At 47.3% G+C, this 144,179-nt stretch overlaps 2 protein-coding genes and 1 non-coding gene across 5 annotated transcripts in view; 2 read left to right on the top strand and 1 right to left on the bottom strand.

Moving 5' to 3' along the window:
* The window catches only part of eif4h (eukaryotic translation initiation factor 4h), a 106,000-nt gene extending 101,469 nt beyond the window's left edge, over window positions 1-4,531 (bottom strand). For all 3 annotated transcript variants that reach the window (XM_085964200.1, XM_085964202.1, XM_085964201.1), the window contains exon 1: window positions 4,430-4,531. In XM_085964200.1, the coding sequence (XP_085820326.1) occupies window positions 4,430-4,494 (65 nt within the window). In that variant the 5' untranslated portion in view covers window positions 4,495-4,531. The remainder of the gene's footprint in view (window positions 1-4,429) is intronic.
* A 27,991-nt stretch (window positions 4,532-32,522) lies between these two features.
* mybbp1a (MYB binding protein (P160) 1a) lies at window positions 32,523-141,392 on the top strand. Its single transcript, XM_085964198.1, has 27 exons — window positions 32,523-33,122; window positions 33,554-33,649; window positions 38,361-38,444; window positions 44,084-44,158; window positions 46,864-46,971; window positions 51,203-51,393; window positions 54,676-54,843; window positions 60,006-60,123; window positions 68,052-68,341; window positions 77,030-77,140; window positions 78,194-78,319; window positions 78,544-78,750; window positions 82,017-82,125; window positions 85,437-85,533; window positions 89,876-90,027; window positions 91,149-91,250; window positions 92,319-92,507; window positions 96,225-96,395; window positions 102,880-103,037; window positions 103,875-104,009; window positions 106,238-106,352; window positions 111,939-112,070; window positions 113,930-113,998; window positions 132,297-132,410; window positions 135,564-135,665; window positions 139,649-139,773; window positions 140,455-141,392. Exons 1-27 carry the CDS (start codon window positions 32,538-32,540, stop codon window positions 140,864-140,866), a joined length of 4,341 nt encoding a protein of 1,446 aa, XP_085820324.1. The 5' UTR covers window positions 32,523-32,537; the 3' UTR covers window positions 140,867-141,392.
* Window positions 97,638-97,772, top strand: LOC147102051 (small nucleolar RNA SNORA50). Its single transcript, XR_015073311.1, has one exon. It is a non-coding gene; the product is annotated as a small nucleolar RNA SNORA50 (small nucleolar RNA).
* Window positions 141,393-144,179: the final 2,787 nt, after the last annotated feature.

Genomic DNA, 144,179 nt, shown 5'->3' with positions numbered 1-144,179 from the left:
GCGCAAATTGGCGGCTGCGTTTCCCACATTACAACAGTGACTCTTCTTCAAAAGTACTTCATTGATTGTAAAGCGCTTTAAGAGGTCTGGTGGTCATGAAAGGCGTTATATAAATGCAAGTCTTTTTTTTTTTTAACAACAGCAATGGGAAACATTTTAAACGGTGTTCAATAGAGTCCAGGAAAAATATATTCTGCTAAAAAACAAGAGCAAGCTAAACACTAATGAGACACCATGGATGAATAAAGCCATAAGGGAAAAATTGAGGGCAAGGAAAGAGGCATACATTAAGTACACGGACAGCGGTGGAGAGCATGATAAGGGAGAATACAAAAAGATTAGGAGAGAAGTAAAAAAAAAATTAGGAAGGCAAAGAGGAACTATGAAATTAAATTATCAAGGAACGTAAAAAATAGTAAAATATTTTACAGGCACATCAATAAAAAAAGGAAGGTCGGGATGGGAATAGGGCCACTAAGGGATGGACAGGATAATACCACAGGCAGCGATAGAGAGGGGGCAGAAATATTTAGTAATTACTTTGCTTCAATATTTACCAGGGAGATAGAACAGGTGGGCATGACATTGGATGATGAGATTAGTAATGAGATAACTGAATTTAAAATAAAAAGAGGAGATATATTAAATAAACTAATCAAACTCAAAGAAGTTAAAATCCCTGGTCTGGACAGACTACATCCACCCATTTTAAATGAATCTAGGGAAGAGATAGAAGAGGCATTACTACACATATTTAATAATTCATTAGAACAAGATGTAGTGCCAGAGGACTGGCGGATAGCTAACGTTATACCCATATTTAAGAAGGAAGACAGAACATGTCCAGGGAATTATAGACCAGTCAGCTTAACATCAGTGGTAGGAAAAATAATGGAATCCCTACTAAAGGAGAAAATAGAAGAACATCTAGAAACCAAAAACATAATCAGGAATAGTCAGCATGGATTTCAAAAGGAAAAGTCTTCCTTGACCAACCTCGTTGAATTTTTTGAAGAGGTAACAGAGAGTAGACAAGGGTAATGCCTTGGATGTAATTTATCTAGATTTTCAAAAGGCCTTCGATAAATAAGGTCAGAGGACAAGTAGCAGAATGGATAGCTGGCTGGCTTCAAGACAGAAAGCAGAGAGTAGGGGTAAAAGGTAGCTATTCACAGTGGCAGATGGTGGATAGTGGTGTTCCACAATGATCAGTGCTGGGACCACTGTTGTTCGCAATTTATATTAACGATTTAGACTTTGGAATCAAAAATACAATTTCTAAATTTGCACAGGACACCAAATTGGGAGGGATAGTCAATACTGAGGACTGCAACAAATTACAGGAAGACATTAATAAAATTACAGAAGGGGCATATAATTGGCAAATGAATTTCAACATTGATAAATGTGAGGTATTACATTTTGGTAGGAAGAATAGGGAGGTCACTTATTACTTGGAGGGAGCGAGTCTAGGTGGGGTAGAGGGACAAAGGGATCTCGGAGTACAAATACACACATCACTAAAAGTAGCGACACAGGTTAACAAGGCCATTAAAAAAAAAGCAAACCAAGCACTAGGGTTTATTTCTAGAGGGATAGAATTGAAAAGTAGGGAAGTTATGCTAAACTTGTATCGAACCTTGGTTAGACCACACTTGGAGTACTGCGTACAGTTCTGGTCGCCATATTATAAAAAGGATATAGAGACACTGGAGAGGGTACAGAAAAGATTTACAAGGATGATACCAGAGATGCGAGGGTATACATATCAGGAAAGGATGAACAGGCTGGGTCTCTTTTCTCTTGAAAAGAGAAGGCTGAGGGGTGACCTCATAGAGGTCTTTCAAATTATGAAAGGTGTTGATAGAGTGTTTCAATTTGTGGGGAAAGAGCAAAACTAGAGGCCATCAATGTAAGATAGTCACCAAGAAATCCAATAGGGAATTCAGAATAAATTTCTTTACCCAAAGAGTGGTGAGAATGTGAAACTCGCTACCACAGGGAATGGTTGAAGCGAATAGTACAGATGCATTTAAGGGGACGCTAGATAAGCATATGAGGGAGAAGGGAGAAGAGGGTTATGCTGATAGAGTTAGATGAGGAAAGACGGGAGGAGGCTCGAGTGGAGCATAAACGCCGGCATTGACTGGGTTGGGCCGAATGGCCTGTTTCTGTGCTGTATATCCTATGGAATCCTATGTAGCCATATTGTCTGGGATGATTTTTCCCTCATAATGCTAGTTGGAATTAATTAGTCAAATAAACCTCACATCACTTCAGTTTGACTCCTGGTTTCAAACTTCTCAATCTGTTAGTGTACTGCAACACAGTCCTTCATTATCTATAATCTTACGCACACTTAGCGAGTCCTCACGTGCCAATTAGCACCTGAGGACTCGCTGAATCAATAGGATTTTGTTTCTGAATTATCCAAGGAACAATTTCTCTCCCCCATCCACTCAAAAAGCATTTGATCTCAAAGCCAGATCACTTTAATTGTGTAAAGAAAATGTTTTGATAACAAAATACATCATCATTTCCAAAATTTATAACAAGATGAAATTCTTTTACTATAATAATACAGGCAATTCAGCAGAAAATGACACGTGAAAGTGACCTTTCCTGGTAAGTAATCATATATCCCAGCTCGTCCAAAGGGAACTAAAATGTTGGCAGATGCACAGCTTACTGAAACAATTTGCAAGCGGACTAAATCATTCTATTTTGAAGTAATAATGCAGTTTGTCTGTACTGTAGTAACCTTAATTCTGGTCTTTATGATTGGTATTAAAGTTGAACTGTCTGGACTTGGGACTTGATTCCAATGTCACTGCTGTGCCTCATTCACGATTACTAGGATATACTTGTATGCAGGTTACTCAAAGCTGCTAACGTAGTGAATAAACACCATTGCAGTTTTGAAGGCAGTGGAGAATACAGGTGTGAGACCTGTAGAAGGTTGTAGTCGGGCAGAGGCGCTACATACGCAGTGTGGAATTACCCCACTTCAGATCAATTTGCCACCTGGATTGCTTAAGAGGTTAATTGTCAGCTCTATAAACACTAATTTCATGCACTGATCTTTCTGAAATCCCAGCTCCCTTGTGTAGCAGCGTTCCTGCTAAGTAGCTCAGTAAGAAAGTCAGGGTTGATGGGCAAGTGAGAAATGTGATGTGCTTTATTTATTAATAGTCTTTAAGTGTACAACCACAAAAACATTATACAGCTTACAAAACTGTTAACTATTTTGTAGTCATGCTGATTGCTGCACTGAGGAAAAACAAAAAACAATTTTCCGAGGGGAAAAGCACATTTCTACATTAGAGGGAACACTGCTTTCTAAAACACGCTTTCCTCACTAAACGCAACAGAGATCTGTCAATCACATTCTTGAGATCTTTCAGTCTGACACTGGGGATTCAAGTGAAGGATTTCTGAAAGCTTCAGTTTCTAACTGAGCTGTCACGTGAGTTATGAAACTGGACTTCAGCAAGGATTGAGATGGCAAACTCCAGCCATTTATGAACCTATGTATTCTTTAAGCTTGGGAAGGCAGGGAACATTACTATAACTAAAGCTAAACACAAGTCTATAATATGTACAGTTTCCAGAAAACAGCAAATTAATTGCAATCCCTGTTATTTTGGGGAGGTTGCATTCATTGTGTTTGTTGTTGTTTCTGGAGGTGAGTGTGAGGAAAGGGTGGGAGGGTGGGCAAGGGAGGGTGGTTGTGAGGGAGGCTGGGCAAGGGTAAGGAGTGGTGAGGGAGGCTGGGCGAGGGGGTGAGGGTGGGCAGGAGGCTGGGCAAGGGGGTGAGGGGTGATGACAGAGGCTGGGCAAGGGGGTGAGGGTGTTAGGGAGGCTGGGCAAGGGGATGAGGGAGGGAAGCTGGGCAAGGGGATGAGGGAGGCTGGGCAAGGGGATGAGGGAGGAGGGGATGAGGGAGGGAGGCTGGGCAAGGGGGTGAGGGAGGCTAGGCAAGGGGATGAGGGAGGCTGGGCAAGGGGATGAGGGAGGCTAGGCAAGGGGATGAGGGAGGCGGGGTGAGGGAAGGAGGCTGGGCGCAGGGGCGAGGGAGGCTGGGCAAGGGTAAGGAGTGGGGAGGGAGGCTGGGCGAGGGGGTGAAGGTGGGCGAGGGGGTGAGGGTGAAGGTGGGCGAGGGTGAGAGATTCGCAGACCTGCAGTTGTCAGGCACCGCTTTTCTCTACGATCTAATGTCGGGTGATGGAGCCTTTGGCGTTTCCCGAGAGTCTCCAGCCGCGGAATGCAGTGAGCTGGAGCGGCGGGGCCTCCAGCCCCACCCGCGGTCTCCTCCCTCCCTCCCCCTCACCCCCGGGGATCCCCGCTCAGCCTCGGCCTGCCGCTCGAAGGGTCTCTCCCCCTCACCCTCTGTCCCTCTCTCTCTCACTCCCTGTCCCCCGGTACCTACCCCCGGCCTCCCCCGAAGCTGCTGTACTGCTGCTGCCGCTCATCGTAACTGTCGAAATCCGCCATGTCCCCGGCTCGAGCACCAGCGGGCGGCCCGCCAGGACCCCGGCGCCAAGGCAACCGCGGCTGCCCCGCGCCGCCTGCCCCGCTCGGCCACTCTCGCCGAGGCCCAGAGACTGAGGCGGGCCGGCCACAGGCCGCGACCCCCCCACTGGCCTCACTCAAATCACCCATTGTGCTGCATGCCATCCTTTTAAAAAGAGCTCTGTTTCTGTAAATAGTATATTATCAGGCAACCTCCGGTCATTATCACGTTGCTGTTTGTGGGATCTTGCTGTGCGCAAATTGGCTGCTTGGTTTCCTACATGACAACAGTGACTACCCTTCAAAAAGTACTTCACTGGCTGTAAAGTGCTTTGAGCGGACCTCGGGTGGTGAAAGGCGCTATACGATAATAATGATAATAAATGTGTGTTGAACAGATTCTATTATAATTCAGTGTCAAAAGTTTCATAATTGGCACATTTGACAAAAATGTAGAATCTAAGAATTAGATAGTGTGAAAATGTTGCTCAGATGATGCCATTTGTAATTGGCTGATCCTTATTTGGAACAAGTTTTTGCAATATTGCCTCCCAGAGCATCAAAAAGAAAAAAGTCATGCACACACAATGGTACTTACGCTCGAACGAACGAACGAGCGAATGAACGAACGGATGATTGAACGATTGAATGGGTAAACAATGTCAGTAGGACTGGCGTGATACGGTTTTTTTTTGGTTTATTGAAATAGTGGTAGTTTGTACTGTAAATATTGATTTATTTGTAAAAATTTATCATTGCATTTATATTGTTAACCATAAAGCTGTTTTTTAAGGCTTTATCCTTTTCTTATTGTGGTCAATGGATGTAATGGATTTACTTTGTAATTGATGAGTTGTATAAGTACTGTTGTACTTGAATAAAGAATTTTAAAAAAGAAAAAAAGACTTGCATTTATACAGCACCTTTCACGACCACCGGACATCCCAAAGTGCTTTACAGCCAATGACGGACTTGTTTTTTAAGTGTAGCCACTGTTGTAATGTTGGAAACACAGTAGCCAATTTGCGCACAGCAAGCTCCCGCAAACAGCAATGTGATAATGACCTGAATCTGTTTTAGTGAGGTTGATTGAGGGATAAATATTGGCCAGGGCACTAGCAATAACTCCCCTGCTCTTCTTTAAAATAGTACCATGGGATCTTTTACATCCACCTGAGAAAGCAGACAGGGCCTCAGCTTAACGCCTCATCCAAATGACAGCAGCGCTCCCTCAGCACTGCACTGGAGTGTTAGCTTAGATTTCGTGCCCTGGAGTGGAACTTTGAACCCACAACCTTCTGACTCAGAGGCGAGAGTGCTACCAACTGAGCCACAGCTGACAGAACACAAGTGTGAAAATGTTGCTCAGATAATGCAGTTTGTAATTGGCTGATCCTTTTTTGGAAAAAGTTTTTGCACAATTGCATCCCAGAAAGCATCACATCAAGAATATGATTGCCCTTTGGGATTATTCCACTCCCAACCATTTATGATACTGCAACCTTCAAGTATATTTCATTGAAACATAGAAGATAGGAGCAGGAGTAGGAAATTTGGCCCCTCGAGCCTGCTCCGCCATTCATTGAGATCATGGCTGATCATCCAAATTCAGTACCCTGTCCCTGCCTTCTCCCCATATCCCTTGATCCCTTTAGCCTTAAGAAATATATCTAACTCCTTCTTGAATATATTTAATGAATTGGCCTCTACTGCCTTCTGTGGTAGAGAATTCCACAGGTTCACCACTCTCTGGGTGAAAAATTCCTCCTCATCTCTGTCCTAAATGGCTTACCCCTTATCCTTAGACTGTGACCCCTGGTTCTGGACTCCCCAGCCATCGGGAACATCCTTCCCGCATCTAGTCCTGTTAGAATTTTATAAGTTTCAATGAGATCCCCTCTCATTCTTCTAAACTCCAGCGAGTATAAGCCCAATCGACCCATTCTCTCCTCATACGTCATTCCTGCCATCCCAGGTATCAGCCTAGTGAATCTTTGCTGCACTCCCTCCATGGCAAGAACATCCTTCCTCAGATAAGGCGACCAAAACTGCACACAATACTCCAGATGTGGTCTCACCAAGGCCCTGTACAACTGCAGCAAGACATCCTTGCTCCTGTACTCAAACCCTCTCACCACAAAGGCCAACATACCATTTGCCTTCTTAACCGCCTGCTGCACCTGCATGTTTACTTTCAGCGACTGGTGCACAAGGACACCCAGGTCTCATTGCACTTCCCCTTCTCCCAATCTATTGCCATTCAGATAATAATCTGCCTTCCTGTTTTTGCCACCAAAGGATAACCTCGCATTTATCCACATTATACTGCATCTGCCATGCTTCTGCCCAATCACCCAACCTGTCCAAATCATACTGGAGTTTCTCGGCATCCTCCTCACAGCACACACGCCCACCCAGCTTTGCGTCGTCTGCAAACTTGGAGATATTACATGTAGTTCCCTCGTCTAGATCATTTATATATATTGTGAACAGCTGGGGTCCTAGGACCGATCCCTGCAGTACCCCACTAGTCATTGCCTGCCACTCGGAAAAAGACCCGTTTATTCCAACTCTTTGCTTCCTGTCTGCCAACCAGTTCTCTATCCAAGTCAGTACCTTACCCCCAATCCCATGTGCTTTAACTTTACATGCTAATCTCTTATGCGGGACCTTATCGAAAGCCTTCTGAAAGTCCAAATACACCACATCCACTGGTTCTTCCTTATCTATTCTGCCAGTTACATCCTCAAAAAATTCCAGTAGATTAGTCAAGCACGATTTACCTTTTGTAAATCCATGTTGAATTTGTCCGATCCTGTCACTGTTTTCCAAGTGCTCTGCTATTACATCTTTTATAATGGACTCTAGCATTTTCCCCACTACTGATGTCAGGCTTACCGGTCTATAATTCCCCATTTTCTCTCTACCACCTTTTTTGAATAGTGGGGTAACATTAGCTACCCTCCAATCCATGGGAACTGTTCCAGAGTCTATTGGGTTACATAGAAATATATAGAAGCTACAACGCGCAAACAGGCTATTCTCCCAAACCAGTCCATGTAGATGTTTGCCCTCCACATAAGCAAATGGTCTAGTCACATTTACACACCATTTTCATATCCCTTCAATCCCCTTTCCTTCATCCCTTATTAAATCTCATCTTGAATGTTGACATCGGTTCTTCCAAAACCACCAACCCTGGACTTAAATTCCACAACCTCACAACCCTCTGTGTAAAGAGCTTTCTCCTGTTCTCTGTTCTAAGTCTTACATTTAATCTTGTATTTGTTCTTGACCCCTCAACGACTGGAAAGAGTCTGCTTCTATCTTCCATGAAGCATCCTTTAATAATTTTAAACACTTCTAACATATCGCCCTGTAATCTGTGTTGTTCTAGCATAAAAGACCCAATTTTTCAAGTCTTTCTTGTATTTCATTCTAGTGAATCTGTGTTGTATCCTCTCTAAAACCTCAATATCCTTCCTATGGTGTGCAGCCCAATACTGCACGCAGTACTCTAACTGAGGTCTTATTAAGCTTTTATATATGTTCATCATTATCTCTTCATTACCTCTTGGCTTTTATATTCTATACCTGTGCTAGATAAAAGCTAGAATTCAATTAGCTTTTTTTTTACAATCATGGGATAATTTTCTGTTCCATCCTTTAACTCCATTCCATGTTTTGAGAGTGCAGGAAAAACAGGAGGAATAACATTTTGGCAAGGTGGTACTTTATGCAAGCAATGACATATAATAATCAATTCCAAAAGACATTAGTTTTTAGATAAACTTTTATTCACCAATGTTTGCCAATTTTCATCAAATTGTGCCTGTTTAATTGCTATTGAAACTCCAATGGTAAAATTGGTCTTAATAACATCATATTATTTTGGAAGTTCACTTGAATCACAAATAAAGAATTCAAAAACCCTGTTGGAGATGAAAATTATGATATGGTCCAGTAGTTTGTGTAAGATGCTGAGATTACCTAGTTTTCGGATGAGACATTAAACCGAGGTCCCACCTGTCCTCTCAGGTAGACGTAAAAGATCCCACGGCACTATTTTGAAGAAGAACAGGGGAGTTCTACCCGGTGTCCTTGCCAATATTTATCCCTCAACTAGAGTGTAAACAGATTATCTGGTCATTTATCTAATTGCTATTTCAGGGATCTTGCTGTGTGCAAATTGGTTGCCGCGTTTCCCTACATTACAGCAGTGACCACACTTCAAAAATACTTCATTGGCTGTAAAGTGCTCTGGGATGTCCTGAAGTAGGGTGGCCATACGTCCCCATTTTCCGGGGACAGTCCTGGATGGGGTACTATGTCCCCCGGCAAACAATGTCCCCGGAAGACTCCCCAGTTCACGAAACTCGTCCCTGAATAGACTGGAGCCATATTCTTTGGAATATATGCATATCACACCGTTAGACATAATCACAGCTTCAGGTCAGTGGACTGAACAGTGTTATTGTATTATTTATAAACGGTGTCTGAATGCGCTTCAATAGTGTGATGCCACATCCGCGGTAATTATTTGCACATTTGTTTTGCATTTGCAGTGTATATGTGCAACTGTTAAAATATAGGCTGCTAAAAAAAATTGCCTCACTACGGTGCGCAATCTATATTTTCCATCCTGGCTACTTTGCTGTGCTCCCACCCTGTGTGTCCCCGGATTCGGTTTAGAAAATATGGTCACCCTACCTGAAGGTCATGAAAGGTGCTATATAAATGCAAGTCTTTCTCTCTACTACAGCAGATCCAATTACAACAAATGGTTCCACTTTGACCAGTAGCCCGTCTGCTAGAAACATAAGAACAGGAGGAGGCCATTCAGCCCCTCAAGCCTGTTCCACCATTCAATGAAATCATGGCTGATCTGCGACCTAACTCCATATACCTGCCTTTGGCCCATATCCCTTAATACCTTTGGTTAACAAAAAGCTATCAATCTCAGATTTAAAATTAACAATTGATCTAGCCTCAATTGCCGTTTGCAGAAGAGTTCCAAAGTGTTTCCTAATTTCATTCCTGAAAGGTCTGGCTCTAATTTTTAGACTATGCCCGCTAGTCCTAGAATCCCCAACCAGTGGAAATAGTTTATCTCTATCTATCCTATCTGTTCCCCTTAATATCCTGAAAACTTCGATCAGATCACCCCTTAACCTTCTAAAATCTAGGGAATACAACCCTGATTTGTGTAACTTCGTAACTCGTAACTTAACCCTTTTAGTCCGGGTATCATTCTGGTAAACCTACTCTGCACTCCCTCCAAGGCCATATATCCTTCCTAAGGTGTGATGCCCAGAATTGCTCACAGTACCCCAGGTGTGGTCTAACCAGGGCTTTGTACAGCTGCAGCATAACTTCTACCCCCTTGTCTTCTTCTTCTTAGGCAGTCCCTCGGAACCGAGGATGACTTGCTTCCACATTAAAAATGAGTTTGCAGGTGACTGATGAGTCCAATGCGGGACCTACAGTCTCTGTCACAGGTGGGGCAGACAGTGGTTAAAGGGGCGGGTGGGTGGGGTACTTGGGTTGACGTGCGCTCCTTGCGCTGCCTGCGCTTGGCTTCCACTTGTTCCCGGCGAAGAGACTCGAGGTGTTCGGCGCCTTCCCGGATGCTTCTCCTCCACTTTGTGCGGTCTTGGGCCAGGGATTCCCAGGTGTCGGTGGGGATGTTACACCCACATGGCTGCAGGGTGACAATGCCTGGGAATTAAACATACCAGGTTATTTAACGATCAGGAAGGACAGGCAGGAAGGAAGGGGGGGTGGGGTGGCTATGTTAATAAAGGAAGGAATCACTGTAATACAGATAAATGATATTGGGTCAAAAGATCAGGATAATGAAACAGTTTGGGTGGAGGTAAGGAATAATAAGGGGAAAAAAACACTAGTGGGCGTAGTCTATAGGCCTCCGAACAGTTGCAACTCTGTTGGACGGAGTATCAATCAGGAAATAGTTGAGGCTTGTAATAAGGGAGCATCTATAATTATGGGGGATTTTAACTATCATATTAATTGGACAAATCAAATTGGGCATGGCTGCCTTGAGGATGAGTTCATTGAGTGTATTAGGGATGGGTTTCTTGAGCAGTATGTAACTGAACCGACCAGGGGGCAAGCAACCTTAGATCTGGTCCTGTGTAACGAGACAGGATTAATTAAAAATGTCCTAGTAAAGGATCCCCTTGGAATGAGTGACCATAACATGGTTGAATTCCATATTCAATTAGAGGGTGAGAAGGTTGGATCTCAAACAAGCGTGCTGAGCTTGAATAAAGGAGACTATGAAGGTATGAGAGCGGAATTGAGTAGAGTGGATTGGGAAAATAGATTAAAGGGTAAGACGATACATGATCAGTGGTGTACATTTAAGGAGTTATTTTACAACTTCCAAAAAATATATATTCCACTGAGAAGAAAAGGGTGTAAAAGAAAAGACAGCCATCCGTGGCTAAGTAAAGAAATTAAGGATAGTATTCGACTAAAAACAAGGGCATATAAGGTAGCCAAATCTAGTGGGAGGATAGAGGATTGGGAAAACTTTAAAAGACAGCAAAAAATAACAAAAAGATTGATTAAGAAAGGGAAGATAGATTATGAAAGTAAATTAGCAAAAAATATAAAAACAGATAGTAAGAGTTTTTATAGTTATATAAAAAGAAAAAGGGTGGCTAAAGTAAATGTTGGTCCCTTAGAGGACGAGACCGGGAAATTAATGGTGGGAAATATGGAGATGGCAAAAACACTGAATGAATATTTTGTATCAGTCTTTACAGTAGAAGACACTAAGAATATCCCAACACTGGACAAACAGGGGGCTATAGGGGGGGAGGAGCTAAATACGATAAAAGTCACTAATGAAGTGGTACTCGGTAAAATAATGGGACTCAAGGCGGATAAATCACCTGGACCTGATGGCTTACATCCTAGGGTCTTGAGGGAAGTGGCGGTAGGGATTGTGGATGCATTGGTAATAATTTTCCAAAACTCCCTGGACTCAGCAAAGGTCCCGGCAGACTGGAAAACTGCTAATGTAACGCCCTTATTTAAAAAGGGCAGTAGACAGAAGGCTGGAAACTAGAGACCGGTTAGCCTAACATCTGTGGTAGGTAAAATATTGGAGTCCATTATTAAGGAGACAGTAACAGGACATTTGGATAATCATAATTTAATAGGGCAAAGTCAGCATGGTTTTATGAAGGGGAAGTCGTGTTTGACAAATTTGCTGGAGTTCTTTGAGGAAGTAACATATAGGGTGGATAAAGGGGAACCAGTGGACGTAGTGTATTTAGACTTCCAAAAGGCATTTGACAAGGTGCCACACAAAAGATTATTGCTTAAGATAAAAAAATCACGAGATTGGGGGTAATATTCTGGCATGGATAGAGGATTGGCTATCTAACAGAAGGCAGAGAGTTGGGATAAATGGTTCATTCTCGGACTGGCAATCAGTAACGAGTGGTGTTCCACAGGGGTCAGTGCTGGGTCCCCAACTCTTTACAATCTATATTAACGATTTGGAGGAGGGGACCGAGTGTAACATATCAAAGTTTGCAGATGATACTAAGATGGGAGGGAAAGTAGTGAGTGAGGAGGACATAAAAAACCTGCAAGGGGACATAGACAGGCTAAGTAAGTGGGCAGAGATTTGGCAGATGGAATACAATACTGGAAAGTGTGAGGTTATGCACTTTGGCAGGAAAAATCGTAGAGCAAGTTATTATCTTAATGGCAAGAAACTGGAAAATACTGAAGTACAAAGGGATCTGGGGATCCTGGTGCACGAAACTCAAAAGGTTAGTATGCAGGTGCAGCAAGTGATTAAGAAAGCCAATGGAATGTTGGCTTTCATTGCTAGGGGGATAGAATATAAAAATAGGGAGGTATTGCTTCAGTTGTACAAGGTATTGGTGAGACCGCACCTGGAATGCTGCACACAGTTTTGGTGTCCATACTTAAGAAAAGACATACTTGCTCTCGAGTCAGTACAAAGAAGGTTCACTCGGTTAATCCCGGGGATGAGGGGATGGACATATGAGGAGAGGTTGAGTAGATTGGGACTCTACTCATTGGAGTTCAGAAGAATGAGAGGCGATCTTATTGAAACATATAAGATTGTGAAGGGGTTGGATCGGGTGGATGCGGGGAGGATGTTCCCGATGATGGGTGAAACTAGAACTAGGGGGCATAGTCTTAGAATAAGGGGCTGCTCTTTCAAAACTGAGATGAGGAGGAACTACTTCACTCAGAGGGTGGTAGGTCCATGGAATATGCTGCCCCAAAAAGCTGTAGAAGCTACATCATTACATAAATTTAAAACAGCAATAGACAGATTCCTAGAAGTAAAGGGAATAAAGAGTTATGGGGAGCGGGCAGGAATTTGGACATGAGTCTAGGTTCGGATCGGTCATGGCCCTGTGGGTAGCGGAGCGGGCCCAGGGGCCGTGTAGCCTGATCCTGCTCCTATTTTGTTCCTGTGTCTAATTCTGTTAGATTCAGGAGATGGTTCTGTGATAGTAGATTGGCGGTTAGGATCAGATCAGCCATGATCTTATTGAATGGCGGAGCAGGCTCGAGGGGCCGATTGGCCTACTCCTGCTCCTATTTCTTATGTTCTTATGTTCTTATGTATTGTCATGACCATAATCATCATCATCCTGTTCATCCACGGCATGGATATTGTGTTTCTTTCTCTGGTTCTGCTGTCCTCCTTTATTTTTGATGTATGTTCCTTCTTTCTTTGTTCTACACCTCTTTTCCCAGTGGTTTAGTTTGCCACATGCATTGCAGCTTGTTCCATATGCTGGACATTTCCTCCTGTCTGTATAATCGTGCGGTCTTCCACAGTTTCTGCACATGTTTCTCCCGTTGTCATGTGCATATCTTTGTGTGTTGTACTTTTCTCTCACTGTATCCACTTTGTTGTCTGTCTCAGAAGCCGTCCGCATGTCAGCCGTTTGCGAATCAGCGTTCTCATTTGCTGCTTCATGGCTTCATGAGCTCGTGCAGTATCTATAGCCTCTGTTATTTCAAGCTTTTCTTTCCCTATCAGGGCTTTTTGTACCTCTGCATGCGCTGACCCCCATATCAGCTGGTCCACAAGCCTTTCTTCCATTTCTTTAAATGCACACTTGCTGGCTTCATTTCTCAGTCTTGTCAGGAAATTGTCAGCTGTTTCACCGGGTTCCTGTCTTAGACTCTGGAATTTGTATCTGTGTATACGGTGATTGGATTTAGGCTCTAGATGGTTGCTGAATTTCTCAAAGATTGTCGCAGGCTTTTCCTTTTCCTCTTCAGTCAAACTCCAGCTATTATACAAATCTAGACCTTTTTCTCCTGTCAGTGATGGCGTAATCTCCTCTAGCGTTGGGGTGGGATAGTGGTCCCTCTTTATCGCCTTGTTTAGATCTTTGGGGTCCAAACATATTCTGAGACGCCCGTTTAGCTTTTCTCGTACCACAATTGACTTTACCCAGTCTGTGGGTTCAGTGACCTTTACGATCACTCCCTTTTCTTCCATCTCTTTTAGCTCTCTTTCAAGCTTTGTCTTCAGCTCGATGGGTACTTTTTGTGGAGCATGGAAAACGAGCTTTACCTCTGGATCGAACCAGCGACTGAATAAACACACAGCAAGAAAACAAAATTACAACCAGCAACAACACTAAGGATCAACACAACATGCTTCCAACCAGCGCCAAGTGGGCACACACCCTTTTTATATTGCATCGCCTGATATTACTTGTACTTTTTCTTTATCACAAATACAATAAAAATATTGATCTGTATAACTGCAATAGTTCTTAACATTCCATAATACATGCTAATTCTTACTCACTAAATACTTATTTCCAATTTGTATGTGAACATTCAAAGAAACTCTACATTTCATACGCAAAAAATCCTAAGAATCACAGAGAAACACGCATTTATGCTTGATAAATGTATGATTTTGTTTGTGTTTTATAATTATTATTTATAACTATCATCACAATAATCATTTAAGTTTTTTTTTTAACCTGACGCTGTACTATTATGGTCTACATATATACCATTGTTGGACTTTTACTTCAAAGTGACCCTGACAATCGCCTTCTTAGCAACCAGGCCAGGCTCGGAGCATTTTCTCAATTTAACCACTGGACCCCGCAGAAAGAAAAAAAGCATTTACTGAGTACTTCGTAACTGAACGAGTTACTTTTGGAAAGTTGCGTATAGTAGAATTGTGAATCGTGGCTGATAGCAAAGAATGACTATGCATGTTACAGTTTAAAATGTGTGTAAATGCCAATAAACAATATGCAAATGAAATATACAAATAAACGATATAATTATGACACTTTTCGAAGTAATGTAGTGGGAAATTAAGCTGAAATGCACACTTCCCTTTTCGTTTGCGTTCATAGTTCGTATGACACAAGTTGTACTCACTTATACCGCTGCCACCATGTTGTGTGTCCTTGTGTTCTTATTACTATATAATATACAGACACTTTTAACTCATTTTAGTTTACGACGTTCACTCAGTTGTATTCTTGCTTTTATGATGTTGCTGCCGCATGGTGCGGAGTGATACAAGATGTCCGACCTTGCACTGCACACACACCTTTCACAGTGTGCCACATAGCAATATAAATACACTAACCAAAGTAGTTCCATTTAACGATGTAATAATATAACGATGTAACACTGGGTAAAGAAGTTTCTTCTGAATTCCGTATTGGATTTCTTGGTGACTGTCTTATATTGATAGCCTCTAGTTATACCTCAATACATTAAATTTAACAGCATATAAAAGTGTAGTGTATGTACCTTTAAGAGGGAACTACTTTTACAGCTCCTGTATACTGTAGTACCGGCAGTGACCACACCTGTATATAAGCCTTGAGCATGCCTCTGTGCCCCCAGTCTTGAGACTACCCTACTCCAGTAAATACCTGTTGATTGTTAAGTTACAGCATCCGTGTGGTTATTGAAAAACATGATACTCTCCGAATCACGGATCTAACAGTGGCGACAAGTGTCGATTCGAATCTACCTGCAACTCTGCATTTCCCTTCGAGGATTCGCTCCGGGAGGGCGGTGGAAGAAAGTCGAGGCCAGAAGCACGGGCGTCGACCACGAGCAACCGCCCAGTCGTCCGACAGAGAGTGAACATTGCAGGGGAGGCTGTGGAGAGCTGGGCTTGGTTCCCCAGCCACGACGATCAGCAACAGACTGACGACAGGTACAGCGCAGACCCTTCCCGGACAGCAGCGGCTGGAGCCGACTGATGGCGGAGAAAAATCCGAGCAGCGTCGACGGGGTAAGATAGAGGGTGAAGCGCACAGGGCACAGCCGGGGGTTGAAAACCGAGCGGCGTCGAGGAAAAACAAAATGGAGAGAGAGAGGGTAAAGCAGCAGCCGGGTTCAGGACCGAGCGGCGGAAACGGGAAAGGCGCACAGAAAAAAAAACGCGCAGCGCACAGCCAGGGCTCAAGGGCTGAACAGTGTCCACGGGGAGAAGAAGGGAGAGCGCGGGAGATGCCATTGAGCCGCGGAGAAGAAGGAAGAGCGCGGGAGGCGCCATTTTTAGAAGCCGCAGCGGAGAAGAAGGGCGTTCCAGTGATGACTGCACAACGGTTACAAAGATGGTCCCTGTTTCTAGGGGCGAATCAATATGAAATAGAATATAAAGACACGAAACAGCATGGGAACGCTGATGGGCTATCGCGCCTGCTACTGCCTACTGTGCAGGAAGCACCAGCAGTGGACCCTATCGAGATATTTTATTCGTCAATAATTGAACGATTGCCAGTAACAAACACGGATATAGAAAAGGAGACCCGCAATGATCCGACGCTGTCTCGGGTATATGATTTGACGGTGAGGGGATGGCCAACACATGGCGACTCACTGTTGCCAGCATTCTCATCCAGAAGAGAACAGCTGTCAGTATGCCAGGGGACAGTGATGTGTGGATCCAGAGTGGTGATTCCACCCAAGTTAAGGGAGAGAGTGCTAAATGAGCTACATGAAGGTCATCTGGGGGGAGTGAAAATGAAAAGCCTTGCTAGGGCTTATGTGTGATGGCCGGGAATCGATCAACAAATCGAAGACCTAACCAAGAGCTGCTCAGGATGCCAGAAGGTCCAAAATGCACCACCACATGCCCCTCTACACCCATGGGAGTGGCCCTCCTCTCCATGGCAATGGGTGCATATTGATTTCGCTGGTCCATTCATGGACTCAATGTTCTTAATAGCAGTGGATGCTCATTCGAAATGGCCTGAGGTGATAAAAATGTCCTCAACCACTACAGAGAAAACGATTGCAGTCCTACGGACCATATTTGCCAGGAACGGCTTGCCAGAGCAGATTTGCTCTGATAATGGACCACAGTTTGTGTCCGAAGAATTTCAAAAATTTATGAGAAGGAATGGGGTAAGGCATTACACATCCGCCCCGTATCATCCAGCCATAAATGGATTGGCTGAGAGGTTCGTACAAACCTTTAAGAAGGCGATAAAGGCCATGTGCGATGATGAAATTCCACTACAGCATAAGGTGGACAATTTCTTATTAGCCTACCAAAACGTAACACATGCAGTTACCAACCAGACCCCGGCCATGATGTTCTTTAACCGAAGGTTGAGATCTCGTCTGGACTTGCTCAGACCAAATGTGCGAAGAAATGTTGAGGATAGACAATTCCAGCACATCAATGAGAAGCCGACAAGGAGCTTCAACGTAGGACAACCAGTCTTGGCCCGTGACTACCGAACAGAGAAATGGCAACCCGGAACGATATGCACAAGGCAGGGGCCATTAATGTACACAGTGGATGTCGGGGAGAACATTGTGAGATGCCACGTCGATCAGATCTTAGCGTCACAGGAACGAGTCAACCCCATGTCTCGCGTACCTGGGGATGAACCCGACATACCGGTAGCATCTACCTCCGAACCAGTAGCAGTGGAAACTGATGAACTAACTGACGAAAAGGGGCCAGAATCGCCTCCGCACCAAGAACAAGAACCTCAGGAAAGGCGCGATCCCGAAAGGATCAGGAAGCCGCCCCAAAGACTGAATCTATAAATGGACTATTGTTGTTTAATGTACATGTTAAAGTGTTAATTGTTATTTGAATATTATGGGTACTGCTAATCTAAAAGGTGCGGAATTGTAGTGTATGTACCTTTAAGAGGGAACTACTTTTACAGCTCCTGTATACTGTAGTACCGGCAGTGACTGTTAGATCCGTGATTCTGAGAGTATGATGTTTTTCAATAACCACACAGATGCTGTAACTTAACAATAAACAGGTATTTACTGGAGGAGGGTAGTCTCAAGACTGGGGGTACAGAGGCATGCGCAAGGCTTATATACAGGTGTGGTCACTGCCGGTACTACAGTATACAGGAGCTGTAAAAGTAGTTCTGTCTTAAAGGTACATACACTACAATTCCTCCCCTTTTAGATTAGTAGTACCCCTAATATTCAAATAACAATTAACACTTTAACATGTACATTAAACAACAATAGTCCATTTATAGATTCAGTCTTTGGGGCGGCTTCCTGACCCTTTCGGGATAGCGCCTTTCCTGAGGTTCTTGTTCTTGGTGCAGAGGCGATTCTGGCCCCTTTTCATCGGGTAGTTCATCGGATTCCACTGCTACTGGTTCTGAGGTAGATGCTACCGGTATGTCGGGTTCATCCCCAGGTACTCGAGACATGGGGTTGACTCGTTCCTGTGACGCTAAGATCTGATCGACGTGGCATCTCACAATGTTCTCCCCGACATCCACTGTGTACATTAATGGCCCCTGCCTTGTGCATATCGTTCCGGGTTGCCATTTCTCTGTTCGATAGTCACGGGCCAAGACTGGTTGTCCTACATTGAAGCTCCTTGTCGGCTTCTCATTGATGTGCTGGAATTGTTTGTCCTCAACATTTCTTTGCACATTTGGTCTGAGCAAGTCCAGACAAGATCTCAACCTTCGGTTAAAGAAAATCATGGCCGGGGTCTGGTTGGTAACTGCATGTGTCGCGTTTCGGTAGGCTAATAAGAAATTGTCCACCTTATGCTGTAGTGGAATTTCATCGTCGCACATGGCCTTTATCGCCTTCTTAAAGGTTTGTACGAACCTCTCAGCCAATCCATTTGTGGCTGGATGATACGGGGCGGATGTGTAATGCCTTACCCATTCCTTCTCATAAATTTTCAAAACTCTTCGGACATAAACTGTGGTCCATTATCAGAGCAAATCTGCTCTGGCGAACCGTTTCTGGCAAATATGGTCCGTAGGACTGCAATCGTTTTCTCTGTAGTGGTTGAGGACATTTTTATCACCTCAGGCCACTTCGAATGAGCATCCACTGCTATTAAGAACATTGAGCCCATGAATGGACCAGTGAAATCAATATGCACCCATTGCCATGGAGAGGAGGGCCACTCCCATGGGTGTAGAGGGGCATGTGGTGGTGCATTTTGGACCTTCTGGCATCCTGAGCAGCTCTTGGTTAGGTCTTCGATTTGTTGATCGATTCCCGGCCACCACACATAAGCCCTAGCAAGGCTTTTCATTTTCACTCCCCCCAGATGACCTTCATGTAGCTCATTTAGCACTCTCTCCCTTAACTTGGGTGGAATCACCACTCTGGATCCACACATCACTGTCCCCTGGCATACTGACAGCTGTTCTCTTCTGGATGAGAATGCTGGCAACAGTGAGTCGCCATGTGTTGGCCATCCCCTCACCGTCAAATCATATACCCGAGACAGTGTCGGATCATTGCGGGTCTCCTTCTCTATATCCACGTTCGTTACTGGCAATCGTTCAATTATTGACGAATAAAATATCTCGATAGGGTCCACTGCTGGTGCTTCCTCCACAGTAGGCAGTGGCAGGCACGATAGCCCATCAGCGTTCCCATGCTGTTTCGTGCCTTTATATTCTATTTCATATTGATTCGCCCCTAGAAACAGGGACCATCTTTGTAACCGTTGTGCAGTCATCACTGGAACGCCCTTCTTAGGATTAAAGATGGAGACAAGTGGTTGGTGGTCAGTCAGCAAGGTGAACTTCTGCCCATGCAGATAGTGGTTGAATTTTTTTACTCCCCATACTAGGCTGAGGGCCTCCCTGTCAATCTGGGTGTAGTTGCGCTCAGCTGAGGTTAGTGACCGAGACGCAAAGGCTACTGGCCTCTCCAACCCGTCTGGGAATTTGTGCGACAGCACCGCTCCAATACCATAGGGTGATGCATCACATGCCAAACGATTTGGTAGTGCTGGGTTGAAATGGGCCAACACCTCTTTTGATGTGATCAATTCTTTACACTTCTGGAAAGCTCGTCTACGTTCGTCATTCCACTTCCATGGTACCCCTGTTTGCAGTAGGGTGTTCAGTGGGTGTAATACCGTGGACAAATTTGGTAAGAATTTGTGGTAGTAGTTTACCAGCCCGAGGAACGACCTCAGTTGTGACACATTTTCCGGTGCTGGAGCCTTGACTACTGCCTCAATCTTTTCAGGGGACTTATGTAACCCCTCTTCATCGATGACGTGGCCACAATACGAGATCTGTTTCTGGAAAAATTCGCACTTGTGGCGATTAGCTCGTAGCGCATACTCCTTTAATCTGGTGAGCACCTTCTCCAAGTTGGCGAGGTGATCACTGTCATTTTCGTCCGTGACCAGGATGTCGTCCAAATAACACTGGGTCCCTGGAATCCCTTGCAGGACTTGATCCATTGCCCTTTGCCAGATAGCTGGAGCCGAGGCTACCCCGAACACCAGCCGGTTGTATTGATAGAGACCTTTATGAGTGTTAATCATAAGGTATTGTTTCAAAGCTTCTTCTACCTCCGTTTGCAAGTACGCCTGGGCTCGATCAATTTTGGTGAAGCGTTTACCTCCAGATAGCGAGGCGAAAATATCCTCAATTCGTGGAAGCGGATATTGTACCGTGTGAAGGACTGGGTTCACTGTCACCTTAAAATCCCCACAGATGCGGACCTTCTTTGGTTCCCCAGGCGTATTACTCAACAACCTCTTCATTACAGGAATGATGGGTGTAGCCCACTCGCTCCAGTCCACTTTGGACAGTACTCCTGAACGTTCCAACCCTTCCAGCTCTGCTTCGACAGCTGGTCTGATCGCATAAGGCACTGGTCTGGCCTTAAGAAACTTTGGGCTTGCATTTTCCTCTATTTTAATCGTTGCTGTTATGCCTTTTAGTGTTCCGAGTCCCTCCTGGAACACTTCTTTTGCATCAGTTAGCATTTTTGACAGTCGTCCAGGTGTGACGTCGTCATCCTTTTTGGCCTCAACCTTCAGTGCCTGTATGGAATGCCAATCTAATTGTATCTTCCAGATCCATTCACGTCCTAGCAGTGGTGGTCCTCCATCTGGCAATACATATATATCCATTTTAGGTATTTCCTGGCCTTTATATATCACTTTCACCCTTATTTTTCCTTTGGGGTAGACTTTTTGCCCCGTGTACGTCTTCAAGACAATCTCTGTAGCTTTCAAGGGTTTATGTGAAAATAGCCGCTTGTAGTCACTTTGGTTTATGACTGTTAGGGCTGATCTTGTGTCCAATTCCATTTTCACTTGGACTCCGTCTATCTTGAGTGTAACCCAGATAGTCTGGTGATCCTCCATTTTGGTTACCTTATGTAGTTTCAGACAACCCAGCTCCTTGCTTCCAGAGTCTGTGTCACTTTTCTGTTCGTCTGAACCACTGTCCATCACCTGGTGTACCTTTTTGTACTTCTCCAGTGGAGATTTCTTACTGTTGGTTTTCTTCCCAGACCTGCAGACTCTTGCTATGTGTCCTGCTTTCCCACACTGTCTGCACACTTGGTCCTTGAACCAACAATCCTTCTGGTCATGTGTTGTTCTGCCGCAGCTGTAAAGTCTGTAGGTTGTGCAGTAAATAACTTCAGAGACTTTAGAAGTACAAACAAAACAGGTCTTTACTATTCAGAGGTCTGGGCGATTTCTGCCCTAGTTAACGTATTCCAACCCTTATATACTGGTGTGGTCACTATTGGTATTACAGTATACATGAGCCAATAAATAGTGCCACCCTAAAGTAGTGCTCTTAAAGGCGAACGGTTACATTCTATAGTTAAAGGTAAACGGTTACATACACAACACTCCTCCCTTTCTAGCTTATTACTTACAGAATCCCGTTAAACATACAATCTTCAACTTATATAGACAGTTTGCAGATATACTCTCGATGGAGTCAACGTCATATAACTTCATGTTTAACATAACATAATAACATATATAACTTCATGTCAAAACAGATCACAGATTCAGTCTCCGTAGGAACAGTTGCAACATACTCTTAGTGGAAACAGTTTACAGGTTCAGTCTCTGTGGAGGTTTCCGGATTCTGTCCGGATAACGCCGCAGTGGTGTCGTCATTCCCAGCGGTCCAGTAGGTGTCTCTGGTAAAGTCGATTCAGCTGGAACAACAGTGTCAGGTTCATCTGATTCTAGTATTACTAGATCAGAAGTAGGTGTTCTGGGTACTTCAGTTTCAACATTACTCGGGTAAGGTGGTGAAGTCGGCTGCTCATTTGTGGCGGTCCCTATGATCTGGTCAACATGGCGCCTTATTACCTTGTCCCCAATGTCCACCGTGTACATCAACGGTCCTAGCCTTTTTTTAATAGTTCCAGGCTGCCATTTCTCCGTACGGTAGTCCCGGGCCAAAACTTGTTGCCCCATCTGGAAAGATCTGGTGGCCCTTTCATTCATGCCCTGGAATTGCCGGTTCTCTACGTCCCTTCTTACGTTTGGTTTGAGCAAATCCAGCCGGCATCTTAGGCGTCTATTGCAAAACATCATTGCGGGAGTTTGATTCGTGACCGCATGTGTTGCATTTCGATATGCCAACAAAAAGCTATCCACCTTATGCTGTAAACTTATGTCTTCATTACTCATGGCCTTTATGGCCTTCTTGAAGGTCTGGACAAATCTTTCAGCCAGTCCATTGGAGGCGGGATGGTATGGGGCTGATGTGTAATGTTTAACCCCATTGCTTTTTAGAAATTTCTTAAATTCCTCAGACACAAATTGCGGCCCATTATCGGAACAGACCTGTTCTGGCAGACCATTCCGCGCAAACATTGTCCTTAGCACCGTAATGGTTTTTTCCGTCGTGGTGGTGGTCATCTTAATTACTTCCGGCCACTTGGAGTGGGCATCTACCGCTATTAAGAACATCGAGTCCATGAAAGGGCCCGCAAAATCGATGTGTACTCTTTGCCAGGGAGATGAGGGCCACTCCCATGGGTGCAGAGGAGCCTGTGGTGGCGCGTTCTGAACCCTCTGACATCCTAGGCAATTCTTCGTTATCTCCTCTATGTCCCCATCGATGCCTGGCCACCACACAAACGCCCTAGCTAGGTTCTTCATCTTTACGCCCCCCAGGTGTCCTTCGTGCAGCTCCTTGAGAACTTTCTTTTGGAGTTTGGGTGGAATCACCACTCTAGACCCACACATCAGGGTTCCTCGACACACAGACAGTTGTTCTTTCCTCTGTGCGAATGCTTGCAGTGTTGGTTCGCACTGCGCTGGCCATCCCTCCACCGTTAAGTCATAGACTCGTGAAAGAGTCGGGTCATTCCTTGTCTCATTTTCGATCATTGAGTTCGTGATCGGCAAACACTCCACTATTGATGAGTGGAACAACTCTACTGGGTCTACTGTCCTCGCTTCTTCTACCATTGGCAATGGCAAGCGTGATAGCCCATCAGCGTTTCCATGTTGCTTGGACCGTTTGTATTCAATATCATACTGGTGTGCCCCAAGTAAGACTGACCATCTTTGTAGCCTTTGTGCTGTCATGTTGGACACGGCCTTGTTCGGGTTAAATATGGACACCAACGGCTGGTGGTCTGTCAGCAATGTGAACCTCTTACATTGCAAGTAATGGTTGAATTTCTTCACGCCCCACACAAGACTGAGGGCCTCCCTGTCTATCTGGGCGTAATTTCGCTCCGCGGGTGTCAAAGATCGGGACGCAAAAGCCACTGGCCTTTCCGAGCCATTTGGTAGCCTGTGCGAAAGTACTGCTCCAATTCCATACGGTGAAGCATCACACGCCAGCCGAAGGGGTAATGCTAGGTTGAAATGAGCCAACACTTCTTCAGAGGTAATCAACTCCTTGCTTCTGCGAAAAGCCTTTTTGCACTCCTCACTCCACTTCCATGGTGTCTCCTTTCGCAACAGCTCATTCAGTGGATGCAGCACCGTGGACAAATTTGGTAGGAACTTGTGGTAGTAATTGATTAACCCCAAGAATGATCTTAACTGTGACACGTTCCCTGGAGCGGGAGCCTTCACGACTGCTTCTATCTTCTCCGGTGATTTATGTAGTCCCTCGCGGTCAATGAGATGACCGCAGTATGAGATTCGTTTTTGGAAAAACTCACACTTATTGCGGTTAACCCTAAGGCCATACTCCTTTAACCTGGTGAGTACCAGTTTCAAATTCGTGAGGTGTTCCTCTTCATCCATTCCCGTGATTAGGATATCATCCAAATAGCACTGCGTGCTTGGAATTCCTTGTAACACCTGTTCCATGGCCCTCTGCCAAATTGCTGGTGCCGAAGCCACTCCAAAGACCAGTCTGTTATAACGGTACAACCCTCTGTGGGTATTGATAGTTAGGTATTTGCGTGACTCTTCCTCAACCTCCATCTGTAAATATGCCTGAGCTAGGTCTATCTTCGTGAAGTGTTTTCCTCCAGCCAACGAAGCGAAAATATCTTCAATCCTTGGCAGCGGGTATTGTACCGACTGAAGCACCGGGTTCACTGTGATCTTGAAATCCCCGCAGATACGGACCTTCCCCGGTCCCCCTGGCTTACTACTTGGTGAGGATTTCATGACGGGTACAATGGCCGTGGCCCACTCACTGTGGTCTACTTTTGACAGAACCCCTGATCGTTCAAGTTCTTCTAGTTCTGCATCCACTGCTGGTCGTATTGCATACGGTACCGACCTGGCCTTACAAAACTTTGGGCTTGCATGTTCTGCAATCTTGACCTTTGCTTTAATACCTCGTAGCTTTCCCAGTCCTTGCTGGAATACCTCTTTAGCTTCGTCTAATATTCTGGCCAACCGTTCAGGTTTGACGCCTTCTTTTTCGGGCTCCACCGTCATGGTGTTTAGTGCATGCCAATCCATCTTTATTTTCCGGATCCACTCCCGTCCCAGAAGTGGTGGGCCTCCCTCAGACAACACATACAGCTCCAACCGGTGGTGAACTTTATCTTTGTATTTCACCTTGACCTCTATCTTCCCGATGGGGAATACTTTTTGCCCCGTGTATGTCTTCAGTATCAGATCCGCATCCCGTAGTGGAATATGCTTGAAAAACTTTTGATAGTCATGCTTATTCATGACCGTCAACGCCGATCCGGTGTCCACTTCCATTTTTACTGGGACCTTTTCAATCGGTAGCGTTATCCAAATAGTTTGACGGTCGGCTTCATTGCTCACGTTGTGAATTCTTAGACCGTCCAGTCCTCTGCCTTTGGCGTGTGTGTCCGACTTCTGTTCCTTCAGACTCTTCCTATTTGCGTCATGTACCTTTCTGTCCCATTTTTGTGAGGACTCATTATTGTTGCACGTCGTTCCTGACCGGCACACTTTAGCTATGTGCCTGATCTTGCCACATTTCCAGCATTCCTGGTTTTTACCCCAGCATTGCCTTTGGTCGTGTGTTGACTTCCCACAACGATAGCATTTGGTGATATTACCTCGTTTAGGCATCTTCTTCTCTTCTCGAGAACAACACAAGTATTTCTTTACTTATTATTAATTTTTGAAAATTCTTAATAATTTCCAAGATGGCGGTTTCCCGCTTCCGTCTTCTTCTTCTTCAGCGGTTTCCCCGCGAAAATGGCGGCTTTCCCGCGCTTCTCGCTCTCCCCGCCCACTTCAATAGCGGTTTTCCCGCGCTTGGCGGTCTTCACCCGGTCCCCCGACGCCGTCTGTCAGCCCGAGTGCGGCCCTTATCTATAATGCGATCGCTGGATCGCGAAGCGGCTGCCGGCCCTTATCTGTAGATGCGATCACTCTCGCGGCTCTCGGCCCTTATCTGGAGATGCGATCGCTGGCTTGCAACGCCTCCCGCTCGGCTCTGGCTCCCCCGCTCGCGCGGCTCTCGGCTCTGACACTCCCGCGCCTACTCGCAGGCTCAGCGCTTCGTGGCAGCGGTTGCTGCACGGCTTCTCACACTGCCCGCGGTCCGGCTGTCACCCGACGCCGTTGGACCCGAATGCTTTGCCCTTCTCCTCCAAATACTTCTACCCCGTTTTTTTTAATTTATTTGTTTTAATTTTTTTTCCTACTCACAGTCTCTTCGGCCGCCTTGTTTTAGGCTGATTGGCTCGCTCAAGATGTGGTAGCAGGGTAATCTGTGCCTGTTGCTGCCGCAGCTTTGCTGTTAATCTTCCAGCTTCCAGTAAGTACTATACTTTTAGTAGACGGAGCCTCGTGTTTTCTTTTTGAAGCTCTCTGCTACTGGTTAGTCTTGCCGCAGGGTACGATCGGACTCGTCGCCACTGTAAAGTCTGTAGGTTGTGCAGTAAATAACTTCAGAGACTTTAGAAGTACAAACAAAACAGGTCTTTACTATTCAGAGGTCTGGGCGATTTCTGCCCTAGTTAACGTATTCCAACCCTTATATACTGGTGTGGTCACTATTGGTATTACAGTATACATGAGCCAATAAATAGTGCCACCCTAAAGTAGTGCTCTTAAAGGCGAACGGTTACATTCTATAGTTCCCTTAAAGGTAAACGGTTACATACACAACAGCAGCGATAGCACTTCCCTGTTCCATAGGACATTTCATTGGTGCCATATTCTTGCGGTCTCCGTTGTATCTCTGCAGCGCCCTTTGCGGCTGCTTCGTGTGATACTGCCATACTGAAAGCCTTGTCCAGCGTAAGATCCTTTTCTGATAGAAGCCGTTTCTGGGTTCCTTCACTTTGTAGCCCACACACAAACTTGTCCCTGTTGTGTATGTCCCTTTAAGGGAATAACTGGTCTCAGACTGCAGTACCGGCAGTGACCACCCCTGTATAAAAGGCCCTAGCAGGCTTCTGTAGTTTCAGTTTCCAGATTGTCTCCATTCAGTAAAGACTTGTTAAACCAACTCCTGCATTCCGTGTCTCCATTAACACACGGATTTAATACTGGCGACGAGTAAGAAACAAACTTACCTGCAACTCGGCAGCACCTCAGACGACGTTATTGAAGGTCGAAGCCAGAAGAAAGAAAAAAAAAATAATCCAGAGAAACGGGCGTCGACCGTGGGCAACCGCCCTCCAAATCATCGGATTGAAAACTTGCAGGAGAGACTGTCAAGAGCCAGACTTGGTTCCCCAGTCTGTGATTTCCCAGCTAATCGGGCTGGTGGCAGGTAGTGCACTGATCCTTCCTTAGCTGCGGCGGGCTAGAGCTCGATCGGGTGGCTCTGCAACGGGGCCGGGCAGCGAGTCAGGAAGCAAAGAGAGAGAGAGAGGGTGGAGCACACAGGGCGTGGCCGGTGCTTCGCAGCCGGGCAGCGTTCGGACCTAAGAAGAGGGAGGGAAGTGTCCCAGAGGGTCCGCTCCACGACGGGAACGGTTAAAAATAAAAGTACCGCAGAGAGCGGCGTTGACAGCAGCGGCAGCGGCGGGAAAGCGTGGGAGGCGCCATCTTAACTCGACGGGGAAGAAGGAAAAGCGCGGGAGGCGCCATTTTGATCCATCGGGGACGAAGGAAAAGCGCAGGAGACGCCATCTTAGATTTTCAAGATGCCAAAGACTGGCAATATCACTGCCTTCGATAATGCAATAGAAGACTGGACCACGTATGTGGAAAGAGTCGCGGTATATTGCGAGGCAAACGAAATAGCCGAGGAGAAAAAGGCATCGGTATTGCTAAATTTAATGGGCGCAAGAACGTACGGCCTATTGCGGGACCTGATTAATCCAGCCAAACCGAAGGCGAAGAGTTTTAATGAAATTGTTGCTATCCTACAGGAACATCTAAATCCTACACCGCTGCTGATAGCAGAAAGATTTAAATTCCACAGGAGAAATCAGCATAAAAATGAGAGCAATGCTGATTACCTTACGGAACTACGCAAGCTATCAAAGCACTGCCAGTTCGGAGCAGGACTGGCAGATACCTTACGGGACAAATTTGTCTGTGGACTCCTGAGTGAAGGAACCCAGAAGAGGTTTCTCTCAGAGAAAGAGCTGACGCTAGATAAGGCTTTCAGCGTGGCAGTATCGTACGAAGCAGCAGCAAGGGGAGCTGCGGAAATACAACAAAAGCCACAGGAATACGGCACCCACGAAATGACACGGGGATTTGCAAAATGTTATTGCTGCGGCAGAACAAACCATGACCAGAAGGACTGCTGGTCGAAGGACAAAATATGCAGGCAATGCGGAAAGATGGGACACATTGCACGAGTTTGCAGGTCTGAGAAGAAGACCAACGACAACAAAAAGGCTACTAAGGAACCGTACAGGAAAGTACAAAAGATGACGGACAGTAGTTCCGAAGACCAGATGAGCGATAGTGAACCCGAGAACAAGAGACTAAGCTGTCTCAAACTTCACAACGTAATCGCAAAAGAGGATCACCGAACTATTTGGGTCGCCCTCACGATAGCAGGGTCCCAAGTCAAAATGGAATTGGATACAGGATCAGCTCTAACCGTCATGAATCGACGAGACTACGAGCGGCTATTCTCACACATACCCTTGAGAGAGACATCCATTGTCTTGAGGATGTATACAGGGCAAAAAGTATACCCCAGAGGAAAAATAAGGGTGCCTGTCGAATACAACGGCAAGAAAATACGGTAATTGTATCTCTACATTCTGCAAGATGGTGGACCACCGTTATTGGGACGTGCATGGATCAGAAAGATAAGTTTAGACTGGCACTCCATTCAGGCACTGACGGTGGCTGGTAAAAAGGACGACGACGTCACTCCTGGACGATTGTCAACAATCTTAGCTGACGCCAAAGAGGTATTTCAACAAGAACTGGGCACTCATAAAGGCGTAACCGCCTCGATAAAAATAGAGAATGCAATTCCCAAGTTTTTCAAAGCAAGACTGGTACCATATGCAATTCGCCCAGCCGTTGAGGCAGAGCTGGAGAATGTAGGCATGTTATCTAAGGTAGACTGGAGCGAGTGGGCGACACCCATCGTTCCTGTCATGAAGAAAACGTTAAACAATAAGTCTGAGGAGCCAAGGAAGGTTCGCATCTGTGGGGACTTCAAGGTGACAGTGAACCCAGTCCTTCACACAGTACAATATCCACTTCCAAGGATAGAAGATATCTTCGCCTCACTATCTGGAGGGAAGCGTTTTACAAAAATTGACCTAGCACAAGCATATTTGCAGATGGAGGTTGAAGAATCCTCTAGGAAGTATCTCACGATAAACACTCACAAAGGTCTTTACCAGTATAATCGACTGGTATTCGGAGTAGCATCAGCTCCGGCGATATGGCAAAGAGTGATGGAACAAGTCCTGCAAGGGATTCTGAGGACTCAGTGTTACTTGGACGACATCCTAGTGACAGGTGAAGATGACAGTGAACACCTTGCCAACCTAGAGCAGGTGCTCACTAGACTACGTGAACATGGGCTATGAGCCAATCGCCCCAAGTGCGAGTTTTTTAAGAAACAGATATCGTATTGTGGCCACGTGATTGATGAAGAGGGGTTGCATAAGTCCCCTGACAAAATTGAAGCGGTAGTTAAGGCTCCAGCGCCTGAAAATGTGTCGCAACTGAGGTCATTCCTCGGATTGGTGAATCACTACCATAAGTTTTGGCCGAATTTGTCCACAATTCTGCATCCACTGAACGCCTTACTACGGACGGGAGTAGAATGGAAATGGAGCGATGAATGTAAGCGGGCCTTTCAGAAGAGTAAGGGCCTAATCACTTCAAGAAAAGTATTGGCTCACTACGACCCATCATTACCGATAAGACTGGCGTGTGATGCGTCTCCCTACGGCATTGGGGCGGTACTGTCACATAAATTCCTTGATGGTTCTGAGAGGCCGATAGCTTTTGCGTCACGCTCGTTAACTTCAGCCGAGCGTAACTACGCCCAGATTGACAGAGAGGCCCTCAGCCTGGTGTGGGGGGTGAAGAAGTTCAATCACTACCTGCATGGTCAGAAATTTACTCTACTAACTGATCATCAACCTCTCGTCTCCATTTTCAACCCTCAGAAGGGCGTACCGATAATGACGGCACAACGGCTACAGAGGTGGTCCCTTTTCCTAGGGGCACACCAATATGACATCGAGTACAAAGGAACTAAACAGCATGGGAATGCTGATGGATTGTCGCGCCTACCGTTGCCGACGGTGGAAGAAGAACTGGCAGTGGATCCAGTGGAGTTATTCCACTCGACTATTGTCGAATGTCTCCCTGTGACGAATGCAAACATAGAAAAGGAAACACGAAATGACCCGACACTCTCCTGGGTCTATGATTTAACGGTGAAGGGATGGCCAGCACATGGCGAACAACTGCTGCCAGCATTCTCGCCAAGAAGAGAACAGCTGTCAGTGTGCAGAGGAACCTTGATGTGTGGATCCAGAGTAGTAATTCCACCCAAATTGAAGGATAGAGTGCTCAATGAGCTTCATGAGGGTCATCTGGGAGGGGTAAAAATGAAGAACTTAGCCAGAGCGTTTGTGTGGTGGCCGGGAATCGATAGAGAAATCGAAGAGATGACCAAGAGTTGTACAGGATGCCAGAAGGTCCAAAACGCCCCACCACAAGCCCCTCTACATCCATGGGAGTGGCCCTCATCTCCATGGCAAAGGGTGCACATTGATTTTGCTGGTCCCTTTATGGACTCGATGTTTTTAATTGCGGTGGATGCACATTCAAAGTGGCCAGAGGTAATAAAAATGTCCTCAACCACCACAGAAAAAACTATCACAGTCTTACGAACCATATTCGCCAGGAATGGGCTGCCTGAACAGATTTGCTCTGACAATGGACCACAGTTTGTGTCTGAAGAGTTCCGGAGGTTCTTAAAGAACAATGGTGTTAAGCATTACACATCCGCCCCATATCATCCAGCCACTAATGGGTTGGCCGAGAGGTTTGTTCAAACATTCAAGAAGGCTATCAAGGCAATGTGTAATGAAGATATACCCCTACAACACAAGGTGGATAACTTCTTGTTTGCCTACCGGAATGCGACACATGCAGTTACCAACCAAACTCCAGCCATGATGTTCTTCAATCGAAGACTACGATGCCGCTTGGATTTGGTTAAGCCAAACGTCAGAAGAGATGTGGAGAACAGGCAGTTTCAGAATATGAATGAAAGGCCGACCAGGAGTTTTAAGATAGGTCAACCAGTTTTGGCCCGGGACTACTGCACAGAGAAATGGCAGCCAGGAACGATCTGTACATGGCAAGGACCTCTAATGTATACCGTGGACGTTGGAGAGAGCATTGTAAGACGCCATGCTGACCAGATTCTAGAGTCACTGGAAAACCTCAACTCCACACCACGATCTGATACACCTGGCGATGAAACCGAAGTACCAATTGCATCTACCGCAGAATCGGTGATATTGGAAGCAGAGGAACCAAACAACGACATTGATCCCGACTCAACCTTGCCAGAAGAACCTGATATCCCAAAGAGGCGTTATCCTGACAGAATCAGGAAGCCTCCTCAAAGACTGAACTTATAATTGCTTAACTTCAACTAATGTATCTAGCAACCGTAATTGTAATTGTAATTAGTTATTATTTAGTTGTTAAATGAATGTTATGTACTGTTTATCTAAAAGGGGAGGAATTGTTGTGTATGTCCCTTTAAGGGAATAACTGGTCTCAGACTGCAGTACCGGCAGTGACCACCCCTGTATAAAAGGTCCTAGCAGGCTTCTGTAGTTTCAGTTTCCAGATTGTCTCCATTCAGTGAAGACTTGTTAAACCAACTCCTGCATTCCGTGTCTCCATTAACACACGGATTTAATAGTCCCTTAACGTATCTGCTAGTCCCGCTCCAAACTGGCAGTGTTTCGATAGCTTGCGCAGTTCCATTAGGTACTCAGCATTGCTTTCGTTTTTGTGTTGGTTCCTTTTATGGAACTTAATTCGTTCTGCTATCAGCAGTGGTGTGGGGTTTAAGTGGTCCTGTAAGATTTCTACTATTCTTTCGAAATTCTTGTTCACCGGCTTCTCTGGGGTTATTAGATTTCGCAGTAACCCATAAGTTTTCGAACCCATGGAATTTAACAAAACCAGTGCTTTCCTAGCATCTGGCACTTCATTCGCCCTGCAGTGCACCTCAATACGTTCCACATATGTCGCCCAATCTTCGACTTCATTGTCGAACGTAGAGATACTGCCACTCTTCGGCATCCCTGGGTGTGATTTAACTGTCAAAAATGGCGTCTCCTGCGCTTCCCCTTCTTCTCCGCTGGCACAAAATGGCGTCTCCCGCGCTTTCCTTCTGTTAGATCCGTGATTTGGAGAGTATGATGTTTTTCAATAACCACACGGATGCTGTAACTTAACAATCAACAGGTATTTACTGGAGGAGGGTAGTCTCAAGACTGGGAGTACAGAGGCATGCGCAAGGCTTATATACAGGTGTGGTCAATGCCGGTACTACAGTATACAGGAGCTGTAAAAGTAGTTCTGTCTTAAAGGTACATACACTACAGTGACCACACCTGTATATAACCCTTGAGCATGCCTCTGTACCCCCAGTCTTGAGACTACCCTACTCCAGTAAATACCTGTTGATTGTTAAGTTACAGCATCCGTGTGGTTATTGAAAAACATCATACTCTCCGAATCACGGATCTAACAAAAAGTGATGATAATGTATTTTTAAAAGATCTGCCACTCCAAAGTGGAGCAGACTGTCCAATCAGGCCCACTATAGGCTACCTCAAGAGGTCGCGACCTTGTGCAAGGACCCAGAAGAAGCATGGCTGCAGCGAGTGTGGCGGAGCCCGAGACCGGGGGCACCGGGAGTGGGGAGACTGGGAGCGGGCAGGCCGAGGCCGAGGCCGAGGGCACCGGGAGTGGGGAGACTGGGAGCGGGCAGGCCGAGGCCGGGGGCACCGGGAGTGGGGAGACTGGGAGCGGGCAGGCCGAGGCCGGGGGCACCGGGAGTGGGGAGACCGGGCAGGCCGAGGCCGGGGGCACCGGGAGCGGGGAAACCGGGACCGGGCAGGCCCAGACCGGGGGCGGGGAGGGCGAGAGCGGGGAGACCGGGCGGGCCGAGGCCGGAGGCACCGGGAGCGGGGAGACCCAGACCGAGGGCACCGGGAGCGGGATCACCAGGACCGAGCAGGCCGGGAGGAGGGGTGCTGGGAGCCTGCGCCGCCAAAGCCAAGCCCAGGCCCAAGCCCAAGCCCAGGCGCGGGCCAAGCTCACCGACACCAAGGGCATCCTCCAGCAGAACCGCCAGTTCCTCGACTTCTTCTGGGACATCGCCAAGCCCGAGCAGGAGGTGCGGCTGAGAGCGATCGGGGGCCTGCTGGAGTACCTGAGGAGCCCGGGCAGCAAGGTGAGGAGAGGGGTGGGGGGCTCTCGCTGTTTCCAGGCCTGGCGCCCACATGGAGGCGGCGGTTCAGAGTCGGTCCGCGGGATCAGGTGCCAGTGTGACCGGGAGCCGCGTGCGGGGCCACCGCGCGTTACATTTAACCAACCGGGCCCAATAAATCCCCCTCCCTCTCGCCATTCACCCAACGTTCCTATTATTTCATTGTTAGAAGTATCTGAGAATTTGATTGCTACTGAAAGCTATAGCCATGGATGATTCATTTGCTGCACACATCTAAACAGCAATGTGGAGTAACGATTGACTGAAATAGCAACAGAAAATGCTGGAAACACTCAGCCGGTCAGGCTGCTGAGTGTTTCCAGCATTTTCTGTTATTTTTGATTTCCAGCATCTGCAGTATTTTGCTATAGTAACGATTGACTATCTGTTTCCAGGATGATGAGCTACAATATGCAATCAAGCGACTGGTTGAGGGCCTGGCAGCGACCCGTGAAACAGCCCGTCCTGGCTTCAGCTTGGCCCTGGCACAGGTCAGTCACTACCTTTAATGGATCTTTACTGTACATTGGGCTGTTGCAGCCGGCGGGCAGAGTTGCTGAGTTGGATGTGAGTCTAAAGCCAGAGTCTAACCCACTGCAACACCAAGTTCCCCTTGGGTATCAGCGGCCCTACAATCCCTCATCCAAGTAGTTGCTCTTCATAGTTTATGTTAGACAATAGTATCAACAAACTACAGTTCTGACGAAAGGTCTTCGACCTGAAACGTTAACTCTGTCTCTCTCCACGGATGCTGCCTGGCCTGCTGAGTTTTTCCAGCGTTTTCTGTTGTATCAACAAACTAGTTGACCTTGTGGGTCATCACAGCCAAGAATGGCCATGTCTTCAGTCACTCTCATGGACACTTCCAGCAGATGTTACTGGACACTAACTGAGAACTATTTCCGCCCCCCCCCCCCCCATTTTTCTATCCAAGTGGCATTGATGTCAATCATATTGTGACTGCCTCTAGCTGATATCAGCACAGGTCTCCAGTTCCTGGTTCACATAGTGCAGGACATTTACTCACTCAGCCACCGCAGATCGCTAAATCTAAATATATGCTTTTTATATTACTAAGTAATTTTCTCCCCTTGCATCTGATCCTGAAGGTGCTATCCCCTTTATTGGGATGAAATCCCATGGGGGCTGTGAACCTTCTGATACCAATGTTCCAGGTGGCCATTATTCTGTGATTCTTGATCGTGAGGGAGGTCACCTTACCTGAGCCTGCCCCTCACCTGGTGCCCCCAGTCTGTGGTTCTCCCCATCTCCCCTCATGCCCTCTCTGAGCTTATCCTGTCAGTGAGACCCGCCTCCTACTCACTTAACCCTATTCCCACCAAACTGCTGACTACTCAACTTCCTTTCCTGGCTCCCATGTTAGCTGATATTGTTGCTGGTTCCCTCCTTTGGTATTGTCCCTCTATCTGTCAAATCTGCTGTCATCACCCCTCTCAAAAAAAACCCCACCCATGACCTCTGTCCTTACAAACTACTGCCCCATCGCCAACGTCCTTGGAACATGTTGTCGCCTCCCAAATCTGTGCCCATTTTTCCCGCAACACCGTGTTTGAATCTCTCCAATCAGGTTTCCGCCCCTGCCACAGTACTGAAACGGCCCTTATCAAAGTTACAAATGACAGCAGATGTGGCTGTAACCGTGGTAAACTACCCCTCCTCATCCATCTCGACCTTTTCTGCAGCCTTTGACAAGGTTGACCACACCATCCTACTTCAGTGCCTCTCTTCTGACATCCAGCTGGTTGTACTGCCCTCGCCTGGTTCCATTCTTATCTATCCTGTCGTAGCCAGGGAATCTCCTGCAATGGCTTCTCTTCCCACTCCTGCATCATTGCCTCTGGAGTTCACCAAGGATCTATCCTTGGCCCCCTTCCTATTTCTCATTTACATGCTGCCCCTCGGCGACATCATCCAAAAACACAACCTCAGGTTCCACATGTACGCTGATGACACTCTGCTCTACCTCGCCACCATCTCTTGACCCCTCTGATTTGTCACATGGCTTATCCGACATCCAACTAAATATTGGGAAGATTGAAGCCATTGTCTTTGGTCCCCGCCACAAACTCCGGTCCCTAGCCACCAACTCCATCCCTCTCCCTGGAATCTGCCTGAAGCTGAACCAGACCATTCGCAATCTTGGTGCTGTATTTGACCCCGAGATGAGCTTCTGGCCACATCCGCTCCATCGCCAAGACCACTGACTTCAACCACTAACATTACCCGTCTCCACCCTGCCGCAGCTTATCTGCTGCTGAAGCCCTCATCCATGCCTTTGTTACCTTGAGACTTGACTATTCCAACGCACTCCTGGCCGACCTCTCGTCCTCCACCCTCCATAAACTTAAGCTCATCCAAAGCTCTGCTGCACGCATCCTAACTCGCACCAACTCCTGTTCACCCATCACCCCCATGCTCGCTGCCTTGCATTGGCTCCCAGTCTGGCAATAGAAACATAGAAGATAGGAGCAGGAGTAGGCCATTCGGCCCCTCGAGCCTGCTCCGCCATTCAACGAGATCATGGCTGATCATCCAAATTCAGTACCCTGTCCCTGCTTTCTCCCCATATCCTTTGATCCCTTTAGCCTTAAGAAATATATCTAACTCCTTGAATATATTTAATTAATTGGCCTCCACTGCATTCTGTGGTAGAGAATTCCACAGGTTCACCACTCTCTGGGTGAAGAAATTCCTCCTCCATTTCTGTCCTAAAATGGCTTACCCCTTATCCTTAGACTGTGACCCCTGGTTCTGGCCTCCCCGACCATCGGGAACACCCTTCCTGCATCTAGTCTGTCCAGTCCTGTTAGAATTTTATAAGTTTCAATGAGATCCCCTCTCATTCTTCTAAACTCCAGTGAGTATAAGCCCAATCGACCCAATCTCTCCTCATACGTCATTCCTGCCATCCCAGGTATCAGCCTGGTGAATCTTCGCTGCACTCCCTCCATGGCAAGAACATCCTTCCTCAGATAAGGCGGCCAAAACTGCACACAATACTCAAGGTGCGGCCTCACCAAGGCCCTGTACAACTGCAGCAAGACATCCTTGTTCCTGTACTCAAACCCTCTCGCTACGAAGGCCAACATACCATTTGCCGCCTTCACCGCCTGCTGCACCTGCATGCTTACCTTCAGCGACTGGTACACGAGGACACCCAGGTCTCATTGCACTTCCCCTTCTCCCAATCTATTGCTGTTCAGATAATAATCTGCCTTCCTGTTTTTGACACCAAAGTGGATAACCTTGCATTTATCCACGTTATATTGCATCTGCCATGCTTCTGCCCAATCACCCAACCTGTCCAAATCATACTGGAGTTTCTCGGCATCCTCCTCACAGCACACACGCCCACCCAGCTTTGTGTCGTCTGCAAACTTGGAGATATTACATCTAGTTCCCTCGGCTAGATCATTAATATATATTGTGAATAGCTGGGGTCCTAGGACCGATCCCTGCGGTACCCCACTCGTCACTGCCTGCCACACGGAAAAAGACCCGTTTATTCCAACTCTTTGCTTTCTGTCTGCCAACCAGTTCTCTATCTAAGTCAATACCTTGCCCCCAATCCCATGTGCCTTAACTTTACACGCTAATCTCTTATGTGGGACCTTATCGAAAGCCTTTTGAAAGTCCAAATACACCACATCCACTGGTTCTCCCTTATCTATTTTACCAGTTACATCCTCAAAAAATTCCAGTAGATTAGTCAAGCACGATTTACCTTTTTGTAAATCCATCTTGACTTTGTCCGATCCTGTCACTGTTTTCCAAGTGCTCTGCTATTACATCTTTTATAATGGACTCTAGCATTTTCCCCACTACCGATGTCAGGCTTACCGGTCTATAATTCCCCGTTTTCTCTCTACCACCTTTTTTGAATAGTGGGGTAACATTAGCTACCCTCCAATCCATGGGTACTGTTCCATTTGGAAGATGACCAGCAATGCATCTACTCTTTCTAGGGCCACCTCCTTAAGTACCCTAGGATGTAGATTATCAGGCCCTGGGGATTTATCAGCCTTCAATCCTGTTAATTTCCCTAACACCATTTCCCTACAAATACTGATTTCTTTCAGTTCCTCCCTCTCATTAGACCCTATGTTCCCCAACATCTCTGGGAGGTTATTTGTGTCCTCCTTTGTGAAGACAGAACCAAAGTATGTATTTAATTAGTCTGCCATTTCTTTGTTCCCCATTATAAATTCCCCTGATTCTGACTGCAAGGGACCTCGCTTGACTTCACCAATCTTTTTCTCTTCACATATCTATAAAAACTTTTACAGTCAGTTTTTATGTTCCCTCAATGCCTCAATTTTTAAAATTCTCCTTGTTTTCAAATCCCTCCATGGCCTAGCCCCTCCCTATCTCTGTTACCTTCTCCTGTCCTACCAGCCTCCAAGGTCTCTGCGCTCCTCCAATTCTGGCCTCTTGTCCTTCCCTGATTTTAATCACTCCACCATTGGCGGCTGTGCCTTCAGCTGCCTAGGCCTTAAGCTATGGAATTCCCTCCCTAAACCTGTTCACCTCTCTAAAGTGCTCCTTAAAACCTTCCTCTTTGACCAAGCTTTTGGTCATCTGTCCTAATATCTCCTTCTGTGGCTTGGTGTCAAACTTTGTTTGATATCGCTCCTGTAAAGCACTTTGCAACATTTTACAGGAAACTTTGTGCTATCCGGCACCGACGGGACCGAGCTGTTGCCGTTCCCTCAAAACTGCCGGACACACCAGCGTTAATGTTGAAGCATACGGAGCTTTTCACCTCCGTATCTGACAACAAACACTGTTGCTTAGCAACAGCTTCTAAACAGTCGGCCTGTTGCTAAGCTACAGAGACTTTGCAGAGCCTGACTGTTGGGGGGGGAAAAAAAAGCCGAACAAAATGGCTCCTGATTTTTGCCGGTGGCTCGAGCTTGCCGGACATTTAGCCTCCGGATAACACAAAGTTTCCTGTACTACATTAAAGGCGCTATATAAATACTAGATGATGATGATGGGAATTAGTCACTGAATGCACTTGGAGGAACAATATAAAGTGGTTTAGTGCCGTGCAGTAGAGTGCAGTCCTGCAGAGTCAGTGATCCAGATAGCAGTTGCTCTCCGTGTGCGTTCTTGTGCTCCGATACTCCGTACAATCCTCCACCGCTCGTGAGACATTTTGCTGGTTTTCTTTTCCAACAGGTCCTGCAATACAATGAGGAGATCTCTCTGCAGACGGTCCTGGACCAGATTAAAGCGAAACATAATGTAATGAAAACCAAGAAGGTGAGTGGCTGGTACCTGATCCTGTAGTGTGACTTGGCCTGAGAAATAGCAACAGGTTGGCCCACCGGGCCTGTGGCCCGCTGGTGTGTCGGCGTGCCATGCCGAGATGTGTTTGGGTATTGGCTTGTATTTGGAATCCTTCCGCCCTTCCCCACACACGAGGCGTTTTCTTTCTTGGCTCTGATATCAGAGGAAAGGCTTGCTCTAAGGCTGAGCTGTTTTTGAATGTAAGAAGTATGATTAAAAAGTTTGCAGATGATACAAAAATTGGCCGTGTGGTGGATAATGAAGAAGAAAGCTGTAGACTGCAGGAAGATATCAATGGACTGGCCAGGTGGGCAGAACAGTGGCAAATGGAATTCAATCCGGAGAAGTGTGAGGTAATGTATTTGGGGAGGGAAAACAAGGCAAGGGAATACACTATAAATAGAAACATAGAAGATAGGAGCAGGAGTAGGCCATTCGGCCCCTCGAGCCTGCTCTGCCATTCAATGAGATCATGGCTGATCATCCAAATTCAGTACCCTGTCCCTGCCTTCTCTCCATATCCCTTTAGCCTTAAGAAATATATCTAACTCCTTCTTGAATATATTTAATGAATTGGCCTCCACTGCCTTTTATGGTAGAGAATTCCACAGATTCTTCACTCTCTGGGTGAAGAAATTCCTCATCTCTGTCCTAAATGGCTTACCCCTTAGACTGTGACCCCTGGTTCTGGACTCCCCGGCCATCGGGAACATCCTTCCTGCATCTAGTCTGTCTAGTCCTGTTAGAATTTTATAAGTTTCAATGAGATCCCCTCTCATTCTTCTAAACTCCAGCGAGTACAAGCCCAATTGACCCAATCTCTCCTCATATGTCATTCCTGCCATCCAAGGTATCAGCCTGGTGAATCTTCGCTGCACTCCCTCCATGGCAAGAACATCCCTCCTCAGATAAGGCAACCAAAACTGCACACAATACTCAAGGTGCGGTCTCACCAAGGCCCTGTACAACTGCAGCAAGACATCCTTGTTCCTGTACTCGAACCCTCTCGCTACGAAGGCCAACATACCATTTGCCTTCTTAACCGCCTGCTGCACCTGCATGCTTACCTTCAGCGACTGGTGCACAAGGACACCCAGGTCTCGTTGCACTTCCCCTTCTCCCAATCTATTGCCGTTCAGATAATAGCCTGCCTTCCTGTTTTTGACACCAAAGTGGATAACCTCGCATTTATCCACGTTAGACTGCATCTGCCATGCTTCTGCCCAATCACCCAACCTGTCCAAATCATACTGGAGTTTCTCGGCATCCTCCTCACAGCACACACGCCCACCCAGCTTTGTGTCGTCTGCAAACTTGGAGATATTACATCTAGTTCCCTCATCCAGATCATTTATATATATTGTGAATAGCTGGGGTCCAAGGACCGATCCCTGCGGTACCCCACTAGTCACTGCCTGCCACTCGGAAAAAGACCCGTTTATTCCAACTCTCTGCTTTCTGTCTGCCAACCAGTTCTCTATCCAAGTCAATACCTTGCCCCCAATCCCATGTGCCTTAACTTTACACACTAATCTCTTTTATGCGGGACCTTATCGAAAGCCTTCTGAAAGTCCAAATACACCATATTAGCATCGAGAGGGAGGAGGTGCTAGCGGTTTTAGCAGGCCAAAAAGTGGATAAATCCCCAGGCCCAGACGAGATGTATCCCAGGCTGCTGTGGGAGGCAAAGGAGGAGATTGCAGGGGCTCTGACACAAATTTTCAGAACCTCTCTGGCCACAGGGGATGTACCAGAGGACTGGAGAACAGCTAACGTAGTACCATTATTCAAGAAGGGTAGCAGGGATAAACCAGGGAATTACAGGCCAGTGAGCCTAACATCTGTGGTAGGGAAATTATTGGAAAAAATTCTGAGGGACAAAATTAGTCTCCACTTGGAGAGGCAAGGATTAATCGGGGATAGTCAGCATGGCTTTGTCAAGGGTAAATCATGTCTGACAAATCTGATTGAATTTTTCGAGGGGGTGACTAGGTGTGTGGATGAGGGAAATGCTGTGGATGTGGTTTACATGGACTTCAGTAAAGCTTTTGACAAAGTACCGCATAGGAGACTGGTCAAGAAGGTAAGAGCCCATGGGATCCAGGGTGCCTTGGCGCGTTGGATCCTAAACTGGCTGAGTGGCAGGAGGCAGAGGGTGATGGTCGAAGGTTGCTTTTGTGACTGGAAGCCTGTGTCCAGTGGGGTACCTCAGGGATCGGTGCTGGGTCCCTTGTTGTTTGTGATCTACATAAATGATTTGGATGAGAATGTAAAAGGTATGATCAGTAAGTTCGCAGATGACACGAAAATTGGTGGGGTGGTAAATTGTGAGGAGGAAAGCCTCAGGCTACAGGACGATATAAACGGGTTGGTCAGATGGGCGGAAAAGTGGCAAATGGAATTTAACCCTGAAAAGTGCGAGGTGATGCATTTTGGACGGACAAATAAGGCAAGGGAATACACAATGAGTGGTAGGACCCTAGGAAGTACAGAGGGTCAGAGGGACCTTGGTGTACATGTACATAGATCCCTGAAGGCAGCGGAACAGGTAGATAAGGTGGTTAAAAAGGCATATGGGATACTTGCCTTCATTAGCCGAGGCATAGAATATAAGAGCAGGGAGGTTATGATGGAACTGTACAAAACGCTGGTGAGGCCACAGCTGGAGTACTGTGTGCAGTTCTGGTCGCCTCACTATAGGAAGGATGTGATTGCTTTGGAGAGGGTGCAGAGAAGATTCACCAGGATGTTACCTGGGATGGAGCGCCTCAGCTATGAAGAGAGGCTGGACAGGCTGGGGTTGTTTTCCTTGGAGCAAAGAAGGCTGAGGGGGGACCTGATTGAGGTGTACAAAATGATGAGGGGCATAGATAGGGTAGACAAAGAGGAACTTTTCCCCTTAGTAGGGGGGTCAATAACAAGGGGGCATAGATTCAGGGTAAGGGGCAGGAGATTTAGAGGGGATTTGAGGAGGAACTTTTTCACCCAGAGGGTGGTTGGAATGTGGAACTCAATGCCTGAAAGGGTGGTAGAGGCAGGAACCCTCACAACATTCAAGAAGCATTTGGATGAGCACTTGAAATGCCATTGCATACAAGGCTATGGACCAAATGCTGGAAAATGGGATTAGACTGGACAGGGATGGATGGGCCGAAGGGCCTCTTTCTGTGCTGTAAAAACTCTTATGACTCTATGACACCACATCCGCTGCTTCTCCCTTATCTATTCTACCAGTTACATCCTCAAAAAATTCCAGTAGATTAGTCAAGCATGATTTACCTTTTGTAAATCCATCTTGACTTTGTCCGATCCTGTCACTGTTTTCCAAGTGCTCTGCTATTACATCTTTTATAATGGACTCTAGCATTTTCCCCACTACCGATGCCAGGCTTACCGGTCTGTAATTCCCCGTTTTCTCTCTACCACCTTTTTTGAATAGTGGGGTAACATTAGCTACCCTCCAATCCATGGGAACTGTTCCAGAGTCTATTGAATTTTGCAAGATGACCAGCAATGCATCTACTATTTCTAGGGCCACTTCCTTAAGTACCCTAGGATGTAGATTATCAGGCCCTGGGGATTTATCGGCCTTCAATCCCATCAATTTCCCTAACACCATTTCCCTACAAATACTGATTTGTTTCAGTTCCTCCCTCTCATCAGACCCTATGTTCCCCTACATCTTTGGGAGGTTATTTGTGTCCTCCTTTGTGAAGACAGAACCAAAGTATGTATTTAATTGGTCTGCCATTTCTTTGTTCCCCATTATAAATTCCCCTGATTCTGACTGCAAGGGACCTACACTTGACTTCACCAATCTTTTTCTCTTCACATATCTATAAAAGCTAAAAATGGTAGGACACAGAGAAGTGCAGAGGGTCAGAAGGACCTTGGAGTGCATGTCCACAGATCCCTGAAGGTAGCAGGTAGATAAGGTGGTTGCCTTTATTAGCCAAGGCAAGGAGGTTATGCTTGAACTGTATAAAACAGTTAGGCCGCAGCTAGAATATTGCGTGCAGTTCTGGTCACCATATTACAGGAAGAATGTGATTGCACCAGAGAGGGTACAGAGGAGATTTCCGAGGATGTTGCCTGGGCTGGGGAATTTTAGCTATGACGAAGGATTGGATAGGCTGGAGTTGTTTCCTTTGGAACAGAGGAGGCTGAGGAGAGACCTAATTGAGGTGTATAAAATTATGAGGGGCCTAGATAGAGTGGATAGGAAGGACCTATTTCCCTTAGCAGAAGGGTCGATAACCAGGGGACATAGATTTAAAATAATTGGTCGGAGGTTTAGAGGGGCTTTGAGGAGAAATGTTTTCACCCAGAGGGTGGTGGAGGTCTGGAACTCACTGCATGAAAGGGTGGTAGAGGCAGAGACCCTCATCACAAGGCTACGGACCAAGTGCTGGAAAGTGGGATTAGGGTGGATAGCTCTTTGTTGGCCGGCACGGACAAGATGGGTCGAATGGCCTCCTGTGTTGTAAATTCCTATGATTCTCTGAGTGAAAATCAAAGGCAGATTGCCTGCTCGACCTTCTGGCTGGCAAATCGCAGGCGGGATCTTAAGGAGCGGTAGACCAATCACGGATGATGGGTGGTAATGCAGTCGATTGGAATCTTTTTACACTTGTGCCAATGTGACATTAAAAAAATTCTTTTTGACTTGAGCAGTTTATAAAAAAAAAAAAAAAAAAAGTTCTTAGTAATGCAGATTGTGTATATAATTGTATGAGAGAGTGAACTTATTGGGATACTGGGTCTCTAGTTTATCTTATTTGTGCTGTGTTGTGAAATATTCAGAGACAAGCCTCCTAACTGGCAACAGTGCTAGCTCTCGGGGATGGAGTGTACTTGGTACGACCAGTATTGTAGCTGACGCTGCTTTCGCTATTACGCTCCTGTGGCTTTCTGTAATAGTCACGTTTACCAGCGTTCGATTCATCTGTACATGACTGATGGAAAGAACATGTAGCTTCCACAGAGCCTGTTACTGTGAATAGTGGTTGAGATTGGAGTGAAGGGCGACATGACAAGGGATAATCTGGTGACGGTGAGTTGGTCTTGGACTCCACACGTGGTAGAATCAACAATTCCCGCTAAGCTGCGAGGCCACACAGTGGTCTGGAGGTCCTGCGCAGCCCACTCTCCTATGTTTCCTGTAATTTTTTTTGGCTCTGCACGGGCCGTTCAAGATACCATGCATGCATGAAAATGAAAAACCAGCTGCCTGGGTTCCTTGAAGCAGTGGGCGGCTGTGCACCTTACAGGGAACACTGCTGCTCACTGGCTTTTACATGGAAGAAACTGCGCATGCGTGAAAATTTGAATGGGCTGCACAGCCAGTTAAAGGTAACTGCACACGAAAAAAAAATTAGTGAACATTGAGTAGAATGCTGATGTTTGTCCACACAGCTGCCCATGTGACCGATTCTGGGGAGGTGCCGAGTGCAAGTCTGGCACTTTTCAGCAGAAAGGATGCGTGGTGGGCCTCCAACCATTACACACCTCCGAGCGGCAGCAAGGGATGGGAGTGGGCAGAGCGCAATAAACAAAACACAGGAGTGTCTCCATGTAACCATTGGAATAACGCAATGTATTTCTTGTTCCAGAAACTCATCAGGAATGCTGCATTTGGAAACTTCTTTGGTGTGTTGGCACTTTCGCAGTCTGGACGACTTGTAAAGGTAAACTTCAACCTCTCCGTACACCTCCGAGAAAATAAGTGACTGCTAGTGAGAGATTCAGACCCACTTAACACTGCATTTCTGCGCCTGTTCTTGGTATTAAAATGTAAGTGGCCTGTGTTTAAATAAGCAGTGGTGGGTGGGGGTTGTAACGTCTTCTGGGCCCTACTGTTTTAACCATTTTGCTGTAGAAGTGAGGGACTTTTGTGTTCTGATGCTCTCTGATATTATGCGGTGAAATCATTGACTCTCTTAATTACTGGCCCAGTGATGTCTAAATCCTAGGTCTTCTACTTCAGCATGTGACCATTCACATCTGCAAGACTTATTGGCCCAGAAATTCGGGTCGGGGGTTTCCCGCGGGTGCAAGCCCCCGACCTGCACTTACCTAGCGCGCCGGCCGTTGAGCTGTGGGCCCCCGTGGAATTCCGATCCGGGGCTTGGGCCAGCTGCCGGCGCGCAGTGCTTGCGTATCCCAGGGGCGCAGTTAGTTCGATGCGTCCCCTGGGATCACATGGGCCATGGGCATCCAATAGGAGCAGGGAATGTTCCATTCATAAGTCTGACAGGAAGTGCCGTCAAGACTTATAAATACTACGGCCCCAAAATAGCACTAAATCTTCAAATAATTTTTTTTTTAAAAATCACATTTTTAAAATAAACTATAAATTACATGAAATAACTATTTTAAACAATTTAAATTTTTGAAAAAAATAATTTTATTTTCTAAGGGGGCTAAAAAATAAACTTACCTTTTAAAGTATTTAAAAATAATAAACCTGTGGAAAAATGTTTTAATTTTAATTAATTCACCACTTACCTTGTAAAAAGCAGGCCTTACGCCTGCTTTTTATATTTCTAAATTCTGCAGGCTTACCCTCCTGGGAAAACCTGTATTTATAATTTAAAAAAAAAAACCCGAAGTTCGATGCGCACGCGCAGCTTCCCCCACGCACGCGTTCGACCTCTGAACCTCTTTGTTCAGAGGAACGGAAGTGCCGGTTTCCCGCGCATGCGCAGTGCATGCAGGAAACCGGTACTTCCATCGGGACTACGGGTACCCCGTGTGTACTCACCCGTGGAGAGCCGGATTTCTGGGCCATTATTTAACTGTCATAAAATCAGTCATTTGAATGGGGGCAGGAGACCCCATCCTCACTCTAACATCTGAATGATTAAGAAGTGGTCTGGGAAGCACGGCATTGAGACAGATTAGCCGTTTACTCATCCAAGGGGGTTTAAAGCCATTGGTTCCCAATGCTGCGGTTTCAAAGTGTGCAATTTCTCAATGAAATTCAGTTACAAAGTTACTGTTGTTGCGGGGAGACACTTGCCCATTTTTAATTAAGATCAATTTCACTCGCTTTGTTCTGTGCAGAATAAGATAGTCCCCTCAAATCAGGACTCGACCGGCAGTATTCAGGACTCTTAATGTAGCAATAAAAATCAGAACTGTCCCGATGAAATCGCATCCCTAAACCCCTCCACCTCCTCGGCTCCCTATCCTTAAAACCACATGTTTAGACACAACTTTTGGTCATCCCTCCTAATCTCTCATTCCGTTTTTCATTCCACCTCTGCGAAGAGTTTTGGGGGTATTTTTACGTTAAAGGTGCTATATAAATGCAAGTTGTTGTTGAATGATTGCGGAGCTCTGTATCTAGTCTCTCAACACGGTGGGCCCACATCAAGCAAGTGCACTCTGATATAGAAGGCATTGACTTTAGATCGAAACTAAATGGAGAGAGAAACCAATAAAAATGGAAATAAAAAGCTGGTATCAGTAAAATTTAGTGACCATAAAGCTTGTCAGATTGTCGTTAAAACCCCAACTGGTTCACTGACGTCCTTTGGGGAAGGAAACCAACCAACCTTACCCAGTCTGGCCCACATGTGACTCCAGTCCCACACCAATATGCTTGACTCTTAACTGCTCGCTGAAGTGGCCAAACAAGCTATTGAGTTGCCAGTGATGCCCATGTCCCGAGGATGAATTTTAAAAAATCTACAAGACTGAAGTGGTCTAGTCATCAGTCACAGAAGGGTTTATAAAGCAACTGCTGTTAACTACCCTGAACAAACTTCACCTAGGCTCTTTCCTTTCTTTAGACGCACTAGCGCTCCCATCATCTCTCTGTCTCTTGCCCCTTTTCTGTGGCATCAGCTACTTCTAAATTACTTCCTGTGGCCAGTGGTTGCTTTTCCTTCCCCATATTGTGTCAGCCTCGGGCCCTTCTCTCCCTCTGTTCTACCTCTAACTGAATTACTGTGCCCCACTACCATTTCTCCTCCCACATTAAAATCCCACAGCCTGACATCAATTCTTTCTCCTTCCCCCTTACTCTGCCACTCGGGGCTGCTTCTCTCCAGCCCTGCGAGCACCATTTTTAAGTCCGTTACTGCAGCCCACAGTCCGTTCTGCCCCCTCTCCCTATTGTCTTCCCACAGCTGCCTCTCCTGCCTGTTTGTCTCCTGCGATGTTTTCCAGTGACTCTGTATCGTTACTCTGCCTGTGCTTACTTTCACTATACGACTTTTCCTGCAGCTGTGTGTGTAAGTAGTTATTTATTATGCAGTGACCTCTGATGTGGCCTGCCTGAAGTGGCTGATCCTTCTTGGGTTTTGGGACTGAAATGATGTGTTGGGCTTTTCAATTTAATTCTCTAGTGCCAAAAATTAAGAGTTTCAAAATTGTTTGTTGCTAGGAGCCAACGATTCTTCTGCAGTCGGTCCAGCTGCTGCAAAGTCTCACTCAGTTTAAGGATCACCTCCGGGATCTGCCAAGGAAAACGATCGTGGACATCCTGTCTGAGGTAAGGCTTTAGGTTAGACCAGTTAAATGTCTTTCAGTCCCTGAATGGCTCAGTTGGTAAATGCATGGCCTTGTATGAGCTGATCAGAGAATCTGACTGGATTTGTGATGGGTAGGTCACATCTTGATTAATCTGGTAAACTTTTTTGCGGCGGGCACTAGCTTGGTGGATAGGGGAGAATCTATGGGCGTTGTATATATGGACTTCCAGAAGGTATATATGGACTTCCAGAAGGCATTTGATGAGGTTCCGCACAAGAGATTATTAGCAAAAATAAAAGCTCATGGAATTGGAGGGAACCTTGTGACATGGGTTGGTAATTAGTTGGGAGATTGGAGACAGAGAGTAGGGATAATGGGAATGTTCTCTAATTGGCAGGATGTAACAAGTGGTCAACTTTTCACCATTGATATCAGTGACTTGGATGGAGGAATAAAGTTGTATATCCAAGTTTAATGAGGACACCAAGTTAGCAGGCACAGTAAGCTGGTGGATGGGAGCAGAACATTACAAAGGGACAGACAGATGAAGTAAGTGGACAAAACTATGGCAGCTGGAGTTCAGTGTGAGGTCATCCACTTTGGATCCAAAGAAGAAGTATTGGAATATTTTCTTAATTGTGAGAGACTAGGGAGCTGTGGAAGAGTAGAGATTAGGATGTCCATGTACACCCATGTACACAAATCACTTAAAGCTAATGGACAGGTACAAAAAGTAATAAAAATGGCTAATGGAATGTTGGCCTTTAACTCCATGGGACTGCAATACAAAACTGATGAAGTGATGCTTCAGTTGTACAGGGCCTTGGTCAGACCCCATCTGGAGCACTGTATTCCGTCCTGGGCACCACGCCTCCGGAAAGATATCTTGACTTTGGAGGGGGTACAGTACAGATTCCCCAGAATTATACCAGGGGTTAAAGGGTTAAACTATGAGGACAGGTTGCATAAACTTAGCTTGTATTCCCTGGAGTTTAGACGGTTGAGTGGTGATCTAATTGAGGTCTTTAACATGATAAAGGAGGAACGAGGGGCTCCTTGAGGGTATGGAGTGACTGGGAGCAAATTACAACAGTGTGACTACTGCTGACCTAGTTATGGGATAAGGAATAATTCAGTGACCGAGCAAGTGATACTATCTATGGCTAGTCATCAACTCTGTCCTTTCAGCTGGCTGCACTAGTTCAGCTCCATTACAATGCCCGGCTCAGTAACTCCTTCCAATCTGCTTTACTAGGCGCTTAAACAAAAATTGAGGCCCTAAAAGCAAGACGCCCTCTTTGAAGGAAGCTGTGTATTTTGAGGCTTTAGAATGTTTTGGCGTTCGTTCCCCAAAACTTGTGTACAGGGACTTGCCCTATTCTCTGCACGTTGATCCAATGAACAGCTGAGGTTAACGAGCTGGAAATGGCCAGGTTGGTTGCATGGTCTGTGCGGAGATAACTGACCTCAGCCACAGCAGCAGTAAGGGGTGCTATAACTGACCCACTCCCCTGGGTTAGGAAGGGGCAAAAGTAGCCAAGATTCCAGCGCCTAGTTGCTGTCTGAAGGTGAGGATTGATTCCTGTTTGGATGTGATGCTTCTGTGATCACAGTCGTTCTCAGTCTGGGTCATTCACAAATGATGACCAGAGGCACTGGAGAAGGCAAAAATTTTTTTACAAGAATGATACCAGAACTGAGCTGATAACTAAGAATGGATTAGGAAAAAAAGGGAGGCTTTTGGCAGATACAAAGGACTATAAAAAGAGTGGAAGCCCTAGAGGAGTATAGAAAATGTGGGGGGGGGGGGTACTTAAAGAAATTAGGAGAGCGAAGAGGGGGCATGAAAAAAACACTGGCGGGCAAAATAAAGGAAAATCCCAAGGTGTTTTATAAGTATATTAAGGGCAACAGGATAACCAGGGAAAGAGAAGGGCCCATTAGGGACCAAAGTGGCAATCTGTGTGTAGAGCCGGAAGATGTAGGTGAGGATTTAAATGAATATTTTGCTTCTGTGTTCACTATGGGGAAGGATGATGTAGGCATAGAAATCAGGCAGGGGGATTGTGATATACTTGAACAAATTAGCATTGAGAGGGAGGAGGTACTAGCGGGCTTATAAGTGGATAAATCCCCAGGCCCAGACGAGATGTATCCCAGGCTGCTGTGTGAGGCAAGGGAGGAATTGCAGGGGCTCTGACACAAATTTTCAGAACCTCTCTGGCCACAGGGGAGGTGCCAGAGGACTGGAGGACAGCTAACGTAGTACCATTGTGCAAGAAGGGTGGTAGGGATAAACCAGGGAATTACAGGCCAGTGAGCCTAATATCAGTGGTAGGGAAATTATTGGAAAAAATTCTGAGGGACAGAATTAGCCTCCACTTGGAGAGGCAAGGATTGATCAAGGATAGTCAGCATAGCTTTGTCAGGGGGAGATCATATCTGACCAATTTGATTGAATTTTTCGAGGGGGTGACTAGGTGTGTGGATGAGGGTAGTGCAGTTGATGTAGTCTACATGGACTTCAGTAAGGCTTTTGACAAAGTCCCACATGGGAGACTGGCCAAGAAGGTAAGAGCCCATGGGATCCAGGGCAATTTGGAACATTGGATCCAAAATTGGCTTAGTGGCAGGAGGCAGAGGGTGATGGTTGAAGGTTGTTTTTGTGACTGGAAGCCTGTGTTCAGTGGGGTACCTCAGGGATCGGTGCTGGGTCCTTTGCTGTTTGTAGTGTACATTAATGATTTAGTTAGATATGAATGTAGGAGGTATGATCAGTAAGTTCACAGATGACACGAAAATTGGTGGAGCGGTAAATAGCAAGGAGGGAAGCCTCAGGCTACAGGACGATATAGACGGGTTGGTCAGATGGGCAGAACAGTGGCAAATGGAATTTAACCCTGAAAAGTGTGAGGTGATGCATTTTGGGAGGACTAACAAGGCAAGGGAATACACAATGAATGGTAGGACCCTAGGAAGGACAGAGGATCAGAGGACCTTGGTGTGCATGTACATAGATCCCTGAAGACTGGTAGATAAGGTGGTTAAGAAGGCATATGGGATACTTGCCCTCATTAGCCGAGGCATAGAATATAAGAGGAGGGAGGTTATGATGGAGCTGTACAAAATGCTAGTTAGGCCACAGCTGGATACTGTGTGCAGTTCTGGTCGCCATACTATAGGAAGGATGTGATTGCATTGGAGAGGGTGCAGAGGTGATTGACCAGGATGTTACCTGGGCTGGAGCGTTTCAGCTGTGAAGAGAGACTGGACAGGCTGGGTTTTTTTTCCTTAGAGCAGAGAAGGCTGAGGTGTTCAAAATTATAAGGGGCATAGATAGGGTAGATAGAAAGAAACTTTTCCCCTTAGTAGAGGGGTCAATAACAAGGGGGCATAGGTTCAAGGTAAGGGGCAGGAGGTTTAGAGGGGATTTGAGGAAAAACTTTTTCACCCAGAGGGTGGTTGGAATCTGGAACTCACTGCCTGAAAGGGTGGTAGAGGCAGGAACCCTCACAACATTCAAGAAGCATTTAGATGAGCACTTGAAACGCCATAGCATACAAGGCTACGGACCAAGTGCTGGAAAATGGGATTAGAATAGACGGGGCTTGATGGCCGGCGCAGACACGATGGGCCGAAGGGCCTCTTTCTGTGCTGTATAACTAAGACTATCGGGAAAGACTGAACAGGGTAGGGTCCTTTACTCTAGAAAGAGAAGGCCGAGACGACCTAATAGAGCTCTTTAAAATTATGAAGAAGTTTGACAGGGTAGACGTAGAGAAGATGTTTCCACTTGTGGGGGAGTCCAAAAGTAGGTGTCATAAATATAAGATGGTCACTGATAAATCCAGTAAGGAATTCAGGAGAAACTTCTTCTCCCAGAGTGGTGCGAATGCAGAACTTGCTACTACATGGGATAGTTGAGGCAAGTAGCACAGATGCATTTAAGGGGAAGCTAGATGAGCACTGAGGGAGAAAGGAATGGAATATCATGCCGGTAGGGTGAGAGGAGGCTCATATGGAGCATAAACACTGGCATAGACCAATTGAGCCAAATGGCCTGTTTGCGCTGTAACTTCTATGCCATGTGTTTGAGGTACCAGAGGGGAATTAGCACCTCTGTAACCATATCCCCGGCAGCAGTTGACATCTCGAGAGCACGTGCAACATTGGCAAGAATATAAAATTGAATTAAAGTGCCGGGTAGCTCATGGTCTCTGGTCTTTAATTGCTGTTTTGTGTTGCCGCAGACCCCAGAGGCTGTCTTCAAGGAGATTCTGTTTGGGGCCTTGCAGATGGACATGTCCTCTGCTTTCAGCACGCCAGAGCAGTTGCATTTGCTCCTGGTGGCTCTCCAACGCTTCCCAAACGTTCTGAAACCCCAGAAGCTGAAGACTTTGCTTGGATCCACTACCATCGTGACATCAGAAAATATTCCCAAGTAAGTACTTTGTAAATCTTAACAATTAATACTGAGAAACCGAGGGGGATGAAGATTTGAAAAAAGTAGGAGAGAACATGAAGTAAATCAGTTGTGATCAAAGGAAGAAACAACTTGCATTTATATCGCACCTTTCACGACCTCAGGATGTCCCAAAGCACTTCACAGCTAACTAAGTACTTTTGAAGTGTAGTCACTGCTGTAATATAGGAAATGCAGCAGCCAAGTTGTACACAGCAAGATCCCACAAGCAGCAGTGTAATAATGACCAGGTAATTTTTTTTTGGTGGTGTTGGTTGAGGGATAAATATTGGCCTGCTCTTCTTCGAAATAGTGTCGTGGCTTTTTACATCCACAGTAAGTTTTTCCAGGATCTTTCTGCTCTGCAAGTAGTGGATTCATAACATCAGCCTGAACTGGTAGAGGGGGCATCGGTTTAACATCTTATGCGAAAGACGGCATCTCCGACAGTGCAGCACTTCCACAGTACTGGACTGGAGCGTCAGCTTAGATGATGTGCGCAAGTCTCTGGAGTGGGATCTGAACCCACGACCTTCTGGCTCAAAGGCGCGAGTGCTACCCACTGAGCCACGGCTGACACCAGGTTTGGGTTTGAAAATCCTGTGGGTTATGGGAGGAAGAGGGCGGGGGGGGTTGCAAGGAGTTTGAGAATGAGAATTATCCCCGCAACAAATTTTTTCATATAATTCTGACTTCTGGAGAAGCTGGATTGCTGACATTTTTGGTCCTGATTTTGGTCTACAGTCAAGCCCAGACCCATGGGAAGGAAGATCTCCTTCCTGTCAACTCAGAGCCCAGGTGAAATAATGTTGGTCAATCTCAGGTCAGCTCCTTATATGGGCATAAACCCACAGATTAAATATTCAGCGTAATTTGACACCAAACCAGCAATTCTGCAAGAAAATAGAGAATGTTACATGGAAATCAACAGAAGGTCCCAGAGGGGAACAATGTTGGCTGAAATGGGAGACCAGGGGAACCTTCACTACCAATCTGAGAGTAAGGCGCCCTGCAGTTTGAAAGGTGTTTGGTTTTTTTTTTCGCACTGTCTTCCCCATTTGAGAAAGCAGGAAAGCCCCATGGCCCAGCTCTTTATCAATTTCAATTTCAATTTTATTTGTCACATAACCAAATACAAGAAGTAAAATCCAGTCAGTGAAATGCTTTTTTCTTAACGAGCCGAGCACACCAAGCAGCAAAGGACACTTAGCTGCCTGGTACGCACGGAGCCCGCAAGGACGGCAGCCATCTTCATCGGCCCCATCACAATAGGGTCCGCTCTCTCCTCGCTCCGCCTTTCCTGCACTCCTGCCCGACAATCTTCAGCCGCCGTGGTACTGATGTCCCGGGGCCTGCTTCTCCCTGGCTCTCCTTCCACCCGGTCTGACCTCCGAGCCTCCCGCAGTGTGCGACCTTCCAGGGCCTGCTTTTCCCGCCCTCGGTCCGCTGGCCGCCTCCCCTCCTACCGGTTCGACCTCCGAACCTCCCGCCGAGGAGCTGCCGGCCGCCGTGCTACAGCGGGTCGTCGTGGCCTCCATCGCAATAGCAACTGTGAACAGGATACCACTGCCATCGAGAGTTGGTGTCTCATCTGTCATTTCCACGACATTAAAACTAAGGCCTTCCAGAACTTACTTTCGGAGCTTCCACCTCACTGCGCCGGCTGGGTAGTTCAAGGGCTGAGGATGTCGCTGTCGGGCGGGCCCGCGGACACTCTGGGCCGGGCTGCGGGGCGGGGGCGGTGAGGATGGAGCGGGGCCGAGGCCGGAGCCGGTGGACATGGAGCGGGCCCGCCGGGAGCACCAACTCTGTCGGGATGCTGCGCCACAAGCTGGGGTTACAGGTGCTGGAGCTGCCGGCTGACAGCCTCCCGGACTGCGTCTTCGCCGAGGACACGGCGGTGGTTTGTGGCCAGCAATGTACTGTAGAAAGAGACCCACTCCAGCTACTTGCATTCCTGACAGTCCCCCCCAGATGACACAACTCGGATACCAAAAGCTTGCCCTGTAGGGAAAGCCAGGATTCGAATGTCTTCGGGAGACCAGTTCAGGCTCTGATTTGACTCCACAATATGCATTTACAAGAAACTTTCGATTAACCGGCCCCATAATAACCGGAACGCTCTATCCACCGTCAAAATTCAGGAGTTGGTTCAGGTAATTTTTTTTATTTTTAGTTACTTTTTTTACTCCATTTGTTGCTGTGCAAGGGTGTAGCTGAAGCTGTTGCTAAGCTACAGAGACGCTTGTAACTTGTGCCGATTGTTTTGAAGCAGCAACAGGGTTTGTTGCTTTATACGGAGCTCTGAGCTCCGAATCTTTTACTATAGCGTTCGGTTATCCGGAATTGTTGATGAACCGGCACCACGTCGGTCCCGTCCGTGCCGGATACCAGAAAGTTTCCTGTATATAGTGCCTTTAACATAGTGAAACATCCCAAGACTTGTGAAAAGGCTTGGTGTAATTGCCGGTGTTGTCCCTGGTCCCGTTGAAGGTGCTCTGTGGGAAAGGTTGACCAGAAACCAATAATGCTTCCTGCGCAGCACTCTGATTTTACTATCTCCACCACTACCGGCACCAGTGTTATGGAACCATCGTTCCTTCGTCCTGCTGTTAGGCAACTTGGGATGCAATCTCCAGGCACTAGGGCAAAATCTATAATGGGACTGCTGAAAGCTTTTCACCATTCAAGTGAGCATAGTGTGAACACTTCACCCCTAACGCAACACTTTTTAGTCCCACTCCCCTGCTCTTTTTTCCATAGCCTTGCAAAATTTTCCTCTTCGAGGATATATACAATTCCCTTTTGAAAGTTACTATTGAATCTGCTTCTACCGCCCTTTCAGGCAGCGCATTCCAGATCATCACTTGCTGTGTTTATTAAAAATAAAATAAAAATTCTCCTCATCTCCCCTGGTTCTGTTGCTAATTACCTTAAATCTGTGTCCTCTGGTTACTGACCCTCCTGCCATTGGAAACCGTTTCTCCCGATCTACTATCAAAACCCGACATAATTATGGACACCTCTATTAAATCTCCCTTAACTTTCTCTGCTGTAAGGAGAACAGCCCCAGCTTCCTCTCTCGTCTCTCCACGTAACTGAAGTCTCTGATCCCTGGTACCACTCTAATAAATCAACTTTGCACCCTCTCCAAGACCTTGACCTCTTCCTACATTGTGGTGCCCAGAATTGGGTGCAATACTCCAACTGAGGCCTAACTCTGTTGCAGTTTGAGTAATTTTTTTCCCCCTTTTGACTCAGGTTAATTGAGGTGCTAAAACTTGCCGCCAAGGCTGTGAAGAAGGATCAGACTCTGCCGCCCCTCGCCTTGGACCTGTTGCGCGTCGCCTTGCAGGAGGGCGCGTTCGAAACGTTCTGGACGAAGCTGGTGGAGAACGGTTTGCTCAAAGACCAGTCGTGTCCCAGCAGGTAATGTAACCGTGACCATCACGGCATCAGTAAACAATCAAGAGACTGCGGGCACAACATTGGGACTCGTCTGCGGAATCTTTGAGAAGTAGATTAGATAAATCTGGGTGGTTTATTTTCAGCAGCCTGTCTGTCCCAGGACACGAGTCAGCAGGTGGCGGTGCCGTGGCCATGTTGGCCTGCACCCTGAATGTTAGGAGAAAAGAGAAGAGAATGAACTTGGGGTGTCCCAAAGCGCTTTACAACCAATTAAGTACTTTTGAAATGTAGTCAGTGTTGTAATGTAAGGAAATGCAGCAGCCAATTTGTGCACAGCAAGGTCCCGCAAAACAGCAGTGTGATAATGACCAGATAATCTGTTTGTGATATTGGTTGAGGGATAAATATTGGCCAGGGATAAATATTGGCCAGGACACCGGGGATAACTCCCCCCTGCTCTTCTTCAAAATAGTGCCATGGGATCTGTTACATCCACCTGAGAGAGCAGACTTGGTTTAACTTCTCATCTGAAAGACGACACCATCGACAGTGCAGCACTCCCTCAGTACTGCATTGGACACTCAGACACCATCGACAGTGCAGCACTCCCTCAGTACTGCATTGGACACTCCGACACCATCGACCGTGCAGCACTCCCTCAGCACTGCATTGGACACTCCGACACCATCGACCGTGCAGCACTCCCTCAGCACTGCATTGGACACTCAGATACCATCGACAGTGCAGCACTCCCTCAGTACTGCATTGGACACTCAGACACCATCGACCGTGCAGCACTCCCTCAGCACTGCATTGGACACTCAGACTTTGAGCTCTGGCCCCTGGAGTGAGTCTTGAACCCACACAGCCTTCTGACTCCGAGCCAAGAGTGCTACACAGTGAGCCAAGGCTAACACCGTTTTGGTTGGCTAACATGTTAAGTTACCCAACCATGAGGCATATCCAACAACAACAACAGCAACTTGTATTTATATAGCACCGTTAGTGTAGTAAAACGTCCCAAGGCATTTCACAGGAGTGATTATCAAACAAAATTTGACACCGAGCCACATCGAGATACTGGGACAGCTGATGCTTGGTCAAAGAGGTCGGTTTTAAGGAGTGTCTTAAAGGAGGAGAGGCAGACAGAGGTTTAGGGGGGAGTTCCAGAGCTTGGGGCCTAGGCAGCTGAAGGCACGGCTGCCAATGGTGAAGCGGTTAAAATCGGGGATGTGCAAGAGGCCAGAATTTGAGGGGCACAGAGATCTCAGAAGGTTGTAGGGCTGGAGGAGGTTACAGAGACTAGGAAGGGGAGGCCTTGGAGGGATTTGAAAACAAGAATGTACATTTTAAAATCGAGGTGTTGCCGGACTGGGAGCACAGGGGTGATGGGTAAACGGGACTTGGTGGAAGTGGGCAGTCTTGGTGATGGAGCGGATATGTGGTCAGAAGCTCCTCTCTGGGTCAAATACAACGCCACGGTTCCGAACGATCGCTGGTCACTCGACTTGCTGTCAGTGGTCAAAAGTGACCTTTTCCCTCCCCCTCCCTAACACAGGGAGGCTGAGGCCGACTACAGACCCCCGCCCTGTCCGTGATTGAGCCTGGCCTGTATGCCTCGGTGTCGCACTAGGTGATGCACTGTCCCCCTGACCCACGAGCGGTCGGGAAAGGGAGGGGTGTCGATGCGTTCTGTTTAGTTCTGAGAAACCAGTGGTTAAATTTACATCAAGGGTTGGGCCTAAGTTGTGACTTCCTGCAGGGTTTGTGACCTACAAACCTGTGCCTTGTGCATGAATATGGTCACTGTTTGCTGCCCAGCATAAAATTCATCAAGATGACTTTCACACTGACGCCCCCCACCATAAACTACATTGGACGGTGTGCCATCGCTAAAGGAACAATCCCTGTCAACCTGTTTTTATTAAAAAAAAAAAAAAAAAATCTGCGCGCTCAATCAGCGTGAGACACATCTGCTTATGGTGACTTTTGTGCTGGTTTTTAATAAGCATTTTTACTCATTCCCCGAGGGGGAGACCAGAGTGTCTGCGTGTTTGTAGCTCTCTTTTTTGGTCTTGATTTGCAGCTCGCAGGAGTGCGAGCTGACTGTTGCCGTTAAACATGCCAGTGTAACTATTTAATTGTTCCCAAGAACTCGTGCCTGGAGAATTGGGGGCTGGTGCGCTATCCTGCTTATCACTATGCTGCAGCCATTCTTTGAGCTGCCCCTCGGCAATCCCTTTGCCAATTGCACTGCAGTGAGCTTCGAAATGCACTTGTTCTGAGCTGGCCTGAATAAACCTGGTACGCTCGGCAGAACAAACTGCGAGACTAGGATCGTGAGGGTTAAGTCCTTTGCACGTGTAAGACGGGATTCAATAAAGTCCCCACTACGTATGCCAACGGACGCCTATATCTGGCAAATGACGCTAACCATTTGTCATTACCATAGACGCCAATTACAGAGGCGCCTCTTAAACTGTGTTAAGCGGGCCAGCTATTTGGGGCAGTTCAAGCAGCTGTTCGGACTCCCCCTCCCTCCACTGCCGTTCGCCCTGCAGCATTCTTTGAATCGCCCCCTTGTGAAATGTTAATTTCTGAGACATTCACGGGCCTGGTGGCACCGGTTCAGGGACTCTGAGATTGACTAACCAGCTTTCCAGTCAAAGTTGCTTACACACACCCTGATACTCTGCTGGCCCATTGAGCTTGGCCATGTCCCTTACACACACCCTGATACTCTGCTGGCCCCTCGAGCTTGGCCATGTTCCTTACACACACCCTGATACTCTGCTGGCCCCTCGAGCTTGGCCATGTTCCTTACACGCACCCTGATACTCTGCTGGCCCCTCGAGCTTGGCCATGTTCCTTACACACACCCTGATACTCTGCTGGCCCCTCGAGCTTGGCCATGTTCCTTACACACACCCTGATACTCTGCTGGCCCATCGAGCTTGGCCATGTTCCTTACACACACCCTGATACTCTGCTGGCCCATCGAGCTTGGCCATGTGCCTTACACACACCCTGATACTCTGCTGGCCCATCGAGCTTGGCCGTGTTCCTTACACACACCCTGATACTCTGCTGGCCCATCGAGCTTGGCCATGTGCCTTACACACACCCTGATACTCTGCTGGCCCATCGAGCTTGGCCATGTGCCTTACACACACCCTGATACTCTGCTGGCCCCTCGAGCTTGGCCATGTGCCTTACACACACCCTGATACTCTGCTGGCCCATCGAGCTTGGCCATGTTCCTTACCTTTGCTTATTAAAAGTGGTGGTACTGGCATGATAGTATTTTGGGAGTTCACATGTCTGTCAAAAGTTATACCGGCCATCGATCGCGCACAGCGGGTAAATCGGATTCACGGGAACGCCCCGGCTATAAGTGGCGGGGGCTGTACTTCACTCCTGAACAACAGTAACCATGGCTGGATGGTCTTTCAAGTCGGCATCGCGAGGTGCATTTAATGTGAGGCGTAATTACAGCTTCCATCCGTTGCCATGCAGTAGGCCCCTTAGCGAATGGGAACGGGGGTGGGGTGGGGGGGTCGACACCTTCCCTGCTGCTCGGCAGCCTGCTGGTATGAGTCGCTCTTTAATTGCGTTGGTGCTTCAGAATCAACATTTGGGCTCCGACATGATATTGTATTGTGCTCCTGTTACTGATGGACTATTCCCGTGCGAGCGGAGTGGTCATGTTCCACTGGTGACTGGTAAACGAGTATCATTTCTTGCGCTGGAGGAAAAATGAATGTGCTCTTTGTAATTTACTGTAATAGTTACATAAATACCAGGCGTGCAGCACAGGGCCCTGGAGTTCCACAGAGGTTCCCCCTCCACCAGGTCTCCCCCCTGTGACAATGGGAGCCCTGTACACATCCATCCCTCAACAGGTGTTCAGATATTGGGGGGCTAACTTACAGTTTCTGTACTTTTATTGAGCCAGGGCAAGATTAAAATTGCTGATTTTGAATGGACCTTTAAGCAGCTATATGAAGACCTGTAAAACATGGTTGCTGGAGCAAAATTTATGGTTTTTTAATTTTTTTTTGGCCATGATGCTGTCGTGAGCTCTGGCCAAGCAGTCGTGAGATTTTAGGTCCCTTTTTTGGGGAATTTTGGTTCTTCCTCTGGAGCGCAGGAAGATGGAGCTGTGGTGTCCCCTAGTGGTAGTGCTGCGTATCTCCAACAAGGCTTTTGGGAATCTTGGCTCTTGGGCCCTTTCTCACATATCTAGCATACATCTGCACATCACACTTGGTTTTGTGTCTAACACTTTTTGAGAGAAAGAAAACCAGTCATTGGCTTTACAAGGAGTTAAAATTGCTTTCTGACCGCAGCACTTGTCAAGCAGTTGCAATTGCCCTCTGATTTAAAAAAAAAAAAAAAAAAAATCATTCATTTGCAAGATGTGGGCATCACTGGCAAGGCCAGCATTTATTGCCCTTGAGCAGGTGGTGGTGAGCTGCCTTATACAACTGAATGGCTTGCTGGGCCATTTCGGAGGGTGCAGTAGTTAGTCAACCACATTTAGGGTTAGATTTAGGTCTTTAGGTCTGGAGTCACATGTAGGGCAGACCGGGTAAGGATGACGGGTCTCCCCTCCCTAAAGGTAATTAGTGAGCCAGTGGGTTTTTACAACAATCCGGTAGTTTCACGGTCACCATTACTGATACTAGCTTTATATTCCAGATTTATTTAACTTAATTTAAATTGCCGTGGTGGGATTTGAACTTGTGTCTTCTGGATCATTAGTCCAGGCCTCTGGATTACTAACCCAGTAACATAACCACTATCCTACGGTGCCCTCATTGACTGCAGCACTTTACAAGCGGTTGCAATTGCCCTCTGACTCCAGCACTTCACCAATGGCTGCAATTACTTCATTAGGCCTGTATTTAGGCATAAAGGGACTGGCCAGATTAGCAGTAGATAATTACAACCATGCTGCAGACGACCCTTGAGCAACATCAGGGGGATAAGCTAATATATAACAGGAATTCCTTTACCCACAGAACAGAGATTAATTCTTTCATGGAAATGTTTCTCTTTTGTTTGATTTGTGTGTTTTGATCCCAATCTGCTGCTGATGGATTGATTTGTTAGCCTTGAATATAACCAGGCTGTGTCCTCTTACTAACGGCGTGCCTGTTCTCCTCTTCCCTCTTATTCAGCTATCTGTGTTTCCGGTTACTTGGTGGCATGTTGCCATTGCTAACTCTGCCCCAGCTCAAACTTGTTCTCACGGGAGAGGTGATGCGACACTATGGGGACCATGTGGTTTCAGCTCAGGTATGGGCCTTCTCTGTCTGAGTGGTAAGCGTCAGGATTTTTGATTCCTTAAAGACTGTCTCACTTCTAAGTTAAAAGTGTTGATGTGTTTGGGCAATGGAATAAATCGAATAACTATAGATGAAGGAAAGAAACAAAGAACTTGCATTTATGTCGCGCCTTTCACAACCTCAGGACATCCCAAAGCGTTTTACAACCAATGAAGTACTTTTGAAATGTAGTCACGGTTGTAATGTAGGAAACACTGAGACAATTTGCACACAACGAGATCCCACAAGCAGCAATGTAATAATGACCAGATAATCTATTTTAGGTGTTGGTTGAGGGATAAATATTGGTCCGTCTGCTCTCCCAGGTGGACATTCAAGATCCCATAGCACAAGGAAGAAGAGTTCACCCTGGTTAATATTTATCTCATTGCTGTTTGTGGGACCTTGCAATGTGCAGTTTGGTCGTCACAGTGACTACACTTAAAATAGTAATTCACTGGGGTTGTGAAGGGTGCTACAGGTAGACTACCCTTTATCCGGACTTCTGAAAACCGAAACCCTCTAAAAACCGAAGGTTTTTTCGTTCAGCGTAAGTCGTGCGTACGAACGAAAAAACCTTCGGTTTTTAGAGGGTTCCGGTTTCGGAAGTTCGGATAAAGGGTAAGTCGTGCGCACGACCCCCCCGCCGGCCCCGCCGACCCCGCCAGCCCCGACAACTGCCGACCCCCCCCCCCCCCCGCCGGCCCCGACAACCGCCGACCACCCCCCCCCCCCCCCCCCCCCCCCCCGCCGGCCCCGACAACCGCCGACCACCCCCCCCCCCCCCCCCCCCGCCGGCCCCGACAACCGCCAACCCCCCCGCTTCAGAAAGAGCATGAAAATAACACAGGAGCCACAATATCCTAACGTCTCAGTGGACTTACCGATTCATATTTAGAGAAAGAAAGCCAGTGTTGTGACCTTAAGGCTGATGAGCAATTGAACTCACCCAATGGACCCCCGCCGACCCCGACTGACTTACGCTGAGCGTCAGCGTAAGTCGTGCGCACGACCCCCCGCCGACCCACCTTCCGAAATCCGAAATTCTCCTTTATCCGAAACTCGGCTGGTCCCGAGGTTTTCGGATAAAGGGTAGTCTACCTATAAATGCAAGCTATTTCTTTTATTTGAAGTTTTGTTTTTCGAAACTGCAACAAATACCATTAAATCCAATGGCGGCAAGAACAGTCAGTGACAGCTGTCCATCTTTGAGTCAGCATGCCTGGCTGGAGGTAGGTGGGGGGCAGTGTGGCAAAAGAGCCTGGGGGCGGGGAGAAGATGAGGTTTTTTCATGCGGTGAGTTGTGATCTGGAATGCGCTGCCTGAAAGGGCGGCGGAAGCAGATTCAGTAGTAACTTTAAAAAGGGAATTGGAGAAATACTTGAAGGGGAGGACATTAGAGGAAAATTTGCAGGGATATGGGCCCCTCTGATTTTTTTTTTATGCGTAGTCCCTTTAAATTCGCTGTGCGGCTGCACGTGCGCAGGATCTGGTGAGCGGCCTGCGCGGGACCTTGCGATTAGTGCGGGGCCGCGCTCGTTGGCGGGGGACATTGGATATGGGGAAAGTGGAACTAATTGGATAGCTCTGACAAAGAGACGACACTGGCACGATGGGCTGAATGGCTGTACGATTCTATGCTCTTCGTACGCAGCCCAAATCTGGAAGGACCAAGCCTATGATTGTACTTCTGGGTGCTCCTCGTAGTTTATGATGGTGTGAAAAACACCCAACCGTTACTCTTCGCTGAAATCGTAGTGATAGCGCTGGAATGGCCTGTATTGGGTTTTGCTGCCACCAATTGGCATGCACGAGCAGCTTCAAGCGAGAGCATTGATGGTCGAGATTTTAGTTGTTGCTAAGAAGAGACACGACCTGTACGCATCACTGTGCACTTCCCGAGGCGTCTGTGGCAGCTTGTGGGTGTCGATGAAGATTGCCGCTCATGGCCAGGGAGCTGTTGCTCCTGCTGAACATTCTGTGTTCCGAATGGCTCCAGGGTTTTTGTCTCGATAATTGAGAAGCCTGAGTAATAGGCCAGGGCCACAGCGTCGCTGGGTCAAAATCCTGCAACTCCCTACCTGCCCGCAATGTGGCTCCAGGCTCACCACCACCTTCTCAGGGCAACTGCGGACGGGCAATAATTGCCAGCAGCGCCCACATCCCCAGAATAAATAAGGAAAAAACTGTGCAGGCGAACAAAGATTGGGAAGAGTAGGAAAGACTAGATGTAATATCTCCAAGTTTGCAGACGACACAAAGCTGGGTGGGCGTGTGTGCTGTGAGGAGGGTGCCGAGAAACTCCAGTATGATTTGGACAGGTTGGGTGATTGGGCAGAAGCATGGCAGATGCAGTATAACGTGGATAAATGCGAGGTTATCCACTTTGGTGGCAAAAACAGGAAGGCACATTATTATCGGAATGGCAATAGATTGGGAGAAGGGGAAGTGCAACGAGACTTGTGTGTCCTTGTGCACCAGTCGCTGAAGGTAAGCATGCAGGTGCAGCAGGCGGTTAAGAAGGCAAATGGTATGTTGGCCTTCGTAGCGAGAGGGTTTGAGTACAGGAACAAAGATATCTTGCTGCAGTTGTACAGGACCTTGGTGAGACCACACCTTGAGTATTGTGTGCAGTTTTGGTCGCCTTATCTGAGGAAGGATGTTCTTGCCATGGAAGGAGTTCAGCGAAGATTCACTAGGCTGATACCTGGGATGGCAGGAATGACGTATGAGGAGAGATTGGGTCGATTAGGCTTATATTCGCTGGAGTTTAGAAGAATGAGAGGGGATCTCATTGAAACTTATAAAATTCTGTCAGGACTAGACAGACTAGATGCAGGAAGGCTGTTCCCGATGGCGGGGGAGTCCAGAACCAGGGGTCACAGTCTAAGGATAAGGGGTAAGCCATTTAGGACTGAGATGAGGAGGAATTTCTTCACCCAGAGAGTGGTGAGCCTGTGGAATTCTCTACCACAGAAGACAGTTGAGGCCAGTTCATTAAATATATTCAAGAAGGAGTTGGATATATTTCTTAAGGCTAAAGGGATCAAGGGGTATGGGGAGAAAGCAGGGACAGGGTACTGAACTTGGATGATCAGCCATGATCTCATTGAATGGCGGAGCAGGCTCGAGGGGCCGAATGGCCTACTCCTGCTCCTATCTTCTATGTTTCTATGTAGATAAAAGCTGACGTCGTGGTTAGGTGATACCAATCTTGGATTTTCAAAGCCTGCACAGCAGAATGAAAGGAATTTTGTGTTAAGTTGGGGACTTCCACAGTGTTGGGAGACTGAGAAAGAATGGGTTAAAGTAGGAAAAAGTGCAGTTAGTGTTTCTTGGTGCATAGGACGGCATATTTCGGAGATTATGAAGAACGAGGGGGCAGTTCAGAGGACAACTGATCTATAATTTGGAAAAATGGTTATGAAAGCTTGAAATGGAAACGGTTGAAGTTTGAGGGGAGAGAGGGGGCACCCGCCTGTCAGCACAAGTATATTGTCATGTAGCCACTGTTTCAGTGCAGTGGCTTTGAGAAGATCTTCAATGACCTTTATAGAAATTAGCGGAGGCCAGCTGACTTTTAATTTCCTTTGATTCTCACTGAAATGTGGGTTTTTGCAGTCTCGCTGCAAACAGTAAATGTGCCTGCGACCGGTACTAACTGTTAGTCCGCTGACCGTCTGTGGTGGGGACAGAGTTATCATAGCATCTGGTAAGTGGCAGCTGGCAATCCATTAACTGCAATAGCAGTCGGGTAACCAATGAGATCCCCTGGCTCAACCTGCTTCTCCAGTGTGGTTGGAGCCTGTGTGGTTAAGGTGCAAAAATTTAAAGAGACAGTTACCTCGATTGACACACAGCAGAAATGTCGGTGGGCTTTTTCTGTGGGACTTCAGTAGTCTACATTGTCGGAGAGGAGATGACCCCCTTCTCTTATGGTCTTTATTTTGCTGTTGCAGTGGCCGCAATGTAGGATTCCCCCAGATACAGCCTTCTTCTTAGAATACATTCATAGACTGTGTTTTTCTCTAAGCTATCAAAACCTCTCATCTTGTAAACCTCTATTGGGTCACCTCTTAACCTTCTCTATTCCAAGGAGAATAGTCCTAACTTTTCCAACTTCTCCTCATAACTGGAGGCCCTCATCCCTGGCAACATCCTGGTAAACCTGCTCTACCCTTTCTAATGTCTTTACATCTTTCCGGATTGGAAGTTTTCCAATTTCTAATCGGAAGCTTTCACAACCGCCACATTTGCAGCACTTTTGAACACACAGCCCGTACTTCCCTCGGGAAGCAGGAATTTTAATTTTAAAATTCTGTACTTCGCTCCTGTGCCGTGCTGCTGTATATCTACACAAAATGCACTCTGCTCTCTTTCTCGCGCGGTGCCCTCCCCGCGCAGCGCCCAACTTTCCTTTTCTCTTCTCCGCCCCCCCCCCCCCCCCACCCCTCGTGTGGCGCCCCGCTCTCTCTTTCTCCACCCCTCGTGCGGCGCCCCGCGCTTTCTCCCCCCCCCCCCCCCCTCTGTGCGGCGCCCCGCTCTCCAATAGCCCATTTATAGCTTATAATCACTTTGAAACACTGAAGCAGATGTGTGCACCCTCTCAGGTGAACATAAAAGATCCCATGGCACTATTGAATGAGTTCTGCCCAGTGCCTTGGCCAATATTTATCCCACAACCAACATCGCAGACAGATAATAAAAACAGAAAATGCTGGAAATACTCAGCAGGTCAGGCAGCATCTGTAGAGAGAGAAACAGTCCAAAGATGTGCGGGTAAGGTTGATTGGCTATGATGAATTGACCCTTAGTGTTAGGGGGATTAAATACGTGGGGTTATGGGGATAGGGTGGGATATGTGTTGGTGTAGGGGTTACGGGGATCGGGTGGGATATGTGTCGGTGCAGGCTCGATGGGCCGAAATGGCCTCTATCTGCATTGTGGGGTTTCTGTGATTTCTGTGAAACAGTTATCGTTTCAGGTCGATGACCCTTCGTCAGATGATCTGGTCATTACCACATTGCTGCTTGTGGGAGCTTGCTGTGCACAAATTGACTGCCGCGTTTCCTACATTACAACAAGTGACTACACTTCAAAAGTACTTCATTGGCTGCAAAGTACTTTTGGGACATCCTGAAGTCGTGAAATACCCAAACTAGCAGAAGCCTGTACTCTGCCTCAGTGACACTTCTACCATAATGAGGTGCACTAAGCATACATGGTTCTAACTATTGAATCTCTCTCACTGTTCAGCATTCCAGAGCAGTGTCATTGCTCCCTTACATGTTAGTGCAGAGAGAAATTTAAACAAAACACTTGCATATTTCAGGACGTCCCAAAAGTACTTTGCAGCCACTGAAGTACTTTTGAAGTGTAGTCACTGTTGTAATGTAGGAAACGCGGCAGTCAATTTGTGCACAGTAAGATCCCACAAGCAGCAATGTGGTCATTTAAAAAAAATTCATTGATGGGATGTGGGCGTCGCTGGCTAGGCCTGCATTTAGTGCCCATCCCTAATTGCCCTTGAGAAGATGGTGGTGAGCCGCCTTGAACCGCTGCAGTCCATATGGTGTAGGTACACCCACAATGCTGTTCGGAAGGGAGTTCCAGGATTTTGGCCCAGCGATAGTGAAGCAACGGCAATACAAGTCCAAGTCAGGATGGTGTGTGGCTTGGAGGGGAACTTGTAGGTGGTGATGTTCCCATGCGTCTGCTGCCCTTGTCCTTCTAAGTGGTAGAGGTCGCGGGTTTGGAAGGTGCTGTTGAAGGAGATTTGGCGAGTTGCTGCAGTGCATCTTGTAGATGGTACACACTGCAGCCACAGTGCGCCGGTGGTGGAGGGAGTGAATGTTGAAGGTGGTGGATAGAGTGCCAATCAAGCGGGCTGCTTTATCCTGAATGGTGTCGAGCTTCTTGCGTGTTGTTGGAGCTGCACTCATCCAGGCAAGTGGAGAGTATTCCATCACACTCCTGACTTGTGCCGTGTAGATGGTGGAAAGGCTTTGGGGAGTCAGGAGGTGAGACACTCGCCGCAGAATTCCCAGCCTCTGGCCTGCTCTTGTAGCCACAGTATTTATATGGCTTGTCCAGTTCAGTTTCTGATCAATGGACCAGATCATCTGACGAAGTGTCATCGACCTGAAACGATAACTCTGTTTCTTCCTCTACAGATGCTGCCTGGCCTGCTGAGTATTTCCAGCATTTTCTGTTTTTATTATCTGTCTGTGATGTTGGTTGTGGGATAAATATTGGCCAGGGCACTGGGCAGAACTCGTTCAATAGTGCCATGGGATCTTTTATGTTCACCTGAGGGCAGACAAGGTCTCTGTTTAATGTCTCATCTGGAATACGGCACCTCCGACAGTGCTGCAGTGGCGAGTCAGCCTAGATTATACGCTCATATTTCTCGAACAGGGCTTGAACCCATGACCTTCTGACTCGGAGGCGAGCGTGCTACCACTGAGTCAAGGCTAAAGAATCACTTAGTGCATCAAGGGAAGCATAATCTATGGGGGAAATTCTGATTAGTGCACAGAGATGTTAAAATGCCTCTTTTTTAAAGTTCAGTCTAGTCCAGCTTTAGCGCTGTTGATGGCCACATAGACAATCTGAGGGCAGCACAGCCACAGTTAGTGGTGTATGCTTTAAAACGTGTTTTGTTCTGGGCGGAATATGGATCCTTGAACACTTGGTCATAACATGGCAGGCATACACCGTTACCTTGCTGAATCTGTGTGAGGCCTGCGCTCACCTAGCCAGGTGGGCTGCCGCTGGTCTAGCAGTAGAAGTACCCTGGGCTAAACGAACTGACCTTTAACGAGATGGCGCCCCAGGAAGTCGTCTCCATTTTGTGGCTACCTGGAGGCCTGTATTAACTGAGCTTGTGGTTATTGTTAACTGCTGTCAGTCCTGTGAGCTGCATTAACCTTTTCACTACTGTTTTATCTCCACTCCACCGAGCACTTTGAATATTCGTGCAATAGAAGTAAATACAAAATGATTCCAGAGCTCTACCATTCTCTTGGTTTGAAGAAGTAGAAGTACAGAGCTCTGGAGTTGAAAGTACCACTGGTTGAAGGCCTAAAGCCTTTTTTACCCTGACCCCCCCCCCCCCCCCCCCCCCCCCCGCCCAAATATTCTTTTGTAAAGCCTGACAGAAAGAAAGGGTTCCAAAGGCTGCTGCTGGTGTCTGCCGATGGAGCTGGGGTGCGGCACCAACACCTGGTGACCAACTGAAGCTCTACAGCAGCGTATCCCTCTGTCAGGTTTTTATCCCCCCTCCCAATTCTAAAAAGGGCTCAAAGTTAAGACCGAATTATTGAAATGGAAGTTAGAGAAAGGAAAGACAGAGAGGAAATAGAAAATTGAGGAGACGGGTTAATGTTTCGCCCCATCAGTTCAGGTGAAAACTGTCACTAAAATGTTTTTAAAAAGTTCCATCTTTGCGACAGACCTGCAATGTCTTTTCAACATTTTCATGTATCAGCGAAGAAAATGTGTGTGCACGTCTGTCAGTATGTATATGTATACATGTGCTTGTATATGTGAACATGTATGTGCGTATGTATACTTGAGCACAGGAATCTAGGCTGGCACTCCAGCTCTGAGGGAGTGCTGCACTGTCAGAGGTGCCGTCTTTCGGATGAGATGTTAAACCATGACAATATTTGGAAGAAGAACAGGGGCCTGTGTTGTCAGATGGCTTGTCTGACATCCAGTCCTGGATCAGCCAAAATTTTCTCCAACTAAACGTTGGGACGACCTAAGCCATTGCCTTCAGCCCCTGCCACAAACTCGGTTCCCTAGCCACAGATTCAATCCCCCTTCCTGGGGGAAACAGGGTTGTCCTGTCGCTAATCCTGCTGAAGATCATTAATTAAAACATGTATTTTTCAGCTCCCAGACCGGTTCAAGTTTGCACCAGAAATGGAGACGTACGTTGACTCATTCCTTGAAAGCACCCAGGATGTGGAGAAACAGTTTGCGGTGATAACAGGGTTCTCGTGTCTCACTAACCAAGGCTACCCCGTGATCCCCAGCTACTGGAAGGTGGTCCGTCACCTGCAGCCCTCGGTTTTGTTGAAATACGTTGACTGGTTAAAAAATATGTTCATCAGCCCGGATCTCGGCACCTGCATAGACTTCAGCACCAAACGGCAGAAGGAGAACAAGGAGCGAGCTGACCTGTGAGTTGGGTTTGTACATTAAAGTTTAACCAACTGCACTGTTATACCGCAGTGAAACAGGCGATGGCGCTAGATGGCCAGGGAGCCGGGCCTGCTATTGGCACGAGGTCTTTGCATAAGAAAATGTTTAAAATGTTTCTTTTTGTACCTCACTTATTGACTAGTAAGGAGTGAAACCCAGTGGCAATCGTGTGTTTTGAAGGGCTTGTTTAGAGGGGATTTGAGGGGAAATGTCTTCACCCAGAGGGTTGTGGGGGTCTGGAACTCACTGCCTGAAAGGGTGGTAGAGGCAGGAACCCTAACCACATTTAAGAAGTACTTGGATGTGCACTTGGGATGCTCTAACCTGCAGGGCTACGGACCAAGAGCTGGGAAGTGGGATTAGGCTAGATAGCTCTTTGTCGGCCGGCGCGGACACAATGGGCCGAAATGGCCTCCTTCCGTGCTCTGGCTTTCTATGATTCTATGATTGTGAGTTTAGCTGATTCAGAGCCTCATTAATAATTTAAGAAACTCCCCAAGATATGGAAGAGACTGATTGGTGGTTTTAAGATATCCGTCAGGACTGAACATAGGAACAGGAGGAGGCCATTCAGCACCTCCAGCCTGTTCTGCCACTCAATCAGATCATGGCTCTCTCTAGCTGTATTCGCTCCATATTCCGATGCCATTACCCAACAATGATCATTGCTGATCTCCAGCACCCACAGCCTTTTGGGGGAGAGCTCTGCCCACGAGCTGCATTTGCCTTTATCTCCATCCCTGGTCCAGGGTGAAACTTCTGCACAGGTGGATTTGAGTTTGACTTCAATCTCAAGCGATGGGAGTAAAGTAATGAAGAGGATTGGTTTAACAGTTGTGGAGAAGGGCCCAGCCTGAAACATTGACTTGTCTGTTTCCAGCCCTTTCTGTTTTTTAAGAGAATAGGTAGGGCTGGTGTATAGAGAGATTTGCCAGGATAGAAAAGCAGACCACAAGGTTGTGAAGTTGAAAAGCTCCAAACATAACCCCATAAATAAGGTAATCTTTAGAGTAAATGGGGGTGGAATTTGACTTGGGCGGCAGTGTAAAGCGGGCGACAGCAAATTAGCCGTCCGGTTTAAACCCGACCCCAATTTCCACTGATTTCAACAAAGATTGTCAGGCGGGGGCGGGGGGGGGGGGTGGTTGTAAAAACGGGCGGCCAATTCGTTATCCTCCGTCTCGTGCTACCACCCAGGTCTAATTTCACTCCCGATAAAGACTAGGCTATATTATGTAAAGACCAGGGATGGGCAATAAATGCTGGCCTTGCCAGTGACGCCCACATCCCATAAACACATTTTTTTTAAAAACTACTAGAGTAAATGTTAAATAAGTGGAATTGAGTTGGGATTCATCTGAGCTTTGAAGGGCATGGGTAGAAAAAAGATGGATGATGGAGTAAGTGGGATGGGTTGAATGGCCTTCTCTTGTCCCTCTGTTCTTGTGTTCATTGTCACCTGTATAGTCACTCCTGGTGCCTCCTGTATGAGGCCACAATAACAATACTGTGGAGGAGGAATTCCTAGAGTGTATACGGGATGGTTTCCTGGACCAATATGTCGAAGAACCAACTAGAGATCAGGCCATCTTAGACTGGGTATTATGTAATGCGAAAGGATTAATTAGCAATCTTGTTGTGCGAGGCCCCTTGGGTCGGAGTGATCACAATATGATAGAATTCTTCATTAAAATGGAGAGTGAAGTAGTTGATTCAGAGACTAGGGTCCTGAATTTAAATAAAGGAAACTATGATGGTATGAAGCACGAGTTAGCTAGGATGGATTGGGGAACGTTACTTAAAGGGTTGACGGTGGATAGGCAATGGCAAGCATTTAAAGATCGCATGGACGAACTACAGAATTTGTTCATTCCTGTTTGGCATAAAAATAAAACAAAAAAAGGTGACAACTGTGGCTAACAAGGGAAATTAGGGATAGCATAAGATCCAAGGAGAGGACATGTAATTTGGCCAGAAAAAGCAGCAAACCTGAGGATTGGGAGCAGTTTAGGATTCAACAAAGGAGGACAAAGGGATTAATTAAGAGGGGGAAAATAAAGTATGAGAGTACGCTTGCAGGGAACATAAAAACTGACTGTAAAAGCTTCTATAGATATGTGAAGAGAAAAAGATTGGTGAAGTCAAGCGTAGGTCCCTTGCAGTCAGAATCAGGGGAATTTATAATGGGGAACAAAGAAATGGCAGACCAATTAAATACATACTTTGGTTCTGTCTTCACAAAGGAGGACACAAATGACCTCCCAGAGATGTTTGGGAACATACGGTCTAATGAGAGGGAGGAATTGAATGAAAGTTAAGTATTTGGGATTCTGTTGGTTTAAGAAGAGTAAAACAAGGTTACACTGCAGTAGGAGTAAATTGGCACAGCAGGCAGTGAAAACCAGTTTTCTAACCAATCAGCAGGGGTGACTCATTTGGCTGTAAACAAACAAACAGTATAAAAAGACCATTGCTAGTGCGAGGTCAGCAGAGAGTGCTCTGAGTTTGGGTAAGTGAGTTAGGGTAAGTGGGGTGTTAGGTCCTCTTTTCAAACTTTATCTCTGTGGGTTGCAGTTAATAAGGCCTTTCTGGTGCAGAGTGACTGTTGGTAAACCATTTAACTGGTGTAATTAGAGAGATTGATTTAATTTAAATCCAATAAATTAAAGGGGATACTAGCATCTATAATCGGGCAGAGGGTGTCCATAACTAACAATAAAAAATTTAATTAATTACATAGAATGGAGCAGGTGATGTGTTACTGTTGCGAGATGTGGGAGCCGGTGAACCCCATTGAGGCTCACGGTGATTATGTCTGTGACAAGTGTCTGCTGCTACAGGAACTCCAGCTCTGTGTTGATGAGCTGGAGTCTGAGCTTCAGACACTGCGACACATCAGGGAGGGGGAGAAGTACCTGGACTCTGTGTATCAGGAGGTGGTCACACCTATGAAGTTAATTAATTCAGATGTAGCCCATAGTCAAGGACAGGACGGTGTGACTACGAGTGAGGCAGGTACGGGGATCCAGGAGGTAGTGTTGGAGGAGCCGCAGCCCTTGCTCTTGTCCAACAGGTTCGAGGTTCTTACTCCCTGTGGGGACAGGAGCAGGGACTGCAGGGAGGATGAGCAACCTGGCCACAGCACCGTGGAACGGGGGGCCATTCAAAAGGGGGGAGTAAATAGAAATATTGTAGTGGTAGGGGATAGTATTATTCGGGGGATAGATAGAGTTCTCTGCAGCCGAGAGCGAGAGTCCCGTAGGCTGTGTTGCCTACCCGGTGCCAGGGTTAAGGACATCTCCTCTGGGCTGGAAAGAAACTTGCAGTGGGAGGGGGTGGATCCAGTTGTCGTGGTCCATGTTAGTACAAACGACATAGGACTAGGAAGCCGGTTCTGTTAAAGGAGTATGAGCAGCTAGGGGTCAAATTAAAAGACAGAACCTCAAGGGTAATAATCTCTGGATTATTACCTGAGCCACGAGCGAATTTGGCTAGGACAAATAAAATTAGAGAGTTAAATGCGTGGCTCAAAGACTGGTGTGGGAGAAATGGGTTTTGCTTCCTGGGACACTGGCACCAGTACTAGGGCAGGAGGGAGCTGTTCCGCTGGGACGGGCTTCACTTGGCCAGTGCTGGGGCTAGAGTCCTGGCGGATCATATAACTAGGGCTGTAGAGAGGGCTTTAAACTAACTAGTGGGGGGGAGGTTCCTAGAGAGCAAATAATAAAAATGACAACAGAGAAGGTCATAGACTTAGATAGCAGTGGGGAAATTAAAAGCCAGAGCGTGTCAGGAAGGGGCAGAAGGTATGGAGTAAAAGGTAAAGTAATAAAAAGGGCAAAAGCAGGAACTAAGTGTCACAAAACATATTTGAAAGTTCTCTATTTGAAAGTTCTCTATCTGAATGCACGTGGCATTCGTAACAAAATAGACGAGTTAATGGCACAAATAACTACATATGGGTATGAGCTTGTGGCCATTACAGAAACATGGCTGCAGGGTGACAATGCCTGGGAATTAAACATACCAGGTTATTTAACGATCAGGAAGGACAGGCAGGAAGGAAGGGGAGGTGGGGTGGCTATGTTAATAAAGGAAGGAATCACTGTACTACAGAGAAATGATATTGGGTCAAAAGATCAGGATAATGAAACAGTTTGGGTGGAGATAAGGAATAATAAGGGGGAAAAAAACACTAGTGGGCGTAGTCTATAGGCCTCCGAACAGTTGCAACTCTGTTGGACGGAGTATCGATCAGGAAATAGTTGAGGCTTGTAATAAAGGAACATCTATAATTATGGGGGATTTTAACTATCATATTAATTGGACAAATCAAATTGGGCAGGGCTGCCTTGAGGATGAGTTCATTGAGTGTATTAGGGATGGGTTTCTTGAGCAGTATGTAACTGAACCGACCAGGGGGCAAGCAACCTTAGGTCTGGTCCTGTGTAACGAGACAGGATTAATTAAAAATGTCCTAGTCAAGGATCCCCTTGGAATGAGTGACCATAACATGGTTGAATTCCGTATTCAATTAGAGGGTGAGAAGGTTGGATCTCAAACAAGCGTGCTAAGCTTGAATAAAGGAGACTATGAAGGTATGAGAGCGGAATTGAGTAAAGTGGATTGGGAAAATAGATTAATGGGTAAGACAATACATGATCAGTGGTGTACATTTAAGGAGTTATTTTACAACTTCCAAAAAATATATATATTCCACTGAGAAGAAAAGGGTGTAAAAGAAAAGACAGCCATCCGTGGCTAAGTAAAGAAATTAAGGATAGTATTCGACTAAAAACAAGGGCATATAAGGTAGCCAAATCTAGTGGGAGGATAGAGGATTGGGAAAACTTTAAAAGACAGCAAAAGATAACAAAAAGATTAATTAAGAAAGGGAAGATAGATTATGAAAGTAAATTAGCAAAAAATATAAAAACAGATAGTAAGAGTTTTTATAGTTATATAAAAAGAAAAAGGGTGGCTAAAGTAAATGTTGGTCCCTTAGAGGATGAGACCGGGAAATTAATGGTGGGAAATATGGAGATGGCAAAAACACTGAATTAATATTTTGTATCAGTCTTTACAGTAGAGGACACTAAGAATATCCCAACACTGGACAAACAGGGGGCTATAGGGGGGGAGGAGCTAAACACGATCAAAATCACTAAGGAAGTGGTACTCAGTAAAATAATGGGACTCAAGGCGGATAAATCACCTGGACCTGATGGCTTACATCCTAGGGTCTTGAGGGAAGTGGCGGTAGGGATTGTGGATGCATTGGTAATAATTTTCCAAAACTCCCTGGACTCGGCAAAGGTCCCGGCAGACTGGAAAACTGCTAATGTAACACCCTTATTTAAAAAGGGCAGTAGACAGAAGGCTGGAAACTATAGACCGGTTAGCCTAACATCTGTGGTAGGTAAAATTTTGGAGTCCATTATTAAGGAGACAGTAACAGGACATTTAGATAATCATAATTTAATAGGACAAAGTCAGCATGGTTTTATGAATGGGAAGTCATGTTTGACAAATTTGCTGGATTTCTTTGAGGAAGTAACATATAGGGTGGATAAAGGGGAACCAGTGGACGTAGTGTATTTAGACTTCCAAAAGGCATTTGACAAGGTGCCACAGAAAAGATTATTGCTTAAGATAAAAAATCACGGGATTGGGGGTAATATTCTGGCATGGATAGAGGATTGGCTATCTAACAGAAGGCAGAGAGTTGGGATAAATGGTTCACACTCAGACTGGCAATCAGTAACTAGTGGTGTTCCGCAGGGATCAGTGCTGGGTCCCCAACTCTTTACAATCTATATTAACGATTTGGAGGAGGGGGCCGAGTGTAACATATCAAAGTTTGCAGATGATACTAAGATGGGGGGGAAAATAGTGAGTGAGGAGGACATAAAAAACCTGCAAGGGGACATAGACAGGCTAAGTAAGTGGACAGAGATTTGGCAGATGGAATACAATACTGGAAAGTGTGAGGTTATGCACTTTGGCAGGAAAAATCGTAGAGCAAGTTATTATCTTAATGGCAAGAAACTGGAAAGTGCTGAAGTACAAAGGGATCTGGGGGTCCTAGTGCACGAAACTCAAAAGGTTACTATGCAGGTGCAGCAAGTGATTAAGAAGGCCAATGGAATGTTGGCTTTCATTGCTAGGGGGATAGAATATAAAAATAGGGAGGTATTGCTTCAGTTGTACAAGGTATTGGTGAGACCGCACCTGGAATACTGCGTACAGTTTTGGTGTCCATACTTAAGAAAGGACATATTGCTCTCGAGTCAGTACAAAGAAGGTTCACTCGGTTAATCCCGGGGATGAGGGGATGGACATATGAGGAGAGGTTGAGTAGATTGGGACTCTGCTCATTGGAGTTCAAAAGAATGAGAGGCGATCTTATTGAAACATATAAGATTGTGAAGGGGTTGGATCGGGTGGATGCGGGGAGAATGTTCCCGATGATGGGTAAAACTAGAACTAGGGGGCATAGTCTTAGAATAAGGGGCTGCTCTTTCAAAACTGAGAGGAGGAGGAACAACTTCACTCAGAGGGTGGCAGGTCCATGGAATATGCTGCCCCAAAAAGCTGTAGAAGCTACATCATTACATAAATTTAAAACAGAAATAGACAGTTTCCTAGAAGTAAAGGGAATTAAGGGTTACGGGGAGCGGGCAGGAATTTGGACATGACTCTAGGTTTGGATCGGTCATGGCCCTGTGGGTAGCGGAGCGGGCCCAGGGGCCGTGTAGCCTGATCCTGCTCCTATTTCGTGTGTCTAATTCTGTTAGATTCAGGAGATGGTTCTGTGATAGTAGATTGGCGGTTAGGATCAGATCAGCCATGATCTTATTGAATGGCGGAGCAGGCTCGAGGGGCCGATTGGCCTACTCCTGCTCCTATTTCTTATGTTCTTATATGTTCTAAATCCGTATTTGTAGGGAAATTGACGGGATTGAAGGCCGATAAATCCCCAATGCCTGATAATCAACATCCTAGGGTACTTAAGGAAGTGGCCCTAGAAATAGTAGATGCATTGCTGGTCATCTTCCAAAATTCTATAGACTCTGGAACAGTTCCTATGGATTGGAGGATAGCTAATGTAACCCCACTATTTAAAAAGGATGTTGGAGAAAAAATGGGGAATTATAGACCGGTAAGCCTGACAGCGGTAGTGGGGAAAATGCTAGAGTCCATTATAAAAGATGTAATAGCAGAGCACTTGGAAAACAGTGATGGGATCGGACAAAATTTACATGGATTTACAAAAGGTAAATCATGCTTGACTAATCTGGAATTTTTTTGAGGATGTAACTGGTAGCATAGATAAGGGAGAACCAGTGGATGTGGTGTATTTGGACTTTCAGAAGGCTTTTGCTAAGGTCCTGCATTAAGAGATTGACGTGTAAAGTTAAAGCACATGGGATTGGGGGTAAGGTATTGTCTTGGATAGAGAACTGGTTGGCAGACAGGAAGCAAAGAGTTGGAATAAATGGATCTTTTTCCGAGTGGCAGGCAGTGACTAGTGGGGTACCACAGGGATTGGTGCTAGGACCCCAGCTATTCACAATATATATAAATCATCTAGACAAGGGAACTAGATGTAATATCTCCAAGTATGCAGATGACACAAAGCTGGCTGGGTGTGTGTGCTGTGAGGAGGATGCAGAGAAACTCCAGTACGATTTGGACAGGTTGGGTGATTGGGCAGAAGCATGGCAAATGCAGTATAATGTGGATAAATGCGAGGTTATCCACTTTGGTGGCAAAAACAGGAAGACAGATTATTATCTGAACGGCAATAGATTGGGAAAAGGGGAAGTGCAACGAGACCTGGGTGTCCTTGTGCACCAGTCGCTGAAGGTAAGCATGCAGGTGCAGCAGGCGGTTAAGAAGGCAAATGGTATGTTAGCCTTCATAGCGAGGATTCGAGTACAGGAGCAAGGATGTCTTGCTGCAGTTGTACAGGGCCTTGGTGAGACCACACCTTGAGTATTGTGTGCAGTTTTGGTCACCTTATCTGAGATGGGATGTTCTTGCCATGGAGAGAGTGCAGTGAAGATTCACCAGACTGATTCCTGGGATGGCAGGAATGACGTATGAGGAAAGATTGGGTCGATTGGGCTTATATTCGCTAGAGTTTAGAAGAATGAGAGGGGATTTCATTGAAACTTATAAAATTCTAACAGGACTAGACAGACTAGATGCAGGAAGGATGTTCCCGATGGCGGGGAGTCCAGAACCAGGGGTCACAGTCTAAGGATAAGGGGTAAGCCATTTAGGACTGAGATAAGGAGGAATTTCTTCACCCAGCGAGTGGTGAACCTGTGGAATTCTCTGCCACACAGGGCAGTTGAGGCCAATTCATTAAATATATTCAAGAAGGAGTTGGATATATTTCTTAAGGCTAAAGGGATCAAGGGATATGGGGAGAAAGCGGGGACAGGGTACTGAATTTGGATGATCAGCCATGATCTCATTAAATGGCGGAGCGGGCTCAAGGGGCTGAATGGCCGACTCCTGCTCCTATCTTCTATGTTTCTATGCCACCCTGCGGGTAGTCAGCAGGCCCAGAATGCAATCTCTGACAGGTGGCCAGTGATTTTCTGGTGTGTTGTGCGGAGACTGCCCGTATTGACCGCGTGTCTGCTGTTTTACAGGGCTCAACACTCGGTGATGCGGCTGCGGATGTGGATTGTTGCGCGGCTGTCCTCGATCGTAGAGAACCATCAAGTGAAGAAAGAGGAGGACCTGGTGATGGACATCGCCAGGTGAGTGGGGATATATTGAGGAGTATTGCACATGGTGAATGGTTTCAGGGCTTCACTGTAAATCACCACTCATCAGTTTTTATCTGTTTCTTTGTGTGTGGGAACACTGCGGCTGCGAATGAGGAGGGCAGCAGCAAGATAAGTGAAGGTTATCTCTGGCATCCAGCACCAGCGCTGTTCCCTGTTCTTCCATGTTTGGTGCGGTGAGGAGGGAGATAGTCTCTAGAATCTGCTGGGCTTCCCCAGCATGCTCAGGCTGCGCTCCTATTGATGTAGTGAGACCCTCGCTTTTGCTGGACTGGAAAGTGTCAATTGGTGTGGTCCGAATCCACAGCAGCCAGCATGGCCAGCGGTTAAAAGTAACAGTGTGTGGGACTATTCTTTCTAACCACAAATTGCCCGTACTGGTGTAGGAGGGCAGAGGAATGCTGTTGCCTTGTCAACTTGGCCGACAGGCAGCAGGTGAAGCCAGCTGCCTCCAGGGATGGTATTTACGTTGCTGTTGGGGACGCGAGTGGCATTAGCTACTGAGGGGTTTCCAGGAACTGCTTTCATGGCTGGTGCTTGGGTTCTCTGCAGCAACAGTGCCGCTGAATTCAATCCAGCACACCGCACCCCAGAGCAAGATGTGGAATCGTTCTTTTCTTCTGTGTTTTCTCCCTCTCTGTCATCTGCGTGCTTCTGCTCTCCACTTCCTCGTGCGCATGATCTTGTTTGCGTTCTCTTCAACTCTCTCTCTTCCCTCCCATTGGCTGGCTCGCTCTCGCTCTCGCGCTCTCTCTCTTTCCCCCCCCCCCCCCCCCCCCCTCACCACTGGCACTCTAGTGCACGCTCTCTCTCCCACTGATGTTCTCGCTCTCTTTCTCTCTCTCTCTCTCCCGCTGCCATTCTCGTTCTCTTCCCCCACTTGCGCTCTCTCCCCTTCTGGCGCTCTCATTGTCTCTCTCTCGCTCTCTCTCTTTGTCTGCCTCTCTTGCTCTCTCCCCCACTGTCTCGCTCATTGTGTTAATGCTCAGAACTGAACCAATATCTTTCCATCTTTTCTGGATGCAGGTTTGTTTTCTTCCATGCTTTCTTTGGAGCCGGGCACCATACCCCCGACATCCCGGAGACCGAGGCCACGCTGTCTGTTCCCCTGGATGAATTCACGCGGAATGCAATCACACATACGTTCTTTGGGTAAGCTTTGTGGACTTTGCCTTTTAAGTGTATATCAAAAAAGTGCAGCCTTTTTCTTATTTTATTTCTGGATTTCCTTTGACTTTAAAATTATCCTGAAATGTAGGATGCGATTGCTTTCCACCTCCTGCTGCCATCACCGATGATCCATGATGGTGTATTATTTAATATCCGTGATGGTGTATTGTTTAATCAGCGTGTTGTGTTTTTTTTGGCATCCCCAGCCTGTTGAACCATCTGAATTCCCTTCCTCCGCTGGGCGACTCCACGGAATCAGCGGGCAGGAGCGAGAAGCGCGTGCTGGGAGTTACAGCGGACGGGAACCTGTGGATCTACTGTGTGGTTCGGTACGCCAGTGCCCTGCTGTCACACAAGAAGCCTGTCAGAGTCATCAAACCCTTCACACAAGAGCAGAGAGAAGCCTGGGACCGGTATGTAACCCAAACTTAATTAAATTGGACAGTGGGACACCATTTACCTGGGCCCCTCAGCATGCCTTTAGTGCAGTTATTCCCGGATACTGTCCCCGAGTATCGACACAGGCTGAATATCCTTTAATACAGTACAACCTTGGCACTACCGCACAGTGTGTTGCCTAGATTATTCGTTTATTCATATAGGAGTGCTCCTTGCACAGTTAAAACAGATGATCTCATTTATTTCATTGCTGTTTGTGGGAGCCTGCTGTGCGCAAAATTGGCTGCCGCGTTTCCTACATTACAATATAGTGACTACACTTCAAAAAAAAGTATTCAATTGGCTGCAAATGCGCTTTGGGACATCCTGAGGTCATGAAAGGCGCTATATAAATGCAAGTTTTTTCTTTCTGGTGTTTCACTCTACAGCAGAGTATATTAAAATCCGAGTGGTTTATTGCCACATTAATACCATTTGTTAGCGACAGTTTTTCACGTGCTGCAATCCTGAACTTCGATGAGCAGAAACTGTAGGCAAACAGGGCAGCCATTTCAGCATAGCAAGATCTCACAAACAGAAAATGCGATGAATGAGCAGTTAATCTGTTTTTACTGAAATTGATTGAGGGATAAATATTGTCCACGACACTGGGGAGAACCCCCCTGCTCCTCTTTGAATAGTACCGCGGGATCTCTTACGCCCACCTGAAAGGGCGATCAAAAGATGGTACCTCTGACAGTGCAGCACTCCCTCGGTGCTGCACTGGAGTGTCAGCCTGGATTATGTGACCACGTAAGCAGAGATCTAGGAGTAGGTGGTCTCCTTGTGCATCAGTCAGAGTGTGGCATGGCCGAAGGAGGGAAGCAACAAAGCAGGAAAGTATAATCAGTAAAATCGTAGGGGCAGAGAGAGGGAAGGCTTTGCCCATGGTTATGGATAAGGTTAGAAGGTCATATAATCTGTGTTCCTGTCCAGTGACGGATGTAGATTGGTAAGAGAACCCTGCTGTTTGAGGATCTGCTGTTCAAGCGTGAAGCATTTTATTTAAAATTTAGTATGGAATTGTCTGTTTAATTCTCACTAAATAAGTGGCCTAAAAAATCTGGTCCATTCGCAGAAAAAGACGCCCTAGTTTATTTTGATACAAACATAGATTTTAGTCATTTTGTCTCCACCAGATGTCTGAGACACCAAGCCATTCAATTGAGAGCCAGCATGGATTTGTAAAGGTTAGGTCATGACTAATGAACCTAATTGAAATTTTTGAGGAAGTAACTAAAGTAGACAGGGAAGTGTGTATTGATGTAGCTTATATGGACTCCCAGAAGGCATCCAGAAGGCATTCAATAAGGTTCAATCAGAACTGTTAGCTAAAATTAAAGCTCATGGAATTGAAGGCAAATTATTGACCCAGTTAGAAGAGTGGTTAGGTAGTAGAAGACAGAGAGTAGAGATGATGGATATGTACTCTAATTGGAAGGGAGTGACTAGTGGTGTCCCACAAAGAGCTGTGCTGGGGCCTCAACTATTCACTATATTAATTAATGACTTGGATAGAGAGCCATATATCCACATTTGTCAATGACACCAAGATTGGTGGCATAGTAAGTGGTGTAGAGGGAGCATAAAATTGCAAGGAGGCATTGATGGATTAAGTGAGTGGGCAAAACTGTGGCAGATGGATTTCAATGCAGGTAAATGTGAGGTCATCCATTTTGGACCAAATAAGGATAGATCCGAGTATTATTTAAATGGTGTAAAGCAATGTTCCCTTTAATTTATTTTGGCTGCGCGGCCCATTCAAATGTCTGCGCAGGCACGGTTATTTCTACTGAAAAGCCGGTGAGCCTGCCTGCGCGGGACCTCCAGAGCACTGCTCGGTTGAGCTGTGCGGCCGATCAGAGTGGTTACAGCGCAAAAGGAGGCCATTCGGCCCATCGAGCCCACGCCAGCTCTCTGCAAGAGCACTTCAGCGAGTCCCACTTCCCGCCCTTTTCCTGTAGTCCTGCAAATGTTTTTCCTTCAGTTACTTATCCAACTCCCTTTTGAAAGATAAGATTGAATCTGCCTCCACCACTGTCGGGCAGTGCATTCCAGATCCTAACCACTCGCTGTGTAAAAAAGAGTTTTTCCTCATGTCGCCTTTTGGTTCTTTTGCCAATCGCCTTAAATCTGTGTCCTCTGGTTCTCGACCCTTCCACCAATGGGAACAGTTTCTCTCTCTCTACTCTGTCTCATGATTTTGAACATCTCTCTCAAATCCCTTCTCGGTCTTCTCTGCTCTAAGGAGAACAACCTCAGATCCTCCAGTCTATCCACATAACTGAAGTCCCTCATCCCTGGAATCTTGTAAATCTTTTCTGCACCCTCTCTAAGGCATTCACATCCTTCCTAAAGTGCGGTGCCCAGAATTGGACACAATACTCCAGTTGAGGCCGAACCAGTGTTTTATAAAGGTTTATCATAACTTCCTTGCTTTTGTACTGTATGCCTCTATTTATGAAGCCCAAGATCCCGCATTCTTTTTTAACTGCTTTCTCAACCTGCCCTGCCGCCATCAACAATTTGTGCACATATACTCCCAGGTGTCTCTGTTCTGCCTACCAAAATGTATCACTTCACACTTTTCTGTGTTGAATGGGCGGACACATGTCCGCCCATTCCACCAGCCTGTCTATGTCTTCTCACTATCCTCCTAACTGTTCACTATACTTCCAAGTTTTGTGTCATCTTCAAATTTTGAAATGGTGCCCTGTACATCTAAGTCCAAGTCATTTGATATATATCAAGAAAAGCAGTGGTCCTAGGAAAAAGGAAACATTGGTGAAAAGCTAGGAACAGTGGTCCAAAGAGATTCAGAGGTCCATGTACACAGTTCACTAAAATGTAATGTTCAGGTACAAAAAAAATCAGAGGCTAATGGAATATTAGCCTTTATCTAGAAGGCTAGAATATAAAAAGGAAGAAGTTTTTCTACAGCCATACAAAGCCCTGGTTAGACCCCATCCGGAGCACTGTGTACAGAACGAATGTAAATCTGCCAGCGGTGTTCATGTCAACTAGCATTTCTTTCCCAATCCAGGGCATTTTCTATGTGCTTTTCTTTATGTACTCAAAATCTGAAAATATTCTGCAGTATGTGTACAAGAATCGGCTATTTGTGTTGCATGCCCTGTACTAAGTTAACCCGCATTAGTGGCTGACCACTTGCTGTTATGGGCACCGTGTCAGATTGGAAATGGTCGCTGTGCGTGCTCATGAGTCACTTGTCCGTTCGCAGAATGCTCCAGTCCGTGGAGGATCTACAGAAAAAATCAAAGAAATCTCAGAAGTTGGAGACCTCTGCCTTCCAGTTGCTCTTCCTGCTCGTAGGCATTCATCTCTTCAAGGTACTTACAGCTCACACTCTGGTGCGAGGAGGACTCCACTATCCCCTAGTTACTTTGACACAAATGTAGATTTTATTCATTTTGTCTCGGCCAGATGTCTGAGGGGGCCAAACTATTCAATTCAAATACAAACATCTTGTGGGATTTGGCAGCTTTTTGAAAAAATGTAATGTGCAGTTACTTCATTTTGTTTGGTCCCGGTTGTTTTCTGGAAAGTATTTCTCGGCCTGGCTGGTTCAGATTGTAGAGTCTGTCTGAAGCCTTCGGAAAGTGATAGACCAGGTAGCTTTCTGTTTTCCTTTCTTTCCTCCTTTCCTGAAAGAATCGACCCTGTGCTGGGCTTCAGCTCCGTGGCTGCTCCCCAGTACTCCGCAGCAGTAGCCATTCTCCATGGGTGAGCTCAGGCAGTGAATGCGAGTAAGTTGTTTGTTGGGGGGGAGAGAGAGAGAGGCAGGGGGCTTACAGCCTCGCCTCGCCGTGTCTTCCCCCAATATGTACACACGCTCGGCTCCAGTGAGGATCACTGGCGCTGAGGCCGATTGGAGCACCACAACTTGTACCTCCGCTGTGACGGGCTACCTCAACACAAGCTGGTCGTCAAAATCTGGTATTTTCTGGTCGATGTGACTCAGCCCTGCACTAGGAGGTGCAGTGACCCACTAATTCAATCGGGAGCGAGATACATAGTTAAATGTTAATGGGGAAGGGTTACTAACGAGCAGCTCCACTGTGTAGGATGCAAACTCATTCCTTTGACTTCCTACAATGTGCAGAATTGTGGTCTTACCTGGGCCATTCGAGAGGCTCTGGGTTGGGGGCTGTTTTTATATTTTTTTAAAATCCTACTTCAGAAATGGGCGTCGCTGGCGAGGCCGGCATTTATTGCCCACCCCCTAGTTGCCCTGAGAAGGTGGTGACATGAATCAGTCATTCATGAAAGAAAGACTTATGAAATAATACTGAGCGGCCTACGGGTGGCGCTGTCCAGGGAGAGTATAAATACTCGGGCACGGGCCCAGCTTGCGCAGGACATTCTCAACAGGAACTAGTGAAGGACACAACTAGACCTCCATGTTGTAAAACAGTTGATTAAAGCTTTGCTTAACGCTTAGACCAAGTGCCTAGTAATTCTCTTGCATCAGGTGGTCGGCCACCTTCTTGATGCAACTGAGTCGTGCACTGGGCCACTTCACAGGGCAGTTGAGAGTCAACCATGTTGGTGCGGAACTGGAATCATATGAAGGCCAGAGTGGGTAAGGACGGCAAAAGATGTTAGCGAACCAGTTAAATCGCTGTAGGGGCGAAGTAAGAATCTGAAAACCAAACTCACCTCCTGCCTTGCTCTGAGTGGCTGCTAAAGATCGACAGAGGGTGGGGAGCAGTCTCATCTGCTCCTGGGATTGGCAAAAGGAGATGAGCAAGGAATTCAAACCCATTATTTCCTACACTACTGGATTTTGTACCCAGGACCCCAGCTATTCACAATATATATAAATAAATGATCTAGACAAGGGAACTAGATGTAATATCTCCAAGTTTGCAGACGACACAAAGCTGGGTGGGCGTGTGTGCTGTGAGGAGGATGCCGAGAAACTCCAGTATGATTTGGGCAGGTTGGGTGATTTGGCAGAAGCATGGCAGATGCAGTATAATGTGGATAAATGTGAGGTTATCCACTTTGGTGGCAAAAACAGGAAGGCAGATTATTATCTGAACGGCAATAGATTGGGAGAAGGGGAAGTGCAACGAGACCTGGGTGTCCTTGTGCACCAGTCGCTGAAGGTAAGCATGCAGGTGCAGCAGGCGGTTAAGAAGGCAAATGGTATGCTGGCCTTCATATCGAGAGGGTTCGAGTACAGGAGCAAGGATGTCTTGAGACCACACCTTGAGTATTGTGTGCAGTTTTGGTCACCTTATCTGAGGAAGGATGTTCTTGCCATGGAGTGAGTGCAGCGAAGATTCACCAGACTGATACCTGGGATGGCAGGAATGACGTATGAGGAAAGATTGGGTCGATTGGGTTTATAATCGCTGGAGTTTAGAAGAATGAGAGGGGATCTCATTGAAACCTATAAAATTCTAACAGGACTAGACAGACTAAATGCAGGAAGGATGTTCCTGATGGCGGGGGAGTCCAGAACCAGGGGTCACAGTCTAAGGATAAGGGGTAAGCCATTTAGGACTGAGATGAGGAGGAATTTCTTCACCTAGAGAGTGGTGAACCTGTGGAATTCTCTACCACAGAAGGCAGTTGAGGCCAATTCATTAAATATATTCAAGAAGGAGTTAGATATATTTCTTAAGGCTAAAGGGATCAAGGGATATGGGGAGAAGGCAGGGACAGGGTACTGAATTTGGATGATCAGCCATGATCTCATTGAATGGCGGAGCAGGCTCGAGGGGCCGAATGGCCTACTCCTGCTCCTATCTTCTATGTTTCTATGTAACTGCAAAAATATCCTAATAATGTTCAGACAATTAGAAGTTGGGTGAAATGGTGCATGGAATGAGCGAATGACTGGGCCTGGTGTGTGTGGACTGTACAGTTTTTTTTTTTGTCATTCCAGGGTATGGAAGGACCTCATTATGAATATCAATTTCACACTTTTACTCACAAAGGCCGTCTGTTACTGTGTCACTGTCTCTGGTTGCCTGCTTCAAAGCTGCAATCTCGGAGCACGGTAACTGGGTCGTGCCATGGCCTGGTGACAACCAGTAAACATGTTGAGATTCCCGAATCACTAGGACGTTCCAGGTGACGGGCAGTTTTTCACTCAAACCCAACGATACTGTCTGACCCAGCACACCATCGCTTTGCAGTGTGAAGAGTTTTGTCTGTATTTCATTTCCCCCCCCCCCCCCCCTCTCCACTCGCTGCCAAGTTCCACAGGCTGAATCTCATGCCGTGTCCTTATTCACGGATGGCCATCTGCTGCAGGGATTACATGCTGCGGTTAAAGTGTTCAACAGGGAATTGGATCGATTCCTGATTCAGTGGGGAGTGGGTGCTAATGAGTCTGTGGTACCAGTGAAGGTGAGAAATGATCCATTTGGATCGTAACAGAATCCTGACTGAGCGAACGTTTTCTAATTGCTGCTGCCTTGTTGCAATGCCTTTACTCATTAAACACTTGCTCTTCTGGTGAATTTAACAAGGTGTGAGCTACTTTAACAATCCCTGCGTGAAGGGCAAGCATTAAGAAAACAATCACAACCCACGAGAGTCGTGAGTAAATGCGGTCTCGGTGGTGCTGCTCCAGTATCCCGCTGTCCCCGAGCTGCCTTTATCTCTCCTGTTTTCCTCTGTTTAGAATGGCGAGGATTCTCTTGCTCTGTTGATTGACCTGCACGAGTGTCTGGAGAAATCGCTGCTGAAGAAAAAGAAGAAGCAATCCAAGCCTGCATCAGGTCAGTGCAGCTCGGCTCAGCACAGGGCCGCGTATGTGTTTTATTATCGTAACCCCATCAGAGTTCTGGCAACGCTGCAGGCTGGTCACGTGTGCCCAACCGCAACAGTGGAGTGAAACCCAGCACAATCTGGCCACTTGGCAATTTCGTTACACGAATGTGGAACTCGCTGCCACCTGGGAGTGTTTGAAGCCGAGAGCATCGGTGCTTTTAGTGGGGGCCTTGATACAATCATGAGGGAGGAGGGAATTGAGAGATAATGGGGCCATGTGGGAAGAGGCTCATGTGGAGGATAAGCACTGACCACTTGGGCCGAATGGCCTTTTTCAGTGCTGTAGGTTCTGTGTAATGGACAGAGCAACAATCGTTGGTCCATGCAGTGCCTATTAACCGCCACTAGATACCGCCAGAGTGCTTTGTGAGGGTTCCATTGAGCGTAATACAGTGGATCGCGTCTAATTCGCCATGTACAAGGCCATTCTCTTACGTGTCTAGTTCTGTGCTGCGCACACGTCTTTGTGGTAGAAATGTGACTATGAAACTGAAGCCGATTGCCTTTCAACAGTGAGTCTTCGTTGCTGACGAGATGATATTTTTGTAGGCATGATCTTGCCACCGTGACAAAGCTATCTTTAACTGCCCTCTGAAATGGCCTAGCAAGACACTCGGTTGTAACGAACTGCTACAAAAAACAATAATAAAACCGGACGGACCTCCTGGTATCGACCTCTGCACCGGCTTCAGATACGACAAAGGCACACCCAGCCCAGTCGACCCTGCAGAATCCTCCTCACCAACATCTGGAGACTTGTGCCAAAATTTGGAGAGCTGTCCCACAGACTAGTCAAGCAACAGCCTGACATAGTCATACTCACAGAATCATACCTTTCAGCCAATGTCCCAAACTCCTCCCATCACCATCCCTGGGTATGTCCTGTCCCACCGGCAGGACAGACCCACCAGGGGTAGTGGCACAGTGGTATACAGTCGGGAGGGAGTGGCCCTGGGAGTCCTCAACATTGACTCCGGACCCCATGAAGTCTCATGGCAAGTAAACCTCCTGCTGATTACCATCCACCGCCCTCCCTCAGCTGATGAATCAGTACTCCTCCATGTTGAACACCAGTTGGAAGAAGCACCGAGAGTAACAAGGGCACAGAATGTACTCTGGGTAGGGGACTTCAATGTCCAATCACCAAGAGTGGCTCGGTAGCACCACTACTGACCGAGCTGGCCGAGTCCTGAAGGACACAGCTGCCAGACTGGGCCTGCGACAGGTGGTGAGAGAACCAACATGAGGGAAAAACCTACTTGACCTTGTCCTCACCAATCTACCTGTCGCAGATGCATCTGTCCATGACAGCATTGGCAGCAGTGACCACCGCAGAGTCTTTGTGGAGATGAAGTCCTGTCTTCACACTGAGGACACCCTCCATTGTGTTGTATGCCATTACCACCGTGCTAAATGGGATATATTCAGAACAGATATAGCAGCTCAAAACTGGGCATCCATGAGGTGCTGTGGACCATCAGCAGCAGCAGAATTGTATTCCACCACAATCTGTAACCTCATGGCCCAGCATATCCCTCACTCTACCATTACCATCAAGCCAGGGGACCAACCCTGGTTCAATGAGGAGTGTAGAAGAGTGTGCCAGGAGCAGCACCAGGCGTACCTAAAAATGAGGTGCCAACCTGGGAAAGCTGCAACACAGGACTACATGCATGCTAAAAAACAGAAGCAGCATGCTATAGACAGGGCTAAGCGATCCCACAATCAACGGATCAGATCAAAGCTCTACAGTCCTGCCACATCCAGTCGTGAATGGTGGTGGACCATTAAACAACTAACGGAAAGGGGAGGCTCCGTGAATATCCCCATCCTCAATAATGGTGGAGCCCAGCACGTGAGTGCAAAGAAAAAGGCTGAAGCATTTGCAAGCATCTTCAGCCAGAAGTGTCGAGTGGATGATCCATATCGGCCTTCTCCTGAGGCCCCCACCATCACAGAAGCCAATCTTCAGCCAATTCGATTCACTCCGCGTGATATCAAGAAACGGCTGAGCGCACTGGATACAGCAAAGGCTGTGGGCCCCGATAACATCCCAGCTGTCGTGCTGAAGACTTGTGCTCCAGAACTAGCCGCGCCTCTAGCCAAGCTGTTCCAGTACAGCTACAACACTGGCATCTACCCGACAATGTGGAAAACTGCCCAAGTATGTCCTGTCCACAAAAAGCAGGACAAATCCAACCTGGCCAATTGCCGCCCCATCAGTCTACTCTCAATCATCAAAGTGATGGAAGGTGGTGTTGTTGTTGTGCTATCAAATGGCACTTACTCACCAATAGCCTGCTCACCGATGATCAGTTTGGCTCCATTACAGCCTTGGTCCAAACATGGACAAAAGAGCTGAATTGCAGAGGTGAGGTGAGAGTGACTGCCCTGGACTCAAGGCAGCATTTGACCGAGTGTGGTATCAAGGAGCCCTCGTAAAACTGAAGTCAATGGGAATCTGGGGGGAAAACTCTCCACTGGCTGGAGTCATACCGAGCACAAAGGAAGATGGTTGTGGTCGTTGGAGACCAATCATCTCAATCCCAGGACATTGTTGCAGGAGTTCCTCGGGGTAGTGTCCTCGGCCCAACCATCTTCAGCTGCTTCCTCCATCATAAGGTTAGAAGTGGGGATGTTTGCTGATGATTTCACAGTATTCAGTTCCATTTGCAACTCCTCCAATAATGAAGCAGTTTATGCCCGCATGTAGCAAGACCTGGATGACATTCAGGCTTGGGCTGATAAGTGGCAGGTAACATTCACGCTGCACAATTGCCAGGCAGTGACTAACTTTAACAAGAGAGCGTCTTTAACCACCGCCCCGTGACATTCAACGACATTACCATCGCCGAATCCCCCACCATCAACATCCTGGGGGGGTCACCATTGACCAGAAACTTAACTGGACCAGCCACATAAATACTGTGGCAACAAGAGCAGGTCAGAGGCTAGGTATTCTGTGGTGAGTGTCTCACCTCCTGACTCCCCAAAGCCTTTCCACCATCTACAAAGCACAAGTGTAAGGAGTGTGATGGAATACTCTCCACTTGCCTGGATGAGTGCAGCTTCAACAATACTCAAGAAGCTTGACACTATCCAGGACAAAGCAGCCCGCTTGATTGGCACCCCATCTACCACCTTAAACATTCACTCCCTCCACCACTGGCGACCTGTGGCTGCGGTGTGTACCATCTACAAGATGCACTGCAGCAACTCGCCAAGGCTTCTTCAGCAGCACCTCCCAAACCCACGACCTCTACCACCTAGAAGGACAAGGGCAGCAGACGCATGTGAACACCACCAACTCCAAGTCACACACCATCCTGACTTGGAAATATATCGCCATTCCTTCATCATCGCTGGGTCGAAATCCTGGAACTCCCTCCCTAACAGCACTGTGGGAGTACCTTCACCACACGGACTGCAGCGGTTCAAGAAGGCGGCTCACCACCACCTTCTCAAGGGCAACTAGGGATGAGCAATAAAAAAAAAAAAGATGCGATGCCCAGAACTGAACACAGTACTGAATTGCAGGAAACTTTGTGCTATCCGGGACCGAGCTGCTGCCGTTCGCTCAAAACTGCCGTACACTCCAGAGCTAATGTTGAAACATAGAGATTTTCATTTCCGTATGAATCAACAAACCCTGTTGCTTAGCAACAGCCTCTAAACAGTCGGCAAGTATCTCTGTAGCGTCTCTAGCTGAAGCTGTTGCTTAGCTACAGACCTTGCAGAGCTTGACTGTTCAAAAAAAGCAAAGAAAAGAAACGAAAAGAATAAAAAACGGCTCCTGGTATTTGCCGGTGGCTCGAGCTTGCCGGAAGGTTCGCCTCCGGAGAACACAAAGTTTCCTGTAGTATTGAATGTCTTATCTGACAGACTTGCAATTTCAAGCCTCATTCCTTCCCTAATTACTATCGATATTCATTTGGGAGTTGGGCGGGGAGGGGGGGAGGTGTCCAACAGGTGGTGCCGTGGCTCTAATCATTTAAGCAGCTGCCAGAACGTTGGAGTCTAGCAGCCTGGCCAGAACCAGGATAACAAGACCACTGGCTGGGCAGAGTGCAGCGGGTGAGGGGTGGGGCTTCCTGGGCACTGCTCCAGATCAGCTGAGTGGCGGTGTGGCAGGTTTTTAAGAACGGGAACATCGGTCTCCATAGAGTTGAGAAATTCTATTACATTTTAGATATCTCCTGATAACAGGAGCACTTGATAGCGAAGTGTCTGTTTCTGCATAAAATAAGAACGAGGTGTCAAATGTTCTTTAACTGTCTCTTCTCTCCTCAGACGAGGAGGAACCAGAGTGGGTGGAGGTGGTGGTTGAAATCTTGTTGTCTTTTCTCTCCCAACCGAGTCGCTTGATGCGACAAATCTCAAAAACCGTGTTTGTGCGGATCTGTCCCCACGTGACAAAGGGAGCACTGCAGCTCATCCTGGATGTAAGTAATGTGGCAGAACCCAGTGTTAAATACTTGACAAGTTTTTATAATTCCCTGTTTTCCTTCTGTCTCTATCCCTCTTTTTCTTTTTCAGCTTGTCTCCCTGCTGAGTCAGAAGGTTGTGGGTTCAAGTCCCACTCCAGAGACTTGAGCACAAAATCCAGGCTGACACTCCGGTGCAGTACTCTGAGAGCGCTGCACTGTCAGGTGCCATCTTTCGAATGAGACGTTAAACTGATGCCCTGTCTGCCAGTTCAGGTCAATGTTAATCCCATGGCGCTATTCCAAGAGCAGGGAGATCCTGGAAAAACGTCTTCTCTCAAACCACTCCACTAAAAACAGATCTGCAGATCATCCACTTCATTTATTGGCTCTGAAGTATTTTGAGAAGAGGACTGGTGTCTGTCTGTCAGGGTCCTGGGGCTGGTGTCTCTCTCTCTGTCTGTCTGTCAGGGTCCTGGGACTGATGTCTCTCTCAGTCTGACTGTCAGGGTCCTGGGACTGATGTCTGTCTGTCAGGGTCCTGGGACTGATGTCTCTCTGTCTGTCAGGGTCCTGGGACTGATGTCTCTCTCAGTCTGTCTGTCAGGGCCCTGGGACTGATGTCTGTCTGTCAGGGTCCTGGGACTGATGTCTCTCTCTGTCTGTCTGTCAGAGCCCTGGGACTGGTATTTTCTGGAACGTGAAGCAGCACCCACTTCATTCTGAGCTTCATTGTTTGGATTACTGTTGGAAATGCCCCTCGCACCTCCAAACCAGTGGAGATTTTTGACTGGAAACACACCATTTAAAAATAAAATGGCAGCCCATGATCAGCATGTTTTGAATAAGGTGCGGGGTGAATGCAGTAACTGGCCTGAACCATCATATGAGCAAACCTTTGCCCTAATCCAGCGGTTTCTCATTAGGCTGGTGTAATCTCCCAGAAGTTAATTTTGAGTTTAGCAATGTCTTCATGGATCAGCTGACACTGTTCAGAGTGGGGCGATTGTGTGTAGGGTTGAGTGAGGTGTTGGTGTTGCCTCGCTGTTGGCTGGTTGTGTGAGCCCCAGGGTGAGAGCGAAGGACCACTCTCTCTTCAATCTCCGGAACTGGCACTAAAGTCGTCTTCTCTTGAACAGGTCTTCAACCCAGAATCTGAAGGGGATGAAGAGAGCGCCTTGATAGTGACTGAGGAGTTTGAAGGAGCGAAGAAGGCAGCCAAGCGACTACCTGGAGACGAGGTTAGAATAAACTGTCTAGTTTTGGTCAGTACTTTAAAAGTGGTAATCTGAACTGCATGTATTTTTGGAATCCAGTTGATCATTAAAACATGCAGTCCAGATGTTTTTTTCTGCTGGCTCTTGTTTTAAGAATGAGTCTTGAATGCCCTTGCCATGTTGCCCTATTTCACTGACATGCACTGTTCCATTCCTGAGGCTGATAGGCTGCAGATGGGCAGCTGATGAATGCACAGCGATTATTTCAGCACTTCCTGCTGGTGTGTAGGTGTTTGTCAGGCAGTCACTGTGACTAGAGTAAGGCATTGCTGCCTGTGTGAGATCCACCTTCAATAACTTTCTAAGAAACAGAATTAATCACGAGGTTTTAAGCATTGGTTGCCAGTTTTTAATGCTGCCACAGATCTGCTATTGAGTTTTTTAAATTATTCTTTTCGGTTTCCTCTCCTCCTTGATGTGTAGACACCTGTCAGATATGGCATGGTGGTAGCTTTCGGGGTACCTCACCCGAGTACCCACTCTTCCCATCTCGGAAAACTATTGGACAGTAGAGGGCTGCACACCCAAGCCCAATCCTGTCCTATTCTGGCATCCACAGAAGTGGCAACCCTGGCTGAATTTTTATTCTGCCTCCCACCCGCCCCTTAACTTGAAGCACCCCCTGTTGCTTGGGTCAGTTAACCCGGCACAGGACTAGACCTGGAACCTTGTGGTCTGTATAGCTCAGTATGGGGTGTGGCACCATGCAGTGCATTTACACAAGGCCATTGGCTTGAGCTTGTCATTTACATATAGAAATGGCGGACAGGAAAAGACCTGCTGGTCCATCTCTCCGGTCCAATATAGTTGTGATGCCCTGCATATTGGGTCATGAGATCCCCTAACCCCCCCCTGCTGAGGCGCCACAGTCTCCTGGGAGAGATTAAATGTTTCACAAAATTTAATATCGCATTATTAAAGCAAGTAAAAATGCTGACCCAAGATGCTTCATGTTGCCGTATTTTGTTTAATCTCCGTCTCCGTGATGCTTGTGAAAGCTCCCACTGTGTGTATATATTGATACTTTCCTAGATGGAGGAGGAGAGTGACAGTGATGTGTCGGAGGAGGAGGGTGAGGAGGGCGAGGAGGGTGATGACGATGATGACGACGACAACAATGAAGAAGATAGTGGTAGTGAGGAAGAAGATGGCGAGGAGGAGGCTGTAGATGACAACTTTCGCATGGAATTGATGAAAGTCCTGCAGGCGGGCAAAGCAGTGGTAAGTTTTAATCTTGGGGAGAGGGAGAATCACAAATCGGACTTTGGGTAGTTTGCTATATAGATGCACTGAGAGCTGGTCTGGCCTCTACAGAGGGAGAATGCTCCATGTTTTAGTGATGGGACTTAAAGACACAAATCCCTACTTCACCCCATTAATGATTGACTAAAGTATTTAAAGAATAGAAAGAACTTGCATTTATTCAGCGCCTTTCACTTCCTCGGGATATACAAAGCACTTGTAGTATTTTTGAAATGTAGTCACTGTTGCTTTGTAACCAATCGGCACACAGACAGCAATGAGATAATGGTCAGTTAATCTGTTTGCGATGTTGATTGAGGAATAAATACTTGCCAGGACACCAGGGAAATCTGTCCTCCTATTGTTGAAATAGTGCCATGGGATCTTTTACGTTCACCGAAGAGGGCAGATGGGGCCTCGGTTAACGGCACCTCCAACAGTGCAGCGCTCCCTCAGTACTGCTCTGATGTGTCGACCTGGATTATGTGCTCAAATCCTGGAGCGGGGTTTGAACTCTCAGCCTTCTGACTCGGAGGTGAGCGTGCTTCCACTGAGTTAGGCTGACACAGGAGCTGCATGCATTGGTGATGCTAGGTGTCTTTTGGCTTACTTGAGTGATACTGTAACATGCGGAGAGGTTTGCTAATACTGTCGGGGCGGGGGCGGGGGGTTTAAACTAACTTGGCAGGGGAATGGGATACGGAGTGGAGCTATAGTAGGGGGTGATACACAGCTAAATATAGAGGAAAAAACAAGTCCGTCTGGAAGGCAGAGCAAATATGTAACGGCACAAGGGAGTATGGCAAGGCTGGATGCATTTATTTTAATGCAAGGAGTCTTACGAGTAAGGCAGATGAATTGAAGGTGCTGATGAACACATGGGAGTATGATATTGTTGCTATCACAGACATGGTTGAGGGAGGGGCAGGAATGATATCTTAGCAGGTTCCTCTAATGAGGCCATATGGGTAGAACTTAAAAACAAAAAGGGGGCAAGCACTTTGCTGGGAGTGTACTATAGGCCTCCAAACAGTCGGGGAGATAGAGGAGCAGATATGTAGGCAAATCTCAGAAGTGTAGAAATAATAGGGTACTAATAGTAGGGGATTTCAACTTCCCCAATATTAACTGGGATAGTCAGTGTGAAAGGCTTAGAGGGTGCGGAATTCTTAAAGTGCATCCAGGAGAGCTTTTTGAGCCAGCGTGTAGAAAGTCCTACAAGAGAGGGGGCGGTACTGGACCTAATTCTAGGGAATGTAGCCGGGCAAGTGGTAGAAGTGTCAGTAGGAGAGCATTTTGGTGACGGTGACCATAATTCGGTGAGATTTCAGGTAGTCATGGAAAAGGACAAAGATGGACCAGAAATAAAGGTTCTAAATTGGGGGAAGGCCGATTTTATTATATGGCAGGATCTGGCCAAAGTGGACTGGGATCAGCTACTTGTAGGAAAATCCACATCAGAGCAGTGGGAGTCTTTCAGAAAGGAAATGGAGAGAGTACAACGCCAACATGTTTCTGTAAAGGTCAAGGGTGGGACCAACAAGCCCAGGGAACCCTGGATGTCATCAAGGGATATAAAAGAATGGATTAGGGGAAAAAAAGGGAGGCTTTTGGCAGATACAAAGGACTAAAAACAGTGGCAGCCCTAGAGGAGTATAGAAAGTGCAGGGGGGTACTTAAAAAAAAGAAATTAGGAGAGCGAAGAGGGGGCATGAAAAAACACTGGTGGGCAAAATAAAGGAAAATCCCAAGGTGTTTTATAAGTATATTAAGGGCAAGAGGATAACCAGGGAAAGAGAAGGGCCCATTAGGGACCAAAGTGGCAATCTGTGTGTAGAGCCGGAAGATGTAGGTGAGGTTTTAAATGAATATTTTGCATCTGTGTTCACTATGGAGAAGGACAATGTAGGCATAGAAATCAGGCAGGGGAATTGTGATATCCTTGAACAAATTAGTATTGAGAGGGAGGAGGTTTTAGCAGGCTTAAAAGTGGATAAATCCCCAGGCCCAGACGAGATGTATCTCAGACTGCTGTGTGAGGCAAGGGAGGAGATTGCAGGGGCTCTGACACACATTTTCAGAACCTCTCTGGCCACAGGGGAGGTGCCAGAGGACTGGAGGACAGCTAACGTAGTACCATTGTTCAGGAAGGGTAGTAGGGATAAACCAGGAAATTACAGGCCAGTGAGCTTAACATCAGTGGTAGGGAAATTATTGGAAAAAATTCTGAGGGACCGAATTAGTCTCCACTTGGAGAGGCAAGGATTAATCAAGGATAGTCAGCATGGCTTTGTCAGGGGGAGATCATGTCTAACCAATTTGATTGAATTTTTCGAGGGGGTGACTAGGTGTGTGGATGAGGGTAGTGCAGTTGATGTAGTCTACATGGACTTCAGTAAGGCTTTTGACAAAGTCCCACATGGGAGACTGGTCAAGAAGGTAAGAGCCCATGGGATCCAGGGCAATTTGGCACATTGGATCCAAAATTGGCTTAGTGGCAGGAGGCAGAGGGTGATGGCCGAAGGTTGTTTTTGTGACTGGAAGCCTGTGTCCAGTGGTGTACCGCAGGGATCGGTGCTGTGTCCTTTGCTGTTTGTAGTGTACATTAATGATTTAGATATGAATGTAGGAGGTATGATCAGTAAGTTCGCAGATGACACGAAAATTGGTGGAGTGGTAAATAGCGAGGAGGGAAGCCTCAGGCTACAGGACGATATAGATGGGTTGGTTAGATGGGCAGAACAGTGGCAAATGGAATTTAACCCTGAAAAGTGTGAGGTGATGCATTTTGGGAGGACTAACAAGACAAGGGAATACACAATGAATGGTAGGACCCTAGGAAGGACAGAGGGACCTTGGTGTGCATGTACATAGATCCCTGAAGGCAGCAGGACAGGTAGATAAGGTGGTTAAAAAGGCATATGGGATACTTGCCTTCATTAGCCGAGGCATAGAATATAAGAGCAGGGAGGTTATGATGGAGCTGTACAAAACGCTGGTTAGGCCACAGCTGGAATACTGTGTGCAGTTCTGGTCGCCACACTACAAGAAGGATGTGATTGCATTGGAGAGGGTGCAGAGGAGATTCACCAGGATGTTATCTGGGCTGGAGTGCTTCAGCTATGAAGGTAGACTGGACAGGCTGGGGTTGTTTTCCTTAGAGCAGAGAAGGCTGAGGGGAGACCTGATTGAGGTGTACAAAATTATGAGGGGCATAGATAGGGTAGATAGAAAGGAACTTTTCCCCTTAGTAGAGGGGCCCATAACCAGGGGGCATAGTTTCAAGGTAAGGGGCAGGAGGTTTAGAGGGGATTTGAGGAAAAACTTTTTCACCCAGATGGTGGTTGGAATCTGGAACTCACTGCCTGAAAGGGTGGTAGAGGCAGAAACCCTCACAACATGCAAGAAGCATTTAGATGAGCACTTGAAACACCATAGCATACAAGGCTGTGGACCAAGTGCTGGAAAATGGGATTAGAATAGGTAGGGCTTGATGGCTGGCGCAGACACGATGGGCCGAATGGCCTCTTTCTGTGCTGTATGACTGACTGTCCGATTATAGCAATGGGGCTGGTTTCGGTGGGAGTTAGGTCAAGAATAGCTGGTGCCCTGGCTGTTGAATCCCACCCAAAGGGACCTTTTTGAAATTGAAGCTGTGGCTTTGGTCATTGCGAATGCCTCTGCGTTCCTCCACAGTCCAAGGAAGGCGAGAGCAGCGATGAGGAGGTGGATGATGAGACGATGATGGCGCTGGACAAGAACATTGCCTCCCTCTTCGGCGAGCACAAGAAGCGTCTTCAGGCCAAGAAAGACGAGAAGGCGAAGCTGAGAAAAGAGAAGACCCTGCGGACAGATTTTAAAATTAAGGTATGTGGGCATTTACCGAGGACATCCAGGGCTGCGGAGGGCAGCTGGCCAGTAACGTGGGAGCAGAGAAAGGAGCAGCGACAGATTAAACCCTGAAAAGGAGCTGCTTTTATCCAGAATTCCATTTTCAGGATTTGATTTTCATGGATCTCCATGGAGCTGCTAAATTTCTTCAGACTCAAAATCATAGAATGATACAGCACAGAATGAGACCATTTGGCCCATCGTGCCTGTGCCGGCTCTTTGAAAGAGCTCTCCAGTTAGTCTCACTCCTCTGCTTTTTCCCCATAGCCCTGCACGTTTTTCCTTTTCAAGTATTTATCCAGTTCACTTTTGAAAGTTATTATTGAACCTGCTTCCACTGCCCGTTCAGGCAGTGCATTCCAGATCGTAACATAACTATGTTTTTAAAAAAAAAAAAATTCTCCTCAACTCCCCTCTGGTCCTTTAAAAACAAAGATTAAGTACATGGGTAAAAGGAAATTATTTTTTAAGACCTCACATCAAGAATTTTCACAGGAAATTGGTCGACGCTGCCGATACGTCCTGGATTGTTCTGACCTGCCGCCTGAAATTTACAGGTAAATTACTGACCACCCCCCTCGTAGCTGCTTGTAACTTCCTCCGGCCAGTTACCTGGAATTCTTGCAGGAAGCACTTCGAGCAAAAGCATTAAAAGAGACATGGCCAGATTAGCAACTAAATGTTGCAACTGTACTCCCGATCCTTGTTCCCATTTAAGTCGCGCAGCTCTCTGGACCTCCCGCACAGCCGGCTTGCTGGCTTTTCAATGTTAAAAACCGTGCACGCGTGGTTAAAATTTTTTTTTTTAACGGGAACATCGCTCCAGATCCCAGCTTACTGGTGAGCAGCGCTGCAGGTTAGCCAGTGCTAAGAAAGACATTACCAGTTTTCTGCAGTTGCACAGCAAGCTAATCAAATGCATTTTGTTTTGAGTTTGCGCTCTTGAAAAATGCAACCTGATATTGTAATTCTCGTTCGTCTGCTCAGAATGACTCTCTTTAACCTTTGCGGATTTCATGCTATTTACTCTGAACAAACTTGCTAAAGATTGATCGACTCCTCGGTGGGGGTTGCAGTGCGTCTCCCTGCCAGCTGGTGGTGCTGTTGTATTCAGCCCGGTTTTGCCGCACTGTTCACGAACACTGGCCGAGGAGTGGAAAGTCCCCGTTTGACGTCCTATTGCCCACGACTGATGGCCATTTTAAAATCGTCTCGGTTATGCACTATCTTTGAACCTGTGCTGTCCTGATCAGTAACTTCACAGGCCAAGCAATAGTGCTAGAGGAAATGCTTGTTATAACTGGGGCTTTGCAGCACTAAACTGGGCAGCTCTTTCAAAAGCAAGTCACATGCAGTCGTCTAAATTTTAAAAAGCTGAGTTAAACTAACAAAATCCATAAAAGCAACCAGCGTTCCACAAAACTGCAGGAGTGCAATCCCGGTGCGGTATAATTCTCAATGACCATTGCCTTTTACTTGTCCTGCTCAGCAAGCTGCCTGCTTCACGTGCCTCTGGTATGTTCACCGCTCTGGGATGTCGCCAGATGTGGCATTCGGCACTGTTGCTCCTCCAGCTACCGCAGTATCCAAACACGATAGAAAGGGCTCTGCCAGAGCTGTACAACCGCAGGTCACTTGTCCCGGAGTTTCTCGACTGACCCTCCCTTTGGTGGCAGACTTTGAAATGAGGAGCCCCCTGTGGGGAGCTGGTAGTGCAGTCCCATCGCTCTGGTGCAGCATGTCGAGCGTTCGTGAGAGCGGCCATTGCGTTTGCTTGAGATTGGACAGGTTGGGTGATTGGGCAGATGCATGGCAGATGCAGTATAATGTGCATAAATACGAGGTTATCCACTTTGGTGGCAAAAACAGGAAGGCAGATTATTATCTGAACGGCAATAGATGGGGAAGTGCAACGAGATCTGGGTGTCCTTGTGCACCAGTCGCTTAAGGTGCAGTGGGAGGGGGTGGATCCAGTTGTCGTGGTCCATGTTGGTACAAACAACGTAGATAGGACTAGGAAGCCGGTTCTGTTAAAGGAGTATGAGCAGCTAGGGGTCAAATTAAAAAATAGAACCTCAAGGGTGATAATCCAGAGATTATTACCCTTGAGGTTCTGTTTTTTCTTCACGAGCCACGAGCAAATTTGGCTAGGACAAATAAAATTAGAGAGTTAAATGCGTGGCTCCAAGACTGGTGTGGGAGAAATGGGTTTTGCTTCCTGGGATACTGGTACCAGTACTGGGGCAGGAGGGAGCTGTTCCGTTGGGACGGGCTTCACTTGGCCAGTGCTGGGACTAGAGTCCTGGCGGATCATATAACTTAGGGCTGTAGAGAGGGCTTTAAACTAACTAGTGGGGGGGGAGGTTCCTAGAGAGCAAATAATAAAAATGACAACAGAGAAGGTCATAGACTTAGGTAGCAGTGGGGAAATTAAAAACCAGAGCATGTCAGGAAGGGGCAGAAGGTATGGAGTAAAAGGTAAAGTAATAAAAAGGGCAAAAGCAGGAACTAAGTGTCACAAAACATCTTTGAAAGTTCTCTATCTGAATGCACGTAGCATTCGTAACAAAATAGACGAGTTAATGGCACAAATAACTACATATGGGTATGATCTTGTGGCCATTACAGAAACATGGCTGCAGGGTGACAATGCCTGGGTATTTAACGATCAGGGAGGACAGGCAGGAAGGAAGGGGAGGTGGGGTGGCTATGTTAATAAAGGAAGGAATCACTGTACTACAGAGAAATGATATTGGGTCAAAAGATCAGGATAATGAAACAGTTTGGGTGGAGATAAGGAATAATAAGGGGGAAAAAAACACTAGTGGGCGTAGTCTATAGGCCTCCGAACAGTTGCAACTCTGTTGGACGGAGTATCGATCAGGAAATAGTTGAGGCTTGTAATAAAGGAACATCTATAATTATGGGGGATTTTAACTATCATATTAATTGGACAAATCAAATTGGGCAGAGCAGCCTTGAGGATGAGTTCATTGAGTGTATTATGGATGGGTTTCTTGAGCAGTATGTAACTGAACCGACCAGGGGGCAAGCAACCTTAGATCTGGCCCTGTGTAACGAGACAGGATTAATTAAAAATGTCCTAGTCAAGGATCCCCTTGGAATGAGTGACCATAACATGGTTGAATTCCATATTCAATTAGAGGGTGAGAAGGTTGGATCTCAAACAAGCGTGCTAAGCTTGAATAAAGGAGACTATGAAGGTATGAGAGCGGAATTGAGTAGAGTGGATTGGGAAAATAGATTAACGGGTAAGACGATACATGATCAGTGGTGTACATTTAAGGAGTTATTTTACAACTTCCAAAAAATATATATTCCACTGAGAAGAAAAGGGTGTAGAAGAAAAGACAGCCATCCGTGGCTAAGTAAAGAAATTAAGGATAGTATTCGACTAAAAACAAGGGCATATAAGGTAGCCAAATCTAGTGGGAGGATAGAGGATTGGGAAAACTTTAAAAGACAGCAAAAAATAACAAAAAGACTGATTAAGAAAGGGAAGATAGATTATGAAAGTAAATTAGCAAAAAATATAAAAACAGATAGTAAGAGTTTTTATAGTTATATAAAAAGAAAAAGGGTGGCTAAAGTAAATGTTGGTCCCTTAGAGGATGAGACCGGGAAATTAATGGTGGGAAATATGGAGATGGCAAAAACACAATGAATATTTTATATCAGTCTTTACAGTAGAAGACACTAAGAATATCCCAACACTGGACAAACAGGGGGCTAAAGGGGGGGAGGAGCTAAACACGATCAAAATCACTAAGGAAGTGGTACTCGGTAAAATAATGGGAAAGGCGGATAAATCACCTGGACCTGATGGCTTACATCCTAGGGTCTTGAGGGAAGTGACGGTAGGGATTGTGGATGCATTGGTAATAATTTTCCAAAACTCCCTGGACTCAGCAAAGGTCCCGGCAGACTGGAAAACTGCTAATGTAACACCCTTATTTAAAAAGGGCAGTAGACAGAAGGCTGGAAACTATAGACCGGTTAGCCTAACATCTGTGGTAGGTAAAATTTTGGAGTCCATTATTAAGGAGACAGTAACAGGACATTTGGATAATCATAATTTAATAGGACAAAGCCAACATGGTTTTATGAAGGGGAAGTCATGTTTGACAAATTTGCTGGAGTTCTTTGAGGAAGTAACATATAGGGTGGATAAAGGGGAACCAGTGGACGTAGTGTATTTAGACTTCCAAAAGGCATTTGACAAGGTGCCACACAAAAGATTATTGCTTAAGATAAAAAATCACGGGATTGGGGGTAATATTCTGGCATGGATAGAGGATTGGCTATCTAACAGAAGGCAGAGAGTTGGGATAAATGGTTCATTCTCAGACTGGCAATCAGTAACTAGTGGTGTTCCGCAGGGGTCAGTGCTGGGTCCCCAACTCTTTACAATCTATATTAACGATTTGGAGGAGGGGACCGAGTGTAACATATCAAAGTTTGCAGATGATACTAAGATGGGGGGGAAAGTAGTGAGTGAGGAGGACATAAAAAACCTGCAAGGGGACATAGACAGGCTAAGTAAGTGGGCAGAGATTTGGCAGATGGAATACAATACTGGAAAGTGTGAGGTTATGCACTTTGGCAGGAAAAACCGTAGAGCAAGTTATTATCTTAATGGCAAGAAACTGGAAAGTGCTGAAGTACAAAGGGATCTGGGGGTCCTGGTGCACGAAACTCAAAAGGTTAGTATGCAGATGCAGCAAGTGATTAAGAAGGCTTTCATTGCTAGGGGGATAGAATATAAAAATAGGGAGGTATTGCTTCAGTTGTACAAGGTATTGGTGAGACCGCACCTGGAATACTGCGTACAGTTTTGGTGTCCATACTTAAGAAAAGACATACTTGCTCTCGAGTCAGTACAAAGAAGATTCACTCGGTTAATCCCGGGGATGAGGGGATGGACATATGAGGAGAGGTTGAGTAGATTGGGACTCTACTCATTGGAGTTCAGAAGAATGAGAGGCGATCTTATTGAAACATATAAGATTGTGAAGGGGTTGGATCGGGTGGATGCGGGGAGGATGTTCCCGATGATGGGTGAAACTAGAACTAGGGGGCATAGTCTTAGAATAAGGGGCTGCTCTTTCAAAACTGAGATGAGGAGGAACTACTTCACTCAGATGGTGGTAGGTCCATGGGATATGCTGCCCCAAAAAGCTGTAGAAGCTACATCATTACATAAATTTAAAACAGAAATAGACAGTTTCCTAGAAGTAAAGGGAATTAAGGGTTATGGGGAGCGGGCGGGAATTTGGACATGAGTTTAGGTTCGGATCGGACATGGCCCCGTGGGTAGCGGAGCGGACCCAGGGGCCGTGTAGCCTGATCCTGCTCCTATTTCGTGTGTCTAATTCTGTTAGATTCAGGAGATAGTTCTGTGATAGTAGATTGGCGGTTAGGATCAGATCAGCCATGATCTTATTGAATGGCGGAGCAGGCTCGAGGGGCCGATTGGCCTACTCCTGCTCCTATTTCTTATGTTCTTATTTAAGCATGCAGGCGGTTAAGAAGGCAAATGGTATGTTGGCCTTCGTAGCGAGAGAGTTCGAGTACAGGAACAAGGATGTCTTGCTGCAGTTGTACAGGGCCTTGGTGAGACCACACCTTGAGTATTGTGTGCAGTTTTAGTCGCCTTATCTGAGGAAGGATGTTCTTGCCATGGAGGGAGTGCAGCGAAGATTCACCAGACTGATGCCTGGGATGGCAGGAATGACGTATGAGGAGAGATTGGGTCAATTGGGCTTATACTCGCTGGAGTTTAGAAGAATGAGGGGATCGCATTGAAACTTATAAAATTCTAACAGGACTAGACAGACTAGATGCAGGAAGGATGTTCCCGATGGCGGGGGAGTCCATAACCAGGGGTCACAGTCTAAGGATAAGGGGTAAGCCATTTAGGACAGAGATGAGGAGGAATTTGTTCACCCAGAGTGTGGTGAACCTGTGGAATTCTCTACCACAGAAGGCAGTGGAGGCCAATTCATTAAATATATTCAAGAAGGAGTTAGATATATTTCTTCAGGCTAAAGGGATCAAGGGATATGGGGAGAAGGCAGGGACAGGGTACTGAATTTGGATGATCAGCCATGATCTCATTGAATGGCCTACTCCTGCTCCTATCTTCTATGTTTCTATGACACGGTTGGTGAATAACACTGATGTAGAGTATTCCCAATTCCAGGACAGAGACCTCAACAACAGGGTGAGCTGAATGTCTTTGTCTTTTTCTAATTCCTGTTTTTTTTTTGGGGACAGTTTGTTCCTGCATTTGAAAGATGTGATGCTGCCTCTCTCTCTCTCTCTCTCATGGGGCTGTGCATTCTGTCTCTTTGTGTTTGGAGTGCGTTCCCATGTTGGGGCTTATCTCCTGGGGTTCTGTCCATGTGTTCTAATAGATTCTCCTCTTGGTTTCCTTCAGGTCCTGGACCTCGTTGAAGTGTTCCTTGCAAAACAGCCTGAAAGTCCCCTTGTCTTTGACATCATTGAGCCCTTGATTGCAATCATTGAAGAAACTCCGAGCTCTCACTCAGACCAGCAGGAGCAAGACTTCCTCCGCAAGACTGCAGACATCTTCAAGTTAGTGATTACATTCTCTTAACGACTTTGGAGACCATTTAGTTTTTACTTTCTCCTCTGCAATTGGTAGCAATTATGCTGCAGTATGAGATCCTCTGGTGCTGTGATCTGGGACAGAGAGAAAGGAATTGTGATGATATGCTGTTCCCATGCTGCTAATTCAAAATAGATCCTAACTGGGGCCAGTGGCTGCTGAGCAAGAGCTTTGGGTTCTCTGCGAGCAGCCTGGAATTTAATGCCAGGCTTGTTTAGCTCTGTTCCTTTATACGTGCAAGTGAGGATGAATTGGCGAAGGGAGGTAGGGACCACTCCTGCATTGCTCAAGCGCACCTCCCGACTGTGCAACAAGTGGTGTTAGTCCGTCTCTACAGCTTTTTGACAGTGACTTAGCAGCAGCTTCTGTGTGTCGAGAGGTGTAGATGACAGTGAGCTGCTCCCACACTGGAATGGGTTCCTCCTGTGGATACCATTGACAAAGTGAACTTATCACTGATGCAGCAAACGCGCACTTTAGTAAACCACTGTAGGAAGCCTGGTAAGGAGTTTGTGTCACTGTAATTCAGTGGTGCTCCTTAGTATTGGAACAGATGTCGGCCATTCAGCCCATCGAGCCTATTGCGCACAATAGAGCCTCCTCTGTACTAAGAGCCTCTGCTCTAAGAGCACCAGCGCTCTGGGTGCTTGTTCGGGTCAGTGGGTTTGATTAACACGTCCGCCTTTTTCGCCCCTCTACACCTTCAGCTCAGTCGAGTAGGTCCTGTCATGACAATGCCCTCCTATTATCTGTAATTTTCTGTGACTTCCCTCCCCCAAACTGAAAGATCTGTTCTCCTGCAGGAATCAGCTGTGCAAAGCCAAGCGCTACTGCCGAGACATCTCCGAGATGAAGGAGGATCTGCACGTGTTGATGGAGCGTTTGTTGAATCGAGCCTGCAAGCAGCCAGACTCTTCGGTGTCACTTTACTGTTTCAGGTACAGCACGTCGCAGAATGACTGCTGGGGTCAGGGTTCACAGGGCAGGGGTGAACTGCTGGGATCAGGGTGAGGGTGAACTGCTAGGGTCGGGGTTCGCAGGGTGGGGGTGAACTGCTCGGCTCGGTTCACTGGGTGAACTGCTCGGGTCAGGGTTCGCAGGGGCTGAACTGCTGGCGTCAGGGTTCGCAGGGGCTGAACTGCTGGGGTCAGGGTTCGCAGGGGCTGAACTGCTGGGGTCAGGGTTCGTGGGGCTGAACTGCTGGGGTCAGGGTTCGCAGGGGCTGAACTGCTGGGGTCAGGGTTCGCAGGGGCTGAACTGCTGGGGTCAGGGTTCGCAGGGGCTGAACTGCTGGGGTCAGGGTTCGCAGGGGCTGAACTGCTGGGGTCAGGGTTCGCAGGGGCTGAACTGCTGGGGTCAGGGTTCGCAGGGGCTGAACTGCTGGGGTCAGGGTTCGCAGGGGCTGAACTGCTGGGGTCAGGGTTCGCAGGGGCTGAACTGCTGGGGTCAGGGTTCGCAGGGGCTGAACTGCTGGGGTCAGGGTTCGCAGGGGCTGAACTGGGGTCAGGGTTCGCAGGGGCTGAACTGCTCGGGTCAAGGTTCGCAGGGTGAGAGTGAACTACTGGGGTCAGGATTTGCAGGGGGTGAATGCTGAGATCAGGGTTCGCAGAGAGTAAACTGCTCGGGTCTGGGTTCACAGAGTGGGGCTGAACTAGTCAGGCCAGGGTTAGCAGGGGCTGTGATCTGTTATCGCACAGTTCCACATGCCACCAGTGCTGGAGGAAGTGGGTTTGGTTGTGTGTTGGTCCTTTTTTTATGGAAAAAATCTATGATTGAAACCAAAGCTGTCCCGGGTCAGTGAATCGCCACGACAGAAAGGAAGACTTGCATCTATACAGTGCCTTTCACAACCTGAGGCCGCCTCAGTGTTTTACAGCCATTTAAGTGTTTTTTTGACTCTTGTAATGTAGGAAACGGGACCTCGCTTTAATGTCTCATCCGAAAGACGGCACCTTCAACAGTGCAGCACTCCCTCAGTACTGCACTGGAGTGTCAACCTAGATTTTGTGCTCAAGTCTCTGGAGTGTGACCTTGCTGTGAGCAGATTGGTTGCCATGTTTGCTCACAAAGCAACAGGAACTACACTTTAAAGTGGCTGTGAAACATTTCGGGATGTCCTGAGGATGTGGAAAGTGCTACAGAAATCCAGTTCTTTCTTTACCAAAGAGTCAAGATTTTGTCAAAGACCCTTGAGTCTGTATTACAGCTTAGTTTGCTTTGTTTTATGATATTGTTCAATTTCCAGTTCATTAATGTGTAAGCACTGAACATCCTATCTATATGTCCAGAATTAATGGTGGTTTGAGCGGAATCGTACACCAGCAATGCATGAATGTTCTACACATTCTGCCCCCAAAAAGCCTGTCTGCTTTCAGCCCATGTCCCAAATATGTGAAACTGTCATGCCCCACCGCTGGACTTGTACAGTTTTGGTCTCCTTACCTAAGGAAGGATATACTTGCCCTAGAGGGAGTGCAACGAAGGTTCACCAGACTGATTCCTGGGATGGGGGGATTGTCCTATGAGGAGAGATTGAGTAGACTAGGTTTATATTCCCTAGAATTTAGAAGAATGAGAGGTGATCTTAGTGAAACGTATAAAATTCTTAAGGGGCATGACAGGGTACATGCAGGGGGGATGTTTCCCCTGGCTGAGGCGTCTAGAGCCAGGGATAGCAGTCTCGGAATAAGGGGTCGGCCATTTAGGACTGAGATGAGGAGAAATGTCTTCACTCGGAGGATGGTGAATTTTTGGAATTCTCTACCCCATAGAGCTGTGGAGGCTCAGTCGTTGAGTATATTCAAGACAGAGACCGATAGATTTTTGGATATTAAGGGAACCAAGGGATATGGGATAGTGCAGGAAAGTGAAGTTGAGGTAGAAGATCAGCCATGATCATATTGAATGGCGGAGCAGGCTCGAAGGGCCGAATGGCCTACATCTGCTTCTATCTATTATGTTCATTAATCCCCATTTCTCAAGCCTGGTGTTTGGCTGAATTTCCCAAAAGCTATGAGATGGGTTTCCTGGATTTGGTTTTCCAGGGGTGGCAGTAACATTTCATTTGTTGTTACATTTGTTCGTTCCCGGTGGCGAGAAAGCTGAATTGAGTGGTGGTTTCACTTGGACTGGTTGTTCTAATCACCTCAATACCTGTGCTTTGCAGTGGAGCCCTTTATCTCTTCAGAGTTCTTAAAGGAAACCCAAGCGAACCTGCAGCAGCTGCCGCAAGTGAAGAGCGAGAAAAGCAAGAGGGGCCTCCGGAAACTGAAACTGGTCAGGTACGTGGATCAGACTGGGGCGTGGGGAAACGTGGATCAGACTGGGGCGTGGGGAAACGTGGATCAGGCTGGGGCGTGGGGAAACGTGGATCAGGCTGGGGCGTGGGGAAACGTGGATCAGACTGGTGCGTGGGGAAACGTGGATCAGGCTGGGGCGTGGGGAAACGTGGATCAGGCTGGGGCGTGGGGAAACGTGGATCAGGCTGGGGCGTGGGGAAACGTGGATCAGGCTGGGGCGTGGGGAAACGTGGATCAGGCTGGGGCGTGGGGAAACGTGGATCAGGCTGGGGCGTGGGGAAACGTGGATCAGGCTGGGGCGTGGGGAAACGTGGATCAGGCTGGGGCGTGGGGAAACGTGGATCAGGCTGGGGCGTGGGGAAACGTGGATCAGGCTGGGGCGTGGGGAAACGTGGATCAGGCTGGGGCGTGGGGAAACGTGGATCAGGCTGGGGCGTGGGGAAACCATGGAGCAGACTGGGTTTGGGGAAACCGTGGATCAGACTGGGGCGCGGGGAAACGTGGATCAGACTGGGTTTGGGGAAACGTGGATCAGACTGGGTTTGGGGAAACGTGGATCAGACTGGGGCGTGGGGAATCGTGGATCAGGCTGGGGCGTGGGGAAATGTGGATCAGACTGGGGCGTGGGGAAACCATGGAGCAGACTGGGGCGTGGGGAAACCATGGAGCAGACTGGGGCACGGGGAAACCATGGAGCAGACTGGGGCACGGGGAAATGTATGTGGTGTTAATTGTATTCAGATGGTGGGTATTAACTGACGACTCTTGTGTTCATATATATGTGAGCAGGCTCAGGAAGGGGGAGGATGCTTATCTTGGGGATGCGCGGTATGTAATGTGTCTCTCTGTAAATAAAGGCTTGTAAGTGACTGAAGACTAGGCTCCAGTATTCTATCCTTTACCACCTGGCTACCAGACTTTTACATGTGGGGCCAGGGAGCTACCTGTGACGTTTGTAATGATGACTAGTGAGTTGTCAGATTGGTGCCACTGACACTTGTCACAAACAGTCAGTAAAAATCCATTGAGGATCCTAATTGTATTATTTATGCCGAAGAAGTAAGCCTACTTGTTTCTTCAGTTTCAAAAAAATAATTTATGCTCATTTAAGGTGAGGGATGTCAAGTGTTAGGGAAAGGAAACATTCCCACCTCTAGCACCCAAAATTGTCACTGAGCACTCTTGGACTAGGCACCGCACAACTGAAGGAGAAAGTCTACTCTACCCCAACAGTGTGCCTTTATTCGAGTGTTGGGAACAATCCCCACTGCACCCATGTGAACGATTCCTTTTCCCAACAGCAGTCTTGTCTCTCTGATGGAGTTCTCAGTCTGTGCTGCATTGTGGGCTCGGGCCCTGAGACTGCCCTGACACATTACTGCCGTACAGCCAATAGAAAGAAGAAGCCTTCTTGCCAGTACTAGGTGTGCACAAGCCCTTGCCCTGCAGGTGAAAGGACAGTGTGCAAACCCACTGTGCTATCAGCCCCTCCATATCGGCATTTAATAATATTTTAATCTGAGGTCCCAACGCAAAGCTCCCACATACAAAAATACAAGTCAAACTAGGCCACACAAAGTATTGGTGTTAGTGTTTGATATAGGGCTGATAAATGTGGAAAATAGCCAGATAAATGTTTTCCTCTCATGTGCTCCCTCTCAATGTCTCCTGTTATCTTACGCTCCCTCCCTCTGTCAGCGATTAACCGTCTGGGATAAGAATCACTGCCATCTCTCTCAGATGTTAAATCTCAAGTGTTCCCAGTCCAGGTCCAGACTTTGTTGCTCTCTTCCCCACCCCAACCAATCTACCTCCTCTTGCTCTTTCTTCAATCCTCCCCACATCCTGTCTCAATCTAACTCTTTTCCCGAACCGTAAAATCAGCTCTCTCTCGCAGTCTTCTGGCTTTACCTCATCGTTTACTCAACTTGGTCTTGCTGGCATCCATCATTGGGCCCTCACACCTCGCCTGTTTTTTTAATTCATTCCTGGGATGTGGGCATCGCTGGCAAGGCCAGCATTTATTGCCCATCCCTAATTGCCCTCGAGAAGGTGGTGGCGAGCTCCCTTCTTGAACCGCGGCAGTGCGTGTGGTGAAGGTGCTCCCACAGTGCCGTTAGGGAGGGAGTTCCAGGATTTTGACCCAGCGACGATGAAGGAACGACGATATATTCCCACGTACGGATGGTGTGTGGTTTGGAGAGGAACGTGGAGGTGGTGGTATTCTCATGCGCCTGCTGCCCTTGTCTCTCTGGGTGGTAGAGGTCGCGGGTTTGGGAAGCGCTGCCGAAGAAGCCAACAACAACAACTTGTATTTATATAGCGCCTTTAACGTAGTAAAACGTCCCAAGCTTCACAGGAGTGTTATAAGACAAAGAATTGACACCGAGCCGCATAAGAAATTAGGGCAGGTGACCAAAAGCTTGGTCAAAGAGGTAGGTTTTAAGGAGGAAAGAGAAGTAGAGAGGTGGAGAGGTTTACGCAGGGAACTCCAGAGCTTGGGGCCCAGGCAGTTGAAGGCACGGCCATAGATGGTTGAGCGATTATAATCTGGGATGTTCAAGAGGCAGAATTTGAGGAGTGCAGATATCTCCCGGGGCGGGGAGAATTTTGGGGATGAAGGAGTTTAGAGATAGGGAGGGGCAAGGCCATGGAGGGATTTGAAAACAAGGATGAGAATTTTGAAATCGAGGTGTTGTTTAACCGGGAGCCAATGTAGGTCAGCGAGCACTGGGGTGATGGGTGAACGGGACTTGGTGCGAGTTAGGACACGGGGCAGTGAGCACAGGGGGTGATGGGTGAACGGGACTCGGTGCGAGTTAGGACACGGGGCAGTGAGCACAGGGGGTGATGGGTGACCAGGACTTGGTGCGAGTTAGGACACGGGGCAGTGAGCACAGGGGTGATGGGCGAACGGGACTTGGTGCGAGTTAGGACACGGGGCAGTGAGCACAGGGGGTGATGGGTGACCAGGACTTGGTGCGAGTTAGGACACGGGGCAGTGAGCACAGGGGTGATGGGCGAACGGGACTTGGTGCGAGTTAGGACACGGGGCAGTGAGCACAGGGGGTGATGGGCGAACGGGACTTGGTGCGAGTTAGGACACGGGGCAGTGAGCACAGGGGGTGATGGGCGAACGGGACTGGGTGTGAGTTAGGACACGGGGCAGTGAGCACAGGGGTGATGGGCGAACGGGACTTGGTGCGAGTTAGGACACGGGGCAGTGAGCACGGGTGATGGGCGAACGGGACTTGGTGCGAGTTAGGACACGGGGCAGTGAGCACTGGGGTGATGGGTGAACGGGACTTGGTGCGAGTTAGGACACGGGGCAGTGAGCACAGGGGGTGATGGGCGAACGGGACTTGGTGCGAGTTAGGACACGGGGCAGCCAAGTTTTGGATGGCCTCAAGTTTGTTGGGTAGAATGTGGGAGGCCAGCCAGGATTACGTTGGAATAGTCATGTCTGCAGGTAACAAAGGCATGGATGAGGGTTTCAGCAGCAGATGAGCTGAGGCAGGGGCGGAGACGGGCGATGTTACGGAGGTGGAAGTAGGCGGTCTTAGTTATGGTGCGGATATGTGGTCGGAAGCTCATTTCAGGGTCAAATATGACACCAAGGTTGCGAACAGTGTGGTTCAGCCTCAGACACGTTAGGGAGAGGGAAGGAGTCGGTGGCTAGGGAATGGAGTTTGTGGCGGGACTGAAGACAATGGCTTCGGTCTTCCCAATATTTAATTAGAGAAAATTTCTGCTCATCCAGTACTGAATTTCTGACGAACAGTTTGTCAATTTAGACACCGTGGAGGGGTTGCGAGAAGTGATGAGGTAGAGTTGGGTGTCGTCAGCGTACACGTGGAAACTGATGCCGTGTTTTGGGATGATGTCACCAAGGGGCAGCATGTAGATGAGAAATAGGAGGGTGCGAGTTGCTGCAGTCGACCCTGTAGATGGCACACACTCAGTAAAGAACTGCTGACTGTTAACGCGCAGTACTCGAATTTGATGGATGGTGTTCTAATTCTCATCCTCAACCTTCAGTGTAAATATATCTAACTTATAATTTTTGCCGTAACATCAAAACACAAACTTGATGCAGCCTGTAATTTTCATTCCCCAGCTGCCTGCCTGTGCAGATTTGTGTTTTGTGTTTTGTTGAAATGCTGCGATTTTTTAAAAAATTTTTTTTTATTTTTTTATTTTTTTTAAAAAAAATTTTGGGACTGGCTCAGGCTACACACTGATGGTGGGAGATTGCTCTCTCTCTCAGACCTGTGTCAGGCTGGGTGGTGTCTGACAGCAGGCTGATTCAGCCATGCTGACGGCAATCGTTTGGTTAAAAGAAAAGCGGTGCTTTTAATTTGGGGCGTGATTATGCGCCGACCCTTTCACCTTTCCTCCGTGCACCGTCCCAAGAGACCAATCAGTGACTGACTGTCCATGCAAGCCTGGAAGTGAGTCGCAGCCTCATCCCTCTTATTCGGGGGCTTTCCATCTGATCGAATCAGCGAGGATCATGCACCGAGTGAAGTTTAATGCCAGACCTCCCCACGCAGACCGCAGTAACTTTGACAGGTTCCTCCTGCTGTAAATGAGCAGCAATCGGCCACTTTGGATAAGCAGCATCTCGCAGCCTTCAGTATAGATCTGAAGTAGAGGGCCTTTCGTTTGCGTGGGGCGTGTAACCGATGGAACCGAGCCACGTGTTCCCATTAACTCCCTGATGAATTTTGGGGCCAGAAGGCTGAGTCGGGTTCCTTTAAGCCACATAAAGGTGTCTTGTTACTGCAATCAGTATCTTTAATAAGGAGATCGCACCAACGAGAGAGGCTCTGCATACTCTGCCGGGCTGGTCTTTCCTGCACGCGCAAAGATTGTGAAATTTGACCCAAAATCCTTTGGAAAAGATGCTGCCCTGACACTGCCTGGCACACACCTGCTGTACTAAGCAGACTGCTCACTGGGGAGCGTGGAATACCCAGTCTGTTCCACGCATGAGTGACCAGGCCTTCCTCATTCACTGTCCCTCACTCTACATTAGCTTCTATAAATAAAAGCACTTGTCACGATTCCAATTGGTTTCGGGCCAGTCGCAAGTCCCCAATGGATGGTTTTGGAGCATTGTGCACGTCTCCAGCCCACCCCTCACCATCTGCCTCATTACGGGCGAAGGGAGGAGGAGCCACGCACGGCTGGGGGAGGGGGAAGTCTCCTACTGCAGGGGATGGGAAAGCCGCCTGCCTCTGGGGGAGGGGCGCTGCAGTCCTCCGAGGGTGGGGGGAAAATGAGATGTGTCTGCACAATTGTCAGTCAGCCAAGAGCAGAAGCACATTGGCTAGGGGAGGAGTGAAGAACCTGCAAGTGGATTTTACAGGGGGAGAGAGAGTAATACCACACGGAGTTGGGTCCGGTAAATATAACCTCAAACAATCAGCATTTTTACCCTCCCCCATCGACTGACATAAAATGAGTTTTTAAAACCATTAATTTGGATTTGCATCTTTCCTGATTCCAGCAGCGGTGGATCCGCAGTGACCGGACTCGCCCTGAAATCTGTTCTGTTTGTTGCAGGTCGATTCACTCGGTAGCCTGGATATCGACCGAGTGATTGCAATCTACCAGGGGGCATTGACCCAGTTTATGACCAAACGGAAGTGTTCCCTCACCGGACCCATGTTCATCGATCTCTTCAGTCGTTTCCCTGTAAGTGCACGAGGGAGCTTGCGCTGCACTGCACAGCGGGTTTCAAGCGAGCAGCATTGCAAACTATATCAGGAAGGAAATGTGTAAGCCGAGAAGAATGGGCCTTATCTTTGGCGTTCCCTCCACTGCTGCTCCTCCTCCTCCTCTCCTGGAAGCACCGACACTCGCCTGGGTTACAGTTCCACAAGTGGCAGTGGCCCGCCAGTATCTTGTCCGTCTGCCCCTTGTGAGCATCGAGAGCGAGTGTCGGCATTAGCGCCTGACCGAATAAGTCAGACTGCAGTCTTGTCCACCCCTGCGCTCTCTCGGTTGAGGTGCCTGGGCTGTGATCAGGAGCAGGAACTCTGGCTGATCCTATTCTCCCTCTCCCTAGCCCTGGGCACTGATGCCAGTTGTAATGCCCCACAGCCACGATCGGCTCACGGAGCACAGGCTGGTAATTAAGCTAGGGGCCTGTCCGGCTCAGTACAGCCGCAGGTGGTGCATTTACCAACTGGGCTACCAGGGGGCCTGGAAAGCCCACTCTTAATATTTGAGAGTAGGTAGCGGATATTGGCAGGCTATTTGACCATTGGGGGTGGGGGCACATTGCAGCTGAGCCCGATTCTGTCCTGGCCCAGCCCTACAGCCATTTAATCTCTGGAGCAGGAGCCCTGGCCCTAACCCAGGGACATTGAGACAACGTGTAGCCTGCCAGTTGATTCAGGACCAGCCACACTGAACCATACCTGGACCTTCCTGCTTCAAGTCCATTACAATTGGTGCATTTATTGACTCCTGCACTGGACAGGGGGCTGCTCACAGCTGAGGTTGGGGGTCTCCGCCTGGGGGGGTGGGAGGGGGATAATCCCTGATGCACGCTCCTCATATTGTGGCGCGATTTGATCCCAGCTGTTGGGCTCGCTCCCCTTCCCCCGCACCGATACACTTTTAAACACCAGTCGGCTTCAAAGGCTTCCCTGTGTTGGCTGTGTATATGCCCCATGTTGTGGTGTGTGAAGAGCAGGCACAGCTCACTGGCAGCCCACAGTGAAACAGCTTCACGGCATGTCGCCCGTCTGTATGTTCAGGCTGTGCTCCGACCGCCTGTGGTCATGCTGTGGAGCAGATCATTCGCACAGTAAATTTAGACTGGAACGTCTCGTGTGGGGAAATCTTGAGTGGTGAAAATGAGCTTGCCGCAATTTCTGTAGAGTGCATGAAGGGCAAATTGGAATCGTGATTGTTGTTTGCTGCAAAAATGCGCTCTCACTCCCCCTCACTGCAAAATCTTTAACATAAAATTGAACAGTTCTACAATATAAATGATACGTAGCTATAAAACCAGCTAGTTGACTGTAGGTTAGAAGAGCCAGTGTCTGCTTTTACCTAAGGTTTGGTACATTAAAAATGTGTGATCTGCATTTTAATATTTTTAATATTTCACCTCTGACATTCTGTTACACCTGTGACATCACACATCTTTTATTAAATGCTAGTAACCAATGTTTCCTCTTTTTGGCGGGGGGGGGTCCTTTAAGGGGCTGCGCAACCCATTCAAAATAGGCGGTTTTTCGCATTGAAAAGCTGGTGAGCTGGCTGTGAAGCCACGCAGCTTAAAGGCAGCATTGCTGGCAACTCTTCTCACTGCCCCCCTGCCCATCCTGAGCTGTGTGGTTACCTCGCTGCGGTATGATGTTAGCCAGTTCCCCTGCGCATCGCCTGTCTCCTGGTACAAGCTAGCTGCTCGGGACGACTTGCAGCAGTGTGCGGGACCCACAGCGCCGCCCTTTCTCCGTACACCGCTCATTCTGTTATTCTCAGTGACTCTGTCGTAGGTGAGGTTATTTAATGCGGGTGCTTCTCCCCCTCTGTTTCAGGTCGTGTGCAATAGGTTACTGCCGGTTGCTATCAAGTACATCACTTACGGAGTCCGGCAGCACCAGCAGGTAAGCAGTCCCGCTCCCTTCACTGAGCTTTTGCAGATCGTACTCTGATGATGCCAGCTGGCTGATTTCATCCTGGGTAGGGGATGGGAGGAGGATATTCCTCGCTGGGAGGGTGCTGTTGTAGAATCTTGCAGCGCCGAAGGAGCCCGTTCGGCCCATCGTGCCTGTGCTAGCTCTTTGAGTGATCTAATTAGTCCCACTTACCGTTTTTCTGTTTCACTTCACCCTATCAGCACACCAATTGTTCCAGTTTATTTTATCTTAATTAATGGATTTATCACTTGTGTTGAAATGGCGCAGGCAGGCTTTTGATGCAATGCATTAACCATTGTGCTAATAGCAGAGCATACAGTGAATTGAACCCAACTGGGACTGATTGTACCAAGTACTCAGACCCGAGGGGAAAAGATTGCCAGCAGCGAATTATCTTTTTTCTGCACTCTTTGTTTTAAGGGAATGCTCCAGATTTGAGATTCCGAACCAAAGTGTTCAAAGAAACAGTCCAATTCATCTTTTTTTAAATTAATTTTTGGATCTAACTCAAAAAATGGCCGGGGTTTAGAGTAAATAAAGAGAAACTGTTTCCAGTGGCTGAAGGGGTTGATAACCAGATTTAAGGTGATTCGCAAAAGAAACAAGAGGCGACATATGAAAAAAAAAGTTTGCGCAACGAGTGGTTTGGATTTTGAATGCGCTGCCTGATAGGGGGGTGGCTACAGATTCAATAGTAGCCTTCAAAAGAGCATTGGATAAATACTTGGAGAAAAAATTGCAGGGATATGGGGAAAGAGTGGGGGAGTGGGATTAACTGGATTGCTCTTCGAGAGACTCGATGGGCCGAACGGCCTCTCTCTGTGCTGTGCTATTCTATGAATCTAAGTATTTATCCAATTGCCTTTTGAAAGTTCCTGTCGAGTCTGCTCCCACCACCCTTTCGGGCAGTGCATTCCAGATCATAACTCGTTATGTAAAACGATTTCTCCTCGTCTCCCCTCTTATTCTATTGCCAATTATCTTCAATCTGTGTCCTCTGGTTACCGGCCCTCCTGCCACTGGAAATAGTTTCTCCTTATTTACTCTATCAAAACCCCTCATAATTTTAAACGCCTCTTTAAAATCTCCCCTTAACCTTCTCTGCTCCAAGGAGAACAACCCTAGTTTCTCCAGTCTCTCCACATAACTGAAGTCCCTCGTCCCTGGTACCATTCCAGTAAATCTCCTCTGCACCCTCTCCAAGGCCTTGACATCCTTCCTAAAGTGCGGTGCCCAGAATTGGCTACAATACTCCAGCTGAGGCCTAACCAGTGTTTTATAAAGGTTTAGCAAGACTACTTTCTGCCTCTATTTATAAAGCCCAGGATCCCGTATGTTTGATTAATTAATTCATCTGTTAGAGTAGCAAATGATGAATACTCAGTTGGATTTTCCACTTGGCCCGGTTCTCATTGCCGAGCAGCTTTCTTTAGGCACAGCTGCAGTATGGCAGCTTTCCACTGCTGACTGGGTGTGGCACACACGTACCACAGGTAGTCCTGCTGAGGGTTTCACGGGTGCCAGCTGGGCGACTGGAAGCCGGTGCTCATTGCAATAAGGCACTCCAGCTTCATGCCACCTGGGCTGCCAGCCTCGCCCAGCACGAAGCCTGTGCCCCAGAGGACGGGATCTGGCACGTGTGGGGTTCAGGTTGCTGACTTGAGCTTATCCACCTCTCGCTCCAGCCTGTGCTGCCCCTCGTAAAATCTGGTAGTGATTGCACAAACTCGGTAGGCCCCCGTTTGTGAGGGCTCTCGGGCCTGAATAGTTTATACAACCAGTGCTACACAGTTTGAAGGGAAAGACTTCAATTAGTGCATGGTCCCATGCTCCAGAATGTAATCTGTACAATCATAAACAGCAATAATAGCTAGGAGCACAATCCCTTTAAAGAGGGTGCCTCCCTGTAAAGTATTATAAGAATTCCTTTTATTTCCTCCCTTCATCCCTCGTCTCCTGAAGGCATTCAGCCGCGCTGGGATACGATTCCACAGGTACTCTCCGCCTCCTTGTCCCTCACTCGGGTAACCAGCCTTCATGTGTGAGCCTAGTTTGTGAGGGTCTGCAGGATATTCAGCAGTGGAGGGCTTCATTGCCAAGTCCAATCTTGCCCGCACTTGTATGCCTTCTAGCAAGAATCAGCGGACAGTGATTGGGTACAGAAATACTGGCTCCTCGTTGGCACAACTGATGAGCTATCATTGTTTTCTTTTGTCTGTTTTTGTTGAAATAACGAATTCTCTCATTTAAAGAAACGTAAGGGGAGGGGTGACTGCGTTCGACTGTGATGTGAAGTAAGATTAACACTGGCTGTTGGAATGTGTAAAGCTGGCCTCTTGCGCATCCCCCACTTCATTCGCCCCACCATTGGCGGACGTGCCTTCAGCTGCCGAGGCCCTAAGCTCTGGAATTCTCTTCCCTAAACCTCTCTGCCTCTCTACGTCCCTCTCCTCCTTTAAGATGCTGCTTAAAACCTACCTCTTTGGTCACCTGTCCTAATATCTTATGTGGCTTGGTGGCAATGTTTGTCTCATTACCCGCCTGTGAAACATCTTGGGACATTTTACTATGATAAAAGAGCTATATAATTGCAAGTTGTTAATGACCGAATCTCCAAGGCTAATCCAACCCTATCCCACCCCAACGCACTTCTTCTCAGGCAGTCCCTCGGAACCGAGGATGACTTGCTTCCACATTAAAAATGAGTTCTCAGGTGACTGATGAGTCCAATGCGGGACCTACAGTCTCTGTCATAGGTGGGGCAGACGGTGGGTGGGGTGCTTGGGTTGACGTGCGCTCCTTCCGCTATCTGCGCTTGGCTTCCGCTTACTCCCGGCGAAGAGACTCGAGGTGTTTGGCGCCTTCCCGGATGCTTCTCCACTTTGTGCGGTCTTGGGCCAGGGATTCCCAGGTGTCGGTGGGGATGTTGCACTTTTTCAAGGAGGCTTTGAGGGTGTCCTTGAAGCGTTTCCTCTGCCCACCTGGGGCTCTCTTGCCGTGTCGGAGCTCCGAGTAGAGCGCTTGTTTTGGGAGTCTCGTATCGGGCACGCGGACGATGTGGCCCGTCCATCAGAGCTGATCGAATGTGGTCAAAGCTTCGATGCTGGGGATGTTGGCACACATTTACACACACACACACTCGCCATCCCTCGCACAATCAAGATCAGGAACTCACTGTCGAAGCCCCATCTGATGACCACTGTTTAAACAAAAAGTATTCTTCCCCAAAAATAGGAAAAGAATGCTGATTGTAATTCTTGTTAATAGTTTCATTTGTAAAAGTGTTCTTTGAGGAATGTCTGCAGTAACATTTCCAAAAAATGTCGCCCCCTTCGAGATGAGTTGCCATCTACTGGCTGAACCAGTTTGTATTATTTTACCCCTTAACCATTGATGGAGCTGTTGTTATCCAAGTGTGTGGCATTATTCAGTAAGGGTAATCATTTCTCCACTAATTAGCTCTTGCTGAGTCTGCATGACCCAAGACCATGCTGAGCACATGGAAAGAGAATGCAGCTTTCTGCACTCCGTTCTCCTGATGTCTGACTGACGAGCCAGACTTTCTTACGTCACTGGTGTTTTTCAACTCCCTGGTGTCCTGTGGTTTGAAAATGATTGTGTGCTGTGATCGTCCTGGATTAATGAACTTCACAGCAAGCATTCAGACACTTAGCCCCGTGCTCCGTGCAGCTGCTGCAGTGAGTTTCAGGAGGACTGACGCCGACAAAGGAGAGCCGCAGGAGGTGGGCGGCCGGTGCCGTATTTATATTTATCTACATTGTGACAAGGCTGCATCCCGTCAGTTGACTGAGCCCTTCCATTACTCGAAAGCCCCCTCTGCCATAACACAGCTGGGAAGGTTGAGCCTCACAACGTTTGCTGTGCAGAGTGACAGTCTTTTATTGTACCCAACTGGTGTTAGCTTATCAAATGCACGTCTGGTAGTGACGAGGGAGGTGGGCTATGTTTAAATGCTCTGCTCCATGCAGCTGCTGCGAGAGGGACTCCTACTTCAGATATGGTTCTATCTTCCCAGGGGAAGGTTGGAGGCTCGAGCCCCACGACTGATGAGCCGTGCCCTGACGGAACTGGGCGGCAGGGAGAGGGCACTGTTCCAATCTGGGCCAACCCCACCTAGCTGCATTTACCTGTGATCTCACTAAATGTGCGATGTGTTGAATAAGGAACCTTAGGCTTCTTCTGTTTCTGGCACCGCAAGCTCCCTGAATGCCGAGTATTTTATAATTAACAGTCCTTGGTAATTATTGGGAGACATCAAAGCTTTGATTTGTGAGCACGCTTTGCTACTGTTGTACGGAAAACATTTATTACTTTGCTGTAATTGTACTTCACCTTGCCAGCTGGGAGGAAGCCAGGTATCCTGTACCCCACACCATGCCTGCTCTTAAAATGATTCTGTTGATCCAATCATTAAATTCAAATTACTTTTCCCCCTCTCCATTTGTGCCTTTCCCCCCTCAGAGTCACTCGTTTCCAAATCCATTTGAGTCAGGTGAATGGGTGGCAGACGCCGGGGGGCAAGTAGACGGTCATCAGGAACTACCTTCGTACATAAGTGTGTGTTTTGTGACCAAACTCTGATAGCTACACTACTTTAGCTCCGTCATCAGTGTTAGTACATTTACCTGATAGTTATTGAAGTGAAGTTGTATGGAGCGAGAGGGGCTATGACTCATATATTCATTAATTGTACACTTGGCATCTCTAGGCTCTAGCCCTGGTGCAGGAAGCTGTCCAGTCACGCTATATAATTCCTGCCTTTGTACCTGTGTGTGGTAGTAAGGAATGCAGCGAGAACGTGTGCAGTCATTAGGTGGTGTATGAACGAGCAGGTGTGAGAAAAGAATGACATGGCTAAATCGGAAAACATTCCTGAGCTATATCCAGGCTGAGCTCACTGTCTGTTTCGTATTTATAACCATTGCTGCGGCTTGCATACAGAACAAAGACACAGGTTCCTTGTAGCTTAACCCTTCAGTGCCTCCTGGTACCTCGCTAGACTTGAGCCAATAATCTGGGCTGATACTTCAGTGCAGTACCGAAGGAGTGCTGCACTGTCTGAGGTGCCGTCTTAGATAAGACTTTAAACCGAGGTCCCACCTGCCTTCAGGTGGATATAAAAGATCCCGCGGCACTATTTGAAGAAGAGCAGGGAAGTCTCCCACACCAAACAAAAAAAACAAAAAAAAAACGATCTGGTCAGCTATCTCACTGCTGTCTGTGGGAGCTTGCTGTGCGGAAATTGGCTGCCGTGTTTCCTACACAACAGTGACTACACTTCAAAATGCAAGTCTTTGGCTGTGAAGTGCTTTGGGTCGTCCTGAGGATCTGAAAGGTGCCAAATAAATTTACTGCTTTCTTCTTCTGCAATCCGATCACATGTCAACGTGCTGTGTGTTTAGCAGCCACAAAATGAAAAGGGAATGGGCAAGGTAATAGTTCTATGGCCCGGGGAAATACAGGGTTGAGGTAATTACAGCACAGGAGGAAGCAATCGTGCCTGTTCGGAGATGTCCTTGGGCGGGTGGGGGGAACAATGATGCATAAAGCGGGTAGATTGAGTGGTTGCGGGGGGTGGGGGGGGGGTGGGTGAGAATGTACAAGAATTGGTGCTCATTTTGGGTATTAAACTATACCAGTTCTGAAATCCAGATCAGAACTATACTGTCTCCCATCAAGCAATCAGCAGAGGCTGATTATAAAGTAGGTTGCCTTTAGGTGGTTCACTAATGAACATATTCTTTCCTCCACTTTCCTGAGGGAGCTCCCTCTTGTGGTTTTGCATTTTCCTGCCACCCATTGTACTTAACCTAGGATTTTTAAATAAGAAATTTCGGGAGGTGGGCGATGTTGGCAAGGCTGGCATTTATTGGCCATCTCTAGTTGCCCTTGGGGAAAGGTGGTGGTGGGCCTTCTTGAACCACTGAAGTCCTTGTGATGGTCCTCCCACAATGGTGTGAGGTAGGGAGTTCCAGGATATTGACCCACCGACGATGAAGGCCATTCTCTAAACATGGTTTCAACACTCCCAGGTCAGGTATGGCATGGGTTGGAAACAGAGTAAAACTCCTTCCACTTCTTACAACAAATGTGCCTCACCCGCAAAAGCACCTCTCTTGATGTGATGTACATGTTAAACTAGCCATCCCGTGGCCTCTCTGAGGGAGACTGCCTATTGGCACCAAATTGGAGGCAGCTTTATGCTGTACCTGTTGGGGATTCGATTGACGCTGCACAAACTTATTTCACATAGTACCCTTAACATCAGTGGGGCAGGCGAGTTCACCCAATCGGTCTGACCTGGATTCAAAGCCCGACCTGTGACTTGTAAGGCCAGTAACCTGGACAGGTAAAAGACCAGCTGGTCCATCGAGCCTATCCTATACTGGCATGGTGTTACTTCTGCACACGATCACCTCCATTCAAGCACGCGCACGCACACACCGTGCAATCTGGAAGAGGCTGAGCAGTCAGTCTGGTGTCTTGTTAGAAATTATATAGAGGAACCAGACTGAAATTAATTGTTGAGAAAATATTAATTGTCATTAGTGTTGAATTAAACAGCAATAAAAGAATAGCTATTCCATCAAGGAATGCCAAGTATGGAATATGCTTCCTGTTCGAAAGAACTAAATCACAGAGAGATACGGGTTGCGGGAGAAGATTACGGTCTTGCTGTGATAATAGTCAACGGGTGAATTCCAGTGATCTTATGAAAATGTCTTATTTGATTACAGTCACTTGCAGACATGAAAGTGCACATTATACTGGCCCAGAAGTGATATGCACAAAGGGATTTATTAAACCGTGTATTTCCGATCTGCTTTTAAGGGCTCTGAATGCAGTCGGTTATGTCTTGGTTTCGGTCCCAGTGGGCATGAGTTCACTGCACCGAATTCCCGGTGGTGCTGCTTCTCTGTGAATTTTCAGCAGAATTGCAACAGTGAATGGTGGTGTTTACTCCAGCTGGATGTTGGAGTTTAGAGGAAGTGAGGCTAGATGATGTGTCATGCTGGGACCTTACTGAGATTCAGGTTATAGAGCGTTGTTTAAATTGCATAGGTCTCTTCATTTGGCATTTTTATTTTTAAACTTAACAATAGGTACTATATACAATTAAATACATTTTGTAAAGTGTGTCTAACACTGCTATATTGAGCTGCATACATCTATATTTGTACATTAAGCAAGCATTCTAAAATACCCCTGTTCGTAAGTACTTCATTGTTCCCTTGCATCTCGTTGGGTATTGATGGGAGTTTGATCTCGTCAGGTGTCACTCTGCCTCTGAATTGGCCTGGTCGTGATAGGTACTGCAGAGGGCGGCAGGCCAGAGGCTGGGGGCTAATGCAAGACCCAATAATTCAGTCTTCTGGCCTTGAGGTCATTTTCAGACTGATTTCTAGTCAGTTTTGACTTCTACATTTGCATGTAAAGCTCGTATGCTAGTCCCATTTGTGCAGTGGCACGGTTAGAGCTTAATATGTAACTGGGTGGGAATTTCATTTTAATGCCATTGTGCTTGTAGGCTGTTGTGTTCTCAGGGTACAAAGTTGATCAGTTTGTTACTTCCCCACCCTTTAAGGATCAATATTACAATTTTCTCAGACAGCGAATTGGAAAGAGATTTTCTGCTTGAAGCTAGGATATAAAAACAGAATGCGCTCCCAGTAAAGTGATGTTCTGACGAACTGTCAATGACCTATTGAAGAGCATCTGCTATTATGTTAATCCAGAATGCATCTTTACTCAAAAGCTTGTTTTCTTTCCCCTCGCTCATCTTTGTTGTGAGAATGAATTGGAGGGAAAGTTTACACAATCGATCTCTCACTAACTAGATTTTGAACAAAACTAGTTCCAAATCTTCAATGCTATTTTTTTTTTGTTAAAATGTAACGCATAGAAGGGATCAGTTCCTTAATGTCAAATAGTTCAAATATGAGCCCCAGTGATTTCTGACCACAGTTGGACATGGAAATGTTATGCCAAGGAAGGCAACTCATCGAGTGAATAGTGTAGCCTGCACAGTTGGGCAGTTTCACTTCAGGATGCGAATGAAATTTGCAGCACCTTTCTGAAGGAGAGGAGGTATAGGAGTCCAAGATGGAGAGGAGATTGTCCATTACCTATGGAAAGATGATGTTCGAAGAGCCAAATAGCTTTTTGTCATTCGGTTTTCTTTTTTTAATTCTGCAGTACAGTTTCAAGGAAAGGAAGACAACAACACAATTAGGATCTGCGTGTAAAATCAAAACACTACACCACCTACAGCTGTAATCTGATTTTTTAAATATTATTCGTTCATGGGATGTGGGTGTTGCTGGCAAGGCCAGCATTTATTGCCCATCCCTAATTGCCCTTGAGAAGGTGGTGGTGAGACACCACCTTGAGCCGCTGCAGTGCGTGTGGTGAAGGTACTCCCACAGTGCTGGTAGGGATGGAGTTCCAGGATTTTGACCCAGTGATGGTGAAGGATCGGCGATCTAAGTCAGGATGGTGTGTGACTTGGAGGGGAACTTGGAGGTGGTGGTGTTCCCAAGCACCTGCTGCCCTTGTCCTTCTAGGTGGAAGAGGTTGCAGGTTTGGGAGGTGCTACCGAAGAAGCCTTGGCGAGTTGCTGCAGTGCATCTTGTAGATGGTACTTCCTCCTCACCTTGTGATCTTTCCTGATCTGCAGTAGCCTGACATGAGTAAGGTTAGACGTATTGATGATGGTGGTACAGGGTTGTGAAAGACCGGGCTCTAACACGCATGTGCCACTGGCAGGATTGGTTTCATGTAACCTGAGACCTGGGCTGTCTCTGGGATATGGACTGTGCCTTTAATTAAAGTCCAGCATATACTTGTGCATCAATGTGAAGTTCAGTGTTTCTGACGATCTTTGGTAGCAAAATTTAAAAACCTCTCTAATCCTCAAACCCTCCCAGTTGTAGCAACTATTAAAGTGAGTGGGACCTAATTGTTAAAATAGTTTGCTAGATTGCTTGGAGGTTTATGAGCAATTCATGTTTCCGACCAGACCAGTTGGGAGGCATGCCAAAAGTTAGTGTATATATTTATTTTTGTTTCGCTGGCACACCTTGACTTAGAAATGAGGTTGAGTTGAGTCCATTCCAATTGGGAACCTTGATGTGGAACCCAGAAGAGCACGAATTATTATACATGTTTAGTGACTCATATTAATACAGGAATGTGCCCTTTATTAACATCAGTTGATGTCATCCTTCCAAGCCTTTCTGGTTCTTCTCATGAATTTCCTTACCTTGCTGCTGAACTCTTTAGAGTCATAGAGTTTTACAGCACAGAAAGAGGCCCTTCGGCCCATCGTGTCTGCGCCGTCCATCAATCCCTGTCCAGTCTAATCCCATTTTCCAGCATTTGGTCCATAGCCTTGTATGCAATGGCATTTCAAGTGCTCATCCAAATGCTGCTTGAATGTTGTGAGGGTTCCTGCCTCTACCACCCTTTCAGGCAGTGAGTTCCAGATTCCAACCACCCTCTGGGTGAAAAAGTTCCTCCCCAAATCCCCTCTAAATCTCCTGCCCCTTACCCTGAATCTATGCCCCCTTGTTATTGACCCCCCTACTAAGGGGAAAAGTTCCTCTTTATCCACCCTATCGATGCCCCTCATCATTTTGTACACCTCAATCAGGTCCCCCCTCAGCCTTCTTTGCTCCAAGGAAAACAACCCCAGCCTGTTTAGCCTTTCTTCATAGCTGAGGCGCTCCATCCCAGGTAACATCCTGGTGAATCTTCTCTGCACCCTCTCCAAAGCAATCACATCCTTTCTATAGTGAGGCGACCAGAACTGCACACAGTACTCCAGCTGTGGCCTCACCAGCGTTTTGTACAGCTCCATCATAACCTCCCTGCTCTTATATTCTATGCCTCGGCTAATGAAGGCAAATATCCCATATGCCTTTTTAACCACCTTATCTACCTGTTCCGCTGCCTTCAGGGATCTATGTACATGTACACCAAGGTCCCTCTGACCCTCTGTACTTCCTAGGGTCCTACCACTCATTGTGTATTCCCTTGCCTTATTTGTCCGTCCAAAATGCATCACCTCACACTTTTTTCAGGGTTAAATTCCATTTGCCACTTTTCCGCCCATCTGACCAACCCGTTTATATCGTCCTGTAGCCTGAGGCTTTCCTCCTCGCAATTTACCACCCCACCAATTTTCGTGTCATCTGCGAACTTACTGATCATACCTTTTACATTCTCATCCAAATCATTTATGTAGATCACAAACAGCAAGGGACCCAGCACCGATCCCTGAGGTACCCCACTGGACCCAGGCTTCCAGTCACAAAAGCAACCTTCGACCATCACCCTCTGCCTCCTGCCACTCAGCCAGTTTAGGATCCAACGCGCCAAGGCACCCTGGATCCCATGGGCTCTTACCTTCTTGACCAGTCTCCTATGCAGGACTTTGTCAAAAGCTTTACTGAAGTCCATGTAAACCACATCCACAGCATTTCCCTCATCCACACACCTAGTCACCCCCTCTCAAAATTCAATCAGATTGGTCAGACATGATTTACCCTTGACAAAGCCATGCTGACTATCCCCGATTAATCCTTGCCTCTCCAAGTGGTGACTAATTTTGTCCCTCAGAATTTTTTCCAATAATTTCCCTACCACAGATGTTAGGCTCACTGGCCTGTAATTCCCTGGTTTATCCCTGCTACCCTTCTTGAATAATGGTACTACATTAGCTGTTCTCCAGTCCTCTGGTACATCCCCTGTGGCCAGAGAGGTTCTGAAAATTTGTGTCAGAGCCCCTGCAATCTCCTCCTTTGCCTCACACAACAGCCTGGGATACATCTCGTCCGGGCCTGGGGATTTATCCACTTTTTGGCCTGCTAAAACCGCTAGTACCTCCTCCCTCTCGATGCTAATATATTTAAGTATGTCACAGTCCCCTTGCTCAATTTCTATGTCTACATCGTCTTTCTCCATAGTGAACACAGATGCAAAAAATTCATTTAAAACCCCGCCTACATCATCTGGCTCTACACACAGATTGCCACTTTGGTCCCTAATGGGCCCAACCCTTTCCCTGGTTATCCTCTTGCCCTTAATATACTTATAAAACATCTTAGGATTTTCCTTTATTTTGCTCGCCAGTGTTATTTCATGGCCCCTCCTTGCCCTCCTAATTTCTCTTTTAAGTATGCCCCTGCACTTTTTATACTCCTCTAGGGCTTCCTCCGTCTTTAGTCTTTTGTAATTGCCAAAAGCCTCCCTTTTTTTCCTAATGCATTTTTGTATATCCCTTGTCATCCAAGGTTCCCTTTGCTTGTTGGTCCCACCCTTGACCTTTACAGGAACATGTTGGCGTTGTACTCTATTTCCCTTCTGAAAGTCTCCCACTGTTTTGATGTGGATTTTCCTATAAGTAGCTGCTCCCAGTCCACTTTGGCCAGATCCTGCCTTATCATATTAAAATCGGCCTTCCCCCAATTTAGAACCCTTATTTCCGGGCCGTCTTTTTCCATGATTATGGTCACTGTCGCCAAAATGCTCTCCTACTGACACTTCCACCACTTGCCCGGCTACATTCCCTAGAATTAGGTCCAGTACCGCCCCCTCTCTTGTAGGACTTTCTACACGCTGGCTCAAAAAGCTCTCCTGGATGCACTTTAAGAATTCTGCACCCTCTAAGCCTTTCACACTCTGACTATCCCAATTAATATTGGGGAAGTTGAAATCCCCCCACTATTATTACCCTATTATTTTCGCACTTCTCTGAGATTTGCCTACATATCTGTTCCTCTATCTCCCCCTGACTGTTTGGGGGCCTATAGTACACTCCCAGCAAAGTGCTTGCCCCCTTTTTGTTTTTAAGTTCTACCCATATGGCCTCATTAGAGGAACCCGCTAATATATCGTCCCTCCTTACAGCAGTAATTGACTCCTTAATTAATATTGCAACACCCCCTCCCCTTTTACACCCCCCCCTCTGTCTCGCCTGAAGATTCTATACCCCGGAATATTGAGCTGCCAGTCCTGACCCTCCCTCAACCATGTCTCCGTGATAGCAACAATATCGTACTCCCATGTGTTCAACAACAACTTCAGTTCATCCACCTTATTTGCAAGACTCCTTGCATTAAAATAAATGCCTTCCAGCCCTGCCATATTCCCTTTTGCCTTCACATATTTGCTCTGCCTTCCCAGCTGACTTGTTTTTTCCTCCGTATTTGGCTGTAAATCACCCCCTACTATAGCTCCACTCTGTATCCCATCCCCCTGCCAAGTTAGTTTAAACCCCCCCCCCCCCCCAACCAACAGTGCTAGCAAACCTCCCCGCAAGGATATTGGTCCCCCTCTGGTTCAGGTGTAAACCGTCCGACTTGTACAAGTCCCACCTTTCCCAGAAGCAGACCCAGTGATCCAGGAAACTAAAGCCCTCCCCCCTGCACCATCCCTTTAGCCACACATTCATCTGTTCTATCTTCCTATTCCTATACTCACTAGCACGTGGCACCGGGAGTAATCCAGAGATTACAACCTTTGAGGTCCTGCTCTTTAATCTTCCACCTAGCTCCCTAAATTCTTGCTGCAGGACCTCATCCCTCTTTTTACCTATGTCGTTGGTACCAATGTGGACCACGACCTCTGGCTGTTCACCCTCCCCCTCCAGAATGCCCTGCAGCCGCTCAGTGACATCCTTGACCCTGGCACCAGGGAGGCAACAAACCATCCTGGATTCACGTCTACGGCCACAGAAACGCCTATCTGTTCCCCTTACTATAGAATCCCCTACCACTATTGCTCTCCCACTCTTTTTCCTCCCTTCCTGGGCAGCAGGAGCACCCCCAGTGCCAGGAAGTTGGCTGCTGCTGCCTTCACCTGGTGAGTCATCCCCCTCAACAGTATCCAAAGCGGTATACCTGTTTGAGGGGTGAATGGTCACAGGGGTCTCCTGCACTACCTGCCTGCTTCTATTGTTCCGCCTGGTGGTCACCCATTTCCTTTCTTCCTGTGCAGCCCTACCCTGCGGTGTGACCAACTCACTAAACGTGTTATCCACGACCCTCTCAGCATCGTGAATGCTCAACAACCCATCCACCCGCAGCTCCAGCGCCTCAATGCGGTCTGCTAGTAGCTGCAGATGGATGCATCTCCGGCACACGTGGTCATCAGGGGCACCGGCAGTGTCCCTGAATTCCCACATAGAGCAAGAGGAGCATATCACGGGGCTGGGCTCTCCTGGCATGACCTTCCCTTTAATTAATTTACTATCACCAATTAAAGATATCACTAAGGTGCTTGTATAGTCTACCAACAGTCCCTGCTATACCAGAAAAGACCCTAGTAACTATAAACTACAGAGTTAAAGTTTAAAAAAGAGAAATACTCACCAACCAATCACTTACCTGCTCCCTGGTGACGTCACACTCTGATTACCTTTTACCTCTCTCCTCTGCTGTTGATTTGGTATGCCTCGCTGCTCCCTCTGGTCGGGCCTCGTTGGTGGAGCCGGTTTTTAAGCCGGGCTCCGCCTCACCTCGCCTCGCTGCTCCCTCTGGTCGGGCCTCGTTGGTGGAGCCGGTTTTTAAGCCGGGCTCCGCCTCACCTCGCCTCGCTGCTCCCTCTGGTCGGGCCTCGTTGGTGGAGCCGGTTTTTAAGCCGGGCTCCGCCTCACCTCGCCTCGCTGCTCCCTCTGGTCGGGCCTCGTTGGTGGAGCCGGTTTTTAAGCCGGGCTCCGCCTCGCCTCGCTGCTCCCTCTGGTCGGGCCTCGTTTGTGGAGCCGGGTTTTAAGCCGGGCTCCGCCTCGCCTCGCCTCGCTGCTCCCTCTGGTCGGGCCTCGTTGGTGGAGCCGGTTTTTAAGCCGGGCTCCGCCTCGCCGCTCCCTCTGGTCGGGCCTCGTTGGTGGAGCCGGTTTTTAAGCCGGGCTCCGCCTCGCCTCGCTGCTCCCTCTGGTCGGGCCTCGTTGGTGGAGCCGGTTTTTAAGCCGGGCTCCGCCTCGCCTCGCCTCGCTGCTCCCTCTGGTCGGGCCTTGTTGGTGGAGCCGGTTTTTAAGCTGGGCTCCGCCTCGCCTCGCTGCTCCCTCTGGTCGGGCCTCGTTGGTGGAGCCGGTTTTTAAGCCGGGCCTCGCCTCGCCTCGCTGCTCCCTCTGGTCGGGCCTCGTTGGTGGAGCCGGGTTTTAAGCCGGGCCTCGCCTCGCTGCTCCCTCTGGTCGGGCCTCGTTGGTGGAGCCGGTTTTTAAGCCGGGCTCCGCCTCGCCTCGCTGCTCCCTCTGGTCGGGCCTCGTTGGTGGAGCCGGTTTTTAAGCCGGGCTCCACCTCACCTCGCCTCGCTGCTCCCTCTGGTCGGGCCTCGTTGGTGGAGCTGGTTTTTAAGCCGGGCTCCGCCTCGCCTTGCTGCTCCCTCTGGTCGGGCCTCGTTGGTGGAGCTGGTTTTTAAGCCGGGCTTCGCCTCACCTCGCCTCGCTGCTCCCTCTGGTCGGGCCTCGTTGGTGGAGCCGGGTTCCGCCTCGCCTCGCTGCTCCCTCTGGTCGGGCCTCGTTGGTGGAGCCGGGTTTTAAGCCGGGCTCCGCCTCACCTCGCCTCGCTGCTCCCTCTGGTCGGGCCTCGTTGGTGGAGCCGGGTTTTAAGCCGGGCTCCGCCTCACCTCGCCTCGCTGCTCCCTCTGGTCTCCTTTCTCTGCCTTTACATTTCTTTCTATTTTTGCAACCCCACACCGGCTAATTGGTTTCTTCCTTTGAAGATTCCTTACTGTTGAAAGACTTGCATTTCTATAGCGCCTTTTACCACCTCGGGACGTCCCAAAGTGCTTCACCGCCAATGAAGCACTTTTGAAGTGTAGTCACTGTTGTACTGTATGAAACGCAAGCTCCCACAAACGGCAACGTGATAATGACCAGATAATCTGGGGGGGGTCTAAGTGATGGTTGCGGGATAAATATTGGCCAGGACAGCAGGGAGAACTCCCCAGCTCCTCTTCATAATAGAACATCCAATTGCGGGTAGATGGGGCCTCAGATGACCGTCTCCTCTGAAAAACAGCACCTCTGACAGTGCAGCACTACCTCAGTACTGCACTGGAGTGTCTGTGTGGACTTTGTGCTCCATTCTCGAGTGGAGTTTGAACCCATAACCTTCTGACTTCGAGATGAGAGTGCGACCAACTGAGCCACAGCTGACTCCGGCATATGATTCCGGAACCGTTCCTTTAGATTGGAAAATTGCGCATGTCACTCCGCTGTTTAAGAAAGGTGAGAGGGAAACCAGGAAATTATAGAGCAGTTAGCCTAACATCTGTTTTTGGGAAATTATTAGAATCTATAAATAAAGATAGTGACTGAACATCTTGAAAATTTTCAGCTGATCAGAGAGCCATTGTAAAGGGTAATCATGCCTGACGAACCTGATTGAATTTTTTGAAGAGTGTCTAAAGTAGTGGACAGTGGAATGTCTGGATGTTGTTTATATGGACTTCCAGGAGGCATTTGATAAAGTCCCTCAAGATTCTGTTAGCTAAAGTTGAAGCTCATGGAATTGAAGGCAAATTATTGACCTGGTTAGAAAATTGGCTGAGTGGCACTAGACCGAGATTAGAGATAATGGGCAGGGTGTGATTAGTGGTGTCCCACAAGGATCTGTGTTGAGCCTCAACTATTCTCCGTATTAACTACTTAGATGAGGGGATAGAAAGCCACATATCCAAGATTGCCGATGACGCAAAGATGGGCAGCATTGTAAGCGGTGTAGATGGAAGCATAAAATTACAGCGATATATTAATAGATTAAGCGAATGGGCAAAACTGGATTTCAATGTAGGCAAATGTGAGGTCATCCACTTTGGACCTAAAAGGACTGAACAGAGTACTTTGTAAATGGTGAAAAGCTAGAAACCGTGGACTTGGGGGTCCATATACATAGATCATTAAAATGTCATGAGCAGGTACAGAATATAATCAAAAATGCTAACGGAATGTTGGCCTTTATATCTAGAGGACTAGAACACAAGGGGGTAGAAGTTATGCTGCAGCTGTACAAAACCCTGGTTAGACCACACCTGGAGCACTGGGAGCAGTTCTGGGCACCACACCTTAGGAAGGATATATTGGCCTTGGGAGTGCAGCGTAGGTTTACCAGAATTAATACCTGGACTCCAAGGGTTAAATTATGAGGAGAGATTACACAAATTAGGGTTGTATTCCCTAGAATTTAGATGGTTAAAGAGTGATTGGATCAAAGTTTTTAACACATTAAGGGGAACAGATGGGGTAAATAGAGAGAAACAAATTCCGCTGGTTGGAGATTCTAGGACTGGGGGGGGGCATAGTCTAAAAATTAGAGTCAGATCTTTCAGGAGTGAAGTTAGAAAACACTTCTCCACACACAGGGTGGTAGAAGTTTGGAACTCGCTTCCGCAAACAGCAATTGATGCGAGATCAGTTACTATTTTTAAATCTGAGATTGATAGCTTTTTGTTAACCAAAGATATTAAGGGATATGGAGCAACGGTGGGTATATGGAGTTAGGTTGCAGATCAGTCATGATCTCATTGAAAGGTGGAACAGGCTCGAGGGGCTAAATGGCCGCCTCCTGTTCCTATGTTCCCCAAAACCAACCAGCAAGCAGTAGCGTTGTGTAGCTGGTACAATTTTGTCTCCTCTAACACTTAATTTGTTCTTGGAAGCTGATATTTTGCTCCATGAACAGCTCCGTGTCTCCCTTGAACTGGAACCTGTACTCTTGTGCCAGACATGACTGAGGATAACCTAACAATTAACATCTCCAACAGGTTTGGGCACCAGAGAACCGGTCAATGGTCCACCATGTTTTCAGGTCCACTCAAAAATAAAGATTGAATCAGTTCACTAGAGTTTAAATAGCTTCTTCAGAATGTATTTCTTAAACCATCCCAATAGCTGTCAGCCCTTAGGTTATAGGAAAGGCTACAGTGCCTGTTTCCCCATCAGTGAGTCACTAAATAGCTAAACTATTAATTAAACCTGTTCACCCCTCATCTAGACTGTGTATACTTCATTTATGCTATGGCCAGGTTTAATGTGTTAGCCCTGGGATTAAATTTTGTCATCCTGACTGCCCTGCAGATTAAAATCCTTTCCAGTGTCTTGTAGGCACTGGCTTCTATTTTAGTCACCAACCTCCACCATGTAACTCGGCAGGGCAAAACGCCCCCAATCTAGTTATTTCAAAAACATAGCTGCCCTGTATCTCTGTGCGTACTTTAAAAATAGAATACAGAAATGATCCTGTCTGAAGCATGACTGCTTCCATCACATTAGTACACTGCTGGACTGGCCTCTCTGCAGTTTAACTCTGTCCCAACGCTTTACTGCTCTAACTCTGTTTTGAAACCTTTTGCTTCACTTCAAGTGTGCAAAAACATAATTGTGGTTTATGGGGAAAAAAATCTAAGCTCCCAGTGGCATAAAGCACTCTCTCCTTTTCAGATTTACCATCCTGACAGGTTTCTGTTTTTATGAGCCACCAAATCTTATCCTGGGTTCTGTATACATGAGCTGCAATGCAAAGGTCGCTTGTTTTGGAGAACCAATGGTGCTGCATTAATGAAGGGTAACTGTTCTTGTCATGGCCACTGCCAAAAGGTGGACGCACCTCTTTCCAAGTGTAACCCTTACTCGAAACATGAATCCTGATCATCCAGACATAGACTCATTAGTAGCTAAAACCCACAGGTTAGAGTAATGACTGTCTTGAAAGTTGGCCGTTTGCCCTCAACACGTAGTTGGTATTTAAATTGATATGTGGCGTTGAATGTATGTTGTCACTGCACAATGCACATTATTAAGCATCAAGATTCCCGTCTGTAGAATGTTACCCAGTCCATTTCATTTCACAGTTAATGGTAGGGTGATCCACCATTTGAACTCTGCATGATTTTCTACCTCTTTAATCCCTATTTGCATTGTTATGAATCCATTTGGATTCCATTGTTTGAAACATTGGGTTCTTGTGTTGACGTCGCTCTCATCTTGCACTGTACCGGTGTGTTGAGGATGGAAAGGAGGAACCATTAATAGTGACGCTTCTTTTCTGGTAGCAGTACTTTTCCCACCTATCTTCAACACAGCCGGTTTTGCTAACTGGAGTAAGTCTAATAAATAGGACGGGTTTTACTCGAGCCACTGATGAGGGTAATCGGAGGGAAGGATGTGTGGGATACTGTTGATGAAAGCTTTTTGTTGTGATCGGTACCTTGTGTTGTATTAACCGGTCCCATTTTCCTTTGGTAGGGCCAGGCCTGCTGCCTCGTCCTGAAGGCTCTCCAGACCCGTGAGCTGCGACAGTCTTTGACCGACCGCAAGTGGAAAGCATTCATCACTGCCACCATCGTGCACGTTAAACAGGTAATGAACTAAATGAATAGCCAGTAACTCAAATTGAGATTTTCCCAAGGCAACGGGCCAGAATTTACTGTAAAAATAACGGCGAGGCTACCAGCTCTTATTTAGTTTGCAAAAATCCAAAGTTGCTGCCTGAGATGCGCTGGTCCGCCGTAAGCTGTGCGGCAACAGCATCTCGCTGTCTTGGCTCCTCATTCAAATATATTGGAACGGCATGAAGTCCCTGCACCCGAGTCGTAGATACGGACTAAACTCGCCACCGAGTGTTCAGGCTTGTCCATTTCAGTCTAAGTACCCTTTTTAACGACGGGATAAATCTTCATCACTGCCAAACAACCTCTCTGGCACTGAAAATTAACTTTTTACAAGTGTGGAGTCTCATTCCTTCAATTTTTAATTCTTAATTACTTTTTTAATTTTTTTTTTTAAAAAAACAATTTCACTTTTTCTCTCTCAATCCAATCTTTCTTTGCCTCTTTAGCATTCTGTAGTTGATTTTACATTGAATTCACTATTCTAACTTACACTTCCAAGTTCAGACTCTGAGCTGTTAATTAGCAATGCTTCAGTCTGGTTAAGGAGGTACCCAGTTGCCTGCCCTGGTCACATGGGTCCCAGATGCCCTGTAGAGGGTACCGTGCCATTTTGAACTCCCACCTACAGCAACTTGCTGTGCAAAAGCTCATGGAAATTAAGCGGGCAATGGCAAGTCAAATGAATGGCACATGCCGTTTGTTCACCGGTTACAGCAAATTCTGACCCTTTGTTCCAGCTCAAGATCTTATTGTAGCTCATCTGTGTCCCATTGAAGTTCAGGCTATGCTCTCCGACTGGAAAGGAGAAAAAGATGACTACATTGACCAAGCATAAGAAAGCAAATAGGCCTTCAAGCCTGTTCTCCTATAGACCATGTAGATTTTGCCTTCTCACGGACTCAACCTAACTTGTTCCATCTCCTGAGGAAACGCTCTACAATAAAAGCTTTTTTGCTTCCCTGTAAAATAATTCAGGAAAGCTGCAAAATATTTATCTAACTCTGATTTGCTCCCAAATATTTATCTGAACTTGGTTTTCTATTGTCAAGCAGGCTTTCAATTCTTGTAAGGTGCATTGTTCAAGGTTGTTTATAGCAGCGGAATGAGGAGTACAGGCAGCTAGCATCTGAAACCGTGCCAGTTCTGGCCTTACCTTGGTTCATATGCAGGCCTGGTATATTCAGACATGTTTCCCACGTATGACCATTGAACACAAGTTCGACAGTATGGCACTCACCAGAGTGCCTGATCAGTGGGACTATTGTGTAGCAGCAGGAGCCAGTTTTGCTTCACGATGCGATTATAATGCTAGGGAAAGAGAGACTGGAGAAGGGGCGATCAAATGTAGAAATATATTTACGATTCCCCTATAACCTCATTAGTACTAAGCCATTCAAAGATACAGGAAGGTGATAAGTGCACAATTGACCTCTGCCCCTGAGAAGAAAAATCTGCCAGGTTTCCTAATCTTGATTGACAACTGGAGGCCTCTGCTGAAAAGTGCATGTGTGAGGACAAGATCGGACTGTGCTGTGTTGCCTCCCGCAGTTGGATAGCCTGTTGGCGCTCATTGTCGAGACTCGGTGGCCAGTGCTCATCAAGGAGTACTCCAGCACAAGGCGGTGCTTCAGCGGTGTTGTGGGGATGGGGCGGGGCCGGGGGCAGGGCCAGGTACCCAAGAGGAACTGGTGCCCTTGGAACCGTAACTTGGCAAAGGCACCAACAACTTTTTTTTTAATTAGTTCCTGGGATGTGGGCATCTCTGGCAAGGCCGGCATTTATTGCCCATCCCTAGTTGCCCTTGAGAAGGTGGTGGTGGACCTTCTTGAACCGTTGCAGTCCGTATGGCGAAGGTACTCCCACAGTGCTGTTAGGGAGGGAGTTCCAGGATTTTCACCCAGCGACGATGAAGGATCGGCGATATGTTTCCAAGTCAGAATGGTGTGTGACTTGGAGGGGAATTTGGAGGTGGTGGTGTTCCCATGCGCCTGCTGCCCTTGTCCTTCTAGGTGGAAGAGGTCGCGGGTTTGGGAGGTGCTGCCGAAGAAGCCTTGGCAAGTTGCTGCAGTGCATCTTGTAGATAGAACACACTGCAGCCACGGTATGCTGGTGGTGCAGGGAGTGAATGTTTAAGGTGGTGGATGGGGTGCCAATCAAGCGGGCTGCTTTGTCCTGGATGGTGTCGAGCTTCTTGAGTGTTGTTGGAGCTGCACTCATCCAGGCAAGTGGAGAGTATTCCATCACGCTCCTGACTTGTGCCCTGTAGATGGTGGAAAGGCAGGAGTCAGGAGGTGAGACACTCGCTGCAGAATACCCAGTCTCTTACCTGCTCTTGTAGCCATAGTATTTGTGTGGCTGGTTCAGTTAAGTTTCTGGTCAATGGTGACCCCCCCCCCCCCCCCCCCCCCCCAGAAGTTGATGGTGGGGGATTCGGCGATGGTAATACCGTTGAATGTCAAGGGGCGGTGGTTAGACTCTCGCTTGTTGGAGATAGTCATTGCCCGGCACTTTTGTGGCACGAATGTTACTTGCATTTATATTGTGCCTTTAATGTAGTACAACGTCCCACGATGCTTCACAGGTGATTTAACAAACACAATTTGACACCGAACCACATGAGCTATTGGGACAGATGGCCAAGAGCTTGGTCTAAGAGGTAGGTTTTAAGGAGCGTCTTAAAGGAGGAGAAAGAAGTGGAGAGGTTTAGGGAGTGAATTCCAGAGCTGAAGGCCCAACCGGCTGAAAGCACGGCCACCAGTGGTAGGGTGAAGGAAATCGGGGTTACACGAAGCCAGGACGGGCTGGGGGAGGTCACGGAGATGGGGAGGAGCGAGGCCATGGAGAGATTTGAGCACAACCTTAGAATTTTACAATTGAGTCGTGGCAATTCTGTCAGCAGAGGAACGGGCCGAAGATGAGGTACCAGAGGGACTCGTTGGTAACTAGTACTCCGACACTCGGAAGTGCTTCAGCAGGGGTATCGGAGAGCGGCTGAGCCCTGTAGAGCTGTACATCGGTCAAGGAGAGAAAACATGTTTAATAATCTTGATTGGAAGATTGAATGTATTGCAGTTTTCTGGATGAGTTACAACATTTTATTTTGGTTTTTTCTCTTCCGCAGTGTTTGAAGACGGTGACTACGGTCAAACTGAAGGTGGATCAGGAGAAAGTTATAAAATGCTTGGAGCTGGCGAGCTTTCTTGTCAAGACCGTGACGCAGCAGGTAAAAGAGGGCAAGCAAGATATCAACAACTACTTATATTTATATAATGCCTTTAATATAATAAAACATCAAGGCACTTCACAGGAGTGTTATCAGAAAAAAACAAAATACGACACCGACATGTTAGGGCAGATGACCAAAAGCTTGGTTTTAAGGAGCGCCTTCAAGGGGGAGAGCGAAGTGGAGAGGCGGGGAGATTTAGGGAGGGAATTCCAGACCTTAGGACCTCGGCAGTTGAAGGCATGACCGCCAATGGAGGAGCACTTAAAATCGGGGGCTATTCAAAAGGCCAGAATAGGCAGGGCGTGGAGGTCTAGGGGATTATAGGGCTGGAGGAGATTGCAGATAAGGAGGGGCAAGGCCATGGAGGGATTTGAAAACAAGGATGAACATTTTAAAATCGAGACGTTGCTTAACTGGGAGCCAATGTAGGTCAGCGAGCACAGGGGAGATGGGTGAACGGGACTTGGTGTGAGTTAGCACATGGCCGGTCAGGAGTGCATTGGAATAGTCATGTCGAGAGGTGACAAAGGCGTGGATGAGGGTTTCAGCGGCAGATAAGTTGAGGTCAGGGCGAAGACGGGCGATACTACGAAGGTGAAAATGGGCAGTCTTCGTGATAGAATGTATGAGGTAGGAAGCGCAACTTGTGATCAAATATCTAGGAAAGTCCTTCATTATGTTAATGAAAAATGACCAGCTGTTATAAAGAGTTTGATTGAGTTTAATAGTTTATGGGCCGTGTACGATCTGGTGGAGGAGGGGCGTATCTCATTGGAATAGATGATGGAGTGTCTCCTTTCAGATATTCGGGTCATGTGACTTGGTGTTGCAGGGCCATTGGAGCAGCGTTCCACTGGGGAAGCCCAGATTCTCCAGGTCGCTCCCATAAATCATCGCCTCCATTGTGTGAAATGCAGGTGCTAGCTACACACCAAGCACAATTAACGACGGCGTTCTTTGTCTTGTGTAAGTAAATGACAGCAAGTATTCAGCAGAGACTGGGAAGGCAGGTTATCTCAGGATGGGTCTGAATACAGAGTGGTCACGTGGACATCAGAAGCTGTCCCATTCCGAGTGTCCTAGTCACCACGCCACACACAGCTACTCTGCTGGTCAGCTGTAGGAATAGAAGAATAAAGACAGAACATGCCAGTAAGTGGGAGTAATGGAGAATCCCTTGGGCCAATCGAAGGATTGAGACCTTGGGAGTACCTTCACAGACTGCAGCGGTTCAAGAAGGCAGCTCACCACCACCTCCTCGAGGACAATTAGGGATGGGCAATAAATGCTGGCCTTGCCAGCGACGCCCACATCCCAAGAACGAAAGAATTTGCAGTTTGCGCTCTCTTCAGTGAGTACGTTTGATGGATGAGTGTAGAAAATGTTTATAGATTCGCTGACTTGGCTTCGTGAGAGCACTCTCGCCTTTGGATCAAAAGGTCATGGGTTCAAGCCTCACCCCGGAGATTTGAGCACATAATCTAGCCTGGCAATCCTGTTCAGTGCCGGGGGAGTGCTGCACTGTCGGAGGTGCTGTCTTTCAGATGAGAAGGTGAACCGAGGCCCCGTCTGATCTCTCAGGTGGACTTAAAAGATCCCATGGCACTATTTGAAAAAGGGTCGATGACCTGACCAACGCTTACCCCTCAACCAACACCTAAAACAGATGATCTGGTCATTATCACCTTGCAATGTGCAAATTGGCTGTTGCGTTACATGACCGCAGTGACCACACTTCAAAAAAAGTACTTCATTGTCTGTAAAGCGCTTTGAGAAGTCCTGAGGTCATGAAAGGCGCTATAGAAATGCAAATCTTTCTAATTCCTTTGAAGGCTGGGTTTTCGCAGCGGCCCAGTTTCATAAGCACGTTGCTCCTGTAGCACAGTCTAGATGAGAACCGGTGGAATGGTGCTTTTTATTTTAAGTAAGCGTGTTGCTTACAATTGGGCAACAACAACTTGTATTTACACAGCGCCTTTAACGTAGTAAAACGTCCCATGGCACTTCACAGGAGTGTTCTCAAACAAAATTTGACACCAAGCCACATAAGGAGAAACTGGGGCAGATGACCAGGAGCTTGGTCAAAGAGGTAGGTTTTAAGGAGCGTCTTAAAGGAGGATAGAGAGGTAGCAAGGGAGGGAATTCCAGAGCTTAAGGGCGCGGGGCGGGGCGAGGGGGAGGGGGCCGGCTGAAGGAGATTACAGAGATAGGGAGGGGCGAGGCCATGGAGGGATTTGAAAACAAGGATGAGAATTTTGAAATAGAGGCGCTGCTTAACCAGGAGCCAATGTAGGTCAGCGAGCACAGGGGTGATGGGTGAACGGGACTTGGTGCGAGTTAGGACACGGACAGCCGAGTTTTGGATGACCTCAAGTTTACATAGGGTAGAACGTGAGAGGCCAGCCAGGAGTGCATTGGAATAGTCAAGTCTAGAAACATAGAAAAATAGGAGCAGGAGTCGGCCATTTGGCCCTTCCAGCCTGCTCCGCCATTCAATATGATCAGGGCTGATCCTCTATCTCAATACCATATTCCTGCTCTCTCCCCATACCCCTTGATGCCTTTTGTGTCTGGAAATCTATCGATCTCCTTCTTAAATATATTCAGTCACTTGGCCTCCACAGCCTTCTGAGAATTCCACAGGTTCACCACCCTCTGAGAAAGAATTTCTCCTCACCTCAGTCCTAAATGTCCTACCCCGTATCCTGAGCCTGTGACCCCTTGTTCTAGACCCTCTCAGCCAGGGGAAACATCCTCCCTGCATCCAGTCTGTCTAGCCCTGTCAGAATTTTATATGTTTCAATGAGGTAACAGAGGATGAGGGTTTCAGCAGGAGACAGGCTATGTTACGGAGGAGGAAATAGGCATTCTTAGTTATGCCACGGATATGTGGTCAGAAGGTCATTTCCGGGTCAAATATGACACCAAGGTTGCGAACCGTCTGGTTCAGCCTCAGACAGATGCTCGGGAGAGGATTGGAGTCGGTGGCTCGGGAGAGGATTGGAGTCGGTGGCTCGGGAACGGAGTTTGTGGCAGGGCCTGAAGACGATGGCTTCGGTCTTCCCAATATTTAGTTGGAAGAAATTTCTGCTCATCCAGTACTGGATGTCGGACAAGCAATGTGACAATTTAGAGACCGTGGAGGGGTCGAGAGAAGTGGTGCTGAGGTAGAGCTGGGCGTCAGCAGTGTACATGTGGAAACTGACGCTGTGTTTTCAGATGATGTCACCAAGGGGCAGCATGTAGATGAGAACTGGGAGGGGCCAAGGATAGATCCTTGGGGGACCCCAGAGGTAACGATGTGGGAAGAGAAGCCATTACAGGTGATTCTCTGGCTATGACTAGGTAGATAAGAATGGAACCAGGCGAGTTGACCCAGCTGGACAAAGGGCAGTACTAAACTTGTGAGTTTTTTTTTAGAAGCTCGCAAAGCATTTTACCTGGAGTTAGTTACTTTTGACACTGAGTAAATACAGATGGCAATGAGATGAATGACCTGTCAATCTGTTAGTGTCTGAGGGACTGCCATGGGACCTGTAACATCCATCTGAACCACCAGAATAGGTAGACGAGGCTTGGGTTGAAGGTCTTGTCCAGGAGTATCACATCTGACGATGTAGCACTCCCCAGTAACGCACTGGAGTGTGAGCCTACGTATGTGCGCAAGTCTTGGAGTGAACACTGCAGCTTTTGACTCTCCAGTGAGAGTGCTGCATTACAACAGAGACAGCATTTCCAAAGTATTTCACAGGCTGTAAAGCACTTTGGGACGTCCTGAGGTTGTGAAAGGCTCGATATAAATACAAGGCTTTCTTTTCATGACACTTGGTTTCTTAACTTTTGGTAGATGATTACAGGCCAACTTCTATATTTAATCAGTTTCCCCCCCCCCCCCCCCCCCCCCGTTCCCCCTTTTCAAGCTCAGTTAAAGGTTCTGTTAAATGTCCGCACCTGATTCACGTGTGGGTTTTCTTCTGCAGGAGCTCGCTGTCTCGATGGCCGAGCTGCTGCTCGTCCTGCAGTCGCTGGGGCAGCTGGAAGGGTTTGGCAAGACCTCGCAGGTGCACCATATATACTGGCACGTGATGAAACTGCTCGGATTCAAGTAAGCACCTCTCCTCTTTCCCTGTCTGGTCGGTTCCTGAAATGGACGTTCTGTCAGTATCAAACGTGGTGTTTCCCCGGTTATCACTAAGCCTGTTGCCGTATAGTTTCTTTCTATAAACGTGCAGAGGAGGAGGAGGGAGGGGAAAATCCACACAGTAGGTCAAAAGGTGTGATTGAAAAGGCCAGCGGGGTGTACGGGCAGGGTGGGGACTGATGCCCAAATAAGAGTTCTGTACACGAATGCACCTAGCATAAGAAATAAACCAATTGAGTTAGAAGTACAAATTCAGCTTAAAGGACATGATGCAGTAGCTATTAGAGCCCTGGCTACAGACTGGGCCTAGCTGGGAGCAAAATATTCCAGACTTTCAGATCTTTAGAAAGGACAGGGAAATTGGGAAAGGAGGGAGGAATAGCAATATTAATAAAATAAACAATTCCAGCAGCAGAAAGAAGATGGAGGGGCTCGCGCCTGCCCCGGGGGGTGGAGGGGGGGGCTCGCGCCTGCCCTGGGGGTGGAGGGGTGTGGGGGGCTCGCGCCTGCCCCGGGGGTGGAGGGGGGGGGCTCGTGCCTGCCCACCCTGTGCTTGACACAGGTGACTGCTCTAGGATTCCAGACTGCGGTGGGTGTTTCCCGACTGCTGGATTAACGTTCTTCTTTCCCACGCTGCGTTGACAGGCCGCCAAAGAAGGCGAAGGTCAAGCCACCGGTGCAAAACCCAGCGGCTGCGGAAAGAGCCCCGAAGAAAAAAAAAGGATTTCTCCCGGAAACCAAGAAGCGGAAGAACTGGAAGAAGAAGCAAGGCCCGGCCCAGGCGAGTGAGCAGGCAGGGAAAGAAAACGCCGTCAGAGAGCCGGAGCAAGTTCCGAAGGCCGCAGGGGTCGGTCAGGGGAATAAGAAAAACAACAAGAAGAGGAGGAAGAAGAATCCGGAGGGAGGAGCAGCGGGCAACCCAGGGGAAAACCAAGGACCCCCGGCCAAAAAGGCCAAAGTCAATCCAGCCAAGATGGGCCAAGGCGATAAGGTGGGCAAACCGGTGAATGTGAAGCGGAAAAACCAAAGCAAGCAAGGAGGCGGAGCGGCTGAGTAATCACGGTCAGAGCTTTAATGAGCGGGGAGCTACGCTGGTTTGGATCCGGGTTTTCCAGTTTCTCCCCCCCCCCCCCCCCCCAGCACTCGAGAACCTGGAATACAGTAACTGAGCTGTGAGTGAACTCAGTGACTGAAGACTGTGACATTTTTTAATGAATAAAACATTTTTACGTATCGCATATGGAGGACACATAATGGTTCGACTGTTATGCAAGTGACTCGATTACTTGCGTTGAGATGGTTTTCGCCCCACAGTCCAGGAGGTGGAATCTACTGTTTACTGCACTGCGTAAAACTCTATGTTTCACATCCACACCACCCTCGCGGTTTAAAAAAAATCTCTTAAAATATATCCTTTATTTTTATTGGGATCCGGTATCATGTTACAGCGGGACATGTTGTGCCTTTACAGTCATGTTAGATAGAGTGTATCTGTACCACGGGGGCTGTGTTTATATCCCCACCCCAAAAAAAATGATTTGTTCATGTTGGACTTTTAAATTAAAAAGTGATCTGTATCTCTATCGGCTGCCTGTTTTAGGTAAGGGTATCGAGGGATAAGGAATAAAGGTGGGGAAATGGAGCAGAGGCACAGCCATGATCCAGTAGAATTGGGAAATGGCTCGAGGGGCTGAACGGCCTCCCCCTGTTCCTGTGTAACAGGCTCGAGGGGCTGAACGGCCTCCCCCTGTTCCTGTGTAACAGGCTCGAGGGGCTGAACGGCCTCCTCCAGTTCCTATGCGCGTGCTGCTATCCTGAGGCCTGAAAGTCTGCTGTTTTTTGTATCTACATTAAATGGTAACACTGGTTGGGATACATTCTCCGCCCTGCCTGGGAGCTGGGTAAACGACTGGCAGCACTCCACCCAGCATGGTTGTCTGATTCTGTACGGAGACTGTTTGCCTGTGGCCTCTGGATAAGGCAGGGCCCACCTCCCTTTGACCCCTGTGCTGTAATGGGCACGTCAGGAAATAAAAGATGTGTGTTTCAGATATTGCGGTTCAGAAATGACCCAAATGAAGCTTGAACGGAGAGACATATCTGAACTACGCACACGACATGCTTGCGTCTCTCTTCATTCTTTACGCTCCATATATAATACTGAACATAGCCCTGGTGGCCAATGATGCACAAATTGCCTGATCCAATTGCAGCTGCACTGACCTTTTACACCAGTGCTGTCAGAAACAGGGTACTTGTGCTGCCAGTGGTTTACTCGCTGGCCCCTAGAGGATATAATTAGCCTGGGCCATACTGCCTCAAAATGATGATGGATTCAATCGGCGCTCAGTTTTTTGAGAGCGCAGCCCCAATTGAAATGGTCTTTTACAACAACAAAAAGCTGAAGAATGTCAAGTTTAATTGTATCTTTAAATCTGGTAAAGGGCCCAAGTTCTGAATTACAGGCTGCAGTGCCAGTGTGCAGTGATGTGGGCCGGTAATGTCGGTTGTCTTTTGCTACATCTGGAACAGCTGCAGGCCTGCCCGAGTTCTGAGGAGGCACTTGGCATCGCACCGCACGCGTGCACTGCCTCCCGCTTCAATCCTAAAAGGGCGCCGTCTTTTGTGGAGCAAATGTTTAACACTTGCTTCTCGATATAAAACACGCCGCTGCCCTGTGGCCGCACTGGGACAAAAAAAATGGCACGTGGTCCTTCGGTTCCTGCCCTCGTCGGCAGGGAAAGATTGGTCAACCAGATACTGGTCAGTGAAGCCAGTGGGCTGTGACCTCCTTGAGTTGGAACTGAATCGTTGAGGCTAAGGTGTCTTTACACAGCACAGAAACAGGCCATTCGGCCCAACTGGTCAATGCTGGTGTTTATGCTTCACACAAACCTCCCACTTGCTTCATCTCGCCCCCATTGGCATATCCTTCTGTTCTATCACTTTCTCCCTCATCTAGCTTCCCCTTGGGCTTAATGCCTGGTTGATCTTTAATGCAGTGCCATTAGGGACGCTACTATTGGTCTCAGCGCTGTGAAGAATGTAAGAAATAGGAGCAGGAGTAGGCCATACGCCCCCTCGAGCCTGCTCTGCCATTCAATAAGATCATGGGGACCTCGACTCCACTTTCCCAACCTTTCCTGCTGATCTAAGGTGGGGAGATAGGCTAGGGTTCCTGCTCCTGATGGCTAGTGGAAAATGCATGGATGAAGACCGGGTAGCTCTGTGCTGTGGTGTCCCCACAGTTGAATAGCCTGCTAACTCACTGTTTAATGTTATTTGGAGAAAGTACCTGAGCAGTACCAGTACACATGTATACAGTCAGCACCATCAGGGAAAGGGAAAGCTAGAGAGGAGTAGTGGATATGAGTGAGGAAATGCGCTCTGAGCCTGTTTATATGGATTTCACCCAAGTATTCATCACGGGTTGAGACATTCTGTCCCCTCCGCCATCTTCACTGGTGGATGGAGGTCTTCTGCTGATGGATGTGCCGTGACAAAGCTGCACGTTTGATTTCATCACTGCAGGATGTCCTGTAACTGCTGCGGTGTAAATGGAGTGTGTCTCCAGGTGACAGACTGCCACAAACGCCCAATCGCGCCGCCATCTGCTCACAGCATCGCCGTCCATTGCACAGCTGGAGCGTTGGGACTGTTTTCCATACGACAACAGCTGGACCTGTTTCTGGCTGGAGTGGCAATCACCTCATCCAAGAGGTAGGTACCTGGTTACATTAACCGGGGCCAGAGCGGTCTCCTGGGTTAAATTTTGATTGTGGAAGGTCGGTGAGGATTTTGCCAGATTTTTCCCCCTAATTGGCTTCTGGTTTTATCTTTTTATTGCCTCCTTTGGGAGATTAAATGGTTTGGCGGTGTGGGGGTAGTCTGTATTGTGATGCATAAGACATCAGAACAGTGTGGGACAGCCTTTTGGACTTTTCCATTCCGTCATTTATCATGCATTCATAATATTGATGAGTCTTGAAGAGTTTCCTTTAAATGGGTGCATATTTCATATTTTGTTAGCACCAAGTGACATATGTGTCTGTGGTGTGCGGGTTTTCTGTTTTTTGAACAGGAGGAAGTGTGCGGTGGTATTTTTTAGATAATCTAGTCCTTTCCGAATCTATCCCACTGTCGGTTTTTTGGGACGTATATAGTTTATCGGCTTGCTCCAGAGCACCTTGACCCAAGCTCATGTGGAAGGATGAGCTGTAAGCTCGACTGGTGCTCCGGAGACTCGGGGGCTGTTGACACTCGGAAGTTGCAGGTTGTGTTTCGATCAGATCCAGTTAAAAGATTCCACTGCTTTTAAAGAGACTCCCAGCTCATGGCAGAGTCTGTTATCAGAAAGGTTTGAAATCTTT

The sequence above is a fragment of the Somniosus microcephalus genome, chromosome 22, assembly GCF_052327205.1.
Source record: "Somniosus microcephalus isolate GS21.2 chromosome 22, FLI_Smic_1.0, whole genome shotgun sequence".
Taxonomy (NCBI): domain Eukaryota; kingdom Metazoa; phylum Chordata; class Chondrichthyes; order Squaliformes; family Somniosidae; genus Somniosus; species Somniosus microcephalus.
Note: the sequence above shows the minus strand (reverse complement) of the source record. Positions and strands in the feature narration are given on the sequence as shown.

Coding starts and splice junctions, on each gene's coding strand:
- mybbp1a (XM_085964198.1), top strand. CDS start 32,538: ATGGCTGCAGCGAGTGTGGCGGAGCCCGAGACCGGGGGCACCGGGAGT. Junction 96,396..102,879: donor GGACAGATTTTAAAATTAAG/GTATGTGGGCAT, acceptor GGTTTCCTTCAG/GTCCTGGACCTCGTTGAAGT. Junction 103,038..103,874: donor AAGACTGCAGACATCTTCAA/GTTAGTGATTAC, acceptor GTTCTCCTGCAG/GAATCAGCTGTGCAAAGCCA.